Below are 144179 nucleotides of genomic sequence, written 5' to 3' on the forward strand. Positions count from 1 at the left end.
GCCGCGGCCCGTAGTAACCTCCATCCTCGTGGGACCTGCTGGCGCTGCCGCGGCCCGTTGCAACCTGCATTCTCGTGGGACCTGCTGGCGCTGCCGCGGCCCGTTGTAACCTTCATCCTCGTTGGGACCTGCTGGTGCTGCCGCGGCCCGTTGCCACCTACGACCTCTTCGGGACCTGCCGGCGCTGCCGCGGTCTGACCCATCCGAACACCGAGCTCGAGGATTGTGAGCTATCACCGTTACACCTCCGTACCCGTGGGTACCAAGACTGTCCCGCTACCCCCTTCCCTTACTAGAGACTAGAATTGAGAGGATCATCGTGTCCTGATCGCCTTGTATCGTACCACTCTACTACCAGAAGTGCCTATAAAAGGTGTTACCCTGATTTTTGTGTGGTGTCCATCTGTGGGGGGGAAGTTACCTGTCTGTGCGATCACTGTGCTCGGCCGACCCTCCAGGTCCCCGTCTAACACACCTACATACCAAGAATGCATTTGAGGGGTGTCACACCCCAAACCCCCCTGCTGAATACAACCCTGCCAGGGCCTGGTAGTTGGAGCTCAGGATTATGGTCACCTACAACACAACAGCCCCGTACTGGGTTTACTTATTTTAAATGCATTTTCACTGCACACACTCTTCTTCGTCTCTGCTACAAGAAACCCTATTAGAAAAGTTGTCAAATTGGTGCATGTGGGCGGGGCTCCGTGTTTCTAGCCCTCGCCTCTTCAAATCATTTTATCAATGACTGACGGCCCCATGTCGCAAACATGGGGCCGTCCGTGTGTCTGTATGTATAAAAGAGTGTGCTTGCATGTCTGTGTGTCTCAAAGAGTGTGCTTGCATGTATGTGTGTCTCAAAGAGTGTGCTTGCATGTCTGTGTGTCTCAAGGAGTGTGCTTGCATGTCTGTGTGTATGTGTAAAAGAGTGTGCTTGCATGTCTGTGTGTCTCAAAGAGTGTGCTTGCATGTCTGTGTGCCTCAAAGAGTGTGCTTGCATGTCTGTGTGTCTCAAAGAGTGTGCTTGCATGTCTGTGTGTCTAAAGGAGTGTGCTTGCATGGCTGTGTGTATGTGTAAAAGAGTGTGCTTGCATGTCTGTGTGTCTCAAAGAGTGTGCTTGCATGTCTGTGTGTCTAAAGGAGTGTGCTTGCATGTCTATGTGTATGTGTAAAAGAGTGTGCTTGCATGTCTGTGTGTCTCAAAGAGTGTGCTTGCATGTCTGTGTGTCTCAAAGAGTGTGCTTGCATGTCTGTCTGTCTAAAGGAGTGTGCTTGCATGTCTGTGTGTATGTGTAAAAGAGTGTGCTTGCATGTCTGTGTGTCTCAAAGAGCGTGCTTGCATGTCTGTGTGTCTCAAAGAGTGTGCTTGCATGTCTGTGTGTGTAAAGGAGTGTGCTTGCATGTCTGTATGTCTAAAGGAGTGTGCTTGCATGTCTGTGTGTCTAAAGGAGTGTGCTTGCATGTCTGTGTGTCTCAAAGAGTGTGCTTGCATGTCTGTGTGTCTAAAGGAGTGTGCTTGCATGTCTGTGTGTATGTGTAAAAGAGTGTGCTTGCATGTCTGTGTGTGTAAAAGAGTGTGCTTGCATGTCTGTGTGTGTAAAGGAGTGTGCTTGCATGTCTGTGTGTCTAAAGGAGTGTGCTTGCATGTCTGTGTGTCTAAAGGAGTGTGCTTGCATGTCTGTGTGTCTCAAAGAGTGTGTTTGCAGGTCTGTGTGTGTAAAAGAGTGTGCTTGCATGTCTGTGTGTCTCAAAGAGTGTGCTTGCATGTCTGTGTGTGTAAAGGAGTGTGCTTGCATGTCTGTGTGTCTCAAAGAGTGTGCTTGCATGTCTGTGTGTGTAAAGGAGTGTGCTTGCATGTCTGTGTGTCTAAAGGAGTGTGCTTGCATGTCTGTGTGTCTCAAAGAGTGTGCTTGCATGTCTATGTGTGTAGAAGAGTGTGCTTGCAGGTCTGTGTGTGTAAAAGAGTGTGCTTGCATGTCTCTGTGTCTAAAGGAGTGTGCCTGCATGTATGTGTGTATGTGTAAAAGAGTGTGCTTGCATGTCTGTGTGTGTAAAAGAGTGTACTTGCATGTCCGTGTGTGTAAAGGAGTGTGCTTGCATGTCTGTGTGTCTAAAGGAGTGTGCTTGCATGTCTGTGTGTCTAAAGGAGTGTGCTTGCATGTCTGTGTGTCTCAAAGAGTGTGTTTGCAGGTCTGTGTGTGTAAAAGAGTGTGCTTGCATGTCTGTGTGTCTCAAAGAGTGTGCTTGCATGTCTGTGTGTGTAAAGGAGTGTGCTTGCATGTCTGTGTGTCTCAAAGAGTGTGCTTGCATGTCTGTGTGTGTAAAGGAGTGTGCTTGCATGTCTGTGTGTCTAAAGGAGTGTGCTTGCATGTCTGTGTGTCTCAAAGAGTGTGCTTGCATGTATGTGTGTGTAGAAGAGTGTGCTTGCAGGTCTGTGTGTGTAAAAGAGTGTGCGTGCATGTCTCTGTGTCTAAAGGAGTGTACCTGCATGTCTGTGTGTATGTGTAAAAGAGTGTGCTTGCATGTCTGTGTGTCTCAAAGAGTGTGCTTGCATGTCTGTCTGTGTAAAAGAGTGTGCTTGCATGTCTTTGTGTCTCAAAGAGTGTGCTTGCATGTCTGTGTGTGTAAGGGAGTGTTCTTGCATGTCTGTGTGTGTAAAAGAGTGTGCTTGCATGTCTGTGTGTCTAAATGAGTGTGCTTGCATGTATGTGTGTGTAGAAGAGTGTGCTTGCAGGTCTGTGTGTGTAAAAGAGTGTGCGTGCATGTCTCTGTGTCTAAAGGAGTGTACCTGCATGTCTGTGTGTATGTGTAAAAGAGTGTGCTTGCATGTCTGTGTGTCTCAAAGAGTGTGCTTGCATGTCTGTGTGTGTAAAAGAGTGTGCTTGCATGTCTGTGTGTCTCAAGGAGTGTGCTTGCATGTCTGTGTGTAGAAGAGTGTGCTTGCATGTCTGTGTGTGTAAAAGAGTGTGCTTGCATGTCTGTGTGTCTCAAGGAGTGTGTTTGCATGTCTGTGTGTGTAGAAGAGTGTGCTTGCAGGTCTGTGTGTGTAAACGAGTGTGCTTGCAGGTCTGTGTGTCTCAACGAGTGTGCTTGCATGTCTGTGTGTGTAAAAGAGTGTGCTTGCATGTCTTTGTGTCTCAAAGAGTGTGCTTGCATGTCTGTGTGTGTAAGGGAGTGTTCTTGCATGTCTGTGTGTGTAAAAGAGTGTGCTTGCAGGTCTGTGTGTGTAAAAGAGTGTGCTTGCATGTCTCTGTGTCTAAAGGAGTGTGCCTGCATGTCTGTGTGTATGTGTAAAAGAGTGTGCTTGCATGTCTGTGTGTCTAAAGGAGTGTGCTTGCATGTCTGTGTGTCTAAAGGAGTGTGCCTGCATGTCTGTGTGTATGTGTAAAAGAGTGTGCTGGCATGTCTGTGTATCTCAAAGAGTGTGCTTGCATGTCTGTGTGTGTAAAAGAGTGTGCTTGTATGTCTGTGTGTCTAAAGGAGTGTGCCTGCATGTCTGTGTGTATGTGTAAAAGAGTGTGCTTGCATGTCTGTATGTCTCAAAGAGTGTGCTTGCATGTCTGTGTGTGTAAAAGAGTGTGCTTGCATGTCTGTGTGTCTCAAGGGGTGCGCTTGCATGTCTGTGTGTGTAGAAGAGTGTGCTTGCAGGTCTCTGTGTGTAAAAGAGTGTGCTTGCATGTCTGTGTGTCTAAAGGAGTGTGCCTGCATGTCTGTGTGTATGTGTAAAAGATTGTGCGTGCATGTCTGTGTGTCTCAAAGAGTGTGCTTGCATGTCTGTGTGTGTAAAAGAGTGTGCTTGCATGTCTCTAAAGGAGTGTGCTCGCATGTCTGTGTGTCCTTGCATGTCTGTGTGTCTCAAAGAGTGTGCTTGCATGTCTCTAAAGGAGTGTGCTTGCATGTCTGTGTGTGCTTGCATGTCTGTGTGTCTCAAAGAGTGTGCTTGCATGTCTGTGTGTCTAAAGGAGTGTGCTTGCATGTCTGTGTGTCCTTGCATGTCTGTGTGTCTAAAGGAGTGTGCTTGCATGTCTGTGTGTCTCAAAGAGTGTGCTTGCATGTCTGCGGAGTGTGCTTACATGTCTGTGTGTCTAAAGGATTGTGCTTGCATGTCTGTGTGTGTAAAAGAGTGTGCTTGCATGTCTCTAAAGGAGTGTGCTTGCATGTCTGTGTGTCCTTGCATGTCTGTGTGTCTCAAAGAGTGTGCTTGCATGTCTCTAAAGTAGTGTGCTTGCATGTCTGTGTGTGCTTGCATGTCTGTGTGTCTCAAAGAGTGTGCTTGCATGTCTGTCTGTCTAAAGGAGTGTGCTTGCATGTCTGTGTGTATGTGTAAAAGAGTGTGCTTGCATGTCTGTGTGTCTCAAAGAGTGTGCTTGCATGTCTGTGTGTCTCAAAGAGTGTGCTTGCATGTCTGTGTGTGTAAAGGAGTGTGCTTGCATGTCTGTATGTCTAAAGGAGTGTGCTTGCATGTCTGTGTGTCTAAAGGAGTGTGCTTGCATGTCTGTGTGTCTCAAAGAGTGTGCTTGCATGTCTGTGTGTCTAAAGGAGTGTGCTTGCATGTCTGTGTGTATGTGTAAAATAGTGTGCTTGCATGTCTGTGTGTGTAAAAGAGTGTGCTTGCATGTCTGTGTGTGTAAAGGAGTGTTGTTGGACACGGCCTCGTGGCGTGGGCCTACCCCTCCACGCGGGCCCCGGACGACATCGGGCTGCCGTCGATCTGCTGTCGACCCCCCTGACACGAACATTCCCGAACCCGCAAGGAGGGCCGCCCCCTGGCAACCTACGGCTCTCCCTCTTCCTGGCCCCCCGGCGGGCCCTGATCGCCAACGCCGCCGGTCCAGCAACCATGCCTGGCCCCATCTCTGGCCCGACTCCATCTTGGGCCCCTCACGTCCCGAGCACGTGGCAGCCGCCACCCTGGCCCCGGCCCCAGCGAAGCCCCGACATCGGGGCACCAAGATCCTCCCAGGTGGTCGAGTGGCCACTTGACAGATCCGAGAAGCGGGAAGTTTCGATGGCCCTCCAGCCGTCCCCGGATGCCTGGTATCGATCGCCCTCCAGCCTCCCTGGGCGCTGGCTCCACCCCCCTGCTGGGTGTCTGGACACCTTCATCCCGGCCCCTCTGACCCCCAGGCGCGAGGGTCCGGACATCAAAGGACTCCAGTCCTATATCTGGGCCAGCCCTGGATCAGGACGGGAGTTGTATCTGGAGTCGAAGCCCTGCTGACCTCGTCGCGGCTGATCCTGATCCGAACTCTTGCACCTGGAACTATCTTCGAGGCCCTGCTGACGCTGTCGCGGCCTGTCCAAGCTGAACTACCTTTGAGGCCCTGCTGACGCTGTCGCGGCCTGACCAAGCTGAACCACCCTTGAGGCCCTGCTGACGCTGTCGCGGCCTGACCAAGCTGAACCACCTTCGAGGCCCTGCTGACGCTGTCGCGGCCTGTCCAAGCTGAACTACCTTTGAGGCCCTGCTGACGCTGTCGCGGCCTGACCAAGCTGAACCACCTTCGAGGCCCTGCTGACGCTGTCGCGGCCTGACCAAGCTGAACTATCTTCGAGGCCCTGCTGACGCTGTCGCGGCCTGTCCAAGCTGAACTATCTCCGAGACCCTGCTGACGCTGTCGCGGCCTGAACCCTTGAACTATCCACGCACCAGTGGGTGCCAAGACTGTCCCGCTACCCCCTTTTCCCCCGAAATCAAGACATTACGGATCCCTCGATCCTTGCCGCTATCCTGCCAAGAACTTGCTTTGAGTACTTATATAAAGATTCTTGGGAACCTCCTTCCTGTGTAGTGTCTATCTGTAAGTAGTGTGATTACCCTGCTGTTACGATTGTAGGAGAGGAGCCTCGCCAAGGAGGCCTCCCTACGGTGCTCGGCCTATTCCATACAGAGAGGCGGGTCTCGGGGCGGACAGTCAGACACCTTCTGTCTCCCCTGGGGTCGCCTTTCCAACATTGGTGGCAAGCGACGGGATCCGAGCCCACGCAAATCGTACAGCGAGTAACACGTCACTACTGACAGAGACCCACAGCCACGATGACTACTAAGGAAGCCGGAACGACCGCAGAATTCCAGAAAGACCTGTTAGAGGAGTATACCCATAAAGAACTTAAACAATTTTGCAAAGACTTGGGTATCGCTACCACTGGACTAAGTACAAAGGACGATTTCAAAGAAGCGCTGCAACCTGGGTGGAGACCAGAGAGACCCCACCCCAACCGAACGATGACATTGTCCGAGAAGTACCCGTGAGTACCGTCATAGCCCCCATAGAGGAAAGAACCGCCAACAGGGACCCGGGCCTCTCCCACGAAGATGCCCGGGAGCGAGAGAGGAGTCGGCTCCATGAACTAGAGCTCGCCCGACTCCGGCTGGACGGAGAACTCCAATTAGCAGAAAAAAAATGGCCCTTGAACAACGGCGATTGGAGGGAGATCTGGAAGAGAGGCGGCGGCAAAGAGAATTGGAAGAAAAAAACTCGCATACAAACACGAGCGTGGCCTCAAAGAACTCGAAATCAAAGCCAACCTCGAAGGAACTGGCGCCACGGTAGCCCGGAACCCCTCACCGCCTGCCGACCCAAAGGTCCACATCCCAAAGGATATCGTAAAGGAGTACTACAAGAATGACGATATCCAGCAATGGTTCAAGGCGTACGAAGTTGCCATGACCGCGCACCGCATTCCGCGATCAGACTGGGGTGCCGGCTTATGGGGGAGATTCGTCAGCGAAGGAAGAGACACCCTGCTGGAGCTGGCTGACGACGTAATGTCCTCCTATGACCACATGAAGGACGCCCTGCTTGTCCGGTATGGCCTCACCCCCGAGATGTACCGGCAGAGATTCAGAGACTGCAAGAAAATCCCCGGTACCACGTGGGTCGAGTACGTGAACTTTTATAGCAGGGCCCTGGAAGGATGGATAAAGGGCAGCAAAGTGTCCACCTACGAGCAGCTGTTCAACCTCATCGTTTGGGAGCACCTCTCCAACAACTGCTTTGTCGAGCTCCGACAGCATCTACTCGACAGCAAGCTAACCGAGCCCCGGAAACTCGCCGTCGAGGCAGATCGATGGGTGAGCACCCGGGTCCCCCGAACACCGATAGGAGAAACCGGTCTGGGCGGCCGGGGGCACCCCCGCCAGCGGGGAGGCGGAGGAGGACAGAACCAGAGCCGAAGTTTCCCGCCAGCCTCGGGCCGGGGGCCCCCTCCCGGGTCCCCCCCGAGTAACACTTCGCCGTCCCTGAGGAGGGACCCCCCAGCACGGCCGGGGCCCCACCCGAACATTACTTGCCACAGATGCCAGCGGACCGGTCACTATGCCAGTGACCCCCTCTGCCCCATGAACCAGCGTCCCGGCACCACTGGGCCTCCGACCCGCCAGTTCGCTGCTGCAGCTCTGGGAGGAGAGGGAGAAGAAGACGTAGAGGTCTACGAGGAAGAACAAATCGAGTATGAACCGGCCGCCATGGCCCTAGCCTGCCTGGGCAATAGAGACATGGTCCCCCAGGCCCCGCTACCGAGCAACACTCGAAAATACCGTCAGTGGGTCCACATCAATGGACGACGGACCAAAGCCCTCCGAGACACGGGAGCCAGTGTGACCGCCGTCCGCTGCCACTTGGTGACCCCCGACCAGATCATCCCGAACGTACGCTGCCCCGTGAGGGCCGCCGACAACTCCGAAACTCTATGCCAGATGGCCCGAATTCCCTTCGAATGGGGGGGAGTGTCGGGCACCCTCAAGGTGACCGTCCGGGACGACGCCCCCGTGGACTGCCTCCTTGGGAACGACCTCGAGAGCTCTCCCTGGGCCCAAGTCGAGCGGAGAGAGCACCTAGGAATGATGGGACTACCAGAGTGGGTCTGTGCGACGACCCGATCTATGGCGGCCCGAGCCCCGGCAGCGACCGAGGCCGCCCCGACCGAAGAGCCAGAGTGGCCCGAGCCACCACCCTCGGCCATCCATGAAGAATGCGACTCCGAGACCAGGCCCTCGGAGCCCGAAAACCACCACGAGCTCAGCGACATCCCCGAACTCGCCCAATGGCGCCAAGAGGGTGGTCCCACCCGAGAACAGTTTCGGCAGGAGCAGAAGACCTGCCCTTCCCTCGAGGGGACCCGCCAACAAGCCGCTGCCCAAGCTACCGGGGACACCTCAGGGTCCCACTGGGTCTACTGGGACCACGACCTCCTATATAGTGAACAGAAAATTGCCGAGCTGGGGGCCAGCCGAGTGCTAGTGGTTCCCCTCCGATTCAGAGACTTCCTTTTGAACCTGGCGCACGATGTGCCCCTCGCAGGGCACATGGGGCAGGACAAAACTTACAGCCGCCTGGTGACCCATTTCTACTGGCCCAAAATGCGCACTGATGTACATAACCACTGCCGCACCTGCCTGACATGCCAAGCCAGCGGAAAGAGCGGGGGGAAGGTGAAGGCCCCGCTCCAACCTTTTCCAGTAGTGACCACCCCCTTCGAGCGAGTGGGAATAGACATTGTGGGGCCCCTGGACCCTCAAACCTCGCAAGGGCATCGCTTCATACTTGTCCTAGTGGACCACGCCACCCGCTATCCTGAGGCCATCCCCCTCAGAACCATCACCGCTCCCGTGGTGGGGCGAGCCCTGATGGGGATCTTCTCCCGAGTAGGATTCCCCCGGGAGGTCGTGAGCGATCGAGGCACGAACTTTATATCTAAATATATGCGGTCCCTGTGGCAACAGTGCGGGGTCACATACAAGTTCACCACCCCGTATCATCCCCAAGGGAATGGACTTGTGGAGCGGTTCAACCGGACACTCAAGGGGATGATACAGGGCCTAGAGGAGCCACTACGACGCAGATGGGACGTCCTGCTGCCCTGCCTCCTGTTTGCCTATCGGGAGGTACCACAAAAATCCCTGGGGTTCAGCCCCTTTGAACTCTTGTACGGACACCCTGTCCGAGGTCCGCTCAGCCTGGTCAAAGAGGGCTGGGAAACTACCGTCCAAGGCGCACCCCCGGATGTCTACCGATACCTCCTGACCCTTCGAAACCAGACTCGGAAGTTCCGGGCCCTTGCAGAGGCCAACCTGGAGGCAAGTCAGGAGGACATGAAACGCTGGTACGACCAGCACTCCTCCTCCATCGAGTTCGAGCCGGGCCAGCGGGTCTGGGTCATGTCCCCGGTCGAACCCTGTGCCCTCCAGGACAAATGGTCGGGCCCTTCAAGGTGATCGAGCGCAAGAGCCCCGTCACTTACCTCGTGGATATGGAGTCTCCCCGGAACCCCCTCCGGGTTCTGCACGCCAACCGGCTCAAACCTCATTTTGCCCGCACAGAACTGAGCCTGCTACTCGCTACCGACGATGGGACCGAAGACGACTCCGAGCCCTTGCCCGACCTCCTAAAGTGCACGGAGAAGGACGGCTCCGTCGAAGGGATCTCTCTCTCCCCCGACCTGACCCCCGCGCAGCGTCGAGACTGTCAGGAACTGTTGGGACAATTCACAGATCTGTTCTCCCTCACCCCCGGGGTTACCCCTTGGTGTGTCCACGATGTCGACACCGGGGACAGTCAGCCAGTACGACACCGGGCCTACCGGGTCCCCGACCGAGTTCGGGCCTGCATCCAGAAGGAAGTCACCAAGATGCTGGCCCTGGGGGTAGTCGAACCCTCCGACAGTCCCTGGGCCAGCCCAGTGGTCCTGGTCCCCAAGGCCGCCGCCCCTGGCACCCCGCCAGAACTCCGGTTTTGCGTCGACTACCGGGGGCTGAATGCTGTTACGAGAACCGATGCACACCCCATCCCCCGGGCCGATGAACTGATCGACCGCCTGGGGGCCGCCAAGTACCTCAGTACCTTCGACCTCACCGCCGGGTATTGGCAGATCGGCCTCACCCCTAGCCCCCAGGAGCGTTCAGCCTTCTCCACACCCGACGGCCACTTTCAGTTCAAGGTGATGCCCTTCGGCATGAAAAACGCCCCGGCCACCTTCCAGAGACTAGTAAACAAAGTGCTGGCGGGGCTAGAAGAGTTCAGTGCCGCCTACCTAGACGACATTGCGGTCTACAGCCTCCACTGGGCTGAGCACCTGAAACACCTTTGGGAAGTCCTGACCGCCCTCCGCCGGGCCGGGCTAACTGTGAAGGCCAGCAAATGCCAGATAGGCCAAGGGTCCGTGACCTATCTGGGACACCAAGTGGGGAGCGGCCAAGTGGCTCCCCTCCAACCCAAGATCGACGCCATCCTAGCCTGGGAACCCCCGGCCAACCAGACCGCGGTCCGAGCCTTCCTGGGGCTCACGGGGTACTATCGGCGTTTTATCAAGAACTATGGGAGCATTGTGGGGCCCCTCACGGAACTGACCTCGAAGAACCGGCCACAGAAAGTGCAGTGGACACCCGCGTGTCAGGTGGCCTTCGAGACCTTGAAAACAGCCATGTGTACCGCCCCTGTGCTCCAGGCCCCCGACTACAGCCGAGAGTTTGTGGTCCAGACCGACGCCTCGGAACACGGCATCGGGGCGGTCCTATCTCAGATGGACCCCGAGGGAATTGACCATCCAGTCGCCTTCATCAGCCGGCGGCTGCTGGCCAGAGAACAACGATGGAGCACCATCGAGAGAGAGGCCTTCGCCGTCGTGTGGGCCCTTAAGAAACTCAGGCCATACCTCTTCGGCACCCACTTCCGGGTGCAGACAGACCACCGGCCCCTACGGTGGCTGATGCATATGCGTGGCGAAAACCCGAAGCTGCTGCGATGGTCCATCTCCCTCCAAGGGATGGACTTCACTGTGGAGCATCGCCCTGGCAACGACCACGCCAACGCTGATGGCCTGTCCCGATTCTTCCGCCTCGACGAAGAGAGTCCCCAGGGCGATGGGTGACTCTCCCCGCCTTCAGCTGGAGGGGACGTGTGTTGGACACGGCCTCGTGGCGTGGGCCTACCCCTCCCACATGGCGGGCCCCGGACGACATCGGGCTGCCGTCGATCTGCTGTCGACCCCCCTGACACGAACATTCCCGAACCCGCAAGGAGGGCCGCCCCCTGGCAACCTACGGCTCTCCCTCTTCCTGGCCCCCCGGCGGGCCCTGCTCGTCAACGCCGCCGGTCCAGCAACCATGCCTGGCCCCATCTCTGGCCCGACTCCATCTTGGGCCCATCACGTCCCGAGCACGTGGCAGCCGCCACCCTGGCCCCGGCCCCAGCGAAGCCCCGACATCGGGGCACCAAGATCCTCCCAGGTGGTCGAGTGGCCACTTGACAGATCCGAGAAGCGGGAAGTTTCGATGGCCCTCCAGCCGTCCCCGGATGCCTGGTATCGATCGCCCTCCAGCCTCCCTGGGCGCTGGCTCCACCCCCCTGCTGGGTGTCTGGACACCTTCATCCCGGCCCCTCTGACCCCCAGGCGCGAGGGTCCGGACATCAAAGGACTCCAGTCCTATATCTGGGCCAGCCCTGGATCAGGACGGGAGTTGTATCTGGAGTCGAAGCCCTGCTGACCTCGTCGCGGCTGATCCTGATCCGAACTCTTGCACCTGGAACTATCTTCGAGGCCCTGCTGACGCTGTCGCGGCCTGTCCAAGCTGAACTACCTTTGAGGCCCTGCTGACGCTGTCGCGGCCTGACCAAGCTGAACCACCCTTGAGGCCCTGCTGACGCTGTCGCGGCCTGACCAAGCTGAACCACCTTCGAGGCCCTGCTGACGGTGTCGCGGCCTGTCCAAGCTGAACTACCTTTGAGGCCCTGCTGACGCTGTCGCGGCCTGAACCCTTGAACTATCCACGCACCAGTGGGTGCCAAGACTGTCCCGCTACCCCCTTTTCCCCCAAAATCAAGACATTACGGATCCCTCGATCCTTGCCGCTATCCTGCCAAGAACTTGCTTTGAGTACTTATATAAAGATTCTTGGGAACCTCCTTCCTGTGTAGTGTCTATCTGTAAGTAGTGTGATTACCCTGCTGTTACGATTGTAGGAGAGGAGCCTCGCCAAGGAGGCCTCCCTACGGTGCTCGGCCTATTCCATACAGAGAGGCGGGTCTCGGGGCGGACAGTCAGACACCTTCTGTCTCCCCTGGGGTCGCCTTTCCAACAAGTGTGCTTGCATGTCTGTGTGTCTAAAGGAGTGTGCTTGCATGTCTGTGTGTCTAAAGGAGTGTGCTTGCATGTCTGTGTGTCTCAAAGAGTGTGTTTGCAGGTCTGTGTGTGTAAAAGAGTGTGCTTGCATGTCTGTGTGTCTCAAAGAGTGTGCTTGCATGTCTGTGTGTGTAAAGGAGTGTGCTTGCATGTCTGTGTGTCTCAAAGAGTGTGCTTGCATGTCTGTGTGTGTAAAGGAGTGTGCTTGCATGTCTGTGTGTCTAAAGGAGTGTGCTTGCATGTCTGTGTGTCTCAAAGAGTGTGCTTGCATGTCTATGTGTGTAGAAGAGTGTGCTTGCAGGTCTGTGTGTGTAAAAGAGTGTGCTTGCATGTCCCTGTGTCTAAAGGAGTGTGCCTGCCTGTATGTGTGTATGTGTAAAAGAGTGTGCTTGCATGTCTGTGTGTGTAAAAGAGTGTACTTGCATGTCTGTGTGTGTAAAGGAGTGTGCTTGCATGTCTGTGTGTCTAAAGGAGTGTGCTTGCATGTCTGTGTGTCTAAAGGAGTGTGCTTGCATGTCTGTGTGTCTCAAAGAGTGTGTTTGCAGGTCTGTGTGTGTAAAAGAGTGTGCTTGCATGTCTGTGTGTCTCAAAGAGTGTGCTTGCATGTCTGTGTGTGTAAAGGAGTGTGCTTGCATGTCTGTGTGTCTCAAAGAGTGTGCTTGCATGTCTGTGTGTGTAAAGGAGTGTGCTTGCATGTCTGTGTGTCTAAAGGAGTGTGCTTGCATGTCTGTGTGTCTCAAAGAGTGTGCTTGCATGTATGTGTGTGTAGAAGAGTGTGCTTGCAGGTCTGTGTGTGTAAAAGAGTGTGCTTGCATGTCTCTGTGTCTAAAGGAGTGTGCCTGCATGTCTGTGTGTATGTGTAAAAGAGTGTGCTTGCATGTCTGTGTGTCTCAAAGAGTGTGCTTGCATGTCTGTCTGTGTAAAAGAGTGTGCTTGCATGTCTTTGTGTCTCAAAGAGTGTGCTTGCATGTCTGTGTGTGTAAGGGAGTGTTCTTGCATGTCTGTGTGTGTAAAAGAGTGTGCTTGCATGTCTGTGTGTCTAAATGAGTGTGCTTGCATGTCTGTGTGTGTAAAAGAGTGTGCTTGCATGTCTGTGTGTCTCAAGGAGTGTGCTTGCATGTCTGTGTGTAGAAGAGTGTGCTTGCATGTCTTTGTGTGTAAAAGAGTGTGCTTGCATGTCTGTGTGTCTCAAGGAGTGTGCTTGCATGTCTGTGTGTGTAGAAGAGTGTGCTTGCAGGTCTGTGTGTGTAAAAGAGTGTGCTTGCAGGTCTGTGTGTCTCAACGAGTGTGCTTGCATGTCTGTGTGTGTAAAAGAGTGTGCTTGCATGTCTTTGTGTCTCAAAGAGTGTGCTTGCATGTCTGTGTGTGTAAGGGAGTGTTCTTGCATGTCTGTGTGTGTAAAAGAGTGTGCTTGCAGGTCTGTGTGTGTAAAAGAGTGTGCTTGCATGTCTCTGTGTCTAAAGGAGTGTGCCTGCATGTCTGTGTGTATGTGTAAAAGAGTGTGCTTGCATGTCTGTGTGTCTAAAGGAGTGTGCTTGCATGTCTGTGTGTCTAAAGGAGTGTGCCTGCATGTCTGTGTGTATGTGTAAAAGAGTGTGCTGGCATGTCTGTGTATCTCAAAGAGTGTGCTTGCATGTCTGTGTGTGTAAAAGAGTGTGCTTGTATGTCTGTGTGTCTAAAGGAGTGTGCTTGCATGTCTGTGTGTCTAAAGGAGTGTGCCTGCATGTCTGTGTGTATGTGTAAAAGAGTGTGCTTGCATGTCTGTATGTCTCAAAGAGTGTGCTTGCATGTCTGTGTGTGTAAAAGAGTGTGCTTGCATGTCTGTGTGTCTCAAGGGGTGCGCTTGCATGTCTGTGTGTGTAGAAGAGTGTGCTTGCAGGTCTCTGTGTGTAAAAGAGTGTGCTTGCATGTCTGTGTGTCTAAAGGAGTGTGCCTGCATGTCTGTGTGTATGTGTAAAAGATTGTGCGTGCATGTCTGTGTGTCTCAAAGAGTGTGCTTGCATGTCTGTGTGTGTAAAAGAGTGTGCTTGCATGTCTCTAAAGGAGTGTGCTCGCATGTCTGTGTGTCCTTGCATGTCTGTGTGTCTCAAAGAGTGTGCTTGCATGTCTCTAAAGGAGTGTGCTTGCATGTCTGTGTGTGCTTGCATGTCTGTGTGTCTCAAAGAGTGTGCTTGCATGTCTGTGTGTCTAAAGGAGTGTGCTTGCATGTCTGTGTGTCCTTGCATGTCTGTGTGTCTAAAGGAGTGTGCTTGCATGTCTGTGTGTCTCAAAGAGTGTGCTTGCATGTCTGCGGAGTGTGCTTACATGTCTGTGTGTCTAAAGGATTGTGCTTGCATGTCTGTGTGTGTAAAAGAGTGTGCTTGCATGTCTCTAAAGGAGTGTGCTTGCATGTCTGTGTGTCCTTGCATGTCTGTGTGTCTCAAAGAGTGTGCTTGCATGTCTCTAAAGTAGTGTGCTTGCATGTCTGTGTGTGCTTGCATGTCTGTGTGTCTCAAAGAGTGTGCTTGCATGTCTGTGTGTCTAAAGGAGTGTGCTTGCATGTCTGTGTGTCCTTGCATGTCTGTGTGTCTAAAGGAGTGTGCTTGCATGTCTGTGTGTCTCAAAGAGTGTGCTTGCATGTCTGTGTGTGCTTGCATGTCTGTGTGTCTCAAAGAGTGTGCTTGCATGTCTGTGTGTCTAAAGGAGTGTGCTTGCATGTCTGTGTGTCCTTGCATGTCTGTGTGTCTAAAGGAGTGTGCTTGCATGTCTGTGTGTCTCAAAGAGTGTGCTTGCATGTCTGTGGAGTGTGCTTACATGTCTGTGTGTCTAAAGGATTGTGCTTGTATGTCTGTGTGTGCTTGCATGTCTGTGTGTCTCAAAGAGTGTGCTTGCATGTCTGTGTGTCCTTGCATGTCTGTGTGTCTCAATGAGTGTGCTTGCATGTCTGTGTGTGTAAAAGAGTGTGCTTGCATGTTTGTGTGTCTAAAGGAGTGTGCTTGCATGTCTGTGTGTCTAAAGGAGTGTGCCTGCATGTCTGTGTGTATGTGTAAATGAGTGTGCTTGCATGTCTGTGTGTCTCAAAGAGTGTGCTTGCATGTCTGTGTGTGTAAAAGAGTGTGCTTGCATGTCTGTGTGTCTCAAGGAGTGCGCTTGCATGTCTGTGTGTGTAAAAGAGTGTGCTTGCATGTCTGTGTGTCTAAAGGAGTGTGCCTGCTTGTCTGTGTGTATGTGTAAAAGAGTGTGCTTGCATGTCTGTGTGTCTCAAAGAGTGTGCTTGCATGTCTGTGTGTGTAAAAGAGTGTGCTTGCATGTCTCTAAAGGAGTGTGCTTGCATGTCTGTGTGTGCTTGCATGTCTGTGTGTCTCAAAGAGTGTGCTTGCATGTCTGTGTGTCTAAAGGAGTGTGCTTGCATGTCTGTGTGTTCTTGCATGTCTGTGTGTCTAAAGGAGTGTGCTTGCATGTCTGTGTGTCTCAAAGAGTGTGCTTGCATGTCTGCGGAGTGTGCTTACATGTCTGTGTGTCTAAAGGATTGTGTTTGCATGTCTGTGTGTGTACAAGAGTGTGCTTGCATGTCTCTAAAGGAGTGTGCTTGCATGTCTGTGTGTCCTTGCATGTCTGTGTGTCTAAAGGATTGTGCTTGCATGTCTGTGTGTGCTTGCATGTCTGTGTGTCTCAAAGAGTGTGCTTGCATGTCTGTGTGTCCTTGCATGTCTGTGTGTCTCAAAGAGTGTGCTTGCATGTCTCAAAGAGTGTGCTTGCATGGCTGTGTTTCCTTGCATGTCTGTGTGTCTCAAAGAGTGTGCTTGCATGTCTGTGTGTCTAAAGGAGTGTGCTTGCATGTCTGTGTGTCCTTGCATGTCTGTGTGTCTAAAGGAGTGTGCTTGCATGTCTGTGTGTCTCAAAGAGTGTGCTTGCATGTCTGTGTGTGCTTGCATGTCTGTGTGTCTCAAAGAGTGTGCTTGCATGTCTGTGTGTCTAAAGGAGTGTGCTTGCATGTCTGTGTGTCCTTGCATGTCTGTGTGTCTAAAGGATTGTGCTTGCATGTCTGTGTGTGCTTGCATGTCTGTGTGTCTCAAAGAGTGTGCTTGCATGTCTGTGTGTCCTTGCATGTCTGTGTGTCTCCAAGAGTGTGCTTGCATGTCTCAAAGAGTGTGCTTGCATGGCTGTGTGTCCTTGCATGTCTGTGTGTCTCAAAGAGTTTGCTTGCATGTCTGTGTGTCTCAAAGAGTGGGCTTGCATGTCTGTGTGTCCTTGCATGTCTGTGTGTCTCAAAGAGTGTGCTTGCATGTCTGTGTGTCCTTGCATGTCTGTGTGTCTCAAAGAGTGTCCTTGCATGTCTGTGTGTCTAAAAGAGTGCGCTGCTTTGCTTCACCCATGCCCCGCCTCCGTTCTTCCCCTCCACGCCTCCTTGCTCATGCACCCGCCCCCTCCGCGCCTCCTTGCTCATGCACCCACCCACTCCGCGCCTCCTTGCTCATGCACCCGCCCCCTCCGCGCCTCCTTGCTCATGCACTCGCCCCCTCCTCGCCTTTGAGCTCATTGAGCCACTTTGCTCACACGAGGCACCTGAGAATTCAATGCTCAGATCAAAATGTGACCGAAAAAAGACCTGGGCACCAAAGAAAAACGAATCAGGGAGCTGCAAAAGTAGCCCATGTTTGCAAACGTGTGTGGTTTTGACCTTGCAAAGACATAGTGTGTTGGTGTTTTGCAAGGTATGGGAGACTGCAGGTTTTAGAGGTTGCTACAGGCAATATTTGTGTTAATATGAGGGTCGTCCACAGTAATACAAACTACCCCACACAATAAAACAGACCCACAAACAGCCAAAAAACAGACCACACACAGACCTGTCAGACCAGCCCTTCTGGCACTGACACATTGCCTAAGTGGCCAGTCCGACCCTGTCAAAGCTTCAGTCCTTTGGAGCAGGAGCTGCCCAATATAATGAATGAGTTGAAGTATGTGTCCCTTTTGGGCTCGTGTCTGAGTGAAGCTTGCACTTGCACTGCCGTTCTCTTTCATATCCCTGCTCTGGGCCTGATTCTGATGCGGTTAGGAAGGCCTCCCAACGACATTTTCTCTTTCCAAATCGGATCGGGAACATGTCTTACCGACCGATGGCCCGATTATGATGCGGTTCGTAACATAAGCTCCCATTGAAGTCAATGGGAGTCCAACCAAATCGGATCGGGAAGCATCCGGATGCATCGTACTCCGTCGGTTAGACAACCCGATTCGATCGGGAAGCTTTCCAACCCGCATCAGAATCGGGCACTCTGTGTGTAAGGGGGAGTAGTGTGTGTGCAGGTGTGTCTGAGAGAGAGATTGCACTGCAGTTCTCTTTCATATCCGTGCTCTGTGTGTAAGGGGAGCTCACACTGTTCCCTATTGGGGGGGTGTGTGGGTGGGTGTGGCTGCTATATATGCCGCACGCTGCTGCCTATGCACTGTCTGATCTGTGAATGTGGGAAGCTTGCAATACCAATGTCTATGTTACACTGTGTAAGGGGGAGCAGTGAGTGTCCAGGGGTGTCTGAGAGAGATTACATGCAGTTCTCTTTCACATACATGCTCTGTGTGTAAGGGGGGCTCACACTGTTCCCGTATGGTGTGTGTGGGTGAAGGAAGCCCATATGTCTCACGTCTATGTGTACATTTTCCAGGGCAGGTTTTCGAATGGCATTCTGGGATGTGTAGTCCTGATGACATAACAGGCTAGGAAGGACTGCCAGTCCCACAATGCTGCGCGAAGACCTGGCCTGGACGAGCTGCTCCCACAAGGACCTGGATGCTTCAGACCCTGGCCCGGGGCCAGGGGCCAGCCCCCCCACCCCCTCCGGCTGGCACCGCGGGGCTCTCTGGGGCCGCCTCGAGATGCCAACGCTGCATTTTGTCCGCATCTTCATCAAACCTTGGAACAAGTAAACACACACAGCGCTGTCAGAGATGAAGCAGGCCGGGCCTTCCGACTCCATCCGAGCGGCTCCAGGGGGCGAGGGCCCATCCTGGAGATGCAGTGTCAGGAGCAGCCGAGGGGGGGGGGGGGGGGGGGGCGGGGGTCTAATGTCTGCACCGAGGTCCCGGGAGAGGGGCGCTGAGAGCAGCTGCTTTTATTGACAGAATGCGCATCGATCGCCCAGATCGATACATTTAAGAGCTGGCTCTAGATCGCCGATCTGAGAAGATCAGTTTTCATTCACCCTGACAGGAGTATTCTCAGGACTGACAGTCAGACACCTGCAGAGGTGAGGTCAGACACCTGCAGAGGTGAGGTCAGACACCTGCAGAGAGGTGAGCTCAGGTATATGCAGAGAGGTGAGGTCAGACACCTGCAGAGGGGAGATCAGGCACCTGCAGAGGTGAAGTCAGACACCTGCAGAGGTGAGGTCAGACACCTGCAGAGGTGAGGTCAGACACCTGCAGAGAGGTGAGGTCAGACACCTGCAGAGAGGTGAGGTCAGACACCTGCAGAGGGGAGGTCAGGCACCTGCAGAGATGTGTGGTCAGACAGCTGCAGAGAGGACGTCTCAAGTGTCTGCAGAGAGGTGAGGTCAGACACCTGCAGAGAGGTGAGGTCAGACACCTGCAGAGGTGAGGTCAGACACCTGCAGAGGTGAGGTCAGACACCTGCAGAGGTGAGGTCAGACACCTGCAGAGGTGAGGTCAGACACCTGCAGAGTTGAGGCCAGACACCTGCAGAGGTGAGGCCAGACACCTGCAGAGAGGTGAGGTCAGACACCTGCAGAGGGGAGGTCAGGCACCTGCAGAGAGGTGAGGTCAGACACCTGCAGAGGTGAGGTCAGACACCTGCATAGAGGTGAGGTCAGACACCTGCAGAGGTGAGGTCAGACACCTGCAGAGGTGAGGTCAGACACCTGCAGAGGTGAGGTCAGACACCAGCAGAGGTGAGGTCAGGCACCTGCAGAGGTGAGGTCAGACACCTGCAGAGGTGAGGTCAGACACCTGCAGAGGTGAGATCAGACACCAGCAGAGGTGAGGTCACACACCTTCAGAGGTGAGGTCAGACACCTGCAGAGGTGAGGTCAGACACCTGCAGATGTGAGGTCAGACACCAGCAGAGGTGAGGTCAGACACCTGCAGAGGTGAGGTCAGACACCTGCAGAGGTGAGGTCAGACACCTGCAGAGGTGAGGTCAGACACCTGCAGAGGTGAGATCAGACACCAGCAGAGGTGAGGTCAGACACCTGCAGAGGTGAGGTCAGACACCTACAGAGTTGAGCTCAGGTATCTGCAGAGGTGAGGTCAGACACCTGCAGAGGTGAGCACAGGTATCTGCAGGGAGGTGAGGTCAGACACCTGCAGAGAGGTGAGCTCAGGTGTCTGCAGAGAGGTAGAGTCAGACACCTACGGAGGTGAGCACAGGTATCTGCAGACATGAGGTCAGACACCTGCAGACAGTGAGCTCAAGTGTCTGCAGAGAGGTGAGTTCAGACACCGGCAGAGAGATGAGATCAGGTACCTGCAGGGGGGAAACATCGTTTACAACGCGGGGATTACATCGCGATGCCATTACATCGCGGTTTTTACAATGCAAGTTGTTACGACTTGCGCTGGATGGTGCTCTTGGACAAGGAATAGTATAACTTACTATCCAACACCTTCCCTACTGTACCTAGACTGGAGTTGGAATAGTAAATTATACTACTCCTATGTCCAGCGCCCTCCAACACAAGTCGTTGTAACGACTTGCGTTGTAAAAACCGTGATGTAATGTACCCCGATGCAAATGTATACGTTGTAACGACATACATCCCTGCAGAGAGATGAGTTCAGACACCAGCAGAGTGGTGAGCTCAGGTACCTGCAAAAAGGTGAGGCCAGACACCTGCAGAGAGGCGAGCTCAGGTGTCTGCAGAGAGGTGAGGTCAGACACCTGCAGAGAGGTGAGATCAGGAATCAGCTGAGAGGTGAGGTCAGACACCTGCAGAGAGGTGTGATCCGGTACCTGCAGGGAGGTGAGGTCAGACACCTGCAGAGGTGAGCTCAGGTGTCTGCAGAGAGGTGAGCTCAGACACCTGCAGAGGTGAGCTCAGGTGTCTGCAGAGAGGTGAGCTCAGACACCTGCAGAGAGGTGAGCTCAGGTATCTGCAGAGAGGTGAGGTCAGACACCTGCAGAGAGGCGAGCTCAGGTGTCTGCAGAGAGGTGAGGTCAGACACCTGCAGAGTGGTGAGCTCAGGTGTCTGCAGAGAGGTGAGGTCAGACACCTGCAGAGAGGCGAGCTCAGGTGTCTGCAGAGAGGTGAGGTCAGACACCTGCAGAGAGGTGAGCTCAGGTGTCTGCAGAGAGGTGAGGTCAGACACCTGCAGAGAGACGAGCTCAGGTGTCTGCAGAGAGGTGGAGTCAAACATCTACAGAGGTGAGCACAGGTATCTGCATAGGAAAGGTCAGACACATGCATAGAGGACAGCTCAAGTGTCTGCAGAGAGGTGAGATCAGACACCTGCAGAGACGTGACCTCAGGAATCAGCAGAGAGGTGAGGTCAGACACCTGCAGAGACGTGACCTTAGGAATCAGCAGAGAGGTGAGGTCAGACACCTGCAGAGAGGTGACCTCAGGAATCAGCAGAAAGGTGAGGTCAGACACCTGCAGAGAGGTGAGCTCAGGTATCTGCAGAGAGGTGGAGTCAGACACCTACACAGGTGAGCTCAGGTATCTGCAGATAGGTGAGGTCAGACACCTGCAGAGAGGTGAGATCAGGCCCCTACCGAGTAGAGGTCAGTCACATGCAGAGAGGCGAGCTCAGGTATCAGCCGAGGAGAGGTCAGTCACCTGCAGAGAGGCGAGCTCAGGTATCAGCCGAGGAGAGGTCAGACACCTGCAGAGGTGAGCTCAGGTATCAGCCGAGGAGAGGTCAGACACCTGCAGAGTTGAGCTCAGGTATCTGCAGAGAGGTGAGGTCAGACACCTGCAGAGTTGAGCTCAGGTATCTGCAGAGAGGTGAGGTCAGACACCTGCAGAGAGGTGAGCTCAGGTACCTGCAAAAAGGTGAGGCCAGACACCTGCAGAGAGGCGAGCTCAGGTGTCTGCAGAGAGGTGAGGTCAGACACCTGAAGAGAGGTGAGCTCAGGTATCTGCAGAGAGGTGAGGTCAGACACCTGCAGAGTGGTGAAGTCAGACACCTGCTGAGAGGTGAGCTCAGGTATCTCCAGAGAGGTGAGCCCAGGTATCTGCAGAGAGGTGAGGTCAGGTATCTGCCGAGTAGAGGCAGGGGAGTAACATAGGCCCCCGCAGCCCCCGCGGTGCAGGAGGGGCCCAGGCTCCAGGGGCCCCCTCACTCTCAGCGGAGGGAGACGGCTGCGCCTGCAAGCAAGCCTCTTCAGTCTTCGCAAATAAAATGGTGCTACTCTGCGCACACACTTCCCAAGTCCCCATAAATTAAACTGTGTGCGCATGCCACGTGACGGCCTCTAAGACTCCAAGCCTTCCCTCTCTTTCTGTCTCGGTATTACCCTCTCTTTCCTCCGTTTGTTCATTTGCTCTCCTGTGAAATGGATCCAAAAAAGAAAAACATTTTTGCTGGGAAATTGTCTTTTTCTGACACAAGTGCAGCCTCGGGGTGGAGAGAAATAAAAGATTCCAAGGGTGAAAAATAAATAACTAATTAAAGCAAGACAGAGTGGTTGCAAGGTGGCCAGATTGATTTATTTACACCTAAACACTTTAGCGCCACTTTACAGCGTTTGCCAGTGAAGTGGTACTTTTGTTTTCTCCTCTCTCTTTGACCAACATTGTTTTCCCTGGGTGGGAAAGTGCACCTTGCCTGGAGGTACTGAAATACCTGCTTGATGGGTGATTTGGAAAACAAAATGTGTACAACGACTGTGTGTTTACGAATGTGGTCATTTTAAATCATACTACTACAATGTTTTGAAAGGATATAAGCAATGGGCACTGAAACGGGTCCCTTCTGGGCCCTGTAGTCATGACCTTACCTTTTCATGTAAAAGCACTCACTAATTTCAGAATAATGAGTGTAAAAGGAAAAAGGTATCCATGTTGTTCCTGCTTACATTTCACGTGCTTTACTTAATCTTGCATTCCCTATGAGTATTTGCTTTTTCTAGGATGTTGTTAATTTTTTTAGGCAGCATACTGTTCTTGTCTAGTGGGCAATTAGAATTGAGTCAAATCCAGATGTTTATAGCGGGTCAGTGCAGTGCAAGTTTCTCTAAGTTCAGAGCTGCTGAAGTGGAACTGGTGAAGCAGGTTCAGCCTTAATGACCAGGCTCCCAGACCACTCTCCTGAGGGAGCACATTCCTGTGCCAGACCTTAGAAGGCCCCGCAAGATCTTAAAAGCCCTGGTGTCTTAGCACCAACAGATGGACCCTAGCGGTGGCAAGTGTGGGTTAGCCTTGAAGGCCTGCCCACCACTAGCCATGAAGTTCACCTCCAGTCTTGGGGACAAACCTATGATGCAGCACACCACAGCGTGGCAATGACTCTGTCACTGAGGTCACAGGACCATTGAGCAAGGTGGCTATAGGGCAGTGACACCGCACCAGGCACTGACTTCAGGTGGGGGTGTCATGTTTGTAAGTATAATTTGGTTTTAAAAGCACTTGCTGCCTCCTTCTCGGCCTCCGCGGTACATAAGGGGGTGGTGATGGACAGAGCATCTGAACCGATCAAACACTCACACCCAGTCAAAAGATCTAGGTTTGATCCATCGCCGTTCTTTAGCCCACTCTGCCACTGGGGTGGCAGAGTGGGCTAAAGAACGGTGATGGATTAAACCCAGATCTTTTGACTGGGTGTGAGTGTTTGAATGGTTCAGATGCTCCGTCCATCACCACCCCCTTTTGTACCGCTTTGGCCGCCATAAGTGTGGCAGGGTATGCTCAGACGTGAGTCCCTTGCTCACTTTGCCACTGGATTCAAGCATGTCGGGCTGAAGACGGCTGTAATGCCAGAAACCGGTCCTCGGAAGCTTGTTTCCGGTCCAGGGAAGGCATGGCTTGGCAGTCCGGGCTGGACTGTTCCCATGAGGCACAGGGTCAGACTGGTTTGCATATGGCCATGTCTGAACTGGGGTGGCAGAGTGGGCTAAAGAACGGTGATGGATTAAACCCAGATCTTTTGACTGGGTGTGAGTGTTTGAATGGTTCAGATGCTCCGTCCATCACCACCCCCTTTTGTACCGCTTTGGCCGCCATAAGTGTGGCAGGGTATGCTCAGACGTGAGTCCCTTGCTCACTTTGCCACTGGATTCAAGCATGTCGGGCTGAAGACGGCTGTAATGCCAGAAACCGGTCCTCGGAAGCTTGTTTCCGGTCCAGGGAAGGCATGGCTTGGCAGTTCGGGCTGGACTGTTCCCATGAGGCACAGGGTCAGACTGGTTTGCATATGGCCATGTCTGAACTGGGGTGGCAGAGTGGGCTAAAGAACGGTGATGGATTAAACCCAGATCTTTTGACTGGGTGTGAGTGTTTGAATGGTTCAGATGCTCCGTCCATCACCACCCCCTTTTGTACCGCTTTGGCCGCCATAAGTGTGGCAGGGTATGCTCAGATGTGAGTCCCTTGCTCACTTTGCCACTGGATTCAAGCATGTCGGGCTGAAGACGGCTGTAATGCCAGAAACCGGTCCTCGGAAGCTTGTTTCCGGTCCAGGGAAGGCATGGCTTGGCAGTTCGGGCTGGACTGTTCCCATGAGGCACAGGGTCAGACTGGTTTGCATATGGCCATGTCTGAACTGGGGTGGCAGAGTGGGCTAAAGAACGGTGATGGATTAAACCCAGATCTTTTGACTGGGTGTGAGTGTTTGAATGGTTCAGATGCTCCGTCCATCACCACCCCCTTTTGTACCGCTTTGGCCGCCATAAGTGTGGCAGGGTATGCTCAGACGTGAGTCCCTTGCTCACTTTGCCACTGGATTCAAGCATGTCGGGCTGAAGACGGCTGTAATGCCAGAAACCGGTCCTCGGAAGCTTGTTTCCGGTCCAGGGAAGGCATGGCTTGGCAGTTCGGGCTGGACTCTTCCCATGAGGCACAGGGTCAGACTGGTTTGCATATGGCCATGTCTGAACTGGGGTGGCAGAGTGGGCTAAAGAACGGTGATGGATTAAACCCAGATCTTTTGACTGGGTGTGAGTGTTTGAATGGTTCAGATGCTCCGTCCATCACCACCCCCTTTTGTACCGCTTTGGCCGCCATAAGTGTGGCAGGGTATGCTCAGACGTGAGTCCCTTGCTCACTTTGCCACTGGATTCAAGCATGTCGGGCTGAAGACGGCTGTAATGCCAGAAACCGGTCCTCGGAAGCTTGTTTCCGGTCCAGGGAAGGCATGGCTTGGCAGTTCGGGCTGGACTGTTCCCATGAGGCACAGGGTCAGACTGGTTTGCATATGGCCATGTCTGAACTTGGGTGGCAGAGTGGGCTAAAGAACGGTGATGGATTAAACCCAGATCTTTTGACTGGGTGTGAGTGTTTGAATGGTTCAGATGCTCCGTCCATCACCACCCCCTTTTGTACCGCTTTGGCCGCCATAAGTGTGGCAGGGTATGCTCAGACGTGAGTCCCTTGCTCACTTTGCCACTGGATTCAAGCATGTCGGGCTGAAGACGGCTGTAATGCCAGAAACCGGTCCTCGGAAGCTTGTTTCCGGTCCAGGGAAGGCATGGCTTGGCAGTTCGGGCTGGACTGTTCCCATGAGGCACAGGGTCAGACTGGTTTGCATATGGCCATGTCTGAACTGGGGTGGCAGAGTGGGCTAAAGAACGGTGATGGATTAAACCCAGATCTTTTGACTGGGTGTGAGTGTTTGAATGGTTCAGATGCTCCGTCCATCACCACCCCCTTTTGTACCGCTTTGGCCGCCATAAGTGTGGCAGGGTATGCTCAGACGTGAGTCCCTTGCTCACTTTGCCACTGGATTCAAGCATGTCGGGCTGAAGACGGCTGTAATGCCAGAAACCGGTCCTCGGAAGCTTGTTTCCGGTCCAGGGAAGGCATGGCTTGGCAGTTCGGGCTGGACTGTTCCCATGAGGCACAGGGTCAGACTGGTTTGCATATGGCCATGTCTGAACTGGGGTGGCAGAGTGGGCTAAAGAACGGTGATGGATTAAACCCAGATCTTTTGACTGGGTGTGAGTGTTTGAATGGTTCAGATGCTCCGTCCATCACCACCCCCTTTTGTACCGCTTTGGCCGCCATAAGTGTGGCAGGGTATGCTCAGACGTGAGTCCCTTGCTCACTTTGCCACTGGATTCAAGCATGTCGGGCTGAAGACGGCTGTAATGCCAGAAACCGGTCCTCGGAAGCTTGTTTCCGGTCCAGGGAAGGCATGGCTTGGCAGTTCGGGCTGGACTGTTCCCATGAGGCACAGGGTCAGACTGGTTTGCATATGGCCATGTCTGAACTGGGGTGGCAGAGTGGGCTAAAGAACGGTGATGGATTAAACCCAGATCTTTTGACTGGGTGTGAGTGTTTGAATGGTTCAGATGCTCCGTCCATCACCACCCCCTTTTGTACCGCTTTGGCCGCCATAAGTGTGGCAGGGTATGCTCAGACGTGAGTCCCTTGCTCACTTTGCCACTGGATTCAAGCATGTCGGGCTGAAGACGGCTGTAATGCCAGAAACCGGTCCTCGGAAGCTTGTTTCCGGTCCAGGGAAGGCATGGCTTGGCAGTTCGGGCTGGACTGTTCCCATGAGGCACAGGGTCAGACTGGTTTGCATATGGCCATGTCTGAACTGGGGTGGCAGAGTGGGCTAAAGAACGGTGATGGATTAAACCCAGGTCTTTTGACTGGGTGTGAGTGTTTGAATGGTTCAGATGCTCCGTCCATCACCACCCCCTTTTGTACCGCTTTGGCCGCCATAAGTGTGGCAGGGTATGCTCAGACGTGAGTCCCTTGCTCACTTTGCCACTGGATTCAAGCAAGTCGGGCTGAAGACGGCTGTAATGCCAGAAACCGGTCCTCGGAAGCTTGTTTCCGGTCCAGGGAAGGCATGGCTTGGCAGTTCGGGCTGGACTGTTCCCATGAGGCACAGGGTCAGACTGGTTTGCATATGGCCATGTCTGAACTGGGGTGGCAGAGTGGGCTAAAGAACGGTGATGGATTAAACCCAGATTTTTTGACTGGGTGTGAGTGTTTGATCCGTTCAGATGCTCCATCCATCACCACCCCCTTTTGTACTTCCTTCTCAGCCTCCAACATTTTTGGGCAACATAAAAATGTCTTGATAACTCCAGTGATTAATGTTTTCAGTAGAGAGAGATGGTGTTTTGTCTAGTGGAAGGTTTAACTCATGAAAAGGAATGACAGAGGTGTCATGTGCATGCTACTAAGATTATGTACCATGCAGATCACAAAGTGCACATAATGTGAATAGGTCAGTGGGTTACTGCTTTTGTCAGAGAGACCCTATTGTTACTTGCAGTTAATAAATTATAATCCTAACAAAGAGCAATGAGCTATTAACTGTCATGTAAGAGCTGCATGCAGACTCCAAGGTATAAATTAGAGTGTTATGTTATTTCCCCAGTCTTGAATTATCCTAATGTTGCAAAAGGGTTAATTTGGGTAGAAATCAATTCTGATTATTAAAGAGAACCCCCAACCATACTATTATGTTTTTAATTCTGAGTTTGTGTTTCTGCAGACCAATCACTATTAAACTATACTGACTACTAGTATGGTTGTCATGTGACTCCCACACCTTGCAGTCGTTTGTCTTATGTAACATTTCCTACACAGTGATTTACACACGTATGAATGATTGTCTCTGTGTAATATGTGTGATGTAAAGTGCTCTGACACCCTATGCTGGTACTAGAGGTGCTGTACATTTTCTGATACCTTATTATTTTGACAGTTTTACACATGCTAACAGTCTCTGCAAAGAATGTTCCTTATTAGTTCCAGTGGAACATGCAACTGCAGCAGTGAGAAAGGTGACCAGTCAACCTTTGCCAAGGGCCCTTCACTTCACAGCAGCATGTCACATTTTTTAGTAACTTTTGATGTGTTTGAGCTATAAACAATTTATTAGTTAAAATCGTCAGATTATGCAGCATATGATGTATTATGTGGCAAATATGGTACAGCCATAATTATGTGGAAAACATTTGCAAACTAGGATATTTTGCCATTCATGTTTGAACTGCTCTTGTGGAAAAAGGGAGGAGAAGTGCTGATGACAGAAACCCCATGGCTGCGGGACAAAAGGCTTGCGATTCCACTTTTAAGACTGTTTGGGACATTCTGTGATTAGAAACGTATCCCACTTTGTGAATGTATTTTAATGTCAATAACACATATTTAACCTTAAATAAACCTGTGTATCTATTGCTTAAATTAAATAATGTAATAAGCTGTAACCGCTTAGTGAAATGGGAAACAAATACTAAAAATTGGGATATTTTGCTCTTTCTGCCACACCTCTCACTCCGCCCGCTGACCCAATCCATTGGTTATTCCTGCCCTCTGATTCTCCTCCCACAGCTCCCCTATTTTTTTTCCCCCACTTTGACCACTGCCTGGCACTAACATGCATTAGAGACAACTGTGGGCTTTTGCCACTGGGTCTCTTAGAGAATGACACCTCAGGTCCATACACGGGGCTAAACACAGCACGTTTCTGGGTTCTCCGCACAACGTTTTTGCTATTTGATGCCATACTTCTGCAGCTTGTGTTGAGGAAATTAAACATCCCCTTGTGCTTGTATAAAACATAGCTGCCAAGTGGCATTGGCACCATGTCGTGTCCATTCGTAGCTTTTATCCAACAACACTTTGCATGCTGGAATGTTTAACCTCTTATTTAGATGGTCACAGCACAACTCCCAGAATACAAGGAGCTGTTGGCTTAAAATCCAGACCTGGCTGGCGGTATCACATGTGACGATAGAGCCATTTGGCAATGGTGAATCTGTAATTTAGCAGGCATGTCTATACTCTTAGTAAATTGTAAATACCGCCAGTGTTGACACACTGAGGTCTGAGGCCTCTGTTTGTTATGAAGTAAGGCCCAGTCTGGTGGATCAGGTCAGCCCTTGTGAGGGAAGCTGCTGGACTTGTTTTTACCATGCACTTTGAAAGTATTTTCACCTAGATGTAAGAAGAAATTTGGACTGTTTTACAAATCATGCTTGATTTTTTAATATTGCTGGACTGGTGGTTGCTTTATTTTGCACTTTGAAAGTATTTTTACTTTTTTCTTTTGCTTTACCAACTACATTTTGTATAGATTGTCATTAGTTACTTGCTGATATGGTTTGTTTTTATTCTACATGCAGTGTTATTTATGGTGTTGCTTGCATTTGTCTGTAATACGTGTACCTTAAATCTGGTATTTAGCATTGTTTATACTACAGAAATGATCAATTAAAACAGACAAACATCTGCATCAATGTTCTGAAGCATCCAAACAGTTTTCTTCCTCAGCCTTGTTTGCCAGCCTGTTTTGCAGTACTTACTAATAAGACATTATGATTGAAATTGCTTCCTCAGTTCACGTTATTATCATGCACAACTCTTGACTGCCGCTAACGTGTGGCATGCAGATAATTCACCTGTCTATTTCTCTTAACTTTCGCAGGATACTCAGTTATAGCTTGTGTTCCTCTCATGTATATTGTCAGTCGAGTTTTTATGGAATTGCAGGTTTGGGTTGGCCTTTCAAAATTTCAAGGTATTATCAATTCTATTTCAGACGCTTCATAGTTGTTCTTTGTTTTTCGGCCATAGGCAGTTCCTGAGACAATAGGATCACTCCTTGGCATTGTTCTGATTGCTGCCTCAGTTAGATATTCTGCTTTTGACAGTATTGTTACAAATGGCATAGCTTGTATGTTAAGAGTGTTTCCCACTTTCATTAGAACTTAGAGAAAGACAATATAGTGGCATTTCATTTAAACGTTGGAGGTTTCAAATCAAGATTTCTGGATGGTAGGGCAAAGTGGTAGAGGGTGGGCCGCGCTGCCAGGGGAGAGGGGGGCCCCCTCCATGTGCTTTTTACAGGGGGGCCCCTCAGCTTTCGTTTCACCACTGGTCACTTCTCACAAAACGTAGACAGCTGATCACATCAGCCAAAGCAGCTGACAACAGCAACACCATCAATGGAGCCACCAACAGAAGCAGAGCACTGTTCAAGACAATCGAGCACCGCATCAACCCTGTGCCTGGCCCACGTGTGCCACACTCCACAGGTGAGCGCAATGCCACCAACCTCTCCTTCCGTGAAAAAATACAGAAGAACTGGCAGCACGTCAACACCACCCCTCCCTCTCCTCTCACTGCCTCTCCTTTCTGTACAATTCCACAGTGGTCATCCTTCAAGCTCTATGCTTCACAAATCTGGATGGCGATCTCAGCTTCCTCTAAGCCCCTCTCCTTTATCATAGTTCTCCGTAGGATTGCTGCCTCACCCCCAGTAACCATCGTCAATGCCTCCCTCACTCAACGCATCTTACTAAAAGCTCTCAAAATAGGCCACATCCTCCCCCTCCTAAAAATAACTTACAATTGACACTAATGACGTCACCAACCACTGCCCCATCACTCACCTGCCTTCCATCAGCGAAATCATTGGAAAAGCTGTCTACGCTCAACTCCACAATCACACCAGTGCTCACCATCTCCTGCGCGACTACCAGTCTGGCTTCAGATCACGCTGCAGCACAGAGACCGCTACCTTGCAAGTGCAGAGCGTGCTTTTCGAACCACAGATATATGCGACCCCTGCCTGCTGATCCTGCTCGACCTCTCGGCTGCCTTCTGCACAGTCAACCATCCAACCCTCATCAACACCTTGGAGTCTGGAATGAGATTCACTGGCAATGTCCTTCACTGGTTCTCCTCCAACCTTTCCAACCAACACCCGTTTGTTCACATGGCCACCTCATGGTCCAAAAAGATCCATAATCCACCACAAACAAACCCCTGAGTCTAGAAAGAAGTCAGGAAAGAGTAAAAGGGAGGAGTTGGTGTACCTTCCTATGATGGGGTATTCTCTTTTAAGGAGAAGTTCTCTCGAACACCAAAGGTGGTATGCTTCATCAAAGGGAACCTCCTCACACCGGGATGCCTAGTCACGGTGTGACCTACAACTCCCTCACTAGACGGAGGTGCTCAGGGATGTTTTCAGAGGTATGATAAATTCATTTTCTAATGAGCGTGGAGTGGCGAGGGAAGCAGAGTGCGAGTGAAGTGGGGTGCTAATTGAAGTTGTCTCCAAGGTCCCCGGCACATTTTAATCATGCGTCTCTGAGTCAAAGTTAAGAAACCAGCAGAAACTAGCCAGTTCATTTTACACCTGCTGGATATTTGAAACAGGTAGGTCAACATGTTTCTGCCTATAACCCTCTGCAGAGGTGTTGCGGCATTCTTCAGGACCTATATGCTGCCTCTGCTTGAGTGCTCAAAGTGGAAAAAAGATGAAATGATATGTGTAGTAATACAAAACCAGTGGTCGGAATACAAGTCCAAAGATGGGATCCACTGGCGGTTTCCCGCTATCGCGGGCAAGGTGCCTCCACTCATTCCCTGGCTTGAAACTCAGGGAGCAGTCTCCCCAGAGACACTGCCCGGTTCAGCAGCACGCGACACCTGTTCAGGGGGCCCTTTCTTGGCTTCTTTCTTCTTTCTACACCCAGGGGTTTGTTTTGGTTCATTATGAGCATTGTTGAGTCAACCCCTGCTGGTCTTTAAATCGGATGTATGACATAACAACGCATACTTTTACAACGCATGCTTTTACAACGCAAGTATTACAACGCAAACCTTTACAACGCATAGCGCTTAGGGGTGCTGGATAGTGAATAGTTTAATTTACTATTCCAACTCCAGTCCCCGTGGACACTAGGGAAGGTGTTGGATAGTAAATTAAATCTATTCCCTATCCTAGAGTGCCCCCCAGCGCAATGCGTTGCAATGGTTTTCGTTGTAAAACCTGCGTTGTAATAGCACTGCGTGGTAAAAGTTGCGTTGTAACGAATGTTTCCCCTTTAAATCATCTCTGGCCCTGTTTAGTGTATTCTCTTTCCATAAAGATCCCTCCCATCCTCACTATCTACATATAGCCCATTAGGGTCTCTACTTACAGACAGCAGCATTGAGATTCATCTATATGCAGACGGTATACATTTCTACCTGAAAGCCTCTTTTGCTCCAGACATCTGTTGTAACAAATGAACAGGAGGCAGGAGAAATGAAGAACAGACTTTATTACAAGTGGCAGCCCACGCGTGGTCCCCTTGACCAGCTGCCAGTCATCTGACAAACCTAGGAAAATCCACCTCAAGGTGGAACTTCAATACAGAATAACATTCCAACTTGCCTTAGAGGCATAACACACCTCATTCACTGTCCAGCCAATTGGAACAAAACATAAAACCCTCAATAAAATATAAGCAAAGAAACAATAGAAAAACAAAAGAGGAGTTGACCTAACGGCTAGGGCGGTCGACCTCGAATCTGGGGAACCGGGTTCGAGTCTCGGCGATGATGCACAGCATCACCTAATCTCCCCGTGCCTAACAAAAATGAATGTGTCTTTCATGTAATGCAACTGGTGCTATGTAAAGCGCTCTGATACCCGATTCGGGTCTAGTTCCCGCTATATAAAAATCTGTTAACCCCTTCCATGCTCATGACGAGCTGAGCTCGTCATAACTGCCGCAGCCCGCCCACGCGCGGCTAATTCCCCGCCTGTGCGGACGTTCTAAAGGAGTAAGATCCACTGTGCAGCATGACAAGCTGGGCTCGTCACGTGCACCGCGGCGCTGCGAGCAGCCTCCCCCCCACCCCGCACCGCGGGGAAATTAGCCCCGCGTGGAAGGGGTTACAAAAAAAAATAGACAAAAGAACATAAGGATGTGAAAACACCTCAGTAACTAAAAATGTAGTGAAAGTATAAGATAGCAATAGATTGTAGACAAAGAAAAGTGTCCATAAAGTATACAAAATAATTCATGAGCATAATTCTGTAAATAACTCGGAGTTGACTTGAACCTGGTACTATGTTCCTGTAGGCCCACCTTGCCTCAGAAATCACACACTCTGCTCTGACCACAACATCTTGACCACCCACGCCTCAACACCTCTCAACCATCACCTGCCGAGTGGCGTAAGTCGCTGTTATGCATCAGCATGGGCCTCTCTTGGTCCATTGACCTCGCCTCCGGTGAACCGCCACCCTCCACCGGTTCCACTGCTCACCACCCATCAACACAACAGATTTGTCATAAACTTCCTTGACCTTAAAAAAGGTATGTGGGGGGTGGAGATGATGTGGTCAGTGGAGAGTGTGTGGGGAAAGTAATTGCCAACCATCCAGACATCTCGTTCACCCAATCTCCAAGCAACAATCATTCCCTAGATGTCTTGCCCCCTTGCTCAGATCAACTCTCTTAATCAAATCTTTGATCCAAGAGGTGCCTTCCTATTTCCAAAAGGGGTCTTCAATGTGCTACGACTACTATTGTGTGAGGCCAAGATAAGCTCCACAGTTTGACAACTAGAAACTGGTAAATCAATGGCCAACTTGACCATTCTGTTAGCCTTTTCTATAATGCCGTTGGCTTCTGGATTGAGTAGGCCAGTGTGATAATGTTTGACACCACACATGCTGAAAATAATCTCTCATCTCCCTTGGCGTTAACTGGGCGCCGTTATCAGTGATAAGTGCAATGGGATAGCCCGGCGACCGACCTTTACAACGCGGTCGTTACACCGCGGTATGTTTTCATTGTGGTCATTACAACGCAAGTCGTTACAATGACTTGCGCTGGATGGCGCTATACACTAAGGAATAGTATGATTTACTATTCCAACACCTTCCCTACTGTTACGTAGGCTGGAGTTGGAATAGTAAATCATACTATTCCTAAGTCCAGCGCCCTCCAGCGCAAGTCATTGTAACGACTTCCATTGTAATAACTGCGATGTAAGGTACCGCGGTCTAAAGACCGCATTGTAACGTCACATATTCGGATAGCCCTCCTCCCAAAACGCTTCGTCTAAAACATCAATGGTAGATTTTGTGGCAATCTCTGTCATGAATTTTACAACAAGCCATTTGCAATGCAAATCAACCAAAACAAAGGGCATACCTCAACTCACAACGCAAAGACTGGCTAGCGGCTCAATAAAATCCGTGCACACGTCCACCCGTGCAATGGTCTTGTATGTACCCACTCTGGACGTTTCATACGATATAGTTTTACTCTCCCTTTGCCTGACTCTGCGCACACAAACAAAGGGCCCGATTCATAGAACTAACTTAAGACAAAATCCTAAACTTACTACCATTTTGGTATTCACAGAAGGCACTTACTCATTTTGGTATTCACAGAAGGCATGTACTCATCAATGAGTAAGTGCCTTCTGTGAATACCAAAATGAGTAAGTGCCTTCTGTGAATACCAAAATTATACCAAAATGAGTAACTTACTCATTTTGAGTAACTTACTCATATTTGGTATTCACAGAAGGCACTTACTCATCAATGAGTAAGTGCCTTCTGTGAATACCAAAATTATACCAAAATGAGTAACTTACTCATTTTGAGTAACTTACTCATTTTGGTATTCACAGAAGGCACTTATTCATTGATGAGTAAGTGCCTTCTGTGAATACCAAAATGAGTAAGTGCCTTTTGTGATTACCAAAATGGTAGTAAGTTTAGGATTTTTTTCTTAAGTTAGTTCTGTGAATTGGGCCCAGTGAGTTCTCTCCTGCCACAACCTGTGCAAACCTTGTTAATTGCAAAGCAGTTTTTAGACTTTTGACCAAGAAATGTGCAGCCGCATCTATGTCAACACTTGGCCCTATTTGGACCTGCCCTTTACCTCCTTTCCAGTTCTGTTTCGACCTTTCCAAGGGCGTTCACCTCCCTATCAGATGTTCCACTGCTGACACTTTTCCTCCCTTCCTTTATCCTTGCTTCTCATTTCTTTCATGCAGTATTCAGACCCCTTCGCCACCTCTGCTGTATCAATAGCATCCTTCAGAGACAGCCTCCCAGCCGCCTCCTCTTCCTGCCTCTGCATTGCACGATAAGTTGATCTCAAATGAACTTGTCTGTCATTGCACTAAAAGGACACTTCAGCAGCAATTCTTGCAACGTGGCAAGAAAGTCCTCCACAGACTCGCCACCCCTCTGGGGTTGTGCATAAAACTTCAAGCGTGTTGTTGCAAGATGTACACACTCTGCAGACCTCATTTCCGGTCTCACCTTCTCCTCTTTAGAAACATTTGCATTAGGCTTCCTGTTGGCTAGGAGGGCCCATAGACCTCATTTACGTGTTTCCAGGGGTCGAAGCTATGGGGCACATGCATCATTGTTTCATTTTGCGATTTCTTAATTGCGAATTTTAAGAAATCGCAATTAAGGAATCGCAAAATGAAATTCATCACGAAAATCGCTATTTTTTTGCGATTCGGTAAAAATCGCAGTTTTCACCGAATCGCACTGTTTTTGCGAATTCTTATTTGCGAATTCACAAATTGCGAATTCGCAAATTGCGATTTTCCCATGATGCTGAATTCAATGACATCACAACCAGGAAGCAAGCTACTGATTGCACTCACCTGGTTCTAGGGAGTGGTGTTGGAGAGGCAGTTGGCAGTTGGTGCTCAGCTAGGAGGAACTGGAGCTGACTGTGAGTCTGCAGCAGAAGGGGAAATGGCTTCTGAAAATGCAGGAGAAGAATTACAAGCCAGAAAAAGAAAGATTAAATTCAGTGACAAAGAATTGGAAATCTTAATTGAGGAAGTTACTCAGAGGCAGAAGCAGCTTTTTGGGAAGCAATCTTTGAAGGTTCCTGAAGCTGCAAAAAGAAAACTATGGCTTGCAATCCAAGCAAAAGTGAACGCTGTTGGGGTTGCACACCATGACATCACAAATTTACAAAAGCGATAGTATGATCTGCGCAGTCGTGCCAAGGAAAGGATTGCCAATAGGATGAAGGGAGCTAAGAAAACTGGAGGAGGAACACCCAGGGACAAGCCTAATACCCCCCTTGAGGACTTGGTGGAATGCACCCTTACTCCAGAGGCAGTTATTGGCGTAATAGATATTGACACCTCTGAGCATGCCCATACATCTAAAGGTAAGGAAACAACATGTGTGTTGCATGTGAATGTGAGTGATTGAGAACCCAAAGTTAGTTGTAGTATTGAACAAGTAGTATTCTGAATACAGAACTTAAAATGTATGCAAGTGCAGTAATTACTAATACTTACTATTACTGCACCAGTGCATCATGGGAGTTGTAGTCATTTTCATGTAATGTTCAGAAGCACTTTGGCAAAGTCTGGAACATGCAATTTTTAAAACTACAAATGAAAAATTTAGGACACATGTAATGCAATATGTAGGTTTAATGTGGAAATTAGTTGTGGTTATACTTTCTTAAGTGCAAAACAAAAAAATAACAGACTGTTTGCACTATTTCAATCATAGATACAGAACTGAACAGAAATGAACATGAATGGTCTGAGTTCCAGAGTCAGGACTTGCAAGAAACAGATGAATCTAATGCAGCCACATCTTCCCCCACAGTTGCACGTAGGAGACAAACAAGCAGAGTGCGCCAACTACAACACTCAGATAGTGAAGATGATGTCAATGTATCTGTCCAACAACCACAGGCTGCAGCAGAACAGGCGTAGTAGGCTGCAACAGTTTTATAGACGCAGACCACGACCTTCACAGAACCAAAGGCCAGGAGAAGATGATATGAATGCCAGTGATGTTGAAGTTAAAATCCTTAAAGTTCAGCGCCTGCAAGGAAAAGACATCCGTGTCATAAAGGGCAAAATTATCAAAATCAGTCAAGACATTGGTGGCATACACAACTGCATTCAGAAAATGTCAAATGTCTTTGAGCATGGACAGAAAGCGACATCCCAGAAACTTGACCGTGTTGCAACAGCAATTGAGACAATGTGCACAACAATACCTGCGCAGCAATTAGCTAGTGACCGCAGACATCATAGAGCAATGTGCAGCATGCAAGGGTATAGCAGGGCAATGCAACGTCTTTGCAACACTACATCTCAACTTTCAAAACAAACAGTTGCCATGCAAATGCAAATGTCACAATGTTGTGGTGAAGTTGCCAGGGGAATGATGACTCTCATGAAAGTTGTGGAGGGCATGCAAAGTGAAACTTCAAGTGGGAGCCTAGTACATGTTGTAGGAATTGTAAGTGCCTCAAATTCAAGTAGCCAGAATGAACCTTCTGTAACTGGGGTACGAAGAAGCACCAGAAGTCTAGAAGTTACTGAGAAGCCTACTTTGGCTGATCCCAAAAATTCTGTTAAGGCATTAGGGGTGCGGGGACGCAAAAAGTAGGAAATGACTTCATTCCATACAAAGCTTTTGTTAATGATACATCTGCTGAAAAAGCATTGCAATGATTATGATCAGTAAATGCAATTTAATTTTCTGTTCACACACTGCATGCACTAAGATGTGTTATGAACCCTTAATCCATGCTACTAAACATTTAAACATTAAACTTTTCTGTTAAGAACAAAGATATGTTGTGTAATTATTACCTCAATTAAAAATAATGTTGAGTTATCTCAGCCCTTCTTCTTCTCCCTTTTGCTGCGTCAGGTCCATGTAGTCCTGGTTGAGGTTGTTGAGGCTGGTTATCATTGTAAGGTAGTACATCCTCCTCTTCCAAATTTATGCCTCTTCTAGTAGCTAAGTTATGCAACATGGCACATGTGGCAACTATTTTACAACAAACGTCTGGTCGATATTGTAAAGAACCACCAGTTTTGTGCAGTATACGAAACCTGGATTTAAGAACACCAAATGTTCTCTCAATGACGTTGCGGGTTGAAATGTGGGCATGGTTGTAGTGCTGTTCTTTCCGTGTTGCTGGATTCAAAAAGGGTGTGAGGATGTATGACCTTATAGCGTATGCACTGTCACCTATAGAATTAGATGGAAGATACACATTATGAGTACAAGGTAGCAACAAGGTTCAGAGATGTATGATATTTTAAGGAGAATATATTTACCAAGTAAATAGCCATCTCCAAATTCTCCAGCAAGCAGTCGTGCATGTATGGCACTATGCCTAAAAATGTAAGAATCATGGGCACTACCAGGGTAACTTCCTACTAATAGGTAAGTTGCAGTCCTATAAAATATACGACTGTCACCCAAGGCACAAGACGGTTGCTGGAACCTCCAGCCTTTCTCTTATGAAATAATTCTTCACTTCTCGTTTATTTCGTATTCAACATTTATTTCATTTGATTTGCGTTTTCGTGTTGAGTTCACACGGTTATTTCATTTCTTTCCAGAAAAGTATATACTTCATCCAATGCATTTCAGCGGTTAAACCGCCTTCATCAGGGAAACAATCTGTGAAAGTCAAACAATAATATCTCTAAGTATACATTACTTATTGGTTACATACACCTGATTAATTACACTTATACTCTAACTGCTATTGGCAGGTTCCCCCTCCCCGCTCCGGCGTTCTCATGTCGAGTGTGAAAAAATGCTATGTCTCCTGATCGCTGTTACCCCACTAAACTATTAATCCGATTAACTTCGCCACTGCCGTTTTATTTAGGATTACTACCTCTCAGGGTGAGACTAATAACGGGTTGCTGGTCTTGCCATATACGTGCGTCTATACTGGGTCACTGCCGCTAAGCCTGCCGCTTTCCCTGCTTACCAACCTTCTCACCTCCATGTTGTGTGTTGCGGCTTCACTGATCCCGATGCGTTCTGCGTGTTGCGCGCTGTGCGTGATTCGTAGTTTAAGGTACCTAATTGCGCATGTGTGTGGGTGTCTACATCGCGATCTGGTTCTGAGGGCGGTTTTGTTTCCCCCAATGACCAGCAACCCGTTAGTAGTCTCACCCTGAGAGGTAGTAATCCTAAATGGAACGGCAGTGGCGAAGTTAATCGGATTGATAGTTTAGTGGGGTAACAGCGATCAGGAGACATAGCATTTTTTCACACTCGACATGAGAACGCCAGAGCGGGGAGAGGGAACCTGCCAATAGCAGTTAGAGTATAAGTGTAATTAATCATGTGTATGTAACCAATAAGTAATGTATACTTAGAGATATTATTGTTTGACTTTCACAGATTGTTTCCCTGATGAAGGCGGGTTAACTGCCGAAATGCAATGGATGAAGAATATACTTCTCTGGAACTCAACACGAAAACGCAAACCAAATGAAATAAATGTTGAATACGAAATAAACAAGAAGTGAAGAATTATTTCAGAAGAGAAAGGCTGGAGATTCCAGCAACCGTCTTGTGCCTTGGGTGACAGTCGTATATTTCATAGGACTGCATCTTACCTATCTATTGAACACACTCCAGGCGGGGAGTGATACCCAGGAGCACGGATAAAATTGGAAACCATGGTATAAAGAGGCTGTGCACGAACCAAAACATTTGCTAACTTGCAACTAAGTCAGTGATGATAGTCTTTGAATTGCAAATTACCTGAATGTTTAGAGAATGGTAACATTTCCTGTTGCGGTAAATGTACTCATTTTCTGATGGAGGACAAATGGGGACATGTGTGCCATCTACACAGCCAATCACACGTGGAAAATGTGCCATGTTGTAGAAATCTAATTTTGTTTGCAGCAATTCCTGTTGTGTATTGGGAAAGGAAATGTAATGCCTAATCCTTTGCAACATTGCATTGAGGAAAGCATTAAAGAAACGCGATAGGGAACTCTGGGACACACCTCCAGCTGTCGCTATGACTCCCTGGAAGGACCCTGACGCAAGGAGGTGTAGTGAACACAAGACCTGTACATGGGTTGGTATGGCTTGTGTCCTGCGTGTCTGTCTCTGCAAGATTGGGTCTAATTCATGTATCAAATCCAAAATTGCATCAGCATTCAGTCTATACTTATCATATATTTCTGCTTCTGTCTGCCCTAGTAAGGTGACGCGTAGTCTAAATATCCTATCATGTATCCTCCTTCTCCTCCTTGCTGCAGCTCTCAGTCTCAGCCTCCTTGCCGCAAGAAATAGTGCTGCCATTGTGGAAAAATGTTTGGAGTCAATAAGGGATGCCTTAAATACCATCAAAATGATTTCCACCTGTTTAGTTTTTTTTTTTCCTAATTTACCACCTGCTCTGACTTCTTCTAAATTTAAGAATTCCTATTTGCGATTTTTTAAGGAATCGCAAATAGCGATTTTTAATGCATGTACTTTTTTTTTACTAAATTTGCGATTCCTTCTTTTTGCAAATTTTTAAGGAATCGAATTTTTTTTATAGATTCCTTAAATTGCGAAAAATGCAAAAAAAAATCATGCATCCCAAAACCAGAAATTGCATTCGCAAACGGACGAGTTTTGCGATTTGTACCATTTGCGAATGCAATTTCTAATGATGCATGTGCCCATATGACCCTTGACTTTCCCCTTTCGACCCTTGTCACTACCTTTGTGACCTCTGGCCTCAGAGGTGGGAAAATCACAGCCAAGAACTCTGGGGCGGTTCACCCTTATGGGTGTCAAAGCTCTCTCCTCCTGATTTTCTTCCCATTTTTCTTACGCTAACAAATATCCCTCAATTATTATGATATTCTTCACTGTTAGTACAATATAAAAGGGTGCAGCAGGAGTTGGAGCAAGATCTTAACAGGAAGCTGAGATAAGAACAAATTACTATTAAATGCGTGCCTGTGGGCGAGGGTGTGTTTATTTGAAAGAGTTTGTGAATGTGTGAGTGTGTGAAAGTGCATGAGTGAGAGACAGTATCAGGTAGTTTAGTGAGAATGAGTGACATTAGGGGGCCTATTACGATGGCACCGTACCGGGAAACGAGACCGACCGCCATAGGTGCGGCGGTCCCGCCATGGAAATTAGGATGCCACCGCCATGGTGGCGGTGGCATCCCACATACATTGCATTGTGGCGGGCGGTGCTGTAAGCAGCACCCGCCATAATGCAATATATGCATGTTGCGCATTTGCATGCACAATGTGGCAGGCACCGCGTTGTGCATGCAAATGGAAGGGGGTACCATGGGTACACCCCAAATGCACACGCAACCCCCCTCACACCTGGGGGCCCACAACGGGCCCCTGAAAGTGATCTCCACCTGGCTTTCCATGGCAGAGTCTCCGCCATGTAAAGCCCTGCACCACCGCCCATCATGATATAGATTTCGGTGTCTTGCAGACAGCGCCACCAAATCTGAGCCCTTTTCCGCCTGGTCGCCTGTTTGACCAGCGGAAAACCGGCAGACGGTCTTTCCGTCCGCCGGGACGATGGTGGGGGGGAAATGGGAGGTGAGCAGTGTATATCGGCAGGCGGATCGCCACCGCCATACTGGCAGGCGGATCGCCACCGCCATACTGGCGGTGGCGAACCGCCCTCTATTATAAAAAAAAAAATTGTAAATTTATACTTGTATAGCGCACTACTCACCCGCAAGGGTCTCAAGGCGCTTGTCCGAAAACCGCTGTGGATCCCATCCTGGCTTTCCCTGTGAGGTGTCCACTCCTGGGCACCCCCAAGGTGAGGCCAGGCATCCTTAGCGTTGTTGGGGCTGTTGTGGAGATTAAGCAAGCTATTGCCCAGAGTTGCAGAGTGGGACCCATGATTAGAATAGGCACCGAGGCGAGAATTATCAGGTCCGGGGAATTTGAGTCCAAGAACTACCGAGGCGGGAATTGAACCCTGGTCCCGGGCTAGACCTCTGCATCAGGGTCTGCCGCTCTAACCATTGAGCCACACTTCTCCACTGCTCCATCATAATAAACCCCTTAGTGTCAGAAATGGAATCAGAGTGACTAGAATGAGGGTGTGAGTGACAGCAAGAGAGAGAGAGGGTTAGTAAAAATGAATAAGTAAGAAAAAGTGTGATGGCGTCATGAACACTTTGACAAGGCCCATTTAAGTATCTTCTATTTTTATTGTACACTCTTTTATTTATTTCTTTTAGAAATTGTGAAGTTTAGACATGCGCAGAAGGGTTGGCATCATGCCACCTCCATTTAGGCTGACATATTTTCGCTGTTTCTGTTATGGTCACTGCCAGGTTACTAAGGACACCACAGTGGGGGCAAAAATGTCAATATGTGAATTGAGATGATGCATTTATCACCATACTTATTTTGTCTTGTTGGGATTTTAGTCTCGCCAAACTTAAATCAAGAGATGAAAATCCGTGATGACGTCTTAGAAAAGCCCCTGTATTTGGCCAAGGGTTGGAGGGGATCCAATGGATCTACCCGGCCACAGATCTCATCAGGTTCCTGCAAACCAGCCGCTCTGGAGGTTTGCTCCGAGAGGCGCAGGGAAGAGGCCTTCAGTTAGGACTGCTTCTCATGCCAGAACAAGGACTGTGATAGGAAATAGCTAAACTGCTTTTTCTTAGTGACAAAAGTAGGCATTATGGGGCATATTACCAAGGGTGGCGATAGGCAATTATCGCCGGTTTAGCAGCCGTTTTCGGCCGCTAAGCAGCGATAATTCTATCGCTCTATTAGCAATCTGGCTTACTGATGTTAGCGACAGCTTTTAGGCGATAGCGAGCGGTTTGGGTCCCGCTTTGCATGTCAGCGATATTTATCGCTAATGACATGCAAAGTGGGCGTACCCAACCTGTTAGCGACTGAAAGCAGTCGCTAACGTCGCTATCGCCTATTAGCAAGGCAGGCGTAGCGATGGAAATATTCCCGCTATCGCCAAAAACCAACGCTGTATTCTCAGCGATATTCACGCATTTCGCCGCTATCGCTGGATATTTTAGCACAATGGAGAAAAACTTTTCTAACATATCCAGCGATAGGCAGCGATAAAAAAATCGTCGCTAAGCCTATTTAGCGATAATTATTGCTACTTGTTGGTAATATGCCCCTATGTGCGATGCATCTTACAAAACTCGTTTTGTTGGCTTGCTATTTTCTGCTTCTTCTAAATTTTTACATTAGCGCTTAGAGGTAGTGATAGGGCGTTAGGATGCTAGGAATGTGCAGATCATGTTAGGAATGTTCATATTACTTTTGCTGGCCATCCATGCATTACTACATTTATTTTCGCATTCTGCGTGGTTTCTGTTCCTATTTTATGCCCTGGACTTTGGTTTTAGAAAGAAACATTTTTAAGTTCTATCCCGTGTTCCTCAGTGATATTTTTAGTGTGTTATTCCTTTACAAAAGAGGGGTTTGGGAGTTCCACTGTGTCTCTGAACTCATCTAGAAGGACTAATGATGACCAGAAAATACCACCTGATGACTATTGCTCAGTGGGTTATGCATGGGTTGCAGCCCAACTGGATTTCTAATTTATGTTGGTGCATTGAAGTAAGGGCCATATGTATCAAGCACTAATGTGTTCGCAAACGCTGAAATTCGCAGAATTTCGGCATTTGCGAAGGCACTTGTGCTAAATGGTATGTATGAAAGAAATTTGCGTGCAAAATAAGGAATCGCAAAATTTGCAATTCCTTATTTTGCAATTGCATTTAAGGAATCGTAATTTTTGCGATTCCTTAAATGCAATGTAAGAAGCATAAAAAAATGAAAATTGGCCTTAAGGAATCGCAAATGGCCACCTACTTCAAGTTGGTGGTAATTTGCGAATTCCTTGAAAAATGCACTTTTTTGCATTTTTCAAAGTGAAATGTGAAGCACATACATGCCCTTAGGGCATGTATATGCGCCACATGTGTACCCATGCTAATTTCAGGGGTGCAACAGGGTGTCCTAATCGCGAAAAGGAATGCTAAGAAATCGCAAAAAAATTGCGATTTTGTACATACATCCCTATTTGCGATTCTCAAATAGCGATTTCTAAAAAATCGCTATTTGAGAATCGCAAATCAGGTTGTTGATACATATGGCCCTAGGTCCTTGCACCATGGATTTAGAAATGTGACCCCCTAATGTTCTGGGGCGACCTCCAGACTGTGACATGGGAGTGTGAGAGCGAGTGAGTAAAAATGTGTGAGTGAGAGTGAAGTAAAACCAGTGAGTGTAACTATGAGTCTGAATGAGTAAGAATAAGTGAGCATGAGTTCGTGAAAGTAAGAGTGCCTGCAAGTGAATGTGTGTATGAGAGAGAGAGAGACTAAGAATGAACATGAGTGAGAATGTATAGGTGGGAATAAATGAAAAGGAGTGAGTCACCATAAGTGAAAAAGTGAGGTGGTGTGAGAGTAATTGTGAGTGAGCGAGAATGAATGATGGAACTGAGTGAAAATTAACACGTGCAGGCGAATAAGAGCGAATGAGTTAGAATGAGTATGAGTGAATGTCCCTTTTAAAAGTGCACATAGTAAATGCACATCCGGCTTTACTTAAGTAGGAAATATAGTGAATTTTTGTCTGTTCTATTTTAGAATCAAGAGTAACCGAACAGCAGATTCCTCCTATAGGCAGGGATGAGGTGTCTCTCACTAGTGTAGACAGCTCAGTGTCTCGCGATGCATGCTGGGAGGTGACAGACAGCTTCTGTTACTTCTTGGCTAGAGGAAGGGTCTTCAGTCCTTTCTCTCTTTCCACAGCCCTGGATTCCCAGCAGAGACGCCCGGGCGCTTCTGTCTTTATCAATAGTCAGGACTGGGATCGCCCCATGCAGGGCACAAGTCCTAAAAAAATAAGTGGGGGGACGCTGACGTCACGACAGGAAGTGACTTCACGAAATGTGGCTTGCACCATCAGATTTATTGCCTCCCCTGGCTCACCCCTTAAATGCGAATGCATCAGAGAAGCCAGCGGGTGAGCAGTGTTCTGAATGAGCTCCGATCTCGCCCCAGAGAGGCCAAAGAGTGAATGTGTGGCTCCATTTGCTCCAGTAATCGAGCTCCTGGTAAAATAAGGGGGGGTACGCCGTCCACCCGCGTGGTACCCCGACTCGAGCCCTGGCCCCATGGGAGGGAGGTGGTTTCACCTGGAGTTGGACAGGAAACAAGAAGAGCATATATCACTATAGCATAAGGAAGATTGTGCAGACAGACCTGGAGTGCTTCAAAAAGTGCTCTAGAGTAAGCTTCGAGGCACTAGAACCTGGCGAAGGTATGAGCAGACCACCATCAGTGCTTGAAATGGAAAAATAAAAGTGCAGGTACTCTGTGGCAGAGACCTGCTTGTTTCTGAGAAGTGCCGGTACTCTCCAATTAAAAATATAGCATTTCTCTTGAGAAGTGCCGGTACTCTTCCTCTCAAAATAAAAAAGTGCCGGTACTCCATACCGGACAGTACCGGCCCAAAGCACTGACCAAGCTGCTCTGCAAGTCACTTTAGAGGAAACATTTGGAGGAAGAGTAGTGTTTCCTCTGATGACGTGTGCTCTGGATCTATCTCAGGGCCTGATGGCCTTTGGGTAGCACACAGAAATGCACAACAGTCTCCATCTTGGGATGGTGAAAAGGCAAGATGGCAGACGGCGGCACAGTGGACGAAGAGCTGCTTGGTTTTTTCTGTTCTATGAAGACGAGTTGCGGTTGTACCTAGAACTCTCTTCACCCCCTGGATGTGACGCAGTCACTCAGTTGCAGAAGAAGGATTTGGGAACACGGCGGATGTAGAATTATCTGATTTATGTGAAAATGTGGCTTCACCTTGGGAAGAAGGGAAGACCCTATAATTCTGGAACCCATTCAAGCGCTCACGGACACGGCTGGATCGTGAAAGGAGGCGTGCAGTGGGTGTTGCGGTGGGCGTTCCACCGCAACACCCATTCACTTCGACGCTGCCACCTATTATCAAGCTTGGCGATAATAGGTGGCAGTGACGAATTTAAGAACAGGAAAGACCTGTTCTTAAGGTGACGAAACGAGGAGAAATGCTTAATTTCTCTTTGTTTTTGCTTTTTCCATGTGTGCTGCCTTGTGCAGCACACATGGAAAAATCAAAATGCCAAGGTTTGTTTATGTACAGGAAGGTGTCCCTTCCTGTACATAAACAACCCTCTTTTTAAACATGCCAATTGTAACTTACATGTGTGCTGCATAAGCTTTGTTTATGTGCAGGAAGGAACTCCTTCCTGTACTTAAACAAACCTTCCCTGCCTGCGCTGGCGTTAAGTTGTAAAACCTATTGCCATCGCAGGGGGTAACGCTAGGCTGCACCATATCCTTGGTAATATGGTGCAGCCTAGCGTTTCCGAAGGGGCGAAGAGAGGCGTTAAGCCAAGGCGGCTAACACCTCTCACCGCCACTTTGTTGGTAATATGCCCCCACATTCTGCTCTCACCGGGCATTTTATCTGGTCTTTGGGGTCAGGATTTCTTACCCACTCGAGTTTAAAATATGCATGATTTTATTTATTGAGCTGCTTTGGCTCTTTATACAAAACCACTTTACAAAACTGGCATGCGTTTGTGACAATAAATGTGTGTAAACTTAGGCAGAATTCAAGAACAGAAAATAAGAGAAGTTAAAGCCAGTACATAACCATGGTGACAAGAAGAACATAAAAACACTAGCATGTGGGTAAGAGTAAACAAGCACCAGTCATAGAACGTGAAAGCTCAAAATAAGTTCAGAATCACAGTCCTGGTTTGTTCAACCTACTTTGAAGTGAAGAAGGAAGAGAGAGTGCCAGTACAGGAGTGCCGGGCAGGAGGGCGAAGGACAAGAACCCTGAGCAGATGAACCGCAGGGATGACCTAAGTCCCCGGGCACCAACTAGAGGCCTGGCACGAGATGCCCATACGTCTCATCCACGCGTGTCTGTGGACACTTTGTATATGTTGCACCCGCCGCTGCACGGCCCCAATGGTGGAGATTTGCAAATCAGACTTGGCTGAGTACAGAAGATACCAGTTTTATTTACAAGCCGTTGCACCGAGCGTGCATCGATTTTTTTTACGCCACGGCAGCGCGTTTTCTCACTCTGCGTCAAAGAGGCATTTCGTGGGCATTGCGGGTTGTGTACCCACGCAACACCCCTGGATTTTGATGCATTCTCTACGCCGTCCCTTGGGAGGCGTAACAGAGAAAAATAAGTTTATTTCTCCTCGTTTTTTCCTCTTTCTTCGCGTGCTTCATTCTGCAGCAGACATAGAAGGAGGAAAATGCCTCCATTGATTATCCGGGTCTGGTGGCCCAGTGGACTAAAGCGTCCACTGCGGGGGCCTGGGTTCGACCTCCTGGTCACGGGTTCAAATCACAGCGGATCCACTCAGCTTTTCATCCAACTGAGGTCAATAAAATGAGTACCATGGAGTTGGGTAACAATACACGTCAGTTATTCAGCGTCAAGATCCCTATAGGTGAACGTGCACCTTACAAATACACATGTTCTGTTATTGTTTTTGTGCAGGAAGTTGTCCTTTCCTGCACAGAAACAATCATTTCTACAATGCAGACACTCTTGCACCATGGTGAGAGGCTGTTTGCATAGGTGCGAGGCAGCCAAAACAGCACCAGCGGAGTGGAAAAGGACATGAATGCGCTGTATCTCATAAATATGACCCATTCCTGCCCTTTGATTTTGAAGCAGGGCTGCACGGCAAAGTGGCTGCTGCACTGGCCTGAGTCAAAACTTTGTTACCAAGGCGCAAAGATGGATGTCTCTTAGCTAGATCTTGGGTCAAGCTTCGGAGGCGAATGCCTGGTACAGAATTTCTCACGTTTGAAGGTACAACAGGAGTCCATCTTTGGCTCTTTAAGAATGGTCATACACGATGAAGAAAGATTTAACTTCCCATATTGCAGTATCCAGGTGCTCTTCAGCCAAGTTCAGCCTGGTCAAGAAGTCCAGTCTGCATCGCCGCCGCCTGCGAGGCTCCACCAATGTGCGGATAATGTCCGGGCAGCACCGGTGGCCCACGCTGGAGATCCATGGTCATCCCAGGGTTGGAATGTTCCAGCTGCAGGTGGGGCTCCATCAGAGGAGGGTAGAAGCAGAGGGGATGCTCGGTGGTGTAGCAACGGCGCCATGACCGGCACGCAAGCAAGACAAATGTGTCCCATCCCACGTTCTGGGAGTAAAAAGAGCTATAATTGGGATGCAGTGGGCCCCTCCCACTCCTTGGTCATGGTGCCCCTCTACCTGCTGTACTACTGATATCTACAATACTGGAGACGCACATAGAAACATGCCTGACCAGTTGATCCAAAGGCCATTTCTGGTGGACACAATTTTCAGGGTTCCTGGGTGCAAGGCTCTGGGAATCCTGATGCAAAGCCTGGGTCACCTGCCTTGTTTGCTGTGTTGTAGTGAGCGAACTCTGGTCACCCTCGGTGTGCCAAACATTCCCTTTATTACTGATGACCCATCTGTATACAAAGCTGATACAGGGCATGGCCGATGACTGTGCCCTGTATGTGCAGATGATGGCCGTGCCCTGTATGTTCAAACAGATACAGGGCATGGCCGATGGCCGCGTCCTCCTATGTGCAAAGCAGATACAGGGCATGGCCGATGGCCGCGTCCTATATGTGCAAAGCAGATTCATTGCATGGACGATGGCTCCGTCCTGTATGTGCAAAGCAGATACAGGGCATGGCCGATGGCCGCGTCCTGTATGTGCAAAGCAGATTCATTGCATGACCGATGGCCGCGTCCTGTATGTGCAAAGCAGATACAGGGCATGGCCGATAACCGTACCCTGTATGTACAAAGCAGATACAGGTTCATGACCGATGGCCGCACCCTGTATGTGCAAAGCAGATACAGGGCATGGCCGATGGCCGCGTCCTGTATGTGCAAATGATGGCCGCGTCCTGTATGTGCAAAGCAGATTCATTGCATGACCGATGGCCACGTCCTGTATGAGCAAAGCAGATACAGGGCATGACCAATGGCCACGTCCTGTATGTGCAAAGCAGATACAGGGCATGGCCGATGGCCGCGTCCTGTATGTGCAAAGCAGATTCATTGCATGGACAATGGCCGCGTCCTGTATGTGCAAAGCAGATACAGGGCATGGCCGAAGGCCGCGTCCTGTATGTGCAAAGCAGATACAGGGCATGACCGATGGCCACGTCCTGTATGTGCAAAGCAGATACAGGGCATGGCCGATGGCCGCGTCCTGTATGTGCAAAGCAGATTCATTGCATGGACGATGGCCGCGTCCTGTATGTGCAAAGCAGGTACAGGGCATGGCCGATGGCCGCGTCCTGTATGTGCAAAGCAGATTCATTGCATGACCGATGGCCGCGTCCTGTATGTGCAAAGCAGATACAGTGCATGGCCGATAACCGTACCCTGTATGTGCAAATGATGGCCGCGTCCTGTATGTGCAAAGCAGATACAGGGCATGGCCGATTGCAGCGTCCTGTATGTGCAAAGCAGATACAGTGCATGGCCAATGGCCGCGCCCTGTATGTGCAAAGCAGATACAGGGCATGGCCGATGGCCGCGTCCTGTATGTGCAAAGCAGATACAGTGCATGGATGATAACCGTACCCTGTATGTGCAAAGCAGATACAGGGCATGGCCGATGGCCGCGTCCTGTATGTGCAAAGCAGATACAGGGCATGGCCGATGGCCGCGTCCTATATGTGCAAAGCAGATACAGGGCATGGCTGATAGCCGTACCCTGTATGTGCAAAGCAGATACAAAGCATGGCCGATGGCCGCGTCCTCCTATGTGCAAAGCAGATACAGGGCATGGCCGATGGCCGCGTCCTGTATGTGCAAAGCAGATACAGTGCATGGCCGATTGCAGCGTCCTGTATGTGCAAAGCAGATACAGTGCATGGCCGATGGCAGCGTCCTGTATGTGCAAAGCAGATACAGTGCATGGCCGATGGCCGTGTCCTCTATGTGCAAAGCAGATACAGGGCATGGCCGATGTCCACGTCCTGTATGTGCAAAGCAGATACAGGGCATGGCCGATGTCCACGTCCTGTATGTGCAAAGCAGATACAGGGCATGGCCGATGGCCACGTCCTGTATGTGCAAAGCAGATACAGGGCATGGCCGATGTCCACGTCCTGTATGTGCAAAGCAGATACAGGGCATGGCCGATGGCCGCGTCCTGTTTGTCCCAAGCAGATACAGTGCATGGCCGATGGCACCGTCCTGTATGTGCAAAGCAGATACAGTGCATGGCTGATGGCCGCGTCATGTATGTCCAAAGCAGATACAGGGCATGACCAATGGCCGCGCCCTGTATGTCCAAAGCAGATACAGTGCATGGCTGATGGCCGCGCCCTGTATGTGCAAAGCAGATTCATTGCATGGACGATGGCCGCGTCCTGTATGTGCAAAGCAGATACAGGGCATGGCCAATGGCCGTGTCCTGTATGTGCAAAGCAGATTCATTGCATGGACGATGGCCGCGTCCTGTATGTGCAAAGCAGATACAGTGCATGGCTAATGGCCGCGTCCTGTATGTCCAAAGCAGATACAGTGCATGACCAATGGCCGCGCCCTGTATGTCCAAAGCAGATACAGTGCATGGCCGATGGCCGCGCCCTATATGTGCAAAGCAGATTCATTGCATGGACGATGGCCGCGTCCTGTATGTGCAAAGCAGATACAGGGCATGGCCAATGGCCGCGTCCTGTATGTGCAAAGCAGATTCATTGCATGGACGATGGCCGCGTCCTGTATGTGCAAAGCAGATACAGTGCATGGCTGATGGCCGCGTCCTGTATGTCCAAAGCAGATACAGTGCATGACCAATGGCCGCGCCCTGTATGTCCAAAGCAGATACAGTGCATGGCCGATGGCCGCGCCCTGTATGTGCAAAGAAGATTCATTGCATGGACGATGGCCGCGTCCTGTATGTGCAAAGCAGATACAGGGCATGGCCAATGGCCGCGTCCTGTATGTGCAAAGCAGATTCATTGCATGGACGATGGCCGCGTCCTGTATGTGCAAAGCAGATACAGTGCATGGCTGATGGCCGCGTCCTGTATGTGCAAAGCAGATTCATTGCATGGACTATGGCCGCGTCCTGTATGTGCAAAGCAGATACAGGGCATGGCCGATGGCCGCGTCCTGTATGTGCAAAGCAGATACAGGGCATGGCCGATGGCCGCGTCCTATATGTGCAAAGCAGATACAGGGCATGGCTGATAGCCGTACCCTGTATGTGCAAAGCAGATACAGAGCATGGCCGATGGCCGCGTCCTGTATGTGCAAAGCAGATACATGGCATGGCCAATGGCCGCGTCCTGTATGTGCAAAGCAGATACATGGCATGGCCAATGGCCGCGTCCTGTATGTGCAAAGCAGATACATGGCATGGCCAATGGCCGCGTCCTGTATGTGCAAAGCAGATACAGTGCATTGACGATGGCCACGTCCTGTATGTGCAAAGCAGATACAGGGCATGGACGATGTCCACGTCCTGTATGTGCAAAGCAGATACAGTGCATGGCCGATGTCCACGTCCTGTATGTGCAAAGCAGATACAGTGCATGGACGATGTCCACGTCCTGTATGTGCAAAGCAGATACAGGGCATGGACGATGTCCACGTCCTGTATGTGCAAAGCAGATACAGTGCATGGCCGATGGCCGCGCCCTGTATGTGCAAAGCAGATACAGGGCATGGACGATGTCCACGTCCTGTATGTGCAAAGCAGATACAGTGCATGGACGATGTCCACGTCCTGTATGTGCAAAGCAGATACAGTGCATGGCCGATGGCCGCGTCCTGTATGTGCAAATCAGATACAGGGCATGGACGATGTCCACGTCCTGTATGTGCAAAGCAGATACAGTGCATGGACGATGTCCACGTCCTGTATGTGCAAAGCAGATACAGTGCATGGCCGATGGCCGCGCCCTGTATGTGCAAAGCAGATACAGTGCATGGCCGATGGCAGCGTCCTGTATGTGCAAAGCAGATACAGTGCATGGACGATGGCCGCGTCCTGTATGTGCAAAGCAGATACAGGGCATGGCCGATGTCCATGTCCTGTATGTGCAAAGCAGATACAGGTCATGGACGATGTCCACGTCCTGTATGTGCAAAGCAGATACAGTGCATGGACGATGTCCACGTCCTGTATGTGCAAAGCAGATACAGTGCATGGCCGATGGCAGCGTCCTGTATGTGCAAAGCAGATTCATTGCATGGACGATGGCTGCGTCCTGTATGTGCAAAGCAGATACAGGGCATGGCCAATGGCCGCGTCCTGTATGTGCAAAGCGGATTCATTGCATGGACGATGGCTGCGTCCTGTATGTGCAAAGCAGATACAGTGCATGGCTGATGGCCGCGTCCTGTATGTGCAAAGCAGATACAGGGCATGGCTGATGGCCGCGTACTGTATGTGCAAAGCAGATTCATTTCATGGACGATGGCCGCGTCCTGTATGTGCAAAGCAGATACAGGGCATGGCCGATGGCCGCGTCCTGTATGTGCAAAGCAGATACAGGGCATGGCCGATGGCCGCGTCCTGTATGTGCAAAACAGATACAGGACCTGACCAATGGCCGCGTCCTGTATGTGCAAAGCAGATTCATTGCATGGACGATGGCCGCGTCCTGTATGTGCAAAGCAGATACAGGGCATGGCCGATGGCCGCGTCCTGTATGTGCAAAGCAGATACAGGGCATGGACTATGGCCGCGTCCTGTATGTCCAAAGCAGATACAGTGCATGGCCGATGGCCGCGTCCTGTATGTCCAAAGCAGATACAGGGCATGGCCAATGGCCGCGTCCTGTATGTGCAAAGCAGATTCATTGCACGGCCGATGGCCGCGTCCTGTATGTGCAAAGCAGATACAGGGCCTGACCAATGGCCGCGTCCTGTATGTGCAAACCAGATTCATTGCATGGACGATGGCCGCGTCCTGTATGTGCAAAGCAGATACAGGGCATGGCCGATGGCCGCGTCCTGTATGAGCAAAGCAGATACAGGGCATGGCCGATGGCCGCGTCCTGTATGTCCAAAGTAGATTCATTGCATGGACGATGGATGATGGCCGCGTCCTGTATGTGCAAAGCAGATACAGGGCATGGCCAATGGCCGCGTCCTGTATGTGCAAAGCAGATTCATTGCACGGCCGATGGCCGCGTCCTGTATGTGCAAAGCAGATTCATTGCATGGACGATGGCCGCGTCCTGTATGTGCAAAGCAGATACAGGGCATGGCTGATGGCCGCGTCCTGTATGTGCAAAGCAGATCCCAAAGCTCGATCTTCCCCCAGTATCGACGTGGACGAGGCTGCCCTTCAGCTGAAGGCGCTTTTGCTGAGTTTTGGCTTGAGAGCCATTAATGGTAGAGCTCTCTCTGATAGACAGGGTGCAGATACAAATAACAATTCACTCCATTCTACTGGAATTGATTCGATTCTTCTAGGCCGCGGTCTTTTCTCATCTCTCGTTAACATGTCGGTTATTAATAGGGTCGCGAGTGATCATGATCCATTGAGCCTTCTCTTGAACTCCCTATGTCTTAAATTAAGAACTGATCAATCGTCGATAGCTATAACGAGATATCTGATCCCAGTGAATGACATGCGATGGCTCAAATGGACCAGACTGTGGAGACTCCGTCATTTTAGATCAAATAAGTATGGATCGAAAGGACTCTGGCCGAATTGATCTCTTTGACTCCCTCCAACACCAGATAGTTAAATAACTCTGACTGCTTTGCACAATGCCTTTTTAGGAACATCTTATGCTATTTTTTAGTTCCCCACACTAATCATGGAAATAAATCTCCTAAAGCGAATAAGTGGTTTGACAGAGGCTGCAGATGTTCTCGTGAGATCTGGGGCACGAAGAGCCAAGGATGTTGGAGAAATTCACCAGGCCAGTAAGAGATATACAAGGGCCAGGTTATGGCTGAGAAGACTTGGGATGAAGCCAGGTGGCAGGAACTTAAACAGGCCTGCTCCCACAGGGACTCCACTAGGGTTTGGACCCCTGTTAAACCAGGGAGTGATGTTTCTGGGGACCCCATGCATATCAACATATCTCCTCAATCATGGCTTGAGCATTTTTCTAGTTTTTACTCTAGCATTGCTGTATTGAACAAATTGAATTTTGGTAGGGAGATAGAGACTATTGAAGATTCTATAGACATAATGGACCGGTTCTTTACTTAGAGCGATGTTTTGTCTGCCCGAAGCGCCATAACTAGAGGCAGAGTCCCAAGTTTGAACGGTATACCGGCTGACACTTTTTTTGCATGACAGAGATAATTGGACTCAATACATCCGGGAAACGTCCTTTATGACACAACTTTTACGACGCAGTACCTTTACAACGCAGGATTTACAACGCAAGTCATTACAATGACTTGCGCTGGAAGGCGCTGTAGGATAGGTAATAGTTTAATTTACTATCCAAAACCTTCCCTACTATCCACGGGGACTGGAGTTGGAATAGTAAATTAAACTATTCACTATCCAGCGCCCCCCAACGCAAGTCGTTGTAACGACTTGCGTGGTAAAACCTACGTTGTAAAGGCATGCGTAGTGAAAGCATGCGTGGTAACGACATACATCCATGCATCCTCTTGTTGGCAAATACAAATGCATGTGGTTCTCCAATACCTGTTTCATGGAAGGGAGCAGAGATCATCCCACTATATAAAAAAAAGGGGGACAGATCTGTCCCTGAAAATTACAGGCCGATCACTCTGGTCACCTGTATACAAAAGATTTTTGCTCGACTAACTTTAAGTAAAATTGAGGCAAGGATTTAGGAAAAGGCAATAATTTCCCCCTTTCAGGCTGTATTGCAGAAGAAGATATCTACAATCTACTACATTTCTCTCTTCCTTCTACTTTATTGGCAGACCGCTGTGGTCGGCAGGGATACATTACTCATTGCCTTCGCCGATCCTAAGTCTGCTTTTGATCTGGTCCGCATGATTTGTTATGGCAGGTTTTGGGTGATATGGGTCTTCCCAACAAACCTTTCCTACTTCTTATTGGTCTCCATGAGGGTAACTTTGCTCAAGTCCACTGGTGAGCCCAAAGACAGGTGAGAGACCAATTTTCCAACACTAAGGGCGTCGGCCAGGGGTGTGTGCTGGCGCCCACCTGGTTTTCTCTCCACCTCAATGATGTTGTCTCCTACTTGTCTTCCCTTCCAACTGATGCTCCATCTTTGGCAGACATTAAAACATTGATCCTTCTCTTCGAGGATGACACCTTGCTAATTTACAAAACCCGAGTGGTGTGCAACAGGCATTAGATCGATTGTTTGAATCTTGCACATCTTGTGGTTTGGGAATCAATTGCGCGAAAACAAAGATAATGTTTTTTTAACAAACATAGGTCTTTTAAAGGGAAGCGCAAGCTGAGGGGCGAGCCTCTTGATAATGTAGAGATTTTTAGTTATCTGAGAGTAACCCTATCCTCAAATTTCTCATGGAAACCCCAGTGGTATATTTTGGGGCATATGTATGAAAAACCCGTTTTGCAAGTCCTTAATAGTGATTTTTTGCGAATCGCTATTAAGGACTCTCAAAAATTAAATACATGTAGGAATCGCAATATTAATTGTGATTCCTTAATATTCCTTATTTGTAAATAGCCAATTGCAATTCGCAATTAAGGAGTCTCTCCCATTCATTCCTATGGGCTTAAAGGCCCATAGGAATGAATGGGAAGGCATTCGCAATTTGCGAGTATCAATTAGGTACTCGCAAATTGCAAATGCAATTTCAAGGGTGCAAGGGTGTCAAAAGGACACCCTGTTGCACTCCTGAAATATATATATATGTGCACATGTGGCGCACATACATGCCCTGAGGGCATGTATGTGCGCCACATGGCACTTTGAAAAATGCAAAAAAGTGAATTTTTCAAAGAAATCGCAAATTACCACCAACTTGAAGTTGGTGGTAATTTGCGATTTCTTAAGCCAAAATCACACAACTTGGGTTCTTCCTGCATCGCATTTCAGGAATCGCAATTTGCGATTTCTTAAATACAATCGCTAAATAAGGAATCGCAAATTTTGAGATTCCCTATTTTGCGATGGCCATTTTGGATGATACATCCCAAAAGGCCCTTTCCCGTTCGCAAACGGGCCGATTCTGAAAATTGGCCTGTTTGTGAACGGGAAAAGGGCTTGATACATCTGGCCCTTTATCTCTTAAACATAGGCAGATCACAGGAGCGTTAGCTAGATAATATAACAGTTCCCCCACAAAACCTATTGCTCCAATCCTGCAAATGTATGATGTCAAACAATAAGTGCTTGCTTCTATAGTTCAGAGCTTAGGGGTTTCTCAAACATTTCTTCGTTGACCAGATCAGAAAACAGTTTCTTGCGGAATTTGGTCCGTTTACCACAAATCACCACCCTCAAACCTTTGATGCTGGATTTGGGTAAACGTACATTGGCAGATAGAGCTAAATTGCCCCCCTTGATGTTCTGGAGGAGGTTGTGGTACCAGCCTGAGCTGGCACAACATGGCGAGGCACTAAGGGACGTGATGGTTGCTGATAAAGTTTGCAAAATTGCATGGCTAAAAAAGGTGTCAATAAGATGCTTATAGCTATGGGTATTGGAGATTATTGGATCGATCCGCTCTTAACTCCTTCCGTGCTCATGACGGCCGGAGCCGTCCGAACTTTGCCGCTACGCCCACGCGGCACTAATTCCCCGCCTGTGCGGACGAATTAATCAGTGGGCGGAGTTCGGACGGCTCCCGGCCGTCATGAGCACAAGCCCACCATGATTTATGACGGCCGGGAGCCGTCATGAGTACCCAAGCGCCACACCCAACGCTGCCCCCCCTCGCACCGTGGCAGAATTTGCCCCGCGGCGAAGGGGTTAAGCCCACTTTTGACAGCGAGGATGCTGAAGGAATATTACTGGCAATGGGTGGACAAAAATGCAGTTAAAGTGAGTATTGCTCATCACCTGATCGTAACCTTGTTGGACCTGGCCCTCTTGGCAGGGTCATCCCTAAACTTTTTGCCTTCCTCCAATACTCTCTCTGACCTGTTTTTGTTGGTTTAAGACTCTGGGCACTTTACCACTGCTGACCAGTGCTAAAGTGCATATGCTCTCCCTGTTGTAAATTGTTACATTGATTGATGTTCCTGATTGGTTCATTGGATTTACTGTCAGTCCCCAGTAAGTGCACCAGGAGTGCCAGGGCTTGTGAATGCCAATACTGCTAGTGGGCCTGCAGCGCTGGTTGCGCCACCCACAGAAGCAGCCTAAAAATGTGTCTAGGGTCTGCCATTGCAGAACCTGCGTGCAGTCTGGTACTGTTATGCTGGCTGGGCAAGTGCACCCACTTGCCAGCCCCTAAACCTTCCCTTAACTTCGTATTAGTCGCCCCTATGGTAGGCCCAAGGGCGGGGTGCATTGTAAGTGTAAGGTAGGACATGCTCTGATGTGTGTGGCATGTCCTAATAGTGAATTACAGCCAAATTCGTTTTTCACTATTGCAAGGCTACCTGTTCCCTTTAGGCCAGATGGGCTGCTGGAATTATTACACTCTATAATCCCAGCAGGCTCAGGGAACATGGTAGAAAATAATGTTTAGTATGCCTGAACTCAGAATAATAAAATACTTCTTTTAGTAAAGTTTATTTTAATATCCTGTGTTTGCAAATGCTACTTTTAGAAAGTTAGCATTTGCTTGCCTAACCATTTCAGCCCGCCTCTGCTAGGATGTGTATCTGACTGTCTGGGTTGTGTGAGTGACAAGGCTGGGGGATGACAGGTGGTGAATGGGAGGATTACACCTTAGTGGGAGGTAGGAGTGGCCCTGGACTTTCCCTCAGGCTGTGCTCTGCCACCACAATGCTGGCTCCGCCCCCCTGGGGAGCGACTGATTACCCAGCCTGCCCCTGGCTCAGGAAGGGCGAAGCACTGTCAACAAGGTACTCCTGGCTGCCCCTGTCCCCACAATGCTGGCTCCGCCCCCCTGGGGAGCGTCTGATGTGCCTGCCCCTCACACTGAAAGCAACAGTCAGAGTACACCCCACAAGTGCTCAGAGACTGAAAGGGATTATGCAGAGGCCCCCCGAGCCTGGGAAGACAAAGAAAATAAGGTATAAATGTAGGAGCCCTGCTCCTTGTAAATTAGATCCTGTTTGTGCTACAGAAGAAACTCTGTCCGAAGAGAAGAACCTGGAAAGATTACAAGGAGGAGTGCTGTCTCTGGCCTGTGTCTGGTGCCTTGCTGCAGAAGGAGAGGAGAGAAAAGACTACAAGAGACTTTTGCTTTTATTGAACTTTGTGCCAAACTTCTACTAAAGATCTCCAAGGGCTTGCTGTGGAACTTGCCCCCTGACCAGCGCCCCAAGAACAGTGGGCGCTAACCCTCCCTGACCAAGGCATCTGCTGTGTGTGCTGCTTATCGCTGCAGCGCTGATTGAGGAGGATGAGAGCGTCTACGTCCCCTGCACACCGTGACCGTGGGCTAAGCAAGTCGCCATAACAACGTGAGGCCCAGCCCGCCGCTGGCCCGAGCACCGTGACTGCGTCTGCATTTGGCTCCACGAGAACAAAGTAACGGAGGACCCGTCCGGTCCAAGCATCGAAGTCTGCTGAGCCCAGCGCCATAGATTCCCCCGCAAAGACGGACTGCCGCCCTTTTTCCTCTCCCCCCGATCGGCGTCTTGCCAGAAACAGCCCCCGCTGTGAAGGGCACAGCTGCGACCGGCACTTTGGCTGGGTACGTCCCGCACTTGGGGACCGTACTGCCATTGCCGCCACCCTCAGCCGCCGCCGTCAGGACTGAAGCGAACACCGAGGGAAGGACCTGTGACCCCACTAAGCACCGCCACCCCGGGTGACCCGTGACCTGCCCCGCCTCGAGCCGCAGCTCGCCTCGCCCTCCAGGGAAGCAACGCGACGTGGGACAGCTCCCCTTCCAGCCGTCCGCTTCAAGATCATCAACCCGACATCTGACTTAAGGTACTGACAACTGTACGCCTCGCATGGTGAGGTCCGTACCCAGCGCATTGCCATAAATAGACTGTGTGCCTCTAGAAGTAATCAAGAACTGTGCGCCTTGAATTGCCCGTGTGTCCCTGACTCCGTGTACGCCTCGCACTCGGCCCCGTAAACAGACCGCCCTCGCAACGCACAAGAGAGCCGTACGCCTCCCCCAGCTGTCACAACGATTTAGGGCTTTGTGCATGGTATTGCCACCCCCACCCTGAAGCGTGCGCTGAGGATTGTGCGCTTGTAAGGCCGGTACGGTTCGCCTGATTCAAAACGACCTGTACGTCTCTTCCCCATTGACTGTACAGTACGCCGCTCACGCGAGATGCGTGAGGTTTAGGGGGGCACTCGGATTAAAGCGGAACGAAGCGCACAAGAGCATTGGCAGGCGCTGTACCTTGCCAAAACTGGGCAGAAGGCCCAAAACATTGCATTTTAAAGAACTGTGGCCCCTTGAAAGTCTACAAAGCCTATTTACAAGTAACTGGAACCGCGATTGAATAACCAAGACTGTATTTACAAGCCTGCATGAAGAAACTTATATAAAGATATATTTTTTTTTTACTACAATACAGTTTGGTGTCATTGTGTGGTGGGTTGGTGGTGATGGTGTGATACTGCAAATGTTTAACCATATGTGCCCCAGAGATTAGCCTAGACTGCTTGCGCCACACTACCTAGAGGGTAAGCAGGGGTTGTTCTTGAAGGTAATCCTTTGCCCTGACTTGGGAGAGAGGGTCCCTGCTTGTCGCCAGTGCTGCACTGCGCCAACCAGAGACTCCCATTTCCAACAAACCTTTTATGATTTTAAATCCACATTTTCCTTGGAACCATACAGGGATTTAATTACTGTACCGTTAGATAGAATTATACTTTCGATTGAGGACAGGTGTGCTGCCTCTTAAAACTTTTACTGATAGATGGGCCTCTTTTCTTTTTTTTTACGGCGTTTTATATAGCACAAACTTGACCCGAAGGTGTCGGGTATCAGGGCGCTTTATACGAGCACCAGTTGCGTTACATGAGGACATATTAATTTTTTTAGGCACGAGAGATTAAGGGCCCAATTCACAGAACTAACTTAAGACAAAATCCTAAACGTACTACTTTTGGTATTCACAGAAGTTAGGACTTTGTCTTAAGGCAAACTTAAGACAGACTTAAGACAAAATCCTAACTTCTGTGAATACCAAAAGAGGTGAGTTTAGGATTTTGTCTTAAGTTAGTTCTGTGAATCAGGTCCTTAAGTGATTTGCCCAGAATCACAGGATGTTCAGCGTCATTGCCAAGACTCGTACCTGGCTCTCCAGATTCAAGGTCGACCGCCCTAGCCGTTAGGCCAACTCCTCTGCCCAACACCTCTTGCAAAGATGACGTACGTCCAATGCATAATGCTGCTGCCGAATCCGTTGGACATGTTTTTGTGCCTGTTTTGGGTGTGATGGTACTCGCCGTTCTTGGATCAAAGCGATATGTAGGCTGATGGGGACGCGTAGTCAGAATACTCATATCGAATCCAAACCAGGCGCACGTCTGTGCTGTTGCTAAGTTTTTGGGTAAAATGTGGGAAATACGTGCAAAGGCAATGATAGCTGATGCTCCAGCCAATTAACATCTCTCAGACTGTGTAAGTGATTATTACAGCAATCGTCTATGCCTAATTACTGTCAATTTATGCGTGGTGGTTATTATTATTCCTGTATGAATGTCAGTTAGATCTCAGAGGGATCTGTTATTGTTTATTCCACCATCCTGTTCTTTCTCAAGTAAGTTGTGATGTAGATGTTTTAACAACTTACTAAAAAAACTTTTATTCGATTTTATTAATGACATGATATTTAGCAATTATATGCCGTTTTATATTTTTTATTGAATTGTTTTATCATGTTTTACCATAGTTTGTATTTTATAATCAATATGTATGTATTGAATGCTTGTATCACTTGTGTTGTCGAATAAAGCAAGAAATTGATTAATGATTGATATAAGGCATGGCCAATGGCCGTGTCCTGAATGCACAAATAGATACAGGGCTTGGTGGATGGCCGTGACCTGTATGTGCAAACAGGTACAGGGCACAAGGCAAGCCCGATGGCAGTTCTCTGTATGTGGAAAGCAGATAAAGGGAATGGCATGGCCCATGGCCGGGCACTGTATGTGCAAGCAGATACAGGGCATGGCCCATTGCCGCGCCCTGTATCTGCTTGTGCCATGTATGTACAAACAGATGCAAGTCATGGCCGCACCCTGTATCTGCTCTCGCCCTGTATGTACAAACAGATGCAAGTCATGTCCAAGGCCGCGCCATGTATGTGCAAAGCAGATAGAAGGCATGCCGATAGCCTTGCCTTGTATGTACAAGCAAATATAAGGCATGAAGCAAAACACACACACACTTGGTTGTCAGTATTCCTATGGTTTCTTGCTGTTTACAGCATAGGTTGCACAACAATTCATCCACAAGAGTCCTTGTTTCTTTAGATAACTTCTTTATTGAAATCTTCACAAGGTAAAAACTGTTTTCAGTAGCCAACGCGTTTCGTCTCCATAAAGATACTTCTTCAGGGCTACAAATAAGAAACAATTTACACATGATTAAAACCATTTCACAAAAAAAGAAATGTATACAGTTTAAAAGCCTTTTACTTAACAACACATGCCCAATTCCATTTCATCAATCCTCAAAAGGTATAGAAAGTAGCAGTTCACCGTTCACATTAAACACCTATGTGCAACCCATTTGTCAATTAATATATTTCCCTATACACAACTCATTTACAAAATATACATATTCACAAAAGAGGCCAAACATAACTTAGCAAGTTGAAAAACTTTTTAAATATAGTCCAATCTTCAAAATGGCAATCTATAATCTGTACATGTCTCTAAACCCACCCTGGGGTCAACCCTACTTCATAGACATTCTTATATCAAGTTAGATTAAATACATCAGATGAAGTACTTTATTTAATTTTCAAACCAAATGAATCATTCTCAGCAACCACATTCTGTTTACTCCTGATAGTATGTCCTTAATTAGGTCAACTCTACTTCATAGACATTCTTATGTCGATTTAGATAGATACATAAGATAAAATACCTTATTTAGTTGTCCGGTGTCATAACTTGGGTTTGATAACCACATTCTGATTGCTTGCACTTCTATTCTTAATTAACAGGGAAATATGGTTGTCACATACTATCCTGTCTAAACATTCATTCCCAAATTATTTATTTGGAAAAGGAACTATCCATACTTATAGATATTCGATATCATATGTTAATTAAGAATGGAAGTGTAGTCCTGTAGGGAATAAGATGTCAGAATATCTGAAACTATAAATGCTGGTGTTCTCTCTGATAAGGGTTAAGAGATTGAATAATTTGATGCACAACAACATTGATTTAATAACTATATTGCTTATCCATTATTTAAATAGATTGAGATGCCAACATAGGCCGGTGATATGTGTACTGACTTATGGGAATTAGTCGACTTTTATAAAATACTGATGTGAGGATGGAAAGAAATGAATCCTGATGGGACCGTATATGCCAGTCGCATCACCGACCATGCTCTAAACACCAATTTGCCAACCAAAAAGTCAATACGTTTGTTGGCATGAGTTTTCTGCTAATATATATATATGTACTAACAGCCCGTCCCGACCTTGTCCGGGAGCATTTAGGCTTCCCCTACCACCGCCTGCCCCGACATTGCCCAGCAGCCCGTGCCCCCGCCCGCCCCGCCAGCAGCCCGTGCCCCCGCCCGCCCCGCCAGCAGCCCGTGCCCCCGCCCGCCCCGTCCCCCGCCTGCCCCGATCATTGTTTTAGTAATTTCCCGTCCCCTGCCTGGCCTGACACCCGCCTGCCCCGACATTGTCCCTGGAGCCTTACCTGAGCCGCTGGTCCTGATTTCACCGCTCCAATTTCCCGTCCCCTGCCTGGGCCGACACCCGCCTGCCCCGACATTGTCCCTGGAGCCTTACCTGAGCCGCAGGTCCTCATTTCACCGCTCCTCGCGCCTCAGCCGCCGGTCCTCATTTCTCCGCTCTGCTACTCACCGCCTGTCCGCCCCCGCTCCGCCCCCGCGCCATGTCCGCCTCTCCGCTGCTCCTACCGCTGCTGGCCTCACGTCACCGCTCCTCCCCCGCGCCATGTCCGCCGCTCCTTGGACGCCTCTCCTCCCCGTGCTGACGTGAGCACGCACGTCGCGGCCGGCGCTACTTTGGGGAGGACTACTTTTTAAAAAAATATAAATATTGTAAATAACGTTTTATTTTGTCATTTATATAGCCTATAACCATCTACACACCCTGACAATTTCAACGGTGTATCGGGTGTGTAGATCGGCGCTGTGGTTCCCGAGTTTACCCGCCTCAAAGCCTGAAAGTTCTTACTTTATTATAGTAGTATAGATATACATATATGCATATATAAAGGTCCATTAATGCATTTCATATGTGAATTAGAACGCATTACAGTTTCCAGCTGTAAGACTGGCAGAAAGTATTTAAAATGTCAAGCTTGGCTGGGTGTTGAAAGGTGTCCGAATGGGGGAGTCTGGGGTGAAGAGGTCAGCTCAGCGCGCATGCGCAGTAGTTTTCAGGCCTTAAACCTTGCTGCCTCGCGCTAGGAAGCTTCCGTTTCCGGCTCTGGGTATTTAATCAGATAATCTGCCGGTGCTGCCTGACCCGCTGCCCTCCCCCGTGGCAAGGTAGGGATGCAGGGGGGGTGGCTGCGCCGGGCTCGGATCTGATGCAAATGTCTGATTGTTAGCGCGGGAGCCGAGCCTTTCATCTGCATCCCTCTGAGAGCTGCAGCCCGAGGAGGCCTGAGCATCACCGAGCGGAGACAGGGGAGGTCAGGCACCCGCCGCTAAACATTCATAAAATATGCTCTTTTTAATGCAGAGTATAAAAAGTTACAAATTCTTTTCCTTGTATAATTGTTGGTTTCCTTTTGTCTGCAGCTTCTCCCTGGTGAAGGTGAATGTCTGCATGACTTTCACAAGAGATGAAACAGTGAAAGTTCCCAAGGAGAGACAGAATATTCTGATAGACGAAGGTGCACACTAGTGCACAACCAAACGGAGTGAATCCTACAGGATGCCACGAGGCCCGGGGGCGTGGCTTCCATTGGTGCAGCAGGTGCAGTGCACCGGGCCCGGAACCAATCATTGCTGTATTTTACTACCCTAACAGCAGGGGCGGCCTTAGGCATGTGCAAGCTGTGCACCTGCACAGGGCCGCCACAACCCAGGGGCCGCCGCGCCAATATATATCCTTAATATAATGATCCTCTGAGGATGGATACATATGTGCGTGGCGGCCCCTGGCAGGGATTTGGCGGCCTCCGGCTCTGTTTCACTTCCAAACATCCTGACACCCCACCTCTTCAGGGCCCCGCACGAACCCCCTCTTCCGGGGCCCACTACCTACGCTCCCTGCCCAGGGTCGCCATGACCATGACAGCAGTCAAAGGCGCCATTTTCCTTGCTTGCGCCAGAGTCCAGGGCATCGTTGGTATGCTACACAGTGGAGCGTGGCGCAGGAACGGAGACGAGACACCAGAAAGAAACGTCACTTTGCGATTCATGGATGCTTATACCCTCTCCCTTTTATCCTTCTGGCTCCGGGAAGACACATTGAGTTTTTGGGTAAATGTCACAAACAGGTTTACCTTCTTTTCGCATAGGCAGCTCGAGCCTCACTCTTCCCAGGCATGTGGAATGAAACCCTTCCGTAGAAGCACAGCTGTTTGTTAATGTCTTCCTCTCTACGATTAGTCACTCAATCAATCAGGGGCATGTAAAGCGCAGCTGCGCACCCGTGAGGGTCTCAAGGCGCTGGGGTGGGGGACAACTGCTGGTTGGAGGATCATTTGGAGAGCCAGGTCTTAAGATATAAATTGTATGTAGACAATTAAAACAGACAGTGGAACCCTATAGGCCACAGCACCTGACCCGCTATCCCTATGTTGTGTAGATATATTCTGGAATTACCCAGAGAGCTATGTGGACACCGTAAAACACCCACTGTCACAGGGTAATTCCAATCCTGGAATATCACAAGTTAAACAAAAGCAAGGGTGCACCATTAATTAACCCAGACAAGGAAAAAGAATCTTTAAATCCGTGACCACAAATATATTCTTCCAAGTTCTTCCTTTATTATTGTAATAAAGGTTTAAAATACGGTCAAGGCGATCAAAAACAGCCAACGCGTTTCGTCCTGTTTCCTGGGACGAACAGACGTAAGGAGACCGGAAATCGGTTGATTCTGGCCGGTCGTGGTGATTGTGCCAACCACTGTGATGCACCCTTACTCACTTTGGACCATGGACTATTTCACCATGGAATGACTTTATTAATTAATAGATAAGGTGCTGACTGTAGGTTAGGCGATACAAATTGAAGCCTTCAACCATATTGATATTACTAGGGGCTCCAATCTCTTGGATTACTCGAACCGCTCACTTCGCTCAATAAATGTGAAGAACTAATATGCCTATTATATAAAATAGAAAAGCTGACAAAAGCAAACCGTATCTTCAGCTAACTTCACTTCTTGGATTACTATTCACCCTAAAAAGTGTAAAGATGTATTCTCGCCCTGAAGAAGTCCTTTGTAAGGACAAAACGGGTCGGCTGTTTTTGATCGCCTTCACCGTGTTTTAAACCAGTATTACAATAATAAAGGAAGAACTTGGAAGAATATATTTGTGGACATGGATTTAAAGATTCTTTTTCCTTGTCTGGGTTAATTAATGGTGCACCCTAGCTTTTGTTTAACATATAAATTGTATGTGTTGTGTACACGGTAAATTAGTAAAGTTCCCAAAGTAGTAAGGCTGCTGTGGGAAATCTCTCAATAAGCCACACCAACTCACTCATTTGACCACACCCGCTTTCTGATTAGGCCACATCCCTTCCCTCAGAAGCCTAACCTTTTCCTTCATTAGGCCACGCCTCTTCCCCCTAAGTCATACTTCCTCTCTCACCAGGCCACACCTCTTCCAACAAGAAGCCACACTTCTTTCACAAGGCCACACCACTTCTTTCACTAAGCCACACCTCTTCCCACAAGAGACCACACCCCTTCCCTCAGAAGGCCACACCCTCTCAACAGAGCACACCTCTTCATTATCAAGATTGACCCTCCTCTCTCACTTAGACACATCTACTCCTTCCCAACTGCACCCACTGGCCTCACCACCCCCTTCAGCCAGTCTTGTCTCTCACATGACCACATGAGAGTCTTGTCTCTCACATGACCACCCCCCTGGCTCTCGCACATGTGCCTACCCTTTCCATCCGCTATATGGAAACTGAAGCTCAGATATGGATTGCGCTCCCTTTAAGTATCAAAGCATCCTCAACCCTCCTGCAGTTTACGAAACAACTAAAAACATGGCACTTTTCACAAAAGAAGGTTCTTTAATACCAGCATCTCTGCCTCAGCTATTGTTTTGATTTAGCCAAGAACTCCAGTAAAGAATGTAAGAACGACCAGTTCTTATGACATCCTTATTGACGTATTTATGTCCATCCTTACGTCAATCTCGGCACCTTTCAGGTATAAATAATACCGACATTGCCCTAAACAAACACACGGTGGTGACGAGATTGGAGCAGCGCGACTTGCCGAGGAGCCCAGCTGATGCAGAAAAAGCCCACGGACGCTGCCCCTCCCTTTTGACGCGCTGAGAGAGAGATGCTGCCTTTTCTCTTGCCGAGAAATCCAGCTCCGGCGTTTCCAGCCGCCCTCGCAGGCAGCTGGGATATCAAGTCCTGAGATAGAGATACCAGCCCTCCAGCCTTCTAAATCCCAGGTACTGAACTGAATAACCCCTTACAGAGAATTCTTGAGTCAGATTCTTGGCAAAACAAACTTAACTTAAACTGCTACTTATCTACTCCCGCCCACGTATTAGGCTTAGGTCAGGTACACTGGGGTAGGCGTAGTTAGAAGCACCAGTTGAGTATGATTAGTCAATGTATGTATCTATTTTATCCATTTTAAGTATCATATGGCTAAGAAACCATATCAATGCTTTTACAGTATTATTTTATAATTCTGTTTTTACTGTATGCACTGTACTTAACTATAAGTATTGCAATAATAGCGATTCATTTCTCTTGTACGAGAAAAGAGACTGATCAATAAATAACACCTTTTTATTGAACACGCCCGTCTCTTCCTTTTCTCTACAATCTGGTGAAACTAAGAATGCACGTACTGACTGAGTAAAATAAGTTGTCTTTTGTTTTCACACGACTCTAGAGATATACTCTTGATTAGGGGGAGCAAAGTTGTCATGTTCTATGGTTGTCAGAAACTAAATCCCTTCTTGTCTATCCAGAGAGGTTAAACTCCTCCTTGCCTATTCGAGAAAGTTTCTAGTGAACTCTGAGCTAGCTGGCACACATAACTTTAAGTCTAATATCGTCAGTAGAAGACCTAGTTAACCTCAGTCCTACGTCTTTACTATTGAAGATATTATTCCAATGCGCAGAGCCTATTGGGAAAATAGGAACTACACTACATGGCGCCCAACTGTTTGGATAGGCGATAAATCTAACGTAAGACATTAGAGTAACTCAGTCGTGCTTTTTCACACAGACCCTTTTTTCCCATAATACTCCAAAGACGTCTGGAGTGGGTGAAAGGTTAAATCCGCCAAACTTCGTAGGAGGAGACTCCTATGTATGGTTCTTGGTTTATTCAGCGTTGAAGGATACACTGTTCCAAAATATTGTGCATCTAATCTGTGTTTCCGTAGAAACCTGATCTGCAAAATAAACAAAATAACCTTCCTGTCAGTAAAATGTCAGACAGTGAAGAAGGAAGGGAGACAGCTAGAGTAGCAGCTCAACTCCTAGCGGATGACAATAGTCTCCTACAGCAAGACCCGGAGGCAATACTAATCCCTTATAGAAAATGGACTGACACCGAGAGGAGGTACAGTCATATTCGTAATTGAGGCACACGAATATCGGCAGACAGAGGTATTCTACTCATGGATAAACTTTCCAGCAGCAAACGCTGTAACAAAGGAGTTCCACTACTACAAAATAGAGGAACCTCCGAATGAGTACACTCCTTTCGAGGAAGTAGAGATATCACTCAAATACCAAGAGCACCTGCTCTGGTTTAATGGCACCCTAAAACATAATAATCACATCACCAGGCTCGGTCCACTAGGTAGACCAGGAGCAACGTGGCCGGTCCTAGCCGGATACACACCACATCCAGACATTGAAGAAATGTCTGCACCAGATCTTTTAGCACAGCTAAAACAACTAATTAAAATACACAGACAATTAGTCCAATATGCAATGCGGACTTCAACAGTCCAACCAGCTATTAAAATTCCACAGCTGAACCCTCATCAGGGGAACACAAATAAAATTACACCACAGAACATACAGCCCTGTCTAGGCAAAGTACCCGCAAAACGGGAACAAATTCCATTCTGGTTAGCACAAAAAATCACTCAAATAGAGGCGGTATTTCCAGACACCACCCCTGTTGAGAAACATAGGATTCTGACTATCTGTCTTCCAATGGGAATCGCACCACATGTGGAGGACTGTGACACTTGGGGTACAGTCTTTGCTTCCGTTTACACAAAAACACATGGTGTTCCATCCATGTCAGTAATACCAGATGTGCTAAAACAAATTCAAGATGAATACGGTCCAGAACCGGCCCTAACTCGGTGTCAGGCTCCAGACCAGGACTCTTCAGGATTACACCGATGATGTTATGGGCTCCATCTCATGACGGCCCCAAAGTCTGAAGTAGTATTCACAGACTAATGGGATAGTCACACGAGGGAGAAATATGAAGAAAAGAACGATAGAAAGCTGGGAAGGAAAGGAAGGGAACAGCGGGGAGGGAGATCTGTAACGACAAGTAACAGATATTCAAACACAATGTTGTTTTGTGAATACGTAACCCAATTCACCTTCCCTTCACCTATGATATAGCTATTCTACTCTCTGCCTACCTGTAAAGAAAAATACGAAGGGCTTTATCTAGGAGAGCTCTAGGAATGGAACAGGGAGTTTGGATAACTGGAAAAAGGGTGAAAACAAGAAGTGTGTGGTTTAGTATTGGTAAGACATTATGAGCTCTGAGAATAGGTTTCTAATCATCTTAGTAAACACACCTGGGAACCATGTTACATTGCTTAACCAAACCCACTGACAGTTCCTCCGTTCTTTCTCTCCTATAAAACATAAAACAGGAACACAACTTGAATTGGATATGCAGCTTCCACTGTTAATAATTCTTAACCTTGCAATCGCTGCTGATAGTCAATGGTTTATAAGTTCTTCGGAATGAAAACACAGGATGCAGCCTGTAAAGGTCTTTGCCTCAAAACCCCAGGCAGAGCACAACAACTTATGTTCACTGCAGTAACTCGATGCACCTATATGTTTCGTCTATGCGATGGATGACTCATACATCGGCTTTTGACTCTTATAATCAGAGCCCGCAGTACTTGGAAAAGAAACCCTAACACGGGAAATGTACAATGAAAGTTAATACCTAGAGCAGTATTACTCTTTTATGCAGATTTTCAAATAGAGTCAGTGTCTCCGATGAACCAAACAGGGAGGTGCGCTCCAACACCGAGAAAGCTCTAGAAATACCCCAAGCGGGTAGACACGGAACAGCCTTACCGGACTTCTGTGAAGGGCGCCAAACACACGAAGAATTATCGGCAGCGGTCCGGAATCCTTGACTCCCTTTACTTCTGAATGACGTCACCACGTTCAGGACACCTGACGCTCCGTCTCTCCCGTGCCAAGCATGCCGGGAGTGGTAGTTTCGGTCTCCCGACCGGCTCCGATGCCTGAAAAAGAACAGTTCGAGGCGGGCCGTGCGACTTCTGTGCCGGCCGCCTCTAAGCGAAAACGTGAAACATGACAGTACATCCCCCTTTACAAGGGTTTCCTTCCGACCCCAGGCCTAGTCGGATGCAACCTATGGAAGTCTTTCACCAAACTGGGAGCATGCACATCAGTAGCGGCTTCCCATGAATTCTCTTCAGGACCAAACCCTTTCCATGCTAACAGATACTGCAGCTTTCCTCTCACCACTCTAGAATCCAACACCTTTTGTACCTCATACTCCTGGTCCTGTTGCACCCAAACAGGGTGCGGTGCCTTTTTCACCGGACTATACGAGGGTTTAAGCAGGGACACATGAAATACTGGGTGGATTTTCATATGAACAGGCAATCGTACTTTCACTGCCACCGGGTTAATGTGTTTAACCACTTCATAGGGCCCTATGAATTTGGGGTTAAAGACGCTATTTTTCTTAAATCGAATGTTCTTAGTAGAAACCCATACCCGATCCCGGGGTTTGTACATCGGGCCCACCCTACGGTGTTTATCCGCCTGTACCTTGTATTTGGCCTTGGCAGTGGTCAAATTGTTCCGTGTGGCAAGAAGAATTCTGCGAACACGTGACAATCTTTCTTGTGCTAAAGGTGACTTAGTAACAGCGCCTGGGAGCAATAACGGAGTGAACCTAGGGTGATGCCCATAGGAACAAAAGAAAGGTGTATGTTTGGTAGATGAATGTTGAGTGCTGTTGTAAGCTGCCTCTGCTACCCACAACCAATCCACCCAAGATCCCTTGTTACTTTGGACATAACACCGAAGATATTGTTTGAGTGTTTGGTTCACCCTCTCCGTCTGTCCATCTGTTTGCGGGTGAAAGCTAGTGGACAAGGATGAATTGGATATGCAGCTTCCACTGTTAATAATTCTTAACCTTGCAATCGCTGCTGATAGTCAATGGTTTATAAGTTCTTCGGAATGAAAACACAGGATGCAGCCTGTAAAGGTCTTTGCCTCAAAACCCCAGGCAGAGCACAACAACTTATGTTCACTGCAGTAACTCGATGCACCTATATGTTTCGTCTATGCGATGGATGACTCATACATCGGCTTTTGACTCTTATAATCAGAGCCCGCAGTACTTGGAAAAGAAACCCTAACACGGGAAATGTACAATGAAAGTTAATACCTAGAGCAGTATTACTCTTTTATGCAGGTTTTCAAATAGAGTCAGTGTCTCCGATGAACCAAACAGGGAGGCGCGCTCCAACACCCAGAAAGCTCTAGAAATACCCCAAGCGGGTAGACAAAGAATCCTGCTTCTTCGTCAAAACCCGAGTACACATACTGGAACCAAAATGCAGGGAGAACACGGAACAGCCTTACCGGACTTCTGTGAAGGGCGCCAAACACACGAAGAATTATCGGCAGCGGTCCGGAATCCTTGACTCCCTTTACTTCCTGAATGACGTCACCACGTTCAGGACGCCTGGCGCTCCGTCTCTCCCGTGCCAAGCATGCCGGGAGTGGTAGTTTCGGTCTCCCGACCGGCTCCGATGCCTGAAAAAGAACAGTTCGAGGCGGGCCGTGCGACTTCTGTGCCGGCCGCCTCTAAGCGAACACGTGAAACATGACACTCTGGGTATGAAATTACTGAAAGACTTCAAGCAGGTCTTGGCAATATTACTAGCCAATATAAAGGGAGAAGCAGCAAATGTGGCGATCCGCCAGAGGTTGAAAGAGACAAATATAGCAGACCAACCATTTGAAATTGCCAGAATCATAGAAAAATCCTATGAAGAACTAGGAAGAGATAGTTTGGGTGGAATACTGGTGAAACCCCAACTAATTGAAAATCCTGAAAAGGTATTTATTAAAAATAATCTAAACACTCAAAAAAAGAGCTGGGATGGAAATAAACAATCCACTCCTAAAGAAAAAAGATTCCAAACCAGAGGAAGGTCTCCTCGGCGGAGAGAAAGATCTCCGGACCAAGGACGCAAGTCTCCCCAAAGGGAGCCCTCTGTGAAAAAATACAACCTTAGAAATAGGGATAATATAAAGAAACCTGATAGATATCAAGATATTGATACACGTCCCTCTCAATCTTTTCAGACTTCCTCGCAGAAATCGGAAAGAAGAGGACGATCAGAACACAGGGAAGAGCACGTCAAGTCCAAAGACAAGGAACCTGCTCATCAAAATAAAAAATTACAATTTCCAAAGAAGAAGGTAGCCAGTATTAAAGTAATCAACCATGCCGAGAATACTGAGGACACAGCTGAAAAACGGAGAGTGGGCTCAGACAATGCTAGACAGCGCAGCAGAAGTGAGCATAGCTCGCAAGATCCTGATGAATCATCTGGAGACAGTGGACACGAATGAATACATTCAGGTGGAAACTGCAGATACCAAAGTTAGCAAACCTCATAAAATATATGAAATAACATTGCGTATAGAGGGGGATAAGACTAGGAAAATAAGGGGTCTATTTTGGGATAATCTCTCCAAGGGCTATGACATCCTTCTAGCTGAAAAAGACTGGCCACCAGAGTTTGTCAGGGAGTGCCCTCATGGCGAAGAAATAATTATGCCTGCCTTCTCAAATCATACATAAAAAATATACACTTGCAAGAAAGTGGGCAGTAGCCCAAGCTCCTGCATTATATAAAAACCAAGTGGGATGGGATGAGGACTCTCCTCCTCACAAAATCCAGTTAAAATCACAACCTACTGCACAGAGGCAGTATCCAATTAAGCAAGAAGCTAAAAAACAGGTAAAAGAGATCCTAGATCAACTTGAATACCAGGGGGTGATTGAAACTTGCACCTCACAAATGAACAATCCTTTGTTTCCTGTCTCCAAACCAGATGATTCATATCGTCTTGTTTTGGACTACAGACACTTGAACTCATGTTGCAAAACTTTTGCAGTACAAAACTCACACAGTGCAGCACTAACGAATAACATAGTGCGCAAAAAATACAAAACAACATTAGACATCTCTAATGGATTCTTTTGTCAAAATATAGCACCAGAAAGCAGATATTTGACCGCGTTCTCAATAAACGGCTCGCAAAAAAAATTCTGTCGTTTACCACAAGGGTTCAAGAATAGCCCAGGATTATTCTCAGCAAGAGTAACAGAGTTACTACAAATATATGATGATGAGGCATTATCTTATGTCGATGACATCTATCTAACAGATGATGACTTGGATACTCACTTGAAAAGAGTGAACACCATAATACTTGGGTTCGCAGCAGAAGGTTACAAATTCAACTTTAAAAAGTCAAGAATTGCCCATCTAACTGTCCTGTTTTTAGGATATGAACTATCAAGTGAAGGCAAAAGCCTGGCTGACAATTTCCTAGAGAAATGTGCTGTAATCCAAGCACCAAGAACACAAAAAAACTTACAATCAATTCTAGGTTTCCTAAATTTCAGAAGAACTTACATTATAAATTATGCAGAGAGGGTCAAACCCCTCTATGATCTAATAAAACCAGATTTTAAAAGAATCAACTGGACTCAAAAACACACAGAAATTTTGAGATCTTTACAAACAGACATGTTAGTTAAAACAAAACTACAAACACGCGACAACACACGCAACCTTGTGATTTGAGTCATCCCAGGAAGATGCGGATTCACATACCTGACCTCTAATGAGGGAGAAAAGGTACCAATAGCATACAAATCACACTTGTACCAGCTTCCAGTCCGTGATGTTATTTATCCGTGATTGGATGAACACAAACCATCTCAAATTAAATCCGGACAAAACGGAGCTGGTTTTGACAGGCGGGGTCGCAAATCCATGGTCACCTCTTTTTTGGCCCCCATCTTTAGGTACCCCCCCTACTCCTTCCCCTTCAGTCAAAACGCTGGGCATTACTCTTAATCACCAACTCACTCTCCACTCACATATTAGTTCAGTTGTTTCTTCTTGTTTTTTTTCCCTACGGACTATTAGGAAAATTTCCCGTTTTTTTTCTGTTTCCGCCCTCAAACTGATCGTCATGGCCATGGTATTGTCAAAAATTGACTATGGGAACATCGTTTTCAATGGTGCCCCCGCATATGCCCTTCATCGTCTTCAGCTGGTCCAGAACCAGGCGGCCCGCCTGGTTTATGGCCTGGCTAAGTCGCACCATTCCTCCCCCCTTTTAAAAAACCTTCACTGGCTCCCTATTAAGCAACGGGCACTGTTTAAATTAGGATGTCTCACATTTCAAGCCCGAGCGGGCACTGCCCCGGCATTTATCAACTCTGCCGTTACAAACTATTGCCCGCCGAGAGCCCTTCGTTCCTCTTCTCTGGGCTTGCTAGTAGTACCACGCTTTAAGAAGAAAAGAGTTGGTGGTCAGAAATTTTCAGTTCTGGCCCCCACCTTTTGGAACGCCCTTCCCCCTTCAATAAGACTCCTATCGTCCTATATGGAATACCGTAGGGCCTTAAAAACCCTTTTGTTCCAGCAAGCGTTTACTGGTTAGCCGTGTCCCCCTGTTTGCTTGTTTTTACCACTGTAGCTCCCAGCGCCAAGAAACTGTTTTAGTATATGAGCGCTTTATAAATGTTTTTAAATTCAAATTCAAATTGTACACAGAAGCTGAAAAGACGTTCAGCATTAAGGAAAACATTGTTCATGCGGTTCAAACGGCTATAGCAAAAGAAAAATACCAAGCTGACGGTAGACGTATTACAGTCAGAACAGCAGAATCAGCTTTTGAGGCATTAACAACCCCATGTAATTTACCGACAACGGCACTGAATCCAGAATGGATACAATGGGTAAATTCTATTGCTACAGACAAAGTAAAATACTATTTTGATCCAGAAATGAAAAAATTAAAATATCTAGAATATGAGAGAGAATACCCTCTGCCAATCGACATTCTGCCCTTACGACAGTACGCCTGTGTAATCTATACAGACGGACATGCTCAACCCTCAGTTTGGGGAGAGCAAGCTTACAACGCCACATGCGAGATTGTAAAAGACGTGTGGCGCGGAGGTAAACTGAGACCACTATTTACAAAAACACACTCAGTGGAAAATAATTCAGAACAACAAACTGAAATAATAGCGTTAAAAATGGCGCTAGATAATGCTGATCGCGAATTCCCGACACTTATAGTGTGCGATTCGTATTACTGCGTCAAATCATACAATAACGATTTACAGAAATGGATTCAGAACGGTTACAAAGATGACACAGGTGCCACAATAAAGCAAAAAGCGCTTTGGGAACAAGTAGTTCTTTTACAGAAAGAACTACCAAAAACTCACGTGATACATTCACTGAGTCATCAACGTGATGGCGTTCACGTTGCAGGGAATTCATTGGCTGAAACAGCCACAGCGGTATCAACTAAATCGGCTTCCGTAGCTACAAAAAAGCGTTCAGTAAAATACATTGACGGTGAAACAGTGCTGGCGGTGAAAACGTCATCAAAAGGCGACTGCTCAGCGCTACCGATCAACTATCCACTCAATTATAGATACATAATCGATGCAAACTCCGTCCCTTTTGCTCGAATCCCTGGAGTGGGGGATAGAGTAATTCCAAACACGGACAGGAGAGGCTTGTTAATAGCAGACGCACATATGGGTGAGGGTCTAAGACACCTTAAACTTACAGATTCTCTATAAGAATTAAAATCAACATACTGGTGGCCAGGAATGAGCCTGGATCATCACCTATTCGCAAGAAACTGTCCAGACTGAAACAGAGATCGCAGTGGTGACCGAGACGGTATACTGCCATGGCGTTTTCCCCAATAAGGATTAGGCTAACAACATAAACTCACCCGGTATGAATAATGCGTCGTATTAACATGTAGAGACTATTTTCACTTATAATGTAGACCCCAACTTTCGACTGACGTCTGAACTGTTATAAAAGATTTGTGAGTCTATAATGGCATATACGCTAGAAGCATGCTACGTTCTGACCAATATCTTTCCTTTAGCTCTCGAGCTTATGGGGGGTGCCTGGCCAGAATGAGCATTGCATTGCGGGACTCTTCTCACTTCCTTCCTGAGGGAAACGGGATGGTGTAAAGAAAAAACCAAGGCATAGAGCAATCGGTAACAGCAAAGGTATTAGGTTCGGGAGCTGAGTGGGTCAAACATTTAATAAGTGTCCAACATAGACTTAATAATCTGCCAAGAAATTCTCTGAGAGGTCTCAGTCCGTACGAACTATTGTTTGGGACTAGAATGTTAATCCGGGACCTTGATAGTCAAACTTCAGTGGTTAAAGAAAAATGCTTTGATATCAAAGATCGTTTGGCTATTTTACAGGACTTAAATGAAACAAGAAAGGACCTGAGCAACATAAAGTTGAAACAACAGCCAACAACCACTGAAGAGAAACCACCTGTCCCAGCAAGGCCTGTCTGGATTCCAAAGATCGGGGATCTGGTCAGAGAGAAGATCGCGGTAAAGAAGGAATTTGGGCCTTCTTACAGAAAAGCAGTTCCTGTCTTGTCTGTCAACGGGACAAGATCAGTAGTACTACCGCCCCTTGCTGGTAAAAAGGAGAACCGAGTTGTATCCATCGACCTGGTTAAAAACCACAATCATGTGGCCGATAACAAGTAGTAGGCCAAGTGGACTCCCAATAAGTAGCAGAACACCAAAGTTTGCTGCATCCACAGAGGTTAAAACTGAAAGACTAATCACATTTGAAAAATCTACAGTGAATCAACAAGGACTATGCAACAAAGCAATGGAACTTAAACCTCTTAAAACCCAAATCAAAGCTTTTCATCAAGAAACACCAACCTACAATGATGTAACTACAGACTATTCTAATGAAACAAAGCAAATTCCTAAAGAAAAAAGGAATCCATAAGCAATTGGAACAATTGACAGAACAGCATCCGGCTACTTCATCAACTTCGATGATTTTTCTGAGAATCTGAGTGAACCTGAGGAACAGCCGACAACAAAAAAAACTTTTAAAGACAAAGCAAAGGAACTTTTTCATCAACTAAAAGAAACCTATCTGATTTCTCCATGGATTGAAATTTGGGTGGCACTTGGTGCATTTGTCCTCATACTTTGGCTCATCATGGTACTATGCTTGGGACATTTCATTGAGGGAAAATATGCTAAAATGGACACAGCAAGCCAGAATATCAACTTGGTCCTTAAACCACACACATCTTCACACGTCGAGAAAAGAGAACTTTCTTCAGTAAACTTCACAGCCAATCCTATACCCGGCGGGTAGCATGGGACAAAACTGAATATGAAATATATGGTCCGGTTGAACTCCTGAAGTATCCACACCAATTTAAGATTTCATTGAGTGACTTTGTAAAACCAAGCACATTTGCTGATGATTGGGACTTTGAAAGTATTAATGATATGATGTCTGATCTAGTGATGTCAGCTACATTTACAGAACAGGATTATTTGCAAGGTTCATCTAATTACGATCAAATGTTTTGCTACACCCATTATGGTAACCATTATCTGCATAAATCTACTCAGCCTAGAAATGTTTTAAATTTTAACCAATGGGAACATTGTGCAACTCCACCAAAAGGCAGTTCAAAAACATTTTATGATAAATATTCATACTTTTCAGGGTGTTACACAAGTAATGCAGAAACATTCTATTTCAAATTGTTAAATAAGACAGGAGTGAAAACCATGCTTACAAACACAAAATTGATATATTCAGATTCGTTTTTTGAAAAAATGAATACATTTGGTTTTGATTTCTGGAACGATAACATTGATACGAAAACGATCTGGGGGACAAAAGATTGGCAAGTGCAAGGTATAGAATCATTATTTAGAGCCTGCATGATCCCAGAACAAATTATATTTTTGAATGACACTATTCATCAGACTACCTGTCTTGGCCTAGCCAAAATCAAAGACTTAAACAAACCGTCTATTCCAAAGCCAACTGTGGAAAAGTCAGCCCATAACGCCCCGGATGCCCAGGCTGCTGGCGCAGGGCGACTTTTCATTTCCTTCTTGAATAGTTACCAAATAAAGAGACGGGCACTGGAAGTAGGAAAACAAGAACAGGGTTTATTACTCATGAGGAGAGCCTGTCCTTTGGGACACTCGCATAGTGTCTTCGGGAGGTGCTCTAACAAGTTCTCTGAGGTTTCGCCTTTTATACACAGGTTCGTGACACACAGGCATCCTATATTACAATCAATACATTGTATAGTATGAAGGTATTTCAACACGTGGCTACAGTACGGGTCCTTATCCTCCATGCAAGAGATGGGGCTGTCACGCAGCTGAGTGTTCTGCTGATTTCCATTGGAATGTGTGTGTCTGATCGAGTCTCAGGGGGTGGGGTGGCCGTGATCAATAGTAGCTTCTTACGAGAGAGACGAGCGCATAGAGTAGTGGGCAATAAACCGTATCCTCAGGCTAAGGGATGACCAGTGGTCCGTGCAAACATTCAGGCTCAGAGGAAGAGGTCATCAAAGGAGAGATATTCATGAAAGGGAGGGTCAGTGTGGACAGTCGAATGCTGTGGAAAGGTTGATCACAAGAGGGGTATTCAAGGGCGGGAAGGAGGTGTTGGTCAGGCGCAGGGTGCGATTCTTTAGGGACAGAGTCATGCGGGAGGGGAGGGCTCATGACTTGGTCATGAGAGAGCGGGGGCAGTCAGGGTACACGGGGGGTGCTCGCAGGGTCAGGGAAGGGCGCTGATGAGCGATCGTGAACAGGGAGACCATGGTACCTAAAATGGCTGTCGCGTACGTGTGTGCATGGGTCTATGCTAGGGAGACAACATAGTCAGAGTTTTAGCGATATTCGTTCTGTTTACATCAAGGGGCACTGAGAACACGAATGAACGCCGCTTATGTACATACATATTACTATTTTTAACAGTCCCCACTTTTTACATAAGCACGTTCAATTTCTACACAGTCGATGTGATAGGCAGAATACAATGCGTGTCAATCTACGTCTGTTGGGCTCCTTTATACACGCCTAGAAATCGGCATAATATTTAGTCGGTGTAGAATCAAGGAAAAATGTTCCGATACATACAAATCAAGTTCACATTTTTCTCTCCAGTGGCATCACGTACAGAAAGAACAGTCAGATACCTTCCGGTTTGTCAGTATTATAGGGAATTTTCGGAAAACCTAACCACATGAGTGACCGATGAAACATTTCTTAAGAGGCAATACAAAATGTTTGAGGGAGGTATTCAATTCGATACAAGTAATTTAGTCAAGGGGCGAATAGAAAGTTCTGGAAAGGGGGAGGGTCTTTGTCGCAATGTCTTTTAACAGAGTCCGTCTTCTTTTGTTGGCGCTGCTGAGCACCGGCGGTGGAGCTATAAGTCCAGCTCGGAATCGTCCTTACACGTTGCAGGGTGCGATCAGTCCTTTGCTGTTAGATCACAGTCCTGTTTCCTAACTCATTTTCTTAGGGGTGCCTTATGCTGGGCACCTGCGTGTCTTTCTTGTCTTTCGTGGCAAAATCCCAGTCCATAGTCAAAGTTTACATGAAAGAGGTTGCTGAATAATCGAGGGAAGAGAGGGCGGAGTGGGGCCAGATCTTTGAACACACCAAGGGACCAAGGGAGCAAAGGATGATGAGCAGGCAAGCCCAACAATCGGACTAAAAAGGGGGCGAGGACTTCAGGCACAAGAGGGTCAGCGAGTCGAGGGCTTCAAGGCAGCCCTTCATTCCTCCATCTGCTGAGTTTGAAAGTTATGCCTCGTCCCACGTCACGTTGCTCTGCGGCTCTACCTTTGGTCGTCATACGTGCTCCATGATCTGTGGCCAGGCTGTGCGTCACGTCCAGCTCCTCTCCTCCGGTGATTGTATCTTTGAATGGGTGAAAAACAAGTTTTTAGAAAACTGGTCGAGAGAACAGATATACATCTCAATTCTTTCCCCATTCCTGAGTAGGTGGGGGATAAATTCATCGGTCACAGTCAGAGGTCGTCACTTAGGGAGTCTGGAGAAGGGCATTGCATATTGGATTTATAGGCTGGCTTGGTATTCATTCGCGACATAAGATAAGAGAAATTTGGCTTTTGTACACAATGTATTACATTACAAAAAAAAAAATCGAGTCCTTATGTAGAGACTCGTTCTTCCCTTTAACCCAAGTATCGACAATACTACATCTTCCTTCGGGGTCGGCTAATTCTTGTAAGCAGGGGTATTATCATCATGAAGAAGGGGGAGTGGTGGATGTAAAACATGGCTTTCCTGGGGGATGACAGTTAATCGAGGTCCTCAAATTACATTTCGTGGGTGTACACGGGTCTGGGGTTGATCGGGGGCGCGTGGGTGCTTTGGACAGGGAGCTGGGGTCGATTGGGAGAAGGGGGGTACTCTGGACGCCCGCACTTGGGTGCGAGGGGGTGGGGCAATCGTGGCATTGGGGATCGCATTTCCAAAACAGAAGACCATTGACGTTAGAGTTCCCTTTATAACAGGCCAGATTAGGGGACATCCGTCGTCTTACCTGTCCTTTCCTTTATTACCAACTTGGGTTCTATCGTTTGCAGAAAGGGGAGGTAGTAATATGGCGAGTCACAATCGTTTTGGGTTTGGTCAATTTTGTTGAACACCTTTGCGTTCGAGGAAATCCAATTATGTTTTGCGCCGGAGGGGCACAACGTCACTATACAAAAAGAGGAAAACAGGGGGGTTTTTTGGAGAGAGAGAGAGAGAGAGAGAGAGACGCACTTCTAAACGAACCACTTGGTGCACGTATGTCGCGGAGAGAGAGAGAGACGTGTACAATAATGGTTCATTCAGTGCGCGCACAACATAGAACAGCAGGGGTTAAATAATGCGTAAACACACGCGGAGAGACGACGTAGATCCATACATCATGTACACACAAACTCGGACGGGGAAGACAGTACAAATATTACATACAAAGATCCAAGACACAACATAAAACAGTTATTGGCCACAATTATCTTTTTCTGCATGCTGCGCATACTTATTGTCCTGAGCTCTTTTTACCTGTTTCTTATTTCGCCTTTATCCGTTGGCTGCCTTTTACTGATGATTTTGATTGTACACACTTACGCCTTTGGCAACTGGCCATAAACTAACCTGGTCGGGCTAGTGCTCACGGAGGTTTATTCGAGTCATTTTAGCAAGTGCGTTTCCAGGCTGAGACAACCGTTGGTGTCAATTGGAGGGCAATGGGGCAGCTTTCAGTTATATGTCTATGAGGATGCGAAAAAGGAGGTAGTAGGTTTTCAAATATTGGTAATATCCTTAGTCCTCTCGGCGGAGGATACTTGTGTAACCCTTACCTCGAAATACCCTAGACCTTTTCCTACTTAATTAAACGTAAGAATGCTTGATCAAGTGTGTACATTATTCCTTTTTGCTTTATTCGGGGTTTGCCGCGGTTAGATACTATAATTAGACCCTTTTTCCTGTCTCGTCGTCCGCTGGATCACCACCTTCGTACATTAGTCGGCCTTCCGAGATGACCTGCAGAGAGGAGGGAAAAGAAGGGAGGGGAGAGCAGGAGGCTATATTGATAGACACACTAGCGCGCATAAACCCAGAAAGGCTTTTACTTACTGCGTACTCGGTCTATTTCCACAGGATGCAGTTACTGCCAACTGGGGCGTTTAAGCCCAGGTGGACCCTTAGCGTGACTTTTCTTATGCAGGTAGCATATAAAGTATAGGCGAAATACCAGGATCTTTAGCTGTTGCCTATGGCTGTATAAAAAGGAAGAAATACACAACTAAAATTTGACCCTTCCTATTTGCAATATTTCTATGTACTATATTTTTCAATCTTTTATCTAATCGAGCTTAGTCATTCCGTCTTCATTCTAGTTATATCGGAAAAAATAGGGATCATTCATTCAAAACTTTATCAAATTACACGGACAACTATAGTTGCTTTCTCAAAACTCTTTAATAAGAATGTCGGTGCATAAATACAGGACTACTCTCCTGTGGACCAGCCACGGAGCAGGCTGAAACTGTAGATGTGAGGATACTTTATTTAGAAGAAACTTTAATGGAGTCGGTGGTCGTTTTATTTCTTACATAAAGTGCGAAAAGCGCAATGAAATCATATTGAATCCTTTAGCGCGAGCGAATATCATAAACATCAAAATTTCGAACTTTCAATAATCATGATGCGCCAAACTCAACAACAATTCATTGTCCGAATGTTCAATCGGTACCCATCTTACGCAAATTCATGGTCCTTCGTTGTCCGAACACCTAATCGGTACCCATCTCATGTCAATTCATTGTTCGAGCTGACAGTATACATCCTATATCAATCCATTGTTTCGAACTCACAATCAGTACACATCCTATATCAATCTAAAAGTTTAAAAACTTCATACATATTCTATGACACCAAGGCTGAGCAATCGGGGTACAATAAAGAGTTGGGGGTTTCATGTGCTTCGGCGCCATCTTGGGTGTAGTCAGGCAGAACCAGGCATAGTCTAAATGTCTGCAAACTCGTGGTTGGGCCCAGAGCTTCCTTTGGTAGTCCAAAGTTCAGTTAAAGGGCAAAAGAAAGGATCGGTGGTTTGAACCATCAGTCAAAAAGGGGAGGGATGCAACAACGTTCCTACCGGGTCATACTGTGCTTTCACCGGAACTGATCCGAACTGTGGTCGGCAAGATTCTAGTCATTCAAACTGAGGCTGGCGCCAGTATGGAAGCGCCGACGTCCTGCGGCTACATTTCCATCGTTCCGTGGGCAATCATGGCAGTCATTCCCCATCGAGGGTACTTGCGGGAGTCGGGGACTCCCGCGGCTCCTCTAGAATCTTCAAGGTTGTGGAGAACTATGATGGTGGAGTCAACAAGTGACCAGGCCATACCTGCATGCTGGGCCCACTCTTGCCGGGTCGACCGCCATCTTGGGAGTTCGGCAGCCGCCAGCAATCGCGGGGTCAAACGAGCGGATGGGCTCCAACCTGCTGGATGAGGCGTTGCGGCATCGCCATAGTGGACAAACCCTTTTCCGGGCGCCTGGAGCGTTGAGGGTGCAATTGGGAAGCCTCCACCTGAGGAGGCGGGAGAGGCCTGTTCGCACCGTCTCTCCCTCCCAGTGCACCCCACGGCGCCTCGCTTGACATTTGTTATGGCCGGCGGCGATGAGGACGAGGGGGGGGGTCGGAGGCATGTGCAAGACATCCCCCCCAGTGTTGTCAAAGCCATTTTTCAAGAAAGAAGTGGTGCCTGGCGTGTGGTCGCTGCTATTACGGAGGAGAAAAGAAAGAAGTGGCGCCTGGCGTGTTGTCGCTGCTATTACGAAGGAGAAAAGAAAAAAATGTCCCGTCCGTCTTTGGGCCGGGTTTCCGGTGGATGTCGGCCGGACGCCCTTTGCTCTGGCCCCATGAACGGGTTCCTTGGCTTATCGGCTGTTGCCGGACCTCGTCGGCCCCAGCCCGTTGGTGGCCGGACCGGGGGAGCATGTGGCGGGACTACCTGCAACTCTCAAGGGCCGCTGTGGCCGGACTGGGGGAGAGAGGGGAGGGTCGAGGAGACATTCCCCCCCCTACAACTCTCCAGTGTGATCAAGGCGATCCCCTGGCTGGGTCCCGCTGGCCCCTGTCTCTCCTCCGGCTCCACCCTATGTTACGATTTCCTGGCCGACTGTTGGCAGCAGGACCCGCCTTATATGGGTTGCCTTTGGCTGGGCGTGGCCGCAACCCTGCCCCGCTTTGGAAGTTTCCAGAGTGGGGGCGGATGTTCTGCTGACTTTCATTTTCTACAGTTTACCGTTCTTATTTCTAACATTTTATTGTTCTAGAGCAGTTAATAGGTTTTATTATTACGTATTGTTTATCGTTTCTTGTTCGTTATTTTTAAATAAAAAGTTCATGTTCATCAGTGGCCTACTGATTTCGTTTTCCCATTCCTTTCTTTCCAGGTTGTTTCGTGCTAAAGCTTCTGTTAACAGGTTACAGTGATCACTTAGTTATTAGTGTATGTGTCCCTTTTCACTAGGGGTGTTCTCTGGTCGGGCCAGATGACGTTCCTCTAGTAAATGGTCCGGGTGAAACTGGCGTATCAGCCAGTGGGGAGTAGATAGGTATGACAGATTGCAACAGGGACAAAAGTCCGCATTACCTACCCTTCACTACTTGCAAAGACTAGAGTATGGCGACTTCCGTGTTCGTTTGCAAAAATAGAGAATACCTCCAAAAAAAAGAACTTATTCCCAAACAGTCAATGTTCGGGCAAACAATCAATCAATGAGGAACGAAATAGGTACGACGTGTTAAAGGTTTGCGTTGCCTACCCTTCACTCTCTGCAAAAGGGAGAGAGAATGTTGCTATTCTTCCCCGTTTGCAGACAGAGAAGATTCCTAAGAGAACCAACTTCGAACAATTCAATGCTCGATTCAATCAATCAATGGGGAGAAAAAGAATAGGCACGACGTGTTAAAGTTTTGCGTTGCCTACCCTTCACTATCTGCAAAGACTAAACAGAGTATGGTGATTCTGTGTTTGTTTGCAAATAGAGAATCTCCCAGAAGCAATCAATAGGAAATACTAGTATTATCAAACAATCAATCAATCAATGTTCGCAATTTTTCGTGTGTCACGACCTTACCCGGACCGGACCATGTGGATAGTTCTTCGCCTTCCTTTTTCCAGCGCCCACTCGTTCTCTTTCTCCAGGTTTTTTTTTTTTTCTTCCGGTATTTCTGTGGGCTTCCAGTCAGTACAACAGGTCACTTGAGAGAGAGATCCGTTCGGAATTGGTGAAGTTCATTCAATCGGCAGCCGGACGAGGGCCCTCTCAAGGCAGGTATACTCCAATCATTTAGATGTTCACCCCATCGTCTGGACCTCTCTTACCGGACCTGATGTCGCTGATGGGCCCCGCGTTTAGGGCGCCAATTGTGGAAAAGTCAGCCCATAACGCCCCGGATGCCCAGGCTGCTGGCGCAGGGCGACTCTTCGTTTCCTTCTTGAATAGTTACCAAATAAAGAGACGGGCACTGGAAGTAGGAAAACAAGAACAGGGTTTATTACTCATGAGGAGAGCCTGTCCTTTGGGACACTCGCATAGTGTCTTCGGGAGGTGCTCTAACAAGTTCTCTGAGGTTTCGCCTTTTATACACAGGTTCGTGACACACAGACATCCTATATTACAATCAATACATTGTATAGTATGAAGGTATTTCAACACGTGGCTACAGTACGGGTCCTTATCCTCCATGCAAGAGGAGGGGCTGTCACGCAGCTGAGTGTTCTGCTGATTTCCATTGGAATGTGTGTGTCTGATCGAGTCTCAGGGGGTGGGGTGGCCGTGATCAATAGTAGCTTCTTACGAGAGAGACGAGCGCATAGAGTAGTGGGCAATAAACCGTATCCTCAGGCTAAGGGATGACCAGTGGTCCGTGCAAACATTCAGGCTCAGAGGAAGAGGTCATCAAAGGAGAGATATTCATGAAAGGGAGGGTCAGTGTGGACAGTCGAATGCTGTGGAAAGGTTGATCACAAGAGGGGTATTCAAGGGCGGGAAGGAGGTGTTGGTCAGGCGCGGGGTGCGATTCTTTAGGGACAGAGTCATGCGGGAGGGGAGGGCTCATGACTTGGTCATGAGAGAGCGGGGGCAGTCAGGGTACACGGGGGGTGCTCGCAGGGTCAGGGAAGGGCGCTGATGAGCGATCGTGAACAGGGAGACCATGGTACCTAAAATGGCTGTCGCGTACGTGTGTGCATGGGTCTATGCTAGGGAGACAACATAGTCAGAGTTTTAGCGATATTCGTTCTGTTTACATCAAGGGGCACTGAGAACACGAATGAACGCCGCTTATGTACATACATATTACTATTTTTAACACAACAACGGACAGTAATAGCACTACGGATGTTGAGATAGACGTAACCAATATTTTAAACCAAAACAGAACACATCCTGAATGGAAACGATGGTTGATCTGGCCCACAGACACAAATAACTGTCAAGACATATTCCTGAACAAAATACAGGGGTTCACATTGACCAGGCCAGACCCTAGATACTCCCAGAGACAACATCCAGGGATTGTAACTACTTACAGTGTGGGAAAACTCTGCCTTCAATGGCTACATACATCCACACTGGCAGAGATTAAGCAACACCTAACTTTACTTAAAGAAGGTGGTGACTTGCGTGATTTCATTATGGGACCACGCAAACAGCGTCAAAAACGTTTCATAGCGGCCTCTATATATATGCAGCTTATAACGAAGCTTGGAAAGAAACTCAAATTGAGACAGCAGAAAAAATACGGGAAATTGACCGTGTTAATTTGAAAAAATCACTTTCTGTTGTAGACAACGGGTTAATGACTCTGTCTTCCAGAATATATTCACTGGACAGTATTGTGTCTTCAGCAATCGATATAATAGAGCAAGACTTACTGATGTTACAACACGGTCAGTCTCATTTACGTTCTATTGTACAGCTTGGCTGGACGTTACAAAATCTGCGTTCAGGCTATGTGCCCTGGCGTTTAATCAACACAACGTCACTATTTAATATCTTTAACCTTACTGATAAACAAATCAGTTTGGCACAGAAGGGTGCTGACTATACAATTCTGAACATTGAAAAACTTGAGAGATTACCATTGACAATGTCAGAACGACCTGTCATTGAATGGATAATACATGGGATAATAAATATTCCGATAACAACTTTCCAGTTTCAATACTGCCAAAAATATATACAGGCAGGCCAGTATGAAAGGTTGGGTAAAGGATACATTAAGTCAACATGGGACTTGCCCTATACACACACATGTGTCAGTAATAAAGGACAGAGTGTATTTCTTAGTGGCAATAATTGTGCAAAATCACTAAGCGGTATACTTCTGTGTCAGGGTATAAGTTTGCATGGGGCCTGTGAAGGGACTTCAAATAACCTTTCATGTCACCAGCTAGGCAAACCTGCAACACGAATAGAACCATTCTTTAGGAGACTCTCAAACGGGAGTTACATTCTAATTGTAGATCGCAGATGTTGCAGCCTGCTGCCAGGAAAACCTTATCTCGTAAGCGTGACTACCAGGGTCATGTGCTGTGAAAGAGTATTGTTCCCGAATGATGCTCCAGACAGGGAGGCAAGGTTATGGCCCAGTTTAAAAATCTCTTCTATTCGAATTGATACTTTAAGCAGAATGAAGACTGTGCTCCTACAGACGCCAACCAAGTTGACGTCATCAAAAGAAACGTATGATCTCCAAGTTGCAAGGACAACGGCAGAGATTCATTCATTGTTATCAACAAATAGCCCCCTACACTTCGCAGAAATACTAAACAAAATCTTAAATATTTCTGATACAAGTGGTATCGCAAGTGTATTTAAGACAGTTTTTTCAGGAGCTTTGACCCCATTCAAAGCCATCCTTGGTATTTTTCCTAACTTCGTCCATTCCATCTTTGGCGGACTTCCTCTCCTGTTGGGACTAGTAGCAGGCGTCCTATTTTTGCTACTTTTGCTTCGCTATGGCAAACCGTGTCACAGACATGACTCCAGCAACAATGGAAGAAACGATCCTAGCTATCCGCTACCTGGACCGCATAACTAAAGTCCTTGGATTAGCATGGCTACGAGATTTAAATATGACCTGGTTTCTTTCATTCAGACCCTTGTGGCAGACTTGTGTTATGCCTGTATTAAGGTGCTTTCTATGCGGCGAGGAATGTGTGTTGGACACCTGTCTCACACTACAATCAGAAGTGCCATTGGATGCAGAAACTTTGTTGAGTCCAGTTAAGGCTCATGCATTGTGCTGTCCCCAGCGGCTACCAATCCTGATGACGGCATTCGTGGAGACTTCACCACTGCGATTGAAGGGTAGTGAAGTACAAGATGAAAGCAGCATCGATCAGGTACGACCTTCTGTCAGCAATGCTGATCAAACCATCACTGAAAGCAATCATGCTCATGACTGCATGGTAGCGTCATTTTCCAACCTAGTCGAACTCTCACCAGAAGCTGTTGACTGTTTTTTCGAACATCTTAATGATATGATGTTTTCACCAGAACAGAAGGAATAACTTTAAGCAACATGCACACAGCGTTCCCTGAACTCTGAATTTGGCCTTCAAACTTCAAAACAAAGCCACTAAGAATTTTTTGCAAGAAAACGAGAACCTTTTTTTCCAAAAACCAAAATATTTACTTTTTTTTTTTTTGGGCACTTATCTTCTGCTTAAAGTAAAACTATTCTTAGAGAACAGAAATATTCTATTTTTAGGTACCTCTAGAAGACATTACCTCGACCTCTAGGTTGTTTGCAAGTAGAATTATATTTTATGTGATGAAGTGGTCTCGCAATTTTTCTTCTGTATTAAGAGCCATTTCATGTGTTATTTTCGCAAATCATTCATGCAGATATAAAAATGTGCATCCTCTTTGAATGATTACTCTGCTTGAATGCATACAGTAACTATATTCATTTTTCATGTATTACGCTAAACCATTTTTGTATGCAAATTAATGTATTTTGGGGCGGTTTAAATACACATACAATGTTAGTTATGTTTACTATGCTTAGGTTAGTAAATATGGACATAGATTCCGTGGAGTGGGTGTGATGTATTTACTATGGGAACTGTATCGATACTCCTATTTCTGACCCTTGTCCGGTTAATAAATCACTAGTGGCCATACAACGGCACAGAAACCCGTTTTCTGATTAGGTCATAGCGCATGCTATCACATTAGGCAAGCACTATCCCTCCAGCCCCCATAGCAAGCATACCGTGTTCTCAAAACAAATCAAACCTCCAGCAACCTGGGAAATCCCCCGCAGCTATTGTATTGATTTAGCCAAGAACTCCAGTAAAGAATGTAAGAACGACCAGTTCTTATGACATCCTTATTGACGTATTTATGTCCATCCTTACGTCAATCTCGGCACCTTTCAGGTATAAATAATACCGACATTGCCCTAAGCAAACACACGGTGGTGACGAGATTGGAGCAGCGCGACTTGCCGAGGAGCCCAGCTGATGCAGAAAAAGCCCACGGACGCTGCCCCTCCCTTTTGACGCGCTGAGAGAGAGACGCTGCCTTTTCTCTTGCCGAGAAATCCAGCTCCGGCGTTTCCAGCCGCCCTCGCAGGCAGCTGGGATATCAAGTCCTGAGATAGAGATACCACCCCTCCAGCCTTCTAAATCCCAGGTACTGAACTGAATAACCCCTTACAGAGAATTCTTGAGTCAGATCCTTGGCAAAACAAACTTAACTTAAACTGCTACTTATCTACTCCCGCCCACGTATTAGGCTTAGGTCAGGTACACTGGGGTAGGCGTAGTTAGAAGCACCAGTTGAGTACGATTAGTCAATGTATATATGTATGTATCTATTTTATCCATTTTAAGTATCATATGGCTAAGAAACCATATCAATGCTTTTACAGTATTATTTTATAATTCTGTTTTTACTGTATGCACTGTACTTAACTATAAGTATTGCAATAATAGCGATTCATTTCTCTTGTACGAGAAAAGAGACTGATCAATAAATAACACGTTTTTATTGAACACGCCTGTCTCTTCCTTTTCTCTACAATCTGGTGAAACTAAGAATGCACGTACTGACTGAGTAAAATAAGTTGTCTTTTGTTTTCACACGACTCTAGAGATATACTCTTGATTAGGGGAGAGCAAAGTTGTCATGTTCTATGGTTGTCAGAAACTAAATCCCTTCTTGTCTATCCAGGGAGGTTAAACTCCTCCTTGCCTATTCGAGAAAGTTTCTAGTGAACTCTGAGCTAGCTGGCACACATAACTTTAAGTCTAATATCGTCAGTAGAAGACCTAGTTAACCTCAGTCCTACGTCTATACTATTGAAGATATTATTCCAATGCGCAGAGCCTATTGGGAAAATAGGAACTACACTACAACGCCTTACAGCATTTTAGCGCTCTACAAACATATTCAATATCAATACATCTCTTTCATCCATAGGAGACACCTAATCCACAGTAGACAACACATTCTCTCATTAGAGTGCACCTGATTTCCACTAGACACCACCCCCTTCTCAGTCACCAATATTCCTCCTCTCTGGACCGTTACCTACATCTCATACCAGGCCTCCACCTTACTAGATCACAGCTCCTCCTCCTTAGTCTACACATCTGTGGTGTGGTCTGTGGCACCTGTTTAAGTTGTCACTAACCTTGCACACATCCTGAAAGCTGGCTGAGGAATAAATAAAAGGGGTCATGGCCGCCACTGGGCAATACCGAAATAGTAACCTTAAGAAAATTTTAGATGGTGATTGGTTTCTTAACTTCAAAAGAAACTGACTTACATTTAAAAAAAAAAACTATAATTACATTTGGACAGAGCGCCGCCCTTTGGGGGGGCGCGGCACAAAAGACCCGGAGCCTCCGTGGCCCGGGCCCCTTCCCGATCCGGCTACGTGGTGGGTAAGGGCGGTTTTGGTCAGGGGAAGTTTCCTGTCACCTCACCTCACATGAGGTGGGGTGAGGTGGGGTGAGGTGACAGGAAGTGCGTCATGTCACGGGAGTGTCACATCCCTTCTGCCTGTCGCCACCGCGTTGGCCAAGAGGTATAAAGATTGCCTGCCCCTTGGCCTTGGCCTCTTTTTGGACCTGGCCATTGTGGTGGCATGCGGATCAGCAGCATTGTTCCCTCCCACCAACCCTAGATTTAGGCTTGGAGGTCTAGAATCCTAAAGTCACCCTTAGTTAGCGGGAGGGGAGGTCCTCCAAAGCAGACTGCAACTCCAAGAAGCCAGGCGTGCCTGCAGACACTTGGAGAAAACCTGGTGGAACCAGAAGATCACGGAAGCATTGAACAACCACAAGAGCGCCCTCGAGGACTACCACCAGCGTATAAGGGACAACAAAAAGACTTTCATCAGAGACAAGGTCAAGACCAACGCATCCAACATCAAGGAACTGTTCATCGTCATTCAGCAGTTCGCAAAACCCACCTGTAATAGTGAGCATCATCAAGGCCTGCCAGTGCTAGGGGTTCTCCCTTCTCTGCACAGAGTCCTCAGACCAATAGAAAGAAGTTGGCACAGAATCTGGAATAGAAAAGACAGAGTTTATTAAACCTCATGAGGTGGAACTACATTCACACAGCACCCTTCGGGAGTGTATAAGCTAGCACACTGACTAGAAGGAGCGTGGTCCTTTTATACCCACACAGGGGCTCAAATGAGGGCGGTACAAGGTACAGAATTCTGGTTTCAAATACATACAAGGTCATACAGAGAGTGTGCTGGCAACAAGTGGGAGGGGCTGACAGTTAGCTAATTCTGGTGGACACATCCTGACAGTTACAAGTTGGGGACAGCTGTAAGCTCAACTGAGCATGTGCGAAGCAGAAGAGGCTAAATATATCTCGTCTCTAGGCAGATTTCAAGAGCAATTGACAGGAAGGTAGGACAGAGCACATGGCGAGCACATGGCAAACAAAATGGCTGCCAGAAATACAAAATGGATTCCACACAACGGACAAGATAGTCTCTAAATACAAGATGTCTTCTGCTAATGGTTAACCTAATCGCTGCTAAATTACAACACACCTGCGAATCCTCTGACATCACACCCTCCTAGGAACTCTGCGACAAACTCAGCACCTACTTCTACCTGAAGATCAAGGCCCTCTATGACAACTTCAGCGAGCCTGCAGAAAACAGCACCACGCCACCCACCACCGCCGAGAAGCCGACCATCACCGCCTGGGACCCCGCATGCGTCAAGCCCATCTCCTCAACCATGAAGAAGATGCACTCAGGAGCTCCAACGGACCCCTGCCCCACCCATATCTTTCACAGGGCCACCCCGAACTAGGACGAACAATCAACTCCTCCCTCATCTCCAGCATCTGCCCAGACGACTGGAAGCAGGCAGAGGTGAAGCGCCTCCTCAAGAAACCAACGGCCGACCCAACTGACCTGAAGAACTACTGGCCCATCTCTCCTCTCCCCTTCGCAGCCAAGGTCACTGAGAGACTCGCGAACACCCAGATGACCACCTTCATCGAAGAAAACTGCATCCTAGATGCTTCCCAGTCTGGCTTCCGAAGCAACCACAGCACCGAGACCGCCCTCCTTGCAGCCACCGACGACATCTACATTCTGCTAGACCAGGGACACACCGCGGTCCTCATCCTCCTAGACCTCTCTGCAGCTTTCGACACCGTCTCACATCGCACAGTAGCTTCCAGACTCCACAACACAGGGATACAAGGAGCCGCCCTCGACAGGATCCAATCCTTCCTCTCCGGCAGAACCCAGAGGATCAGACCACCCCCCCCCCTCTCCGACCCCACTGAAATCATCTGCGGAGTACTCCAAGGATCTTCACTAAGCCTGATGCTCTTCAACATCTACATGGCCCCCATCCCCGCCATCGTAAGACAGCACAGGCTTAGCATTGTATCCTACGCCGACGACACCCTACTCATCCTCTCCCTCACCAAGAACCCAGAAATCACCAGACTCAGCTTCCAGGAAGGAATGAGAAACGTAGCAGCATGGCTGAAGGACAGCTGCCTAAAACTCAACTCCGAGAAGACCGAGGTCCTCATCCTCTGACCTTGCACCTCCGCCTGGGACAACACCTGGTGGCCATCTGCCCTAGGGAGCCCACCCACCCCGACTGACCACACTCGGAAACTCAGCATAATCCTCGACTTCTCCGTCTCCATGAACCGCCAGATCAACGACGTTGCCTACACCAGTTTCAACTGCCTCCGCATCCTCCGTAAGACCTTCAAATGGATCCCCCCCAACTGCAGAAAGACCGTCATCCACGCTCTCATTACCAGCAGACTAGACTATGGCAACGTCTTCTACATCGGAAGCAACAATTCTCTTCTACGCAAGCTCCAAACCATCCAGAACGCCGCAGCCAGGCTCGGCCTAGGGACACTGCTCCACGAACATATGACCCACCACCTACGAAGCCTCCACTGGCTTCCCGTCGAGAAGAAGGTCACCTTCAAACTCCTCAACCACACCTACAAATCCCTCAACAACATCGAACCCAAATACCTCAAAGACCGAGTGTGTTTTCACATACCCAAGAGAAACCTCCGCCGACCTCGCCCTATCAGAGGTCCCGAGCATCCGCAGAAGCATAGCTGGCGGGAGAGCTTTCTCCTACGTCGCAGCCAAAACCTGGAACGAGCCCCCGGTTGACATCAGACGCTCCCCAACCCTCCACAGGTTCAGGAAGGACCTCAAGACTTGGCTCTTCGACTGACACGGAGCTGTCTCCACCCCCCCCCCAGTGCCTTGAGACCCTTACAGGTGAGTAGCACGCTCTATAAACCACTGATTGATTGATTGATTGACTGCCCAGGACAGCACTAAGGGTGAGATACATCAGTCCTGAGCTAACCAGAGGATTTACACACCAGCCAGTGGGCTAGAGCGCACAGGTCGATCATTGGGGGTGGGCACGGGCCGATGCTCCTGCCCACCTCCTTGCAGTCACTTAGGGAACTTGGGGCTAGATGTAGTTAAATGGCATTTACCGATTCGTAAATACCGAATTTTACCGATTCGGTATTTACAAATCGGTAAATGCTATGTAGGTAAATATTCTTTAAAAATTACCGAATCGTTAAGATTCGGTAATTACCGAATCGGTATTTACTGATTCGGTAATTGCCATTGATTCCTATGGGCCTTGAGGCCCACCGGTAAATACCGATTGTGTAAAAATACCGAATTGTCAAGGGGGACAGGGTGCCACTTTGACACCCTGTTGCACCCTGATTCTGGCTTGTGTGCCATGTGACACACATACATGCCCTTAGGGCATGTGTGTGTGCCACATGGCACAGGTGTACATGTACACAGGAATTCGTTATTTACCATGAAATAGTATTTCATGGTAAATAACGAATTCTTCAGGGCCTGTGGCACTATTTTAAGTGCCACCTACATCTAGATTTACCGATTCGGTAAATTTACCGATTCGGTATTTTACCGAATCTGTAAATTTACGAATCGGTAAATTTACAGAATCGTTAAAATTTGGGCCCCCTACATCTCAAAAACCAAATATCGGTCGGTAGCGGCCGAAATCGGCCGTTACCGACCGGTATTTGGTGTCCTACATCTGGCCCTTGGTGTTCGGGGGCGGTGCCCATAATGAGGGCAAGGGTACAGTGACACAGGACCGCCCCTCACGGATGAAGGTGGTTGCACCTTTGTGGTTCGATAGCGTTTGGGATTGCGCAATGGCCCTGGTGTGGACGGTGCTTCGCATAATCCAACGCTATTTCGTTTGATGGTTTCCTTCCTCACGTGCCTTTTATTACTTTGAATTTTTATGACTGTTTTTCATGAGTGTGGTTTGCCAATTTTGAATTAAATTGCTCCACCAAAAAACTAATTTCTCTCTCTGAGTTCTGTTGGTTCCTCGTTTGGATGGTGCGGGGGTGCGGGCCAAACTAGGGGTATCCGGGTACTATGCCCTGATGAACCTCTTATGTAAATCGGGCGGAATGCATTGGCTGATTGGTGGTGGAGGTATATTGAAAAGATTTTAAGACCAACAGAAGAAGGCATAAAGTTTACAATTTTTAGAAATTTTTATTTTTGTGAGGAACTTGATTCAGGAAAAACAGCGATAATCTTAGAAGCTCTTTTGAAATAGACCCAATGAGTGACTGATTATTGCCTAGGGAGAAAATTGAGTGTAGCTCTGAAAAGTGCCAAATATAAGACTGATGCTGGGTGCTGTACTATGTAATTATAAGACAAATGCAGACTGTAAAGAAATGGCAAAGACAAATGGTGGCTCCTACATGCTTTAGATACGAGACAGATGTCTGGCCCTAGACCAGGGCATTACCAGACATATGCAGGGTCGTAGACCTTGTAAACACAAGATAAATGCTGTGTCTAGACCCTCAGATACCAGACAGATCCCAGCTCCTGCGCTTTTCAATCACAAAGCAAACGCCGGGTCTAAGGGGCACATGCATCACTGTAAATTGCAATGGTGCGAATCGCAAAATTCGGCCGTTTGCGAATGCAATTTCAACTTTTGGGATGCATCATCATTTTTGTACTTTTCGCAATTTAAGAAATCGCAAAATTGTTATTTCTTAAATTGCGAATGCATTTAAGGAATCTCAAATTGAGATTCCTCAAATGCAATGCATCAAACTTAAAAAATTAGCGATTTCGCTAATAAGGGGAGCAAATTACCATGAAGTTGACCTTCATGGTAATTTGCGAAAACTTTGAAAAATGCACTAAGGTGCATTTTTCAAAGTTCCATTTTACACACACACATGCCCTTGGGGCATGTGTGTGTGCAAGATGTACGTATAGGCAGATTTCAGGGGTGCAACAGGGTGTCCTTTGGACACCCCTGCACCCTTGAAATTGCATTCTCAATTTGCGATTCTCTAATGGAGAATCTCAAATTGAGAATGTCTTCCCATTCATTCCTATGGGCCTCTAGGCCCATAGGAATGAATGAGGAGGTATTCCTTAATTGCGATTCTCAATTAGAGAATCGCAATGAAGAAATTTTAAGAAATCGCAAATTTTTTTGCGATTTCTTGATGCATTGCAGTTTGCAATTCCTTAATTGCGATTCCTTATTTTTCGCAATTAAGGAATCGCAAAAAAGCAATATTGATGCATGTGCCCCTAAACCTTTGCATACTAACAAAATACAAGGTCTTATAGGCTATAAATATAACACAAATGCTGGTGTTTAACCTCTTCCATGCATCGGATGGCCCCCGGCCGTCCGACGTCATGGTGGGCGTGTGCGTCGGACCGATCTGGGCAGGCGTCAAATTCCGACGTACCGCAGCAGAATTTGCACCGCGGTTACACCCCCTTCATACAGACAGATTCCTGGACCTAGCCTGTGTAATAACAAGACAAATGATGGGCTTCAGACCGTATAATTACAAGAAAAATGCAGGGCTGCGATCATTTAATTACAAGACAAATGCTGCGTCCAGACCCTTCGATACAAGACAAATGCCAGGTCATAAAGTTGCTTAATTACAAGACAAGTGTCTGGCCTGGACCCTTACAGGAAGAATGCAGGTTTCCGGACTCTGCAAATACAAGGAAAATGTTGGCACCTGCACCCTTTGGATTCAAGACAAATTTCTGGTGTTAATTTCAAGAAAAATGCTGGACCGAAGACCCTGTAATGACAAGACAAATGCGTGGTCCAAGGTCACTTACCCCCAGATTCATCAAAGTCCCGTTTTGCGAGTCCTTAATAGCGATTATTAAGGAATCGCTATTAAGGACTCGCAAAACGGGATTCATGTAGAAATCGCACAAATAATAGCGATTTCTACTGCCTCCTTATTTGCGATTCGCAATTTGCGAATCGCAAATAAGGATGCGATTTCAAGGGTGCAAGGGTGTCCAAAGGACACCCTGTAGCACCCCTGAAATGGTGATTTACACAGGTGTTGGACATGTGTGTGTGTAACATCCAACTTAGAAAAATGCACTACAGTGCATTTTTCTAAGTTTTCGCTATTTACCACGAAATCAGACTTCGCGGTAAATAGCGGCCATAAATTGCGAATTCGCAATTCTAAAATGGTTCATGAATTGCATTTAAGGAATCTCAAATAGAGATTCCTTAAATGCAATTCCTCGCAATTTATCGATTTCAATTTTTGCGATTTTTGCATGTGGGATGATGAATCCCAAATGCAAAAAAAAGCGCTCGCAAAGGGCCAGATTGGCAGAATCTGGCCCTTTGCGAGCCGATTTTTGCTTCATGAATCTGGCTGATGGTTACAAATGTTGGGTTTCGGACTATGTAAATAGATAACAAGCAAAGGGTCCTTGACCTTCTCAATGCAAGACAAATGCCACATCTAGACCTTTTGATAGACAACTAATGCCACGTCAATCTCTCTGTAAATACAAGACACAGGCTGGGTCCTAGACACAGTGAGTACACAAAGGATGCTGTGTACCAGAACCTGTACAGACAATCAATTAATCAATCAGAACATTTGTAAAGCGCACTACTTACCCGTGAGGGTCTCAAGGAGCTGGAGGGGGTGGGAGGGAATGCTGCTACTGCTCGAATAGCCAAGACAAAACAAATGCTGGGTCCTGGACTGTGGAAATACGACACACATTTTGTGTGCTGGTTCTTGTAAATACAAGATAAATGTTGGATCCTAGCACCAGTAAATACAAGAAGAATTATGTGTACCAGATCCTGCAAATACAAGACCGGCCTTAGAAACTGGAAACACAAGAAATATGCTATGTACCAGTACTTGTATACACAAGACTAAGCCAGGGCGGAGTTCCTGGAGTCCCGCTACGCGAAACTCCGCGAAGTGCAAAAAACCTCCGCCGCGCTACACGGAGCTCTCCGAGCAGCGGAGTGCATTAGATAAATGCAGTTCGGGGTGATTTTCACTGCCTGGTGCTTGTCCGCACTGTGCAATCATACGGAACAGCACCATGCACAGTGCACGCGGGCGCTGCTTCCTTTCTACCGCTCGAGTAGATTTTTACTCGAGCAGCAGCTTTCTCAATGTGAAAGGATGGTTTCTCAACACAAGCGGTCACAGGCGTAGGCGACCACTCGCAATAAAAAATATGACCGCCCGCAATGAGAAGTCTCGCCGGGAGGTTGATTTTCCATGCTCGTGCTCGCCAACTTGATGTTGACATTCGTGAAAGAGGAAAAATATTACCGGGAGGTGGATTTTCATCGCTTGCACTCGCCAACTTGACATTGACGAACGTGAGCGAGGAAAAAAACTCCACTCCGCTATGCAGAGCGAAGGTTTTTGGAACTCTGCGAGCTCCACGTAACTTGGAATGTGGAAAACGATGCAAACTCTGTGAGCCAAGTTCACCGCCCAGACTTACACAAGACACATGCTGGTCCCTAGGTCCTTTAAATACAAAGGTCCAAGCACTTGTACATACAAGAGTACTTCTGTGTCCTCGACCAGGTATGCACATGGCAAATGCAAACGCTAGACCTTGCTAATAATGATTCTTTTCTAGAGAGTAATAAATAATGCCGCTTGTGGAATGTACACCAGAGCAAGACCATCTCAGTGTGTGTGTGTGTGTGTGTGTGTGTGTGTGTGTGGGTGTGTGCATGTGCGTTTGTGTGTGTAGGTTGATATGATTGCACTCTATTTGCCCTGTGTTAGAGGGAAGCTTGCACTGCCTCTGGTAGTACTGTGTCACCAATGTTTCACAGCTGCTATCTATACTGGGCCTAATCAGAACAAAGAGAAATTATTTGCATAGCAAAAAGGAAATTCTGTGATGTTAGTTCCTGCAGCGCATGTACATTCTGAGTGAGGGAGCCATGCCCTGCTGCTATACTTGTTATGGGTGTGAGAGAAGCTTGCACATCTGCTGCCCAAGCTGCCCATGTTCCATGTGCAAGGGATGCATGCCCTCCTACTGCCAATGCTGTACTTATTCTGCGCGTGAGGGAAGCTTGCACTTCTGCTGCCCAAGCTGCCCATGCTCCATGTGCAAGGGATGCATGCCCTCCTACTGTCCATGCTGTACTTATTCTGCGAGTGGGGGAAGCTTGCACTTCTGCTGCCCAGGCTGCACATGCTATGTGTTTGAGGGAAAACGTGCTCTGCTGCTTTCTGTGCTGTACTTATTCTGGGAGTGAGGGAAACTTGCACTTCAATTGCCCGCACTGGTTCCATGTGAGGGAGTCATGTGCTGCCTCTGCCCAGGGTGTACTGGTTCTGGGTGTGAAGGAAGCTTGCACCTCTGCTACCCGGGCTGCACGTTCTCTGTGTTGGAAGGAAGCAGGCCATTCTGCTGTCAATGCTATACTTATTCTGGGTGTGAGGGAACCTTGCACTTCTGCTGCCTGGCCCGTGTCTGTTCTGTGTATGAGCGAAGCATGAACTACTGCTGTCTGTGCTGTATTTATTCTGAGTGTGAGGGAAGCTGGCACATCTGCTGCCTGTCCTGCACCTGTTCAGCGTGGGAGGGAAGTTTTCTCTACTGCTGTCTATGCTGTACTTATTCTAGATGTGAGGGAAGCTTGCACTTCTGCTGCCTGGGCTGTGTCTGTCCAGTGTATGAGTGAAGCATGGATTGCTGCCGTCTTTGCTGCACTTATTCTGAGGGTGAGGGAAGCTTACACATCTGTTGCCTGGGCTGCACCAGTTGCATGTGAGGGTGCTCTGCCTGTGCTGTCCTTGTTCAGGGTGTGAGGGACGCTTGCACTTCTGACCTCTGGGCCGCACCTGTTGCATGTGAGGGTGCTCTGCCTGTGCTGTCCCTGTTCAGGGTGTGAGGGACTCATGCACTTCTGCTCCCTGGGCTGCGCCTGTTGCATGCGAGGGTGCTCTGTCTGTGCTGTCCTTGTTCAGGGTGTGAGGAACTCATGCACTTCTGCTCATTGGGCTGCACCTGTTGCATGTGAGGGTGCTCTGCCTGTGCTGTCCCTGTTCAGGGTGTGAGGGACGCATGTACTTCTGCTCTCTGGGCTGCACCTGTTGCATGGGAGGGTGCTCCGTCTGGGCTGTACCTGTTCACGGTGTGAGAAACTCATGCACTTCTGCTATCTGGGCTGCACCTGTTGCATGTGAGGGTGCTCTGTCTGTGCTGTCCATGTTCAGGGTGTGAAGGATGCATGCACATCTGTTCCCTCGGCTGCGCCTGTTGCAGTGAGGGTGCTCTGTCTGTGCTGTCCCTTTTCAGGGTGTGAGGGACGCATGCACTTCTGCTCTCTGGGCTGCAACGGTTGCATGTGAGGGTGCTCTGTCTGTGCTGTCCATGGTCAGGGTGTGAGGGACGCATGTACTTCTGCTCTCTGGGCTGCGCCTGTTGCCTGCGAGGGTGCTCTGTCTGTGCTGTCCATGTTCAGGGTGTGAGGGACGCATGAACTTCTGCTCTCTGGGCTGTGCCTGTTGCATGCGAGGGTGCTCTGTGTGTGCTGTCTATGTTCATGGTGTGAGGGATGCATGCACTTCTGTTCCCTCGGCTGCGCCTGTTGCATGTGAGGGTGCTCTGCCTGTGCTGTACCTGTTCAGGGTGTGAAGGATGCATGCACTTCTGCTCATTGGGCTGCACCTGTTGCATGTGAGGGTGCTCTGCCTGTGCTGTCCCTGGTCAGGGTGTGAGCAGGGCCGGACTGGGAACCAAAACCGGCCCTGGCAAAGTGCTCGGCCGGCCCCCCGGGCAGAAGGGGGGCGAGCGCTTTGCCAGGGCCGTTTTTCAGCCGATTTTGTTACAGGGCCGATTTTGCAGCTATGCTGCAAAAACGGCTCTGCAACAAAAACGGCCCCCAGGGCCCAAAACCGGCCCCCACCCTTGGGCCGACCGGGGGATTGCCCGGTGCCCACAACGGCCAGTCCGGGCCTGGGTGTGAGGGACGCATGCACTTCTGCTCTCTGGGCTGCGCCTGTTGCATGTGAGGGTGCTCTGTCTGTGTTGTCCCTGTTCAGGGTGTGAGGGACTCATGCACTTCTGCTCTCTGGGCTCCACCTGTTGCATGTGAGGGTGCTCTGTCTGTGCTGTACCTGTTCAGGGTGTGAGGGAAGCATGCACTCCTGTTCCCTCGGCTGCACCTGTTGCATTTGAGGGTGCTCCATCTGGGCTGTACCTGTTCAGGGTGTGAGAGACTTGTGCACTTCTGCTCTCTAGGCTGCACCTATTGCATGGGAGTGTGCTCCGTCTGGCCTGTACCTGTTCAGGGTGTGAGGGACTCATGCACTTCTACTCCATGAGCTGCGCCTGTTGCATGTGAGGGTACTCTGTCTGTGCTGTCCCTGTTCAGGGTGTGAGGGACGCATGCACTTCTGCTCTCTGGGCTGCACCTGTTGCATGTGATGGTGCTCTGTCTGTGCTGTTCCTGTTCAGGGTGTGAGAGAAGCATGCACTCCTGTTCCCTCGGCTGCACCTGTTGCATGTGAGGGTGCTCTGCCTGTGCTGTCCCTGTTCAGGGTGTGAAGGATGCATGCACTTCTGCTCTCTGGGCTGCGCCTGTTGCATGCGAGGGTGCTCTGCCTGTGCTGTACCTGTTCCGGGTGTGAGGGAAGCATGCACTTCTGCTCTCTGGGCTGCAACGGTTGCATGTGAGGGTGCTCTGTCTGTGCTGTCCTTGTACAGGGTGTGAGAGACGCATGCACTTCTGCTCTCTGGGCTGCGTCTGTTGCATGCGAGGGTGCTCTGTCTGTGCTGTCCTTGTTCAGGGTGTGAGGGACGCATGCACTTCTACTCTCTGGGCTGCACCTCTTGCATGCGAGGGTGCTCTGTCTGTGCTGTACCTGTTCAGGGTGTGAGGGAAGCATGCACTCCTGTTCCCTCGGCTGCACCTGTTGCATGTGAGGGTGCTCTGCCTGTGCTGTCCCTGTTCAGGGTGTGAAGGATGCATGCACTTCTGCTCATTGGGCTGCACCTGTTGCATGTGAGGGTGCTCTGCCTGTGCTGTCCCTGTTCAGGGTGTGAGGAACTCATGCACTTCTGCTCATTGGGCTGCACCTGTTGCATGTGAGGGTGCTCTGCCAGTGCTGTCCCTGTTCAGGGTGTGAGGGAAGCATGCACTTCTGCTCTCTGGGCTGTGCCTGTTGCATGCGAGGGTGCTCTGTCTGTGCTGTCCCTGTTCAGGGTGTGAGGAACGCATGCTCTTCTGCTCTCTGGGCTGCAACGGTTGCATGTGAGGGGGCTCTTTCTGTGCTGTCCCTGTTCAGGGTGTGAGGGGCTCATGCACTTCTGCTCATTGGGCTGCACCTGTTGCATGTGAGGGTGCTCTGTCTGTGCTGTCCCTGTTCAGGGTGTGAGGGACGCATGTACTTCTGCTCTCTGGGCTGCACCTGTTGCATGGGAGGGTGCTCCGTCTGGGCTGTACCTGTTCACGGTGTGAGAAACTCATGCACTTCTGCTATCTGGGCTGCACCTGTTGCATGTGAGGGTGCTCTGTCTGTGCTGTCCATGTTCAGGGTGTGAAGGATGCATGCACATCTGTTCCCTCGGCTGCGCCTGTTGCAGTGAGGGTGCTCTGTCTGTGCTGTCCCTTTTCAGGGTGTGAGGGACGCATGCACTTCTGCTCTCTGGGCTGCAACGGTTGCATGTGAGGGTGCTCTGTCTGTGCTGTCCATGGTCAGGGTGTGAGGGACGCATGTACTTCTGCTCTCTGGGCTGCGCCTGTTGCATGCGAGGGTGCTCTGTCTGTGCTGTCCATGTTCAGGGTGTGAGGGACGCATGAACTTCTGCTCTCTGGGCTGTGCCTGTTGCATGCGAGGGTGCTCTGTGTGTGCTGTCTATGTTCAGGGTGTGAGGGATGCATGCACTTCTGTTCCCTCGGCTGCGCCTGTTGCATGTGAGAGTGCTCTGCCTGTGCTGTACCTGTTCAGGGTGTGAAGGATGCATGAACTTCTGCTCATTGGGCTGCACCTGTTGCATGTGAGGGTGCTCTGTCTGTGCTGTACCTGTGAGGGATGTGAGGGACGCATGCACTTCTGCTCATTGGGCTGCACCTGTTGCATGCAAGTGTGCTCTGTCTGTGCTGTACCTGTTCACAGTGTGAGGGTCTCATGCACTTCTGCTCATTGGGCTGTACCTGTTGCATGCGAGGGTGCTCTGTCTGTGCTCTCCCTGTTCAGGATCTGAAGGAAGCATGCACTTCTGCTCTCTGGGCTGCACCTGTTGCATGTGATGGGGCTCTGCCTGTGCTGTCCCTGTTCAGGGTGTGAGGGACGCATGCACTTCTGCTCTCTGGGCTGCAACGGTTGCATGTGAGGGTGATCTGCCTGTGCTGTACCTGTTGTGAGGGAAGCATGCACTCCTGTTCCCTCGGCTGCACCTGTTGCATGCGAGGGTGCTCTGTCTGTGCTCTCCCTGTTCAGGATCTGAGGGAAGCATGCACTTCTGCTCTCTGGGCTGCACCTGTTGCATGTGATGGGGCTCTGTCTGTGCTGTCCCTGTTCAGGGTGTGAGGGACTCATGCACTTCTGCTCATTGGGCTGCACCTGTTTCTTTTTTTTTTTTTATTTATAAAGTTTTATATAGCGCTAGCTAGACCCGTGGGTATCAGAGCGCTTTACATGCACAAAGGAAAAGAAAATGGCATAAAATCGCAGGACATGAAGATGCATAAAGATATAAGCAAAGTTGCATGTGAGGGCGCTCTGTCTGTGCTGTCCCTGTTCAGGGTGTGAGGGACTCATGCACTTCTGCTCATTGGGCTGCACCTGTTGCATGTGAGGGTGCTCTGCCTGTGCTGTCCCTGTTCAGGGTGTGAGCAGGGCCGGACTGGGAACCAAAACCGGCCCTGGCAAAGTGCTCGGCCGGCCCCCCGGGCAGAAGGGGGGCGAGCGCTTTGCCAGGGCCGTTTTTCAGCCGATTTTGTTACAGGGCCGATTTTGCAGCTATGGTGCAAAAACGGCTCTGCAACAAAAACGGCCCCCAGGGCCCAAAACCGGCCCCCACCCTTGGGCCGACCGGGGGATTGCCCGGTGCCCACAACGGCCAGTCCGGGCCTGGGTGTGAGGGACGCATGCACTTCTGCTCTCTGGGCTGCGCCTGTTGCATGTGAGGGTGCTCTGTCTGTGTTGTCCCTGTTCAGGGTGTGAGGGACTCATGCACTTCTGCTCTCTGGGCTCCACCTGTTGCATGTGAGGGTGCTCTGTCTGTGCTGTACCTGTTCAGGGTGTGAGGGAAGCATGCACTCCTGTTCCCTCGGCTGCACCTGTTGCATTTGAGGGTGCTCCATCTGGGCTGTACCTGTTCAGGGTGTGAGACACTTGTGCACTTCTGCTCTCTAGGCTGCACCTATTGCATGGGAGTGTGCTCCGTCTGGCCTGTACCTGTTCAGGGTGTGAGGGACTCATGCACTTCTACTCCATGAGCTGCGCCTGTTGCATGTGAGGGTACTCTGTCTGTGCTGTCCCTGTTCAGGGTGTGAGGGACGCATGCACTTCTGCTCTCTGGGCTGCACCTGTTGCATGTGATGGTGCTCTGTCTGTGCTGTTCCTGTTCAGGGTGTGAGGGAAGCATGCACTCCTGTTCCCTCGGCTGCACCTGTTGCATGTGAGGGTGCTCTGCCTGTGCTGTCCCTGTTCAGGGTGTGAAGGATGCATGCACTTCTGCTCTCTGGGCTGCGCCTGTTGCATGCGAGGGTGCTCTGCCTGTCCTGTACCTGTTCCGGGTGTGAGGGAAGCATGCACTTCTGCTCTCTGGGTTGCAACGGTTGCATGTGAGGGTGCTCTGTCTGTGCTGTCCTTGTACAGGGTGTGAGAGACGCATGCACTTCTGCTCTCTGGGCTGCACCTGTTGCATGTGAGGGTGCTCTGTCTGTGCTGTCCATGTTCAGGGTGTGAGGGACGCATGCACTACTACTCTCTGGGCTGCACCTCTTGCATGCGAGGGTGCTCTGTCTGTGCTGTACCTGTTCAGGGTGTGAGGGAAGCATGCACTCCTGTTCCCTTGGCTGCACCTGTTGCATGTGAGGGTGCTCTGCCTGTGCTGTCCCTGTTCAGGGTGTGAAGGATGCATGCACTTCTGCTCATTGGGCTGCACCTGTTGCATGTGAGGGTGCTCTGCCTGTGCTGTCCCTGTTCAGGGTGTGAGGGACTCATGCACTTCTACTCCATGAGCTGCGCCTGTTGCATGTGAGGGTACTCTGTCTGTGCTGTCCCTGTTCAGGGTGTGAGGGACGCATGCACTTCTGCTCTCTGGGCTGCACCTGTTGCATGTGATGGTGCTCTGTCTGTGCTGTTCCTGTTCAGGGTGTGAGGGAAGCATGCACTCCTGTTCCCTCGGCTGCACCTGTTGCATGTGAGGGTGCTCCGTCTGTGCTGTACCTGTGAGGGATGTGAGGGATGCATGCACTTCTGCTCATTGGGCTGCACCTGTTGCATGTGAGGGTGCTCTGCCTGTGCTGTACCTGTTCCGGGTGTGAGGGAAGCATGCACTTCTGCTCTCTGGGCTGCAACGGTTGCATGTGAGGGTGCTCTGTCTGTGCTGTCCTTGTACAGGGTGTGAGAGACGCATGCACTTCTGCTCTCTGGGCTGCACCTGTTGCATGCGAGGGTGCTCTGTCTGTGCTGTCCTTGTTCAGGGTGTGAAGGACTCATGCACTTCTGCTCTCTGGGCTGCACCTGTTGCATGGGAGGGTGCTCTGCCTGTGCTGTACCTGTTCAGGGTGTGAGAGACTCGTGCACTTCTGCTGCCTGGGCTGCACCGGTTGCATGCGAGGGTGCTCTGCCTGTGCTGTACCTGTTCCGGGTGTGAGGGAAGCATGCACTTCTGCTCTCTGGGCTGCAACGGTTGCATGTGAGGGTGATCTGCCTGTGCTGTACCTGTTGTGAGGGAAGCATGCACTCCTGTTCCCTCGGCTGCACCTGTTGCATGCGAGGGTGCTCTGTCTGTGCTCTCCCTGTTCAGGATCTGAGGGAAGCATGCACTTCTGCTCTCTGGGCTGCACCTGTTGCATGTGATGGGGCTCTGTCTGTGCTGTCCCTGTTCAGGGTGTGAGGGACTCATGCACTTCTGCTCATTGGGCTGCACCTGTTGCATGTGAGGGTGCTCTGCCTGTGCTGTCCCTGTTCAGGGTGTGAGCAGGGCCGGACTGGGAACCAAAACCGGCCCTGGCAAAGTGCTCGGCCGGCCCCCCACCCCCCGGGCGGAAGGGGGGCGAGCGCTTTGCCAGGGCCGTTTTTCAGCCGATTTTGTTACAGGGCCGATTTTGCAGCTATGCTGCAAAAACGGCTCTGCAACAAAAACGGCCCCCAGGGCCCAAAACCGGCCCCCACCCTTGGGCCGACCGGGGGATTGCCCGGTGCCCACAACGGCCAGTCCGGGCCTGGGTGTTAGGGACGCATGCACTTCTGCTCTCTGGGCTGCGCCTGTTGCATGTGAGGGTGCTCTGTCTGTGTTGTCCCTGTTCAGAGTGTGAGGGACTCATGCACTTCTGCTCTCTGGGCTCCACCTGTTGCGTGTGAGGGTGCTCTGTCTGTGCTGTACCTGTTCAGGGTGTGAGGGAAGCATGCACTCCTGTTCCCTCGGCTGCACCTGTTGCATTTGAGGGTGCTCCATCTGGGCTGTACCTGTTCAGGGTGTGAGAGACTTGTGCACTTCTGCTCTCTAGGCTGCACCTATTGCATGGGAGTGTGCTCCGTCTGGCCTGTACCTGTTCAGGGTGTGAGGGACTCATGCACTTCTACTCCATGAGCTGCGCCTGTTGCATGTGAGGGTACTCTGTCTGTGCTGTCCCTGTTCAGGGTGTGAGGGACGCATGCACTTCTGCTCTCTGGGCTGCACCTGTTGCATGTGATGGTGCTCTGTCTGTGCTGTTCCTGTTTAGGGTGTGAGGGAAGCATGCACTCCTGTTCCCTCGGCTGCACCTGTTGCATGTGAGGGTGCTCTGCCTGTGCTGTCCCTGTTCAGGGTGTGAAGGATGCATGCACTTCTGCTCTCTGGGCTGCGCCTGTTGCATGCGAGGGTGCTCTGCCTGTGCTGTACCTGTTCCGGGTGTGAGGGAAGCATGCACTTCTGCTCTCTGGGCTGCAACGGTTGCATGTGAGGGTGCTCTGTCTGTGCTGTCCTTGTACAGGGTGTGAGAGACGCATGCACTTCTGCTCTCTGGGCTGCACCTGTTGCATGTGAGGGTGCTCTGTCTGTGCTGTCCATGTTCAGGGTGTGAGGGACGCATGCACTTCTACTCTCTGGGCTGCACCTCTTGCATGCGAGGGTGCTCTGTCTGTGCTGTACCTGTTCAGGGTGTGAGGGAAGCATGCACTCCTGTTCCCTCGGCTGCACCTGTTGCATGTGAGGGTGCTCTGCCTGTGCTGTCCCTGTTCAGGGTGTGAAGGATGCATGCCCTTCTGCTTATTGGGCTGCACCTGTTGCATGTGAGGGTGCTCTGCCTGTGCTGTCCCTGTTCAGGGTGTGAGGGACTCATGCACTTCTACTCCATGAGCTGCGCCTGTTGCATGTGAGGGTACTCTGTCTGTGCTGTCCCTGTTCAGGGTGTGAGGGACGCATGCACTTCTGCTCTCTGGGCTGCACCTGTTGCATGTGATGGTGCTCTGTCTGTGCTGTTCCTGTTCAGGGTGTGAGGGAAGCATGCACTCCTGTTCCCTCGGCTGCACCTGTTGCATGTGAGGGTGCTCCGTCTGTGCTGTACCTGTGAGGGATGTGAGGGATGCATGCACTTCTGCTCATTGGGCTGCACCTGTTGCATGTGAGGGTGCTCTGCCTGTGCTGTACCTGTTCCGGGTGTGAGGGAAGCATGCACTTCTGCTCTCTGGGCTGCAACGGTTGCATGTGAGGGTGCTCTGCCTGTGCTGTCCCTGTTCAGGGTGTGAGGGACTCATGCACTTCTACTCCATGAGCTGCGCCTGTTGCATGTGAGGGTACTTTGTGTGTGCTGTCCCTGTTCAGGGTGTGAGGGACGCATGCACTTCTGCTCTCTGGGCTGCACCTGTTGCATGTGATGGTGCTCTGTCTGTGCTGTTCCTGTTCAGGGTGTGAGGGAAGCATGCACTCCTGTTCCCTCGGCTGCACCTGTTGCATGTGAGGGTGCTCCGTCTGTGCTGTACCTGTGAGGGATGTGAGGGATGCATGCACTTCTGCTCATTGGGCTGCACCTGTTGCATGTGAGGGTGCTCTGCCTGTGCTGTACCTGTTCCGGGTGTGAGGGAAGCATGCACTTCTGCTCTCTGGGCTGCAACGGTTGCATGTGAGGGTGCTCTGTCTGTGCTGTCCTTGTACAGGGTGTGAGAGACGCATGCACTTCTGCTCTCTGGGCTGCACCTGTTGCATGCGAGGGTGCTCTGTCTGTGCTGTCCTTGTTCAGGGTGTGAAGGACTCATGCACTTCTGCTCTCTGGGCTGCACCTGTTGCATGGGAGGGTGCTCTGCCTGTGCTGTACCTGTTCAGGGTGTGAGAGACTCGTGCACTTCTGCTGCCTGGGCTGCACCGGTTGCATGCGAGGGTGCTCTGCCTGTGCTGTACCTGTTCCGGGTGTGAGGGAAGCATGCACTTCTGCTCTCTGGGCTGCAACGGTTGCATGTGAGGGTGATCTGCCTGTGCTGTACCTGTTGTGAGGGAAGCATGCACTCCTGTTCCCTCGGCTGCACCTGTTGCATGCGAGGGTGCTCTGTCTGTGCTCTCCCTGTTCAGGATCTGAGGGAAGCATGCACTTCTGCTCTCTGGGCTGCACCTGTTGCATGTGATGGGGCTCTGTCTGTGCTGTCCCTGTTCAGGGTGTGAGGGACTCATGCACTTCTGCTCATTGGGTTGCACCTGTTGCATGTGAGGGCGCTCTGTCTGTGCTGTCCCTGTTCAGGGTGTGAGGGACTCATGCACTTCTGCTCATTGGGCTGCACCTGTTGCATGTGAGGGTGCTCTGCCTGTGCTGTCCCTGTTTAGGGTGTGAGCAGGGCCGGACTGGGAACCAAAACCGGCCCTGGCAAAGTGCTCGGCCGGCCCCCCCCCCCCCGGGCGGAAGGGGGGCGAGCGCTTTGCCAGGGCCGTTTTTCAGCCGATTTTGTTACAGGGCCGATTTTGCAGCTATGCTGCAAAAACGGCTCTGCAACAAAAACGGCCCCCAGGGCCCAAAACCGGCCCCCACCCTTGGGCCGACCGGGGGATTGCCCGGTGCCCACAACGGCCAGTCCGGGCCTGGGTGTGAGGGACGCATGCACTTCTGCTCTCTGGGCTGCGCCTGTTGCATGTGAGGGTGCTCTGTCTGTGTTGTCCCTGTTCAGGGTGTGAGGGACTCATGCACTTCTGCTCTCTGGGCTCCACCTGTTGCATGTGAGGGTGCTCTGTCTGTGCTGTACCTGTTCAGGGTGTGAGGGAAGCATGCACTCCTGTTCCCTCGGCTGCACCTGTTGCATTTAAGGGTGCTCCATCTGGGCTGTACCTGTTCAGGGTGTGAGAGACTTGTGCACTTCTGCTCTCTAGGCTGCACCTATTGCATGGGAGTGTGCTCCGTCTGGCCTGTACCTGTTCAGGGTGTGAGGGACTCATGCACTTCTACTCCATGAGCTGCGCCTGTTGCATGCGAGGGTGCTCTGTCTGTGCTGTCCCTGTTCAGGGTGTGAGGGACGCATGCACTTCTACTCTCTGGGCTGCACCTCTTGCATGCGAGGGTGCTCTTTCTGTGCTGTACCTGTTCAGGGTGTGAGGGAAGCATGCACTCCTGTTCCCTCGGCTGCGCCTGTTGCATGTGAGGGTGCTCTGTCTGTGCTGTCCTTATTCAGGGTGTGAGAGACGCATGCACTTCTGCTCTCTGGGCTGCACCTGTTGCATGTGAGGGTGCTCTGCCTGTGCTGTACCTGTTCCGGGTGTGAGGGAAGCATGCACTTCTGCTCTCTGGGCTGCACCTGTTGCATGCGAGGGTGCTCTGTCTGTGCTGTCCTTGTACAGGGTGTGAGAGACGCATGCACTTCTGCTGCCTGGGCTGCACCTGTTGCATGTGAGGGTGCTCTGTCTGTGCTGTCCATGGTCAGGGTGTGAGGGACGCATGCACTTCTACTCTCTGGGCTGCACCTCTTGCATGCGAGGGTGCTCTTTCTGTGCTGTACCTGTTCAGGGTGTGAGGGAAGCATGCACTTCTGCTCATTGGGCTGCACCTGTTGCATGTGAGGGTGCTCTGTCTGTGCTGTCCATGGTCAGGGTGTGAGGGAAGCATGCACTCCTGTTCCCTCGGCTGCACCTGTTGCATGTGAGGGTGCTCTGCCTGTGCTGTCCCTGTTCAGGGTGTGAAGGATGCATGCACTTCTGCTCATTGGGCTGCACCTGTTGCATGTGAGGGTGCTCGCCTGTGCTGTCCCTGTTCAGGGTGTGAGGGACTCATGCACTTCTACTCCATGAGCTGCGCCTGTTGCATGTGAGGGTACTCTGTCTGTGCTGTCCCTGTTCAGGGTGTGAGGGACGCATGCACTTCTGACCTCTGGGCTGCACCTGTTGCATGTGATGGTTCTTATACACTGCACCGGTTGCATGTGAGGGTGCTCTGTCTGTGCTGTCCCTGTTCAGGGTGTGAGGGACGCATGTACTTCTGCTCTCTGGGCTGCACCTGTTGCATGTGAGGGTGCTCTGTCTGTGCTGTCCCTGTTCAGGGTGTGAGGGAAGCATGCACTTCTGCTCTCTGGGCTGCAACGGTTGCATGTGAGGGTGCTCTGTCTGTGCTGTCCCTGTTCAGGGTGTGAGGGACGCATGCACTTCTCCTCATTGGGCTGCACCAGTTGCATGTGAGGGTGCTCTGCCTGTGCTGTACCTGTTCCGGGTGTGAGGGAAGCATGCACTTCTGCTCTCTGGGCTGCAACGGTTGCATGTGAGGGTGATCTGCCTGTGCTGTACCTGTTGTGAGGGAAGCATGCACTCCTGTTCCCTCGGCTGCACCTGTTGCATGCGAGGGTGCTCTGTCTGTGCTCTCCCTGTTCAGGATCTGAGGGAAGCATGCACTTCTGCTCTCTGGGCTGTACCTGTTGCATGTGAGGGTGCTCTGCCTGTGCTGTACCTGTTCAAGGTCTTAGGGACGCATGCACTTCTGCTCTCTGGGCTGCACCAGTTGCATGTAAGGGTTCTCATACACTGCACATGTTGCATGAGCGGGAGTCGTGCGCTGCTTTTGTCCATGCGGTAATTGCTGTCCATGCTGCAGTACCCGCTCCTGCCCCAAATGCCAAACCAGTCCCTGCCACAGTCCATCAGCTCCAACCACATGTGCCAACACATCTCTGACACAGCGCAGCTTCTGCCCCAGGTGTCAACACGTACCCAGACACTGCCCAATCACCACTGCACGTGCTGGCCCATTCGTGACTGCTATCTCCTGCCTGTCCGAAGACTCAGCCCGCCACCTACCACTGCCTCAGGTGCTAGTGCATTTTAGGGCAAACTGGGACAGCAACAATGGGGAAAATTGTATATAATTTTTGAAGGGACCTTTACATGAATATGCAGATTTTTCTACCTATGATTTTGGGACATGAATGGCAAATCACTCATTTTAAAACACGTTCAGCCCTTATCATTGGTGAATACAAAGGCATTACAGACTCTGGGCCCGATTCACAGAACTAACTTAAGACAAATTCCTAAACTTACTACTTTTGGTATTCACAGAAGTTAGGATTTTGTCTTAAGTTTGTCTTAAGACAGACTTAAGTTAGGATTTTGTCTTAAGTCTGTCTTAAGTCTGGCTTAAGTCTGTCTTAAGACAAAATCCTAACTTCTGTGAATACCAAAAGTAGTAAGTTTAGGATTTTGTCTTAAGTTAGTTCTATGAATCGGGCCCACCGTGATTTGAAGGCAGGCGGGATGGGCGTTCTCCTCCAATACATTGGTGATAAATAGTGCATTGAAAGGACACCCGACTGCTAATTAGTTTCCTAAACTTGATAGGATTTAACAAGACAATTTTACAGAATGTTGGGAGGGCTCTGGGTTCACTTCCTGCTAGAAATAAGGTAAATGTCTCATGATCCGTCCATTTTATTGGATGGATTTTTGTCCTGATTTTTTACACTCACCGTCCTCAATTTACACCCAGGCCAGTTGGTCACCCTACTGACCGGCCACTCTCTCACATACGTGTCACTGCCCACTTCCTGCACTGAGACCCAGTCGGTCCTTGGTACTGCCCGGCTCCTGCCCCAGTCCCAGGCCGGTCCATACTTCCACCGAGCTTCTGCCCCAGGACTCAGTCTGTCCTTTGCCACTGTCCCAGGTGCCAGCCCGCTCCTGCCCCTGCCCCAGGTGCCAGCCCGCTCCTGCCCCAGGTCCCAGCCCGCTCCTGCCCCAGGTGTCAGCCCGCTCCTGCCCCAGGTCCCAGCCCGCTCCTGCCCCTGCCCCAGGTGCCAGCCCACTCCTGCCCCTGCCCCAGGTGCCAGCCCGCTCCTGCCCCAGGTGTCAGCCCGCTCCTGCCCCAGGTGCCAGCCCGCTCCTGCCCCTGCCCCAGGTGCCAGCCCTCTCCTGCTCCTGCCTCAGGTGTAAGCCCGCTCCTGCTCCTGCCCCAGGTGCCAGCCCACTCCTGCTCCTGCCCCAGGTGCCAGCCCGCTCCTGCCCCCGCTCCTGCCCCAGTGCCAGCCTGCTCCTGCACCCGCTCCTGCCCTCGGTGTCAGCCCGCTCCTGTCCCTGCCTCAGGTGCCAGCCCGCTCCTGCCCCTGCCCCAGGTGCCAGCCGGCTCCTGGCCTCGGTGTCAGCCCGCTCCTGCCCCTGCCCCAGGTGCCAGCCCGCTCCTGCCCCAGGTGCCAGCCCGCTCCTGCCCCAGTGCCAGCCCGCTCCTGCCCCTGCCCCCGGTGCCAGCCCGCTCCTGCTCCTGCCCCCGGTGCCAGCCCGCTCCTGCCCCTGCCCCCGGTGCCAGCCCGCTCCTGCCCCTGCCCCAGGTGCCAGCCCGCTCCTGCTCCAGGTGCCAGCCCGCTCCTGCCCCTGCCCCAGGTGCCAGCCCGCTCCTGCTCCTGCCCCAGATGCCAGACGACTCCTGCCCTCGGTGTCAGCCGGCTCCTGCCCCTGCCCCAGGTGCCAGCCCGCTCCTGCCCCAGTGCCAGCCAGCTCCTGCCCCTGCCCCCAGTGCCAGCCCGCTCCTGCCCCTGCCCCCGGTGCCAGCCCGCTCCTGCCCCTGCCCCAGGTGCCAGCCCGCTCCTGCCCCTGCCCTAGGTGCCAGCCCGCTCCTGCTCCTGCCTCAGGTGCCAGCCCGCTCCTGCCCCAGGTGCCAGCCCACTCCTGCCCCTGCCCCTGCCCCAGGTGCCAGCCCGCTCCTGCCCCTGCCCCAGGTGCCAGCCCGCTCCTGCCCCTGCCCCAGGTGCCAGCCCGCTCCTGCTCCTGCCTCAGGTGCCAGCCCGCTCCTGCCCCAGGTGCCAGCCTGCTCCTGCCCCTGCCCCAGGTGTCAGCCCTCTCCTGCTCCTGCCTCAGGTGTCAGCCCGCTCCTGCTCCTGCCCCAGGTGCCAGCCCGCTCCTGCTCCTGCCTCAGGTGCCAGCCCGCTCCTGCCCCAGGTGCCAGCCCGCTCCTGCCCCAGGTGTCAGCCCGCTCCTGCCCCAGGTGCCAGCCCGCTCCTGCTCCTGCCTCAGGTGCCAGCCCGCTCCTGCCCCAGGTGCCAGCCCGCTCCTGCTCCTGCCTCAGGTGCCAGCCCGCTCCTGCCCCAGGTGTCAGCCCTCTCCTGCCCCTGCCCCAGGTGCCAGCCCACTCCTGCTCCTGCCTCAGGTGCCAGCCCGCTACTGCCCCTGCCCCAGGTGCCAGCCCTCTCCTGCCCCTGCCCCAGGTGCCAGCCCACTCCTGCTCCTGCCTCAGGTGCCAGCCCGCTACTGCCCCTGCCCCAGGTGCCAGCCCTCTCCTGCTCCTGCCTCAGGTGTCAGCCCGCTCCTGCTCCTACCCCAGGCGCCAGCCCACTCCTGCCCCTGCCGCAGGTGCCAGCCCGCTCCTGCACCTGCCCCAGGTGCCAGCCCGCTCCTGCCCCAGGTGTCAGCCCTCTCCTGCCCCAGGTGACAGCCAGCTCCTGCCCCTGCCCCAGGTGCCAGCCCGCTCCTGCCCCAGGTGCCAGCCCACTCCTGCCCCTGCCCCAGGTGCCAGCCCGCTCCTGCCCCTGCCCCAGGTGCCAGCCCGCTCCTGCCCTCGGTGTCAGCCCGCTCCTGCCCCTGCCCCAAGTGCCAGCCCGCTCCTGCCCTCGGTGTCAGCCCGCTCCTGCCCCTGCCCCAGGTGCCAGCCCGCTCCTGCTCCTGCCCCAGATGCCAGACGACTCCTGCCCTCGGTGTCAGCCGGCTCCTGCCCCTGCCCCAGGTGCCAGCCCGCTCCTGCCCCAGTGCCAGCCAGCTCCTGCCCCTGCCCCCAGTGCCAGCCCGCTCCTGCCCCTGCCCCCGGTGCCAGCCCGCTCCTGCCCCTGCCCCAGGTGCCAGCCCGCTCCTGCCCCTGCCCTAGGTGCCAGCCCGCTCCTGCTCCTGCCTCAGGTGCCAGCCCGCTCCTGCCCCAGGTGCCAGCCCACTCCTGCCCCTGCCCCTGCCCCAGGTGCCAGCCCGCTCCTGCCCCTGCCCCAGGTGCCAGCCCGCTCCTGCCCCTGCCCCAGGTGCCAGCCCGCTCCTGCTCCTGCCTCAGGTGCCAGCCCGCTCCTGCCCCAGGTGCCAGCCTGCTCCTGCCCCTGCCCCAGGTGTCAGCCCTCTCCTGCTCCTGCCTCAGGTGTCAGCCCGCTCCTGCTCCTGCCCCAGGTGCCAGCCCGCTCCTGCTCCTGCCTCAGGTGCCAGCCCGCTCCTGCCCCAGGTGCCAGCCCGCTCCTGCCCCAGGTGTCAGCCCGCTCCTGCCCCAGGTGCCAGCCCGCTCCTGCTCCTGCCTCAGGTGCCAGCCCGCTCCTGCCCCAGGTGCCAGCCCGCTCCTGCTCCTGCCTCAGGTGCCAGCCCGCTCCTGCCCCAGGTGTCAGCCCTCTCCTGCCCCTGCCCCAGGTGCCAGCCCACTCCTGCTCCTGCCTCAGGTGCCAGCCCGCTACTGCCCCTGCCCCAGGTGCCAGCCCTCTCCTGCCCCTGCCCCAGGTGCCAGCCCACTCCTGCTCCTGCCTCAGGTGCCAGCCCGCTACTGCCCCTGCCCCAGGTGCCAGCCCTCTCCTGCTCCTGCCTCAGGTGTCAGCCCGCTCCTGCTCCTACCCCAGGCGCCAGCCCACTCCTGCCCCTGCCGCAGGTGCCAGCCCGCTCCTGCACCTGCCCCAGGTGCCAGCCCGCTCCTGCCCCAGGTGTCAGCCCTCTCCTGCCCCAGGTGACAGCCAGCTCCTGCCCCTGCCCCAGGTGCCAGCCCGCTCCTGCTCCTGCCCCAGGTGCCAGCCCACTCCTGCCCCTGCCCCAGGTGCCAGCCCGCTCCTGCCCCTGCCCCAGGTGCCAGCCCGCTCCTGCCCTCGGTGTCAGCCCGCTCCTGCCCCTGCCCCAAGTGCCAGCCCGCTCCTGCCCTCGGTGTCAGCCCGCTCCTGCCCCAGCCTCAGGTGCCAGCCCGCTCCTGCTCCTGCCCCAGATGCCAGACGACTCCTGCCCTCGGTGTCAGCCGGCTCCTGCCCCTGCCCCAGGTGCCAGCCCGCTCCTGCCCCAGTGCAAGCCAGCTCCTGCCCCTGCCCCCAGTGCCAGCCCGCTCCTGCCCCTGCCCCCGGTGCCAGCCCGCTCCTGCCCCTGCCCCAGGTGCCAGCCCGCTCCTGCTCCTGCCCCAGATGCCAGACGACTCCTGCCCTCGGTGTCAGCCGGCTCCTGCCCCTGCCCCAGGTGCCAGCCCGCTCCTGCCCCAGTGCCAGCCAGCTCCTGCCCCTGCCCCCAGTGCCAGCCCGCTCCTGCCCCTGCCCCCGGTGCCAGCCCGCTCCTGCCCCTGCCCCAGGTGCCAGCCCGCTCCTGCCCCTGCCCTAGGTGCCAGCCCGCTCCTGCTCCTGCCTCAGGTGCCAGCCCGCTCCTGCCCCAGGTGCCAGCCCACTCCTGCCCCTGCCCCTGCCCCAGGTGCCAGCCCGCTCCTGCCCCTGCCCCAGGTGCCAGCCCGCTCCTGCCCCTGCCCCAGGTGCCAGCCCGCTCCTGCTCCTGCCTCAGGTGCCAGCCCGCTCCTGCCCCAGGTGCCAGCCTGCTCCTGCCCCTGCCCCAGGTGTCAGCCCTCTCCTGCTCCTGCCTCAGGTGTCAGCCCGCTCCTGCTCCTGCCCCAGGTGCCAGCCCGCTCCTGCTCCTGCCTCAGGTGCCAGCCCGCTCCTGCCCCAGGTGCCAGCCCGCTCCTGCCCCAGGTGTCAGCCCGCTCCTGCTCCTGCCTCAGGTGCCAGCCCGCTCCTGCCCCAGGTGCCAGCCCGCTCCTGCTCCTGCCTCAGGTGCCAGCCCGCTCCTGCCCCAGGTGTCAGCCCTCTCCTGCCCCTGCCCCAGGTGCCAGCCCACTCCTGCTCCTGCCTCAGGTGCCAGCCCGCTACTGCCCCTGCCCCAGGTGCCAGCCCTCTCCTGCCCCTGCCCCAGGTGCCAGCCCACTCCTGCTCCTGCCTCAGGTGCCAGCCCGCTACTGCCCCTGCCCCAGGTGCCAGCCCTCTCCTGCTCCTGCCTCAGGTGTCAGCCCGCTCCTGCTCCTACCCCAGGCGCCAGCCCACTCCTGCCCCTGCCGCAGGTGCCAGCCCGCTCCTGCACCTGCCCCAGGTGCCAGCCCGCTCCTGCCCCAGGTGTCAGCCCTCTCCTGCCCCAGGTGACAGCCAGCTCCTGCCCCTGCCCCAGGTGCCAGCCCGCTCCTGCTCCTGCCCCAGGTGCCAGCCCACTCCTGCCCCTGCCCCAGGTGCCAGCCCGCTCCTGCCCCTGCCCCAGGTGCCAGCCCGCTCCTGCCCTCGGTGTCAGCCCGCTCCTGCCCCTGCCCCAAGTGCCAGCCCGCTCCTGCCCTCGGTGTCAGCCCGCTCCTGCCCCTGCCCCAGGTGCCAGCCCGCTCCTGCCCCAGTGCCAGCCCGCTCCTGCCCTCGGTGTCAGCCCGCTCCTGCCCCTGCCCTCGGTGTCAGCCCGCTCCTGCCCCTGCCCCCGGTGCCAGCCCGCTCCTGCTCCTGCCCCAAGTGCCAGCCCGCTCCTGCCCTCGGTGCCAGCCCGCTCCTGCTCCTGCCCTCGGTGTCAGCCCGCTCCTGCTCCTGCCCCAGGTGCCAGCCCGCTCCTGCCCCTGCCCCAAGTGCCAGCCCGCTCCTGCCCTCGGTGCCAGCCCGCTCCTGCTCCTGCCCTCGGTGTCAGCCCGCTCCTGCTCCTGCCCCAGGTGCCAGCCCGCTCCTGCCCCTGCCCCCGGTGCCAGCCCGCTCCTGCCCTCGGTGTCAGCCCGCTCCTGCTCCTGCCCCAGGTGCCAGCCCACTCCTGCCCCGTGTCCTTCAGTAGCTCCGCTCGCACACTGGCCGGGGCTGGAGCTGAATCTGCCCCGGTGCCTCCTGGCCCGGCTGTCCGGGTGACGATGACGAATGACCCGCTCCCCTCGCGGCCTCATCTGTAAATCTTCGGCGGGGGCCGTGTCAGGGGGGGGCCGTGCAGAGATAAAGAGCGTCTGGGGGGGGTGAGACGTCTTCATCCCCAGAAGATGGATGGGGCTGCCTCCCGCCCCCGGGGGACCGGCGGAGCCCGGGCAGGGCATTACTCTTCAGAAAACCACAGCTGATTGGCTGCCAAGGTGGCCCTGGGACTAAAGAGGGCAATTATGTCCGGGAGGGGAGGGGGCAGCGGGGGCTCCTGGTCCCCAGAGCCAGGGCAGACATTAATGGAGCCCACCTGCTGCCGTGTGTAAACTGTCATCACCACACTGAATTATGTGACAGGGGAGACACAAATTATTAGGCCAGGGCGGTAAATTCCGTTCCGCTCGCGGAATTTGCAGAATTTGGGTAATTTCTAGGCCTGGGAGGTAAATTCCGTTCCGCTCGCAGAATTTGCAGAATTTGGGTAATTTCTAGGCCTGGGTGCTAAATTCCGTTCCGCTCCCGGAATTTGCAGAATTTGGGTAATTTCTAGACCTGGGCGGTAAATTCCATTCCGCGCGCGGAATTTGCGGAATTTGGGTCATTTTGCGTTCTGCGGAGAACGCAAAATTGCCCAAAATTCAACGTAAAGAGATTTCGCGAAATTGTGTGCTCAAAATGCGTGTCCGCAAGATATTTGCCCCTGAGCACGCAACCGATTGCAAACAGGAAAAAAGCATCGCGAACAAGCAATTCCGCATGTTCACGGAATTTCTGCTATGTGGCAAATGAGGCAAATCGACAATTGAGTGGAAAGTGCAAAGGCCGCAGAATTGAGTAAGCCCAGCGGCACTGCTTGTAATTTACAGGTTATAATTGTTACGTAGGTGACTCGGCCTTTCATTCTCCCGAGGTTGATAAACGTAGATTCCATGAATTAGAGAACACTTCCTGCTGCTGTGAAGCCACAAGAATGGCTGCGAGCAGGGGCGGCTCTAGGCTGATGGCGGCCCTGGGCAGGGAGCATAGGTAGGGGGCCCCGGAAGAGGGGGTCCTGGCGGGGTGGAGCCTCCCGGAGCTCCGGAAGGTACCAGCGGGCCAGCAGTGGGTAGGGAAAAAAAGAATCCATTCAGGAACCAGGAGGAACGCAGGCGCGGAGGCCAGTGAAAAGGGGGGGGGTCAGGGTGTTTGGAAGTGGAACCGAGCCGGAGGCCGCCAAATCCCTGCCAGGGGCCGCCACGCAAATATGTATCCATCCTCAGAGGATTATTATATTAAGGATATATATTGGCATGGTGGCCCCTGGAGTTTGGTGGCCCTTTGCAGGTGTACAGCTTGCACATGCCAAGGGCCGCCGATGCCGCGAGCGCTACATAAAAAAAGTTATTAAATAAAATAGCTGGCTTTTCAAAACACGTAGGGACCTAACACGAGTTGCCTGGTGCAGGGTGATTCTTCTGCATTCCCACGGTTAATGATACCGGAGATCCCGTTAACTCCAGGGGTAAAGTTAATGATACCGGGGATCCCATTAACTCCAGGGGTAAAGTTAATGATACCGGGGATCCCGTTAACTCCAGGGGTAAAGTTAATGATACCGGGGATCACGTTAACTCCAGGGGTAAAGTTAACCGGGGATCCCGTTAACTCCAGGGGTAAAGTTAATGATACCGGGGATCCCGTTAACTCCAGGGGTAAAGTTAATGATACCAGGGATCCCGTTAACTCCAGGGGTAAAGTTAATGATACCGGGGATCCCGTTAACTCCAGGGGTAAAGTTAATGATACCGGGGATCCCGTTAACTCCAGGGGTAAAGTTAATGATACCAGGGATCCCGTTAACTCCAGGGGTAAAGTTAATGATACCAGGGATCCCGTTAACTCCAGGGGTAAAGTTAATGATACCAGGGATCCCGTTAACTCCAGGGGTAAAGTTAATGATACCGGGGATCCCGTTAACTCCAGGGGTAAAGTTAATGATACCGGGGATCCCGTTAACTCCAGGGGTAAAGTTAATGATACCGGGGATCCCGTTAACTCCAGGGGTAAAGTTAATGATACCAGGGATCCTGTTAACTCCAGGAGTAAAGTTAATGATACTGGGGATCACGTTAACTCCAGGGGTAAAGTTAATGATACCGGGGATCACGTTAACTCCAGGGGTAAAGTTAATGATACTGGGGATCCAGTTAACTCCAGGAGTAAAGTTAATGATACTGGGGATCACGTTAACTCCAGGGGTAAAGTTAATGATACCAGGGATCCAGTTAACTCCAGGAGTAAAGTTAATGATACCAGAGATCCCGTTAACTCCAGGAGTAAAGTTAATGATACTGGGGATCACGTTAACTCCAGGGGTAAAGTTAATGATACCAGGGATCCAGTTAACTCCAGGAGTAAAGTTAATGATACCAGAGATCCCGTTAACTCCAGGAGTAAAGTTAATGATACTGGGGATCACGTTAACTCCAGGGGTAAAGTTAATGATACCGGGGATCCCGTTAACTCCAGGGGTAAAGTTAATGATACCGGGGATCCTGTTAACTCCAGGAGTAAAGTTAATGATAGTGGTGATTTGGTTACTCCATGGGTAAGTTAATGGTACCAAGGATCCCGTTTACTCAAGGGGTAAAGTTAATGATACCAATTATCCTGTTAACTCCAGGGGTAAAGTTAATGATACTAAGGATCCAGTTAACTACAGGAGTAAAGTAAATGACACCAGGGATCCAGTTAACTCCAGGAGTAAAGTTAATGGTACCCGGGATCCGGTTAACTCCAGGAGGAAAAGATAATAAGGATCCAGTTAATTCCAGGGGTAACGTTAATGATACTAAGGATCCAGTTAACTCTAGGAGTAAAGTGAATGATACCGAGGATCCGGTTAACTCCAAGGATAAAGTTAATGAAACTAAGGATCCAGTTAAATCCAGGAGTAAAGTTAATGATACCAGGGATCCTGTTAACTCCAGGGGTAAAGTTAATGATATCAGAAATCCCGTTAACTCCAGGAGTAAAGTGAATGATACAGAGGATCCGGTTAACTCCAGGGATAAAGTTAATTAAACTAAGGATCCAGTTAAATCCAGGAGTAAAGTTAATGATACCAGGGATCCTGTTAACTCCAGGAGTAAAGTGAATGATACCGAGGATCCGGTTAACTCCAAGGATAAAGTTAATGAAACTAAGGATCCAGTTAAATCCAGGAGTAAAGTTAATGATACCAGGGATCCTGTTAACTCCAGGGGTAAAGTTAATGATATCAGAAATCCCGTTAACTCCAGGAGTAAAGTGAATGATACAGAGGATCCGGTTAACTCCAGGGATAAAGTTAATTAAACTAAGGATCCAGTTAAATCCAGGAGTAAAGTGAATAATACCGAGGATCCGGTTAACTCCAGGGATAAAGTTAATGAAACTAAGGATCCAGTTAAATCCAAGAGTAAAGTTAATGATACCAGGGATCCTGTTAACTCCAGGAGTAAAGTGAATGATACAGAGGATCCGGTTAACTCCAGGAATAAAGTGAATGACACAGAGGATCCGGTTAACTCCAGGAATAAAGTGAATGATACAGAGGATCCTATTAACTCCAGGGGTAAAGTTACTGATACCAGAGATCCAGTTAACTTCATTGGTAAAGTTAATTAAATCAGGGATCCCTTTAACCCCAGGGTTAGCGTTAATGATGCAAGGGATCCTGTTAACTCCAGAAGTAAAGTTAATGATACGAAGGATCCAGTTAACTCCAGGGGTAAAGTTAATGATATCAGCGATACTGTTAACTCCAGGAGTAAAGTTAATGATACCAGGATCACGTTAACTCCAGAAGTAAAGTTAATGATACTAAGGATCCGGTTAATTCCAGGAGTAAAGTTAATGATACTAGGGATCCTGTTGACTCCAGGGGTAAAGTTAATGATACCAGGGATCCTGTTATCACCAGAACTAAAATTAATTATACTAACGATCCAGTTAACCCCAGGAGTAAAGTTAGTGATACCAGAGATCCTGTTTACTCCAGGAGTAAAGTTAATGATGCCAGGGATCCCGTTAACTCCAGGGGTAAAGTTAATGATTCTAAAGATCCGGTTAACTCCAGGGGTAAAGTCAAAGATACCGGGGATCCTGTTAACTCCAAGGATAAAGTTAATAATACTAAGGATCTAGTTAACTCCAGGAGTAAAGTTAATGATACCAGAGATCCTGTTAACTCCAGGGGTAAAGTTAATGATATCAGAGATCCCTATAACTCCAGGGGTAAAGTTAATGATATCAGAGATCCCGTTAACTCCAGGAGTAAAGTTAATGTTACAGAGGATCCGGTTCACTCCGGATAAAGGTAATGATACTAAGGATCCAGTTAACTCCAGCAGTAAAGTTAGTTCAAGTTCAAGTTCAGAGATTTATATAGCGCACTACTCACCCAGAGGGTCTCAAGGCGCTTTGGGAGGGGGGTGCAATTACTTATCGAATATCCAAGTTTTTAGTTGTTTTCTGAAGTAGAGGTGGTTCTGTGTAAGGCGGAGGTGGGTGGGGAGAGAATTCCAGGTCTTGGCCGCAAGGTAGGAGAAGGATCTGCCCCTCATGGTGGATTTACGGATGCGTGGGATAGTGGCGAGGGCTTGATTGGATGATCGTAGTTGGCGGGTGGGGGTGTAGAAGGTTAGTCGTGTGTTGAGGCATTCTGGTCCAAGGTTGTAGAGGGCTTTGTGTGCGTGGGTGAGGAGACGAAACGTTATTCTCTTGTTGACGGGGAGCCAGTGTAGGTCTTTCAGGTGACCGGAAATGTGAGCTTGACGAGGAATGTCTAGTATGAGTCTGGCAGAGGCATTTTGGATGCGTTGGAGTTTTTTCTGTAGTTTGGCTGTGGTTCCGGCGTAAAGGGTGTTTCCGTAGTCTAGACGGCTGGTGACCAGGGCGTGGGTGACCGTCTTTCTTGTGTCGGTGGGGATCCAACGGAAGACTTTTTTGAGCATGCGTAGTATGTTGAAGCAGGATGATGAGACGGCGTTGACTTGTCTTGACATTGAGAGAGAGGAGTCTAGGATGAAGCCTAGGTTGCGTGCGTGATCCGTGGGTGTGGGTGCTGATCCCAAGGCATGTGGCCACCAAGAGTTGTCCCAGGCAGAGGGGGATGAACCTAAGATGAGGACTTCCGTTTTGTCCGAGTTTAGTTTTAAACAACTGTTCTTCATCCACTCGGCTACATCTTTCATTCCTTCGTGTAGGTTGGTTTTGGCGGTGTTTGGGTCTTTGGTGAGAGAGAGGATCAGCTGGGTGTCGTCTGCGTAGGAGATGATGTTGAGGTTGTGTTGACATGCGATGGAAGCGAGAGGGCTCATGTATACATTGAAGAGGGTGGGGCTGAGTGATGATCCTTGTGGTACGCCGCAGATGACTTCGGTGGCCTCTGATCTGAAAGGGGGGAGGCGGACTCTCTGGGTTCTTCCAGCGAGGAACGAGATGATCCATTCCAGTGCTTTTCCCTGTATTCTGACGTTGCTGAGGCGTTGTATGAGGGTGTTATGACAGACTGGGTCAAAGGCTGCGGAGAGGTCAAGTAGGATGAGGGCAGCTGTTTCTCCGTTGTCCAGAAGCGATCGGATGTCGTCTGTAGCTGCGATGAGGGCGGTTTTGGTGCTGTGTTTGGCTCGGAAACCGGATTGTGAGGGGTCAAGGGATTTGTTGGATTCAAGGAAGGCGGCGAGTTGTTTGTTGACGGCTTTCTCTATGACTTTGGCGGGGAACGGGAGGAGCTAGATGGGGCGGTAGTTCTTAAGTTCAGTGGGGTCTGCTGTGGGTTTCTTTAGAAGGGCGCTGAGTTCGGCATGTTTCCAGTTTTCCGGGAAGGTAGCGGAATTGAAGGAGCAGTTGATGACATCGCGGAGATGGGGTGCGATGATAGAGTCTGCTTTGTTGAAGATGTGGTGGGGGCAAGGGTCGGTTGGCGATCCAGAGTGGATGGAGTTCATCAAGCGGATGGTGTCTTCGGTGGTGATAGTGTTCCAGGCGTATAGGTTGTTAGAGTGCGGTTTTGGTTCAGGGGTGGGTGAAGTGGGCTGGTCTTCGGATTGGTTTAAGAAGCTGTTATGTATGTCTGCGATTTTGTTGTAGAAGAATGAGGATAGAGAGTCGAAGAGGTCTTGGGAGGGGGTGATGTCGTTGGAGCCAGCGTTGGGGTTGGTGAATTCTTTGACGATGTTGAATAGTTCCTTGCTGTTTTGGGCGTTGTTGTCGAGTCGATCCTTGAATGCTGATTTCTTGGTGGATCGGATGAGTTGGTGGTGTTTGCGGGTGGCGTTCTTAAAGGAGGTCAGGTTGTCAGTGGTTGGGTTTTTTCTCCAGGCTTTCTCGAGGGTACGACAGAGCTTTTTGGATATCTTACGGTCGTCGTTGAACCAGGGGGCTTTTTTGTTGCCTTGCTTGACTTGATGGTTTTTCAGGGGTGCTAGTTCATCAATGCTGTGGGTGATCCATTGAGTGAGGTTGGTGGCTGCTTGGTTTGGGTCCGATGATTTGGCGGGAGGATTTTGGTGAAGCGATGTGAGGAGCTGGTCGGTAGTGATTTTGTTCCAGTTTCTTCGGGGAATAGGTTGTGGGGGGTTGTGGGACGAGGTATTTTTGTAGGTGAAGTGAACGCAGTTGTGGTCTGTCCAATGGAGAGTAGTAGTGTGATCGAAGGAGATGTGCTGGCTGGAGGTGAAGATTGGGTCGAGCGTGTGTCCGGCAAGGTGGGTGGGGGTGTCAACAAGTTGTTTGAGTCCGAGATTGTTCAGGTTGTCTAGAAGATTGGTGGTATTGCTTCTTTTCAAGGTGGAAGTTGAGGTCTCCCAGTAGAATGTAGTTTTCGGAGGGGAGGGCATGTGGGCTGATAAAGTCAGTGATGTCTTCGCTGAATTGTGTGTGGGGTCCTGGGGGTCGGTAGATGAGAGTGCCTCTGAGTGTGGTCTTGGGGTCGGTGTGGATCTGGAAGTGAAGGTGTTCTGCGGTAGCGAGGTTATAGTCGGAACTAGTCGTGATGCGGATGGTGTTCTTGTGGACTATGGCGATGCCTCCTCCTGTTTGGTTGGTGCGGTCCTTCCGGATGATCTTGTAAGTTAATGATACCAGGGATCCTATTAACTCCAGGTGTAAAGTTAATGATACCAGGGATCCTGTTAACTCCAGGGGTAAAGTTAATGATATCAGAGATCCCTTTAACTCCAGGAGTAAAGTTAATGATATCAGAGATCCTGTTAACTCCAGGAGAAAAGTGAATGATACCGAGGATCCGGTTAACTCCAGGGATAAAGTTAATGAAAGTAAGGATCCAGTTAAATCCAGGAGTAAAGTTAATGATACCAGGGATCCTGTAAACTCCAGGAGTAAAGTTAATGATACCAGAGATCCCGTTAACTCCAGGAGTAAAGTTAATGATACCAGCGATCCTGTTAACTCCAGGAGTAAAGTTAATGATACCAGAGATCCCGTTAACTCCAGGAGTAAAGTGAATGACACCGAGGATCTGGTTAACTCCAGGGATAAAGTTAATGAAACTAAGGATCCAGTTAAATTCAGGAGTAAAGTTAATGATACCAGGGATCCTGTTAACTTCAGGAGTATAGTTAATGATACCAGAGATCCTGTTAACTCCAGGAGTAAAGTTAATGATACCAGAGATCCCGTTAACTCCAGGAGTAAAGTGAATGACACCGGAGATCAGGTTAACTCCAGGCATAACGTTAATGATACTAAGAATCCAGTTAACTACAGGAGTAAAGTTAATGACACCAGGGATCCTGTTAACTCCAGGGGTAAAGTTAATAATATGAGAGATCCAGTTAACTCCAGGAGTAAAGTTAATGATACCCAGGATACGGTTAACTCCAGGAGTAAAGTTAATGATAATAAGGATACAGTTAACTCTAGGAGTAAAGTGAATGATACAGAGGATCTGGTTAACTCCACGGACAAAGATAATGAAACTAAGGATCCAGTTAACTCCAGGAGTAAAGTGAATGATACAGAGGATCTGGTTAACTCCAGGGACAAAGATAATGAAACTAAGGATCCAGTTAAATCCAGGAGTAAAGTTAATGATACCAGGGATCCTGTTAACTCCAGGGGTAAAGTTATTGATATCAGAGATCCCATTAACTCAAGGCGTAAAGTGAATGATACTGAGGATCCGGTTAACTCAAGGGATAAAGTTAATGAAACTAAGGATCCAGTTAAATCCAGGAGTAAAGGTAATGATACCAGGGATCCTGTTAACTCCATGGGTAAAGTTAATGATATCAGAGATTCCGTTAACTCCAGGAGTAAAGTGAATGATACCGGGGATCAGGTTAACTCCAGGCATGAAGTTAATGATACTAAGGATCCAGTTAACTACAGGAGTAAAGTTAATGAGACCAGGGATCCAGTTAACTCCAGGGCTAAAGTTAATAATATGAGAGATCCAGTTAACTCCAGGAGTATAGTTAATGATACCGGGGATCCGGTTAACTCCAGGAGTAAAGTTAATGATAATAAGGATCCAGTTAATTCCAGGGGTAAAGTTAATGATACTAAGGATCCAGTTAACTCTAGGAGTAAAGTTAATGATAATAAGGATCCAGTTAATTCCAGGGGTAAAGTTAATGATACTAAGGATCCTGTTAACTCCAGGAGTAAAGTTCATGATAACAAGGATCCTTTTAACTCCAGGGATAAAGTTAATGATACTAAGGATCCAGTTAACTCCAGGCATAAAGTTACTGATACCAGAGATCCTATTAACTCCAGGGGTAAAGTTACTGATACCAGAGGTCCAGTTAACTTCATTGGTAAAGTTAATGATATCAGGGATCCCCTTAATCCCAGGGTTAGCGTTAATGATGCAAGGGATCCTGTTAACTCCAGAAGTAAAGTTAATGATATCAGATATACTGTTAACTCCAGGAGTAAAGTTAATGAATCCAGGATCCGGTTATCTCCAGGAGTAAAGTTAATGATACCATAGATCCTGATAACTCCGGGAGTAAAGTTAATGATACCAGAAATCCCGTTAACTCCAGTAAAGTTAATGATGCCAGAGATCCGGTTAACTCCAGGCGTAGAGTTAATGATTCTAAAGATCCGGTTAACTCCAGGAGTAAAGTTAATGATATCGGGGATCCCGTTAACTCCAGGGGTAAAGTTAATGAAACTTAGGATCCAGTTAAATCCAGGAGTAAAGTTAATGATATCGGGGATCTGGTTAACTCCAGGGATGAAGTTAATGATACCGGGGATCCTGTTAACTCCAGGGGTAAAGTTAATGATTCTAAAGATCCGGTTAACTCCAGGAGTAAAGTTAATGATATCGGGGATCCCGTTAACTCCAGGGGTAAAGTTAATGAAACTTAGGATCCAGTTAAATCCAGGAGTAAAGTTAATGATACCGGGGATCCCGTTAACTCCAGGGCTAAAGTTAATGATACCAGTGATCCTGGTAACTCCAGGGGTAAAGTTAATGATACCGGGGATCCCATTAACTCCAAGGGTAAAGTTGATGATACCTGAGGTAGTGGTAGTCAGGTCTGTGGAATAACCTCCAAATGGAGGATGTGCCCTCATACACTCTGAAAGGTGTCATGGTTCATCATTTGGGCGTGCTCCTCGTCAGGCCGGCGCTGCAATGCCTGACGGGCACCAGCAAAGGAGCTCTTTGGCGGAGTTCTTTTGGATAAAACCGTAAGGTGAGTGAGGGTGTGTGGGCTGTGGTGAGTAGTGTAGTAAAGTGGTCAGAGTGATTTAAAATAGGTTTGGGAATCTATGTTTGCTAAACTTTTATTCATGTGGTTCGCTAACCTAAGTAAAAACAGTGTAGCCCTAAACATAAATAATGGTCCTATAGAGCATGCATGCTATAACACTTGGTCAGCATGTTTCTTGCCTCATCCAGCCCCTAAGGGGTCTATCGGCAATTCGTCAGGACCGATCAAAGACAAGTTTCTAATTGTCTTACACTACTGCAAGGCTGGTACTTTTTACATTTTACAGGCTGATCAAGGTACCAGCCGTGCTGTGTCGTACAAGGTTATGTTTCACCTTGTATCGTTGAGAGACCTGAAAAAAGCAACAAGGTGGAACAAGCATTTGCAATGCAATAGGTCTCACATTTGCGAGAGTTTAGGCTATGGGCATTGTAAATGACAATGCCTTTTATTTATGTTTTAAAAGCCAACACGTAATTAAAAAGCATTGCCATTTACAATGCCAATAGCTCAAACTCTCACAACTGCGAGACCTATTGCATTGCTACGTATGGCTCCGTAACAGAGTTGAGGCTTGAGTATGTTATCCGGTTTCTTTTTTATATCCTTAGCATTCTTGGACTTGTGGATCTTTATTTCCAATGATGGTTGCCAGCCTAAAAATCCTAGAATGCAAAAGGATGAATGGTCAAGGTGAAATAATCCTGTTTGGCACTGGAGGCTCATGAGTTCTCTAGGAGTAGTTTGAAGAACAGTCAAATGGGGTAATAGATCAAATCTGATTATAGGTGGGTAGGTGGGTGAGTAGACATTGAAAGAAAGGCTGGAGTGTATTCCTGTTCTGGATGAAGGAATGTGTTGAGAATAGAGTAGGAGAGAATGCAAGAAAGAAATCAACATATGGGTGAGATAACCCCAAATGTGTGTGGATAAGATGTGGGTTAGCCAGTGTATCATGGTTTATAGTAAAAGAAAGGAATTTGGCAAACTGGACACTTGTCTGAACTGTTAAATACAATATTCAGGGTTTAGTGGGCTCTGGGCCCCGGTGCCACTGCACCGGCTGCACCAATGGAAGCCTCTTACCTGTGCAAGGTAGGAATTGGGCAAACATGCCACTGTCTGAAAAGTTCATGGGTCGCACACTACTCCACCTCACCAGCGGGTGTAACCCAAGAACATCACGGTAGATGCAGTCCTTCTAGGCGTGTGCGCCTTTCGTAGCTCTGGAAGTGTAGAAAGCAAAATTTCAGCACCAACTCTGTACACCGGTGTTTCGGAATTATTGTTCCTCATCAGCAGAGTGTAGGTTTCTTCAGGGTTTGCTGTGCAGGCTGCCAAAGTATTAACAGGTCTGGTACCACTCATGGCGCGTAGGTGCGTTGTCCGAGCTCGTCAGCTCAATGGTTCGAGGGAACCATTTATAAGTGAAAGGTTCATGGGTCGCACACTACTCCACCTCAACAGCGGGTGTAACCCAAGAGCATCACGGTAGATGCAGTCCTTCTAGGCGTGTGCGCCTTTCGTAGCTCTGGAAGTGTAGAAAGCAAAGTTGCAGCACCAACTCTGTACACCGGTGTTTCGGAATTATTGTTCCTCATCATGCCACTGTCGGAACTGTAAAATACAACAATAATCAGAGCTCAGGGGCCTCTGGAGCACGGTGCCACTGTGCCTGCTGCACCAATGGAAGCTACTCCCCTGTGCAAGGAAGGAATTGGACCCTCTGGCTGCTGTTTGAACTGTGAAATACAGCAATAATCAGAGTTCAGGGGTCTCTAGGCCCCAGTGGCACTGCACCTGGTGCACCATTACAAGCAACGCCAGTGAATACGAAAGCTAAAAAGTATGGGAGAAAACAAAAGCCAAATACAAAGTTTGTGAAATGGAAGAGCCAGGAGAGGTTACTTGGGCGATCGGCTCATGCTGCAGGGAAAGAAGGATGCAGCACAGAAGAAGGGCACATCATGCGGTTTCCACGGTCTGAGGTCAGGTTTACTTTGCAGTATTTAAACGTTCAAGAACTGGTGCCCCTGTAGCATACTGAATAACAATTTGGAGATGGCCCTGAACAGAAGAGACTTTCCAAGATAGTGTAATTATAAATCAGGCGCTCTTTATGTCCTTGTGGAAACGTTGACTTTAATAACATCGCGATAGGCAAAAAATATACAATAACACATTACTGATTCCTGGTTATGACGTCAGTGCAGGCCAGCTGAGTGCCTGCTCCTGCTCATCTCTGTGCAAGAACCTGCTGCAGAGGAGTGCTTGGACATCAGAACGAACGTGCTTGACACGTACCTTTACCATGTCCTCGTTGATCCGATTGGGATCCCTGTCCACCAGGTCGATCTCCTTGGTGTGCAGGTCCCGGATGATCTTCTCCTTTTAGAAGCTCTGCTCTTCCGACATGTCTCCTCCTCGTCCAGGCCCAAGGTGCGGGTAAGGCTGGGGTCCCGGGCGGGTGGCGCACGAGGTGGACGGGCAGTGAGTGCGCACGAGGTGGATGTGAGGTGAGTGCGCACGAGGTGGATGGGCGGTGAGTGTGCACAAGGTGGACGGGCGCTGGGTGCGCGCTCGGGGTCCCGGGACGGTGTGAGCTGCTCTCCGGCTTCCCACCCCACCTTGCGTGCCACATGACAGCTGTCTCACATACCTTCACCCCGGGCCCGCCGTCAGAGCTGTCTGTGTCCCACTCCCGAGCTAAAAACAATGACTGTGACCCCGCGCCTTAGGGGACACGTGTTGTGAAAGTGAAAGTGTGGGAGAGCGTGAGAAGAGACGCGCACGTTCACAGCGCGTGTCTCCTAAAGCGAGCGCGTTCACAGCGCTTGTCTCCTAAAGCGCGCGGACACAGTCATTGACTGGAATGGGTTTATAAGCTTGTGCACCTCTCCTGTCCCACTTCGCTACCTACACGGCGACAATAAGTATCGCTGGCAACAGCGCTTCGCGCTGCGACGCCAGCGAGACCTAAAACGGAGAATGACATAAAAATGAAATAAAATAAAAGTGACAGCATGATATTTAGGACACACAAGAAGTGTTACATACTTTTTTTTTTAAACGGATTTACAAGTAGTGACCCGTGCCAGAGTTACTCACACATGCAATCGTGTGTCAAACTGATTTTCGGCGTTTAGCTATCATGAGGTTGACTGCATGCATGTGTATGGCCTGTAGTGTGTGGGCAGTCTTTATGTGAGACCGTTACAGTTGACTTTGGATTGGTTGCATTACATAAACAAACGAACATATCCTTCATCATTGCCTGATATCTGAGTCTTGATTGAGTAATCTCAGCTCGCAAAACCATTGATGTATTTGTATGAACAAAACATTACTTTTCTTACTGATTACATTTTGAGCACTCACCCCACAATTAGTAGGTGTAAAGCTGACGGGAATGATTCCAGAGCAAGCCACTCCCTCACGACCTGCACGTAGAGGAGGACAAGCGGGATCAAGTTATAATAAAAACATTCGCTTACCGGTACGGCTTGCATGTGCATCGAGCGTCTGGTACTCACTGAAAAGGCTGTGTGTGTGTGCTCCTGGCTTTGCAAATGGGAACTTGGTTATAATCCCTGCTTTGTCACTTGAGAAACAAATCATGATTGTGAGCAAATCACTCAATTTCACTGCGTCTACAACTGTAAATATATATGAAGAAGCATGGGTGCCACAGTAAGAATGTGATTGTTGAATGAAACCACAGAGCTCCTTGAAGCGCCAAGAAACCATTGGTGTACGTGCGCTATATAAATAATTTTTATCATATCATATCATATCTATTGCTCCTCAGACAGGATCACGCTCTGGGCGTGGCCAGTGTGTCTTGGACCGCAGTGCTAGGAAGGCAGGGGGTCATTTGGCCACTGTTTGCACTGTGAAATACAGCAATAGTCAGGGTTCAGTGGGCTCCTCAGGCCCCGGTGCCCCTGAACCCACTGATCACGATGTGAACATACCATTTCAGACAAGCTACCAGCAATGTTGGCCGCCTCCATATTACAAGAGTTCTCCTGGGTGGGGCATTTTAGGCATGCCAAAATGTTCCTATTTGTTTTATTCAACACTGTTCAATATCAGAAAGAGCAGATATTTGTGGTGTGGCCACAATCACCACGATGGCTTCACTGTGACATTCATCTTAAATGGGCCCCAGCTCAGAGAAGAAAGAATTTCTCCGTCACCATTAGTGGGCATTCGCGGATGTTCCTTTGTTCGATGATGTCTGCTTGGTTTTTGAGGTATATATTGTGACATCACACACTGGATGGACCCTTTGAAGGAGTAAGTGCAGAATGCTTCACACTGCCTGGCTCTGTGCAAGTGTGCGTCCTCTGCAGTGCAGCACTCCACACTGCATGGCACACTGACCCCTTTAAGGGGCATCAAGGATGGCCATGGGATTGGCTGATGTCTGCCGAGGTCTCACAGGCAGGGCTGGCAGTGCGCCTACACTCAGTGCCAGGATGTGCCTCCTTCAGCAGTTCTCAGCTCTCCTGCACTTGACTTGTACCTCAGAAGGTACCGTAGAGATGTTAGTGTGCACAAGGGTAGGTATCTGCAGCTTTTAGTTAAGACTGCTCTATAGTCCCCTTGTCCCCCTGGAGATCTTCAGTCCTGTGTCCACAAGAGGGTAGAAATGGGAACAGAGGTAAGGTGGTCACTCTAATACTATGTGGACAGACTTAGGAAGCGAGCGTGGTGAACACCTCACTGGCATTATATGGTTCAAACTTCAAACAAGCATTGGCCGCGATTTTGTAAGACGTGCGGCTGCGAGACGCGCTCTGTGTAGGGGAGTGGGAGGAGCGAGCAAGACAGAGAGGAAGCGGCCGCGAGACGTGCTCTGTGGAGGGGGAGGGGCGAGCAAGGCGGAGGCAGAGCGAGCCAGCAATGCGGAGGAAGCGATAATAAAGTCAGATGGAGGCTGCGCGCGTTCACGCGCACATGCCCGCAATTGGAATCGAACGGACCTTGACTCTCTCTCGCTCACTTTGGCTTCATCTGTCCCTACCCTCACCAATCTTTCTCTTGATTCTCAGGTCAATGCCATTGGCACATGGCTTTCCTCCTCCTGCGACCTTGTCGCTCCGCTTAAAAAGATCAAGGCGATGCGTCCTCATGACGCGCACAAATGGTTCTCTCCAGAACTTAAAACTCAAACTCGACCTAAGGCGGTCGGAACGCCACTGGAGACGGAACTATTGCCCCTTGTTGCGCGCCAAATACAAATCACTCCTTGCTGAATATAAAAATGCGATCCTGGCGGCAAAAACCGCCTATTTCTCTGAGAGAGTAGCTCTCGCGAATAACAAATCCCGTGAAATCTTCTCTCTGGTCTACAATCTTGCCACCTCTGATCGCTCCACCCCCAGTCCGGTTCCCTCACAGTCCCTCTGTTCTTCACTTAACGATTTTTTTATTGATAAGATCGTTAAGATCAAAGCTAACATTCCCACACTGCCACAACCCCGCCCCACCTGTCTTCCCATCTATCCTCCCTTCTCTTTCTCCTCTTTCCCTCCTCTTTCTACTGAACTATTTCTAAATCTACTGATCAAAATCAAGTCCGGTTCCCCCTTGGACTGCGCACCAGCACGCATCCTTAAAACCCTCTTCACCACTTGCTCTGGACCTCCTCTTGCCCTCCTTAACTCCTCTCTGGCTCTTGGATCTGTCCCCTCCTCTTTCAAATCTGCCATAGTCCTTCCGATTTTAAAGAAAACTGGTTTAGATCCCTCTCTTCCCTCCAATTTCCGTCCCATCTCTCTCCTTCCCTACCTGGGCAAGATCCTCGAGGCTCATGTCACTTCTTGCCTCTCCTCTTACATTGAGGAGAACAGCCTCCTTGCATCCCATCAGGCAGGATTTCGCCCGGGCCACTCCACGGAGATGGTGGTCCTCGCAGTCTTGGATGAGCTTAAGGGGAAGGCTGACTCCAATCTCCCCCAGGCTCTGGTCCTTCTCGATTTGTCCGCTGCGTTTGACACGGTCGACCATGCCATCCTTCTCGACCGTGTCAGCGCAGCGGGCATTCGGGGCGTGGCCTTTTCCTGGCTGGCGTCCTTCCTTCAGGATAGGTCCCAGGCAGTTCATCTCTCCGGTTTTTCCGCTCCTCCCCGTCCTGTCACTTGTGGAGTTCCCCAAGGCTCTTCTCTCTCCCCTCTCCTCTTCAATCTCTATATTCACCCCCTCATCACTTCTCTTCTTGAGCTGGGGGTCTCTGTGTATAACTACGCAGATGACCTTCAGCTCGTCTTCGATCTTTCTTCCTCCCCTGACTCTCTTCCCAAGTTCTGTTCCACTTTAGTTTTCATTTCTGACTGGATGTGCGCTAACCAACTGAAGCTCAATCCAGATAAAACCGAACTTGTTCTCACCGGTGGCTCTTCTAACCCCTGGACTCCCGCACATTGGCCCCTTTCTTTTGGTCCCCCCCCTGTTCCCTCTCCTTCTGTCCGCACTCTTGGCATTAAAGTCAGTCATGACTTATCCATGCACAGTCAGATCAGCTCGGTTGTGTCCTCCTGCTTTCTTTCTCTCCGTTTAATCCGGAAAATCTCCCGCTTCTTCTCCTCTGATGCTCTCAAATCCATAGTCATGGCCCTCGTCATCTCTCGCCTTGACTACGGGAATGGCTTGTATGTGGGCATACCTGCTTACGAATCTCGCCGCCTACAGGCCATTCAAAACCAAGCCGCTCGTCTCATTCTCTCCCTCCCCAAATCCTCTCATATCACCCCGGCTCTTAAATCACTTCACTGGCTCCCTGTTCGTCTCAGATCCTTTTTCAAACTGGCCTGTCTAGCATTCTTGGCTCACTCTCGCTCCGCACCCCTGTTCATCAACTCTCTTGTCTCTTCCCATGCCCCTGTCCGCACCCTCCGTTCTTCCTCTCTCTCTCTTCTTCACACCCCTCGTTTCCGCAAATCCAGAACCGGGGGAACCCGATTCTCAGTCCTTGCCCCCCAGTTTTGGAATAGCCTTCCTCTCTCTATTCGCTCCATTCCCATCTACTCCCACTTTCGCAAAGCCCTTAAAACCTTCCTCTTCCTTCAGGCATTTCCCTCTTAAATCTTTCCTGGGTCCCCTCTGCCGAGTTTCTGATCAGGTCCCCAGCGCCAGGAAGCCGCTTGGCCATCGCGCGCTTTATTAAATATTTTTATTCATTCATTCATTCATTCATTCATTTATTCAAGCTTTAGTCCAGGAGAAGCTTGTGGGTAGCACTTCGAAAAGCCCCTTACTAAAAATCGAGCAACAGCGCATGCGCTGCTTTAGGCTCGACCTAAAAATGACTTCCATCCAAACCTGGATCTCAGCAGGACAGATATTTATTATCCAAGACCGAGGCTACTTGCAGGTCCGTCTGCGTATCATCAGTGCGGCGAGGGATGGTGGCACGAGCTGTGCAATGTGGCTCTCAGGGGCTTCATGTTTATGCTGAATGTATACATTCTAGGAAAGACCCTGAGAGACTCTGAGGAAAACGGAGAGAGGCCTCAACTGCTACTCACCCTGACTTCCTGAAGATGGCTGTTGAAGAATAACAAACCTCTGTCAGTTACATATACTTGCTGTACACTCAGGAGTTCTGGGTGTGAAGTGTATGGTGGTCAGTCATCCTAGTATTCCTGTGTAAACTCAACAGCACCCACAGGCTTGCACCGCCGGCATACCGCATGCATCACGCATCCTCAAGAACCTGGAGAACCGCTGACCTGGTGCAGCCAGGTCTACAACCCGAAACATACCTTTGATGTCAGGCTTTTCATGCCTACAAAAAAGTATAACTCCAGATGTGTCTTCTGACCTGTGTTGCCTCAGACAACCCACACTGCCGTTGCTAGGGCGAGCGCAGAGGTGCAAGAACTCTAATGCACAAGAAAATGGCTGTTGAACTTGCCTCTCTCTTCAGGGTCACCCCCAAACTTTTTGCCTTCATCCTCCTTTTTTTCTGAACCTGTTTCTGTTGGTTTTAGGAGTCACTGCACTTTGTCACTGCTAACCAGTGCTAAAGTGCTGTGCCCTCTTCCCAAAACATGGTAACATTTTCTGACACCCAATTGGCACATTTAATTTTCTTATAAGTCCCTACTGAAATGGTGCCATGGGTTATCCAGAGCCTGTACATATCATGCTGCTAGTGGGCAGCAACGCTCATTGTGACACCCACTAAAAGTAGCCTTATTAAACATGTCTCATCCAGCCATTGCAGCCTGCAGGGCAGATTTAAACTGCCTATTCGACCTGGCAAAATAAACCTTTTTAGAACGGGTAGTAAACCACTGTTACTCCCTAACCTAATGCACAGCTAGAATTCATTAGACTACTATTCTTGGATAGAACAACAATTCTTACTCAATTTTTTCATAAATTTCTCTTGGTTTTATTCACCATATTGTCATTCTGATAAAGTGATTATTCTTTCGCACTTTGTCTTTTCATTACATGTTAATGACACATGATATATTATTCATATCCTATACAGTTATTCTGTGGTGTGATACTAGTCACACATTAACACAATCCAAAACAATTGTTTTCGACGATTGATGAATAGTTCAAATCGACCACCACTGCTACAGTTGCTAGCATATTTGTCATAGTTCTGGAGTTGCTATCTCACATTGTAGTGACAAATATGCTAGCAACTGTAGCAGTGGTGGTCGATTTGAAACTTACAGTGAACCTTGACTATATGTAAAAACGCAACAATGTAAAAATTAGGAAGTTAACTTTAAAATTCAACAAAGTGATATATATGCATTTCATTTACAGGAAGGCCCCCGAAGAAGGGACTGGGTCCCGAAATGCATCGAGCCAGCTATTCATCAATCGTCGAAAACAATTGTTTTGGGTTGTGTTAATGTGTGACTAGTATCACACCACAGAATAACTGTATAGGATATGAATAATATATCATGTGTCATTAACATGTAATGAAAAGACAAAGTGCGAAAGAATAATCACTTTATCAGAATGACAATATGGTGAATAAAACCAAGAGAAATTTATGAAAAAATTGAGTAAGAATTGTTGTTCTATCCAAGAATAGTAGTCTAATGAATTCTAGCTGTGCATCAGGTTAGGGAGTAACAGTGGTTTACTACCCGTTCTATTAAGGTTCTATGTACATAGGGGATAGGCAGCCCCATGACACCTGATAGCACGCAGTAGGTTGAATATATTCTTCTTAAGAAAGAATAAAACTAAAAATCTAGAGAAAACAAGGTGTGCCAAGTGCCTATCCCAATTCTAAAAATAAACCTTTTGCCAGGCCCAAACCTTCCTTTTTTATTCATATAAACCAACCCTAAAGCTGGCCCTAAACAGCCTATTGGGCACGGGGAATTGTGTTTAAAAAGTAGGACATGTGTTTTGACATGTTACATGTCCTGGCAGTGAAAACATCCTAAATTTGTTTTTCACTACTGTAAGGCCTACCTTCCCCATAGGATAACATCGGGTTACCTTATTGAAATTAAGATGTGCCAACTTTTGATTGGGAGCAAGTAGAAATGGACAGTGTGAAACGTCGTGTCTGTATGCCCAATATGTGTAAAACAGAGATTGGGAAGGGGTGTAGCAGCTCCCAGAGTGCCACACTTGGCCTTTTAGGGGTCCTGTTCACATGTGCACCTCCACTCATTATCAGTACAAGGGGTGCCCTGGAGGAGAAGGCCTCAGGGTGTCCTCCGAAGCTATGCTGCTTGTGGGAGTGACCATACCATATCACCCAGGTGCTCGGTGATTGTAGTTTTCTTTGGTGAGGGAAGAGGCGCAGAGCAGAAGGATGAAGGAGGGTAATCGATGCTCCGGGTGGGTGTAGGGGGGATTCTTTGGGCTACTTGACCTCCCCCCTTTCGGGCTGGGCAGGGGGGAATTTCATGTTTTGTTCTATTTAGGTCTCGGGTCTAGCGTCACAGTGTGGGCGGAGCTCGAGATTTCATGTTTTTCCTACAGTGGGGCTTGAACCCGACCCTCTTCTCCATTGGCTGGCTTCCTAAACGGAGGACAGCCATTGGAGGAGAGGGGCATCACTCCATTCAAGCCCCGTCTTTTTGGGATTGAGGGGTGTGTTTTGGCTGTTCTTTCTGTTTACTTTCTCTCCTCTTCCCATTGGCTGGAATTTAACATTCCAGCCAATGGGAAGAGGAGAGAACGAAAACACGCCCCTCAATCCCAAAAATGATGCTGGTTTCTCCGAGGCATTTTTGCCTCGCCTCCGGAGAAACATGGTGGCGCTTGTTTCAGACAGATGTTGGCATGCAAAGGCGCACGGAGGAGTGCGGGTTGAGCATGAGGTGGGCAGAAGGAGGCAGCCATCTCGTCATCGCCTGACCAGGAGTGTTGGTAATAGAGCACTGAAATGCTCTCTGTGGGACCTGCAAGGTTTGGTGAGCTATTCGAATCTGAGTGAAGGACCACGTGCATAAGTGCAGCAAATGTGGAAGAGGTGTGGTGCAGCAGCCAGGGTGCCTGACTCCAGACCACAGGGTTCACGGTTCGAACCCTGGTGCCGGCAGCAGGTCAGCCCAGCACCATGTGACCTTGGGAAATAGCTTGCTTAATCTTCCAGAGGGACACCTCTCCGGCGGTAGCTGTGCTGGTATTTCATTTCATTTCAAGTGTGTCCTGTTCAGAAGCCTAGAATTACAAGTGCTACTGGGAATACATGTTGTTTCTTGTTTTCTGAGCCAGGATGCTTGTTTCCGGTCCAGGGTGGACCTGGCCTGGCAGTTCAGGCTGGACTGTTCTCATGTGGAGCAGAGTGAAAATGAAGGCACCTGAAAGGATTCATAGGTCTTATGCATTGATTGGCACTGCAATGGTGTAATTGCAGCTTTCGGCCCGGCCTGTAGGATTGTAGGGGTATTTAGGTTATTTCCGCAAAATGTTATCCCAAGCGAGAGGGGCTGGCAAAGTCTTGTGGCAGACATTTGATGGGTTATGGCTGCTTTATAATTTTTGTATGGAACACACAGGGGGGTAGCTGTTCCTAAGAAAATAGAGAGATGTGAGGGGAGAATGCAGGACGGATGCTAGAACCCGTGTCGGCACAATCAGTTCCTTTCTTGGATTTATTCATCGCAAGAGAAGGGGGCAGAGCACTCACCACCAACTGCAGGAAGCCCACAGACAGGAACAGCCTGTTACTTTATGATAGCCACCACCCTGCAGCCCTCCGCGATAATCTACCAGTGGGCAATTTCTGCACCTCTGCCACAGTGCAATACCATAAGGGGGTATGAATCTCATGCTTCTTCTCTGAGATCCAACTGGGTCACCCGACACTATGGGTACCACCGTGGTATTTTTAATCCATAGTCTGACCCGCTCCACACACTTGCACCCACCATTACAGCGTTTTTTACTTTAAAAGATCTCCGCCAAAGAGCCCTCCCGCGGGGCCCGTGGGGTATTGCAGCGTCGACCCCACGAGGAGGAGCAACGCCCGATGATGAAGCAAGACACCCTGACGGGTGTGCGAGGGCAACACTTCCTAACAAGGAAACCCCTGACTTCTCTAGCGCCCTTACTGTATTCTCAGCTCACTTCTCTCTGTTTTCTTAGGAACAGCGACCCTCCCTGTGTGTTACATACCTGTCCTTGGGAGCTAGGGTACCAGACCTCTTTCGGCTCCCCATCCCCATCTCTAGTGATTTGTGCTTTATACTTTATACTTATATGTCGCTCAGGGGCACAGCCATGCCTTGGGTGGCTCAGCGTCTTCCTGGACCACGCTATGCATGTTACACTACCTGCAGTCCTTGTATTTGGTGTTGCAGTTCGTTGAGGGCCTATTTAAGTCGCATTACCTTTGAAAAGCAGGTGCTCATAGTTCCAGTATCCTGGGGGGTGGTTGCAAGGATACATCCCTCTGTGGTCCTTAGGCCTCTTAGAGGTTGCAGGCATCTTAACTCTTATGGGAAAACAGGAGTTTCCCCAGCTGGTTTGTCCCATTGGGTGCAGTGGATTTCTACAGGCTCGAATCCTTAGTATCTTCACATTGTACCCTCTCATCGGGGGAGGGCTGCCTCTGTGGGGATGTAGCCTTACGGGGAGAGGATGTAGCCTTACGACTAGGGCGGTCAACCTGGAAGCTGGGGAACTTGGTTCGCATCTCGGCAACGATGCTCAACATCCTGTGATTCTGGGCAAATCACATAGGGGTCAATTAGGATGGCGGACAGATCGCCACCGCCATGCAGGTGGTGGCAATCCGTCCGCCATCCCTGCCCGTCCGCCACCTTTCTTCCCCCCGCCATATTACAATGGCGGGGGGGACCGTGGCGGAGGGGAAGACTGTCCGACGCTTTTCCGCTGCGGTCGGCTGCGACCACGGCGTAAAAGCTCTAATATGGTGGTGGTGTCTATCAGACACCGTAGTACTAACATAGATATCAGTAGGTCAAGAAAAACAGTAAACTGTCTGGAATTATGTGTTGATTATAGGGTACAGTCACAAAGTCCATATGTAAATGATACGTGGTGACAATCAATGATTCCCATCAGATACCCAACCTGTGCCGCCCTACATCATTTGGGATCCTTCAGCCGAAGGAAGTGATGTACAACCACCATGGATTAGGTAAACTGTAGCCTAATCAAGTGAAAAAGAACTCAAATGTAGTAGCTTAGTTTGTATGGCATAAGGAGGGTAAAACTGACTAGCAGTGCAAAAAGTGCGATAAAGTAACAGTGCTTGATATTAAAAGTGAGTGGGTTAAGATTGGGTTGTAGAAATGGAAAAAATGTTTTAATAGTATCCTATCCTCACCCAACTTTAAAACAGTGCAAGGTAGTGTTATACAAATAACTACTCAGATGGATTAAAGGTCGACATGTTTCTGCGGTGGTCATGGAGTCTCGAGATCTCCTCCTGCTTCATCAGGACCTTCTAATAATGCTACTGCGTATTGTGAACTACTAATGAAAAAGTGAAAAATGATATCACCTGACTTCGCCTGTTCAGAAGATCCCAAGGATCACAACGTGACAGGGGACAAACACACATTTAGAAAAAACAAGAAAACACATAATTATAGTCGACAGTTTACAAAGCACATATTGTATGTGTTAGTTGCATTTAAGCCAATCGTGTTATTGGTCAGAGGGTCGCATGTAGTAGACCGTAAGTGTAACCATCATCTTATTCGAGACAGTCAAAAAAGATATTAGTATCTACTCACCCAATTTATGGGGAATATTCGCCCCACCTCACCTGGCTACAGCGCAGGTAGAAATGGAGCACCGCTCTACGGGAGGAAAGGAAAAGGAAATAAAAAAGGAAGGATTCAGTAACTGTGCTGGTAGCATCTAGTATAGTAGCGGTATAGCCACAGGATTGTTCGTACATGGCTGAAGATTGGATAAAACGTCGCACTCCAATATGCATCTAAGAGTGCATTAAAAAGATTGTAGGAAAGCGAAACCTTGCTTCCCGACGCGCTTACCTGTCCGTCGGTACTCTGGACATCCGTCTGGGCTGTCATGGAGGGAGGTACCGAGACGGACAGGAAGCGAGTACTTAATCTTCCTGTTTACGTCGTGCAAAGGCACGTTGCGATGACGGCGTCACGTGGTAATGCGTGATAGCCTCTAAGTATGATGGGAAATGTAGTTCTCGCACGTAATTACGGTACGTATCAGAAAAGACTCCTCGCACTTGGATGGTCATAAGTGCGTCTATATTGTAACTTGATTTGAAAGTCAGGTAGAAAAAAGTTACTTTAACAGCGTGTGTTAAATATTCTCTACATAGCGAATGGATCAATTGTGTAATTTGTAAACGATGTTTAACAAGCAAGTATTCCGTTTATATTTAAACACACAAGTGCCCTCTATATGAAATGGACAACTGGGGTTTGTGAGAGCTGTGCGATGTTCTCCTGTAAACACTCACAGGGATACAATGAAAAAATGATTCACCAAACTGTAGAAAAAGTTTGTTGACACTCATGTTGCTTTACACTGTGATGGAGACAAAGTCAGAATTGTATGGTGATTATCATATTGATCTTGTATGTTAATTACATTTACAGAGACATCCACGGGATGTCTTCATTTAATCCTGTCATATGGGTATACAGCTTATACACCCATCCCTGCTCTCGTTTAAAAAGAAATGTACTTACATCAGTAATGTGAGCAGGGATTGTTGGTTGTTCTAAGACAGTCCACCTTATATCTGTAGGTAGATGTTGCACAGTTAAAAAGTGATTAGTGAGTCTGGTAGATTGTTTGCTGCATCGTATAGAGCTCTTATGTTCTGATATTCGTACCTTTATTTTGCGGGTTGTCATGCCCACATACCTTTTGTTATATGGGCACGTGATTAGATATATGAGGTTTGCACTGTTGCAGTTTGTAAATCTGCGTTGTTCCCAAACTTGTTCAGTGCCAATGTCAATCGTCGTTGATCTTGAAGTCTGGGGGCATGCTGCACATTGTCCACAAGGGTGATGTCCTGTGACAGCTGGCATGTTCCACAGGGTTCCAACTGCTCTAGGTACCTCACTTCTAGGCCTTGTATGGACTAATTTGTCCTTCAGATTCTGTGCTCTTTTGAAGGCAAAGAGTGGGGGAGGCAGTGTATCTTTGCCGGTGTTAACAATGCCCCAATGTTGTTTTACAATCTTATTAATTTGGTTGGAAAATGTACCAAATGTACTGACGCATGTCATGCGTTCAATCTTGGGCTTAGGAGGCAAAATTTCAAGTAGGCTGGCTCTGTTGTTATTTGCCGCTCGTTTTTTGGATGTCTGAACCAATCTTTTAGGATAATCTTTGTATGTCAGATCTTTGGCTAACCCCTGGGCATGTACCTCAAAGGATGCACGATTGGAGCAATTTCTTTGTATGCGCAGAAATTGCCCATAGGGCAGATTGTCCCGCAAAGACTTCGGGTGGCAGCTGTTATAATTAAGCAAAGAGTTACGCGCCATGGGTTTTCGATAAAGTTCTGAAGCCAAACCAGTGGATGTGCTGTAGATTAACAGATCCAGAAAGGCCAATTTCTGAGTGTCATATTCCATGGTGAACTTTAGGAATTGATTCCTCAGGTTGAGCCAACCGTGGAACTCTTTTAACTGTGCTTCACTTCCACGCCACACGACGAAAATGTCGTCTATGTAACGTTTCCATGTCCGCAGACACCTAAGATGGGGGTTGGTGCCTGCGAACACGTGCTCCTGTTCGAAGTGATGTACATACAGATTAGCGAGACTCGGGGCAAAAACGCTGCCCATACTGGTCCCGCTAATCTGTAAATAGAGTCTATCCTCAAAACCGAAAAAAAATTCCGTCATGGCCAAAGTGGCAAGATTCATAATCACACTGGAATGTTATGGAATTGAGGTCTCTAGCTGACAATAGTGTCTCTATTACTTCTAGTGTCTCTGTTTGTGGTATTGACGTATACAGGCTTTCAACGTCGAATGACACCAAGATGTCAGTTTGTGGATCAAAATCAATGTTGGATAATAACCTCAATACATCTTTCGTATCCATGAGAAAGGTGGGCATTTCTCGCACCATTGGTTGTAGACAAAGGTCGAGAGGGGTTCGAGGAGTGAACCAATTTCAGATATTATTGGGCGCCCCAGGGGAGGGCGTAGAAGTTTATGAATTTTTGGTAATTGGTAAAAGTACGGTACAATTGGGTTGGGAGTGCGAAGGAATTGTCCTTCCTTAGGTGTAATCCACCCCTCGCTTAGCGCCTCTTCAACGATATGTCCAATCACTTTTGTCAATCTCTCCGTAGGATCTATTGAGAGTTTTCGGTAGGATCTTGTATCGTTGAGTTGTCGTAGGCACTCTTCGCGATAGGTGTCGCCATCTAGAACCACTACGGCTCCCCCCTTATCGGCAGGTTTGACTACGATTAGGGGGTTATCAGCCAGTGTCTTAATTGCATCCTGTTCCTGTCGTGAGAGGTTATGAAAAACCTTTGGTCTGGTTTTAAATAATTCCTGTAGATCATGGTCAACAGCTTCCTCGAATGTTAAAACTTTAGGTGGTAAACCCATGGTGCTAGGATTGAAAGTGGATGGTTTTTTCAAGCCTGTATTGTCATTAGAGTTAATCTGCTCCATTCTCTGTGTTTTGTTTGCAAACATATAATGGAGTCGGATCTTTCTATAAAATTTACCCATTTCAATTTGAGTCAGGAAAGGGTCATTAATGTTCGTGGAAACAAACCCAAGCCCTTTGTTCAGCGTATGTTCCTGAATGTCTGTAATATGATGGGGACTCAAGTTAACAACTAAACTGGAGCTGTTGAGGTCCCTGCTTGATCTTGCGGGATCTTCTTCCCACTCCTCAGATCCATGGTCTGAGGTGGGAGGTTCCACCGGACTTGTCCCTGACGGGGTGTTCTTTGACGACCTCGGCCTCTCCTGCCTGACCCTAAAAAAGGCTGCTGGCTGTAGTCTCCGAAAAGTTGTGGTGGACCGTATGGATTCACCATTGGTGGATACGGGGGAGGTCTATCAGACACCGCCAGCCATATTAGGATGTGCTGGGGGATATGCCTTTTCGTGGCGGCAATGCCACCACGAAAAGGCATACGGTTCCTGCTTTGGGGGCCCGTTGCGGGCCCCCAGGTTGAAAGGGGGGATGTGGGGGGTGCACATGGGGGGTACCTATGGCACCCCCCTGCAGCTGCATGCACAATGCGGCAGGCACCGCGCGGTGCCTGCTGCTTTGTGCATGCAAATGCATAGCGTGCATTTTTAACTTTGCGGCGGGTGCTGCGCCGCAATGTTAAACATACGGGATGTGACCGCCAGGGTGGCGGTCACATCCTAATTCCAACGGAGGTACCGCCGCTGCCCCTTCAGACGGTCCCTCCACCTTGGGGGTGGCGGACGGACGCAGGTCCGTCCGCCATCGTAATCGACCCCATAGTACGGGTAGCACCGAAGAGCAATATTCTGAAGCTTGTTAAAGGTGTGAATGTGTTACACAGCATAATGAGCCTTGTACTTATTAAAGAGTACATGTGTTCAGCGACCAGCCTGCGAAATAACTCTGCCTTGAATCGGGCACTGCCCGCCGGAGGAACGCGTGGGCAGAGTCACGGCTCTAAGAAGATTAGAAGCAGCATCTGCAGGATTGGACGTGGCGGGGTCTAGGGTTCAACGAAAAATCAGCGGCAATATTCAAAAGGGCCTTGCTTATGGTTCCTCAAAGCATCCTTTTGGGAGCTGGCCAGCTCTGGCCGTGCCATAGTTCTCGGAAATAGCACTTTTATTACCTGCGTTTCCAGCAGGGTGTCAGCTCTGCCCCAGAGGCGGCTCCTACGTTTGAGCGGAGGAGCGTCGTCACACAGAAATACCCCATTAGTGCGCATGTCTGTTTGGCCGGCCGTCTTGCAACAACCAGCCACATGTGTAGTTTAAACCTCTCTGACCGATCTGCCTACTAATCCGAGCTCTGCCCCGGCACAGTGAGGTGCACAGGGCGTTCTTAAGAGCATATTTGAAGAAACAGCTCTGTCTTGACAATATAATTTGTCAATTTCTCGCAACGCTGAGGCAACAGAATGGTAGACTTCTTGAGGAAAAATGGCAGACATGAGACCTTCACATTTGGGAGTTCCTCCGGCTCAGTTCTTGCGTGTCTTTGGGCTCACGGTAGCTCAGTGTCCAATATCTTCCCCATGAGAGGTGAATTTTTTATAATGGCAGTACGGCCCCTTCGCTTCATCTACTCAGATACCCGCCCTGCCGCCAGGTAAGAGGTTGCTACAGACGCAGCGTGCTTTGGGAGTTTATTTTTGCACAACAAAAAACTTTGCAGTGCTTGCGAATTAGGCCTTCTGCCCCCACACCAAAGCTTCCATGCAGCCAGACAAGCTACTGACACAGAGACCTCCATCAGGCAGCCAGAGGTCTGTAAATATTGGGTGTGCAGTCTACCAGGACAGGGGAGTGCCCCCTGTCGGTGCCCTGGCAGAACAGAGGGCAGCCTGCCGGTGCCCTGGCAGAACAGAGTACATCCTGCTGGTGCCCTGGCAGAAAAGAGGGCAGCTTGTCATTGCCCTGGCAGAACAGAGGCAAAAAGAACAGTTGATAGACAGAATGCAGAACAATGTCATACATTCACCCCAGTACAGAGATCTGGGCCTAAATCCATCGTTTTTTTTCTCACCATGCCATTCCAGTTGGGACCCTTAACCCGGTCACCCAACTCACCGCATGGCCCCCGTGTGCCCTGGTCTCCGCTGCTGCCCTTTTTGCCGCCACTCCTTCTGCCTGGGCTTCCGCCCTCAGGCCTGCCCCTTGCCGCTTCCTGTGCCTGCTTTTTGCCCCTTTTGCCGCCGCTGATTTTTCCCACCGCTCCCTCCGTGTCACCTTTTCCCGCCCTTGTCCCCCCCCGCTCACCACCGCCACTCCTCTGCGGCCCCGCCCCCCTTCTTTCTCCCCAGTCCCCATTCGCCACCCGCTCCCGCCTCCCAGCTGCTCCTCCCTCCCACTTCGCCATATATGGCGGGGACCGCGCGTACGTGCCGATTGCGCGCCAAAGGCAAGCCCGTCTACACCCGTCCGCGCCTGAATCTTCTTCCCGTTCCGTAGGCCCATCAGTTGTGAGGGCAGGTTCCACTGTACTTGGCCTTGCGGGGCCCGCCGTCTGCTGCGTGATCTCCCCTGGCCAAACCCTATAGTACTAGCCACTACCATTTACATCAAGTGAGGCGGCAACAACAAAGATTCTCCACTTTGGGAAGTGGTTCAAATGATGAACAGGGCGACAAAGGAAGAGTAACTGATGGATATCTTCCCACAAAGTGCGATATCCTGTTGTGTGCTCTACCAATACACTTAGAGCAGACACTTAGTCATCTTTGATACATAGAACTTCTTTGTAGACCCA

The sequence above is a fragment of the Lissotriton helveticus genome, chromosome 5_1 (genome assembly GCF_964261635.1).
Source record: "Lissotriton helveticus chromosome 5_1, aLisHel1.1, whole genome shotgun sequence".
Classification (NCBI taxonomy): domain Eukaryota; kingdom Metazoa; phylum Chordata; class Amphibia; order Caudata; family Salamandridae; genus Lissotriton; species Lissotriton helveticus.